Consider the following 144,179-nt stretch of genomic DNA (forward strand, 5'->3'; position numbering starts at 1 on the left):
TTTATTCTGTCTTAAAATACTTTTGGTCTCTTTTTTTTGTTATTACTCATTACCTGCAACATGTTTTATCAAGTCAGATTAATGACGTGAACTGGAATTACTTTCTCAGACATTCATGTAACTTGTGACACATGCAACATAGTAACAAGGAAAAAAAATATGCCAGAAAAATATTCTGATTGCTACATTTTGCATTGTTATTTAACCTTTATCTTTCTCTTTCATCGCCATTTTTCACTACTGTTGGAAGATTTTAATTGCTGGTCCGGTTTTCCGCAGGGTCCATATTTATCTGATTGTACATTGGTGAGAAAACAAAAATTATAATATAGAGAGAAACAGCACTTATAATTGTGCTACTTGCGCGCGCACACACACACACACACACACACACACACACACACACACACACACACAGGAAAAATAATTTGTTCCATGTACTTGTCCTGTATGACATCAGCACAGAAATATTTATCTGGCACATTGCCACCACATACATTTGTTATACTTGAATTATCAGGAGCACCATATCTTTTATGGTAATTATCTGGAAGGCCACTACAACTGAAGCTCATATAATTCGGTTTGTCTGGGTCATACAGAAATAGCACTGAATGTGCAAACAACTCTTGTATAAATGAGATTTATATTTGGTAGTACTGGATCCTAGTGAACTTCAGCTACTCATACTAAGAACCACATATGTAGTGATTAATTCAATTATCACCTCATAGCATCTCCTGTAATTTCCAACAAATATTTCATTTGTTACCTTTGTAATGTAAAAATAAATTTACAGAAATTCTGCAGAAGAACTTGTCTACAATTGTGAAAATATTCTCCCCTGCCATTGATTCTGAGTCACAATATGTCAGAGGCTGAAGAACCATCTAGAATTACATCTGACATAACAGTTGCAAACAGTATTCTTACTGTTGTAACTACTGATAGAAATTATGATGTCTCCTTAATGAAGGATGCTTAGAGTGAATATGTAGTTTGTGAGGCCGCTTGTCACTTTTTATCAGTAATGTAATGTACAAGATTACTATATGATCTGAAGAAGAGTAAGTTGCATAAGACATGTATCTGTGTGTGTAGCTTGATTCTTTCTTTAAATAATATTCATCAAGATTTCATCACCATGAACTGAAATTTATGACTTTGTGTAACCTAGGATTTCCTCAAACATATGAAAGTTTGTAGTACATGTACACATTTACCAGCAACCAGCATTGGCAAAATGAAAAATGAATACAGCTTCATGATAGGGAAACTTTGAGACAGTAATGGTAATAGCGTACTTTCACATAAAGTGACTGTTTTCGTTAGCTGCACTGTTCTCCCATGAGCTTGTTGATTCTGAAAAGCACATACAAGACAAGGCACAGTGTGAATATCCATATACACTGTAATGGTTAAGCATTGTATAGGATACCTGTGGCACTCACACACTAACTTACACATAAAAGCATAGAAAAATGTGCATACACTCTATACACAGACTGCAATTTTTCTTAGGTCTATCTATGTCGCGTATTTGAAAAGTTAAGAAATGGGAGATGTATGGAACTACAATTGCCCAGAGAAATTCATAATGTTAGAAAACAGTGTCTGACAACCATCATAGCATATATGCACTGATGTGGATAATCAGACACAATACAGCATTCAGCCCCCGTACAGAGTTGCCACATGCAGGAGTCCTGAAGTCCTGATGTTTTAAAGGAGGTATACCAACATTTTCTGGTTTCCATACATGATTACCATTAGGCATCCGACAATACTAAGAGTGGGTCAACAACCTATCAACTGGCTGTAATACACAAAACTCGTACTGGTCTCACCCGAGTATTAGGGTCTTTTGGACATTAACAATTGCTATCTCACTGCAGTTATTTAGTTCTTTAGAAATCATTGCACATCTTCCATTTCCACGCCAATTTGACATAAGTCACCAATGAGATTGTACCATGCTAATTTGGTATGTTACACCGGTCGTTCTAACAGTTTTCAATATTTATTTAACTCCTAGGGCACTAAACAAAGACTGAAAGGCCTAACATATGTTCACTACATCAGTCACGTACAGAAATTGGACAGCAATATTGTTTTACTACTCTGATTTGTGGACACCTTGTAGTAGCTCCATAACTTTATTGAATTCCATACTATTGATGAGAAAAAAACTCATATGTTTGGAGAAACTGCTGAGTACCATGCTCAACAGTTTTATTTGTAATGTGCTGTTGCCAGTACAGAATTAACTGATTGGTTTTACCCAGCTAATATTAATACATCTATGTCTGTCTGTCCATTCTTGTTGTATGTGGGCTCCTGAGATACGGCAGAGTTTAAATTTGTTCCACTTGGGCTCCCTTCATTTACATTCATTACCAGTCTTAGTCCTTTTGAAGCACACACTTTAGCCTGTTGCAGCTGAATGTTTTCAAAAATCTGACAGGTCCTGCATAGTGGCTCTGTAATTTTACTCAGTGAGGAACATGTTGCTGTCTTCACCGCTATCATGGGCATTTGTTAACCACAAAGTTTGCAGTGGATGTTTAGAAGCGTGTCTCTTTGAGTGTGGGGCTCCCACTAGAGCTGCTTGAGGAATGACGGGCATCCGGTGGCAATGGACAGGGCGGTCGCCGAGCAACTCGCTCCACTTCTGCAGCTGCTGCTGTGTCTTCCGTCGATACTGACAGCTGTGAGGTTATAGCTGCCTGGCGTGGCAGCAACCTCCGTGGCCGGTAGTAAGAAGCAGCTCCGTCACTCCAGCGTTTCGTAGGGGTGAACGTCCGCACAGTAGGTGGCACTTGCAGGAAGTGACGTACACGGTTGCTACCATCACCTTCATCGCTGTCTGTCGAGAACCCTTCCACCTGAGAGCAGAAGTGAACAATTATCAGAGATTTTGCATGAAAAATAATGAGACTTATTATGCATGAGAAGATAAGAGGCATAGGATTCATTAAAAATTAACATCTGTTTTTGATTGTTTCTTGCAGATACCACGTCACTAAGGCCCTCAAAATAGTTTTAGATAAGTCAGTCCTGTTCACTAAATATGGGTTTTGGCTTTTAAGAACAGTGGAGAGATGCATGAATCACACAACTAAGAATTCCATAACTCTTGCAGGAAAATGTTACATAACCATAAAATTTTGAAAAACATTAACTATTACTGATCCAAGAGTCTTTGACTGAAATCAGGTAAGCAATCATTTTACTTTTATTGGGAAATGGCCAGTTTCAGTTTCCTATTCCATTAAAATAGTTGAAGCTATCCTCGTGGACATACTATTTTGGTTTTCAAAATCTGCTTGATATATTTTATTTATGGCAGTGGATACATTAAAGCTTAATACAGCAATACGTAACATAAAAATAATCAATTAATACCTCTCATCAGTTATTTTAAGCAGCAAATGCTTTATATTGAGCTTGTATGGGGATAAAATGACAAACCGCAGCTTAGACAGAGGACAGATTCTCATCCATTCATGAATTCTGTAGGATAAGTTAATCCTGTTTCAAAATCATCTTTGTAATTTTTTATTTTTTTTCATTTTATTTAGTATGTTAAAATACAGCAAATTTGTAAAATTCTTTGTGCAATGACTTCTTTACCTTTCTGTTTGCGCAGAGCTATAAGCAATTGGAAAGGGGGGGAGGGGAAGAAAGGGGAAGGGGGAATCACTAAGTAAAACATGTTGTGGCTGTTTTTTGCGGCTACCTGAAGGGTCTATGTTTGTGACTGGATCTGCTGTTTTTATTTCAATTTGGATTTTACAGAATTTTTAAAAATTGTATCACTTTTTAGTATTAATGCTCATGTTCATAAGCACCTATTGGTTGATCTTGTGGTGCTGTCTGGAGCAATTTATGTTCATTCATCTTTAATAGTGACTCGCAGGATGAAGCACAGTTTCATTAAATCATGTTGGGAACTTACTTTGAAATTAAAGTATAAGTAGAAATGCCATTCAAGTTTTATTTAACTCTTTGCATCAATTTTGGTTGTATTTAGTAAAATGCCATATGTCATTTTTGCTGGTTCATGGTATTCATTATTTTTGAGGAATCATTAATTAGTCTCATCATTTTGAATGTTAATAAACTGATTACACATATACACAAATATGCATCTTATGTCTTCCATCGTTCAAGTCTTCTTAAAAACAACTGAAATGACAGAAAAAGAAATTTCAGCATTATAACAGAAGCTTTGACTGCTTGTGTTTATATATCATTTCTGTAGAATGAAACGTGGTCCACCACACATGAATTCTGATTCTGATTTCTTCATGCATCAACATTGTAGCCATAATTTGTTACTTCATTTAGTAGTGGTAAGAGGCAATGTGTTGCTTTAAGCTGGTATATAGTTTTAGGCTAGTTCTATGTCTACATCTACAGTTAATCTACACTCTTCATATCGATGTGAAGTGCATGACAGATGGTAGTTCCCACTGTACCACTTATTAGGGCTTATTCACACTCTATTTGTGTATGTAGTATGGGAGGAATGAGTGCTTAAACACTTCTATGCACATCTACATCTACATCTATACTCTGCAGACCACTGTGAGATGCATGACAGAGGGTATGTCCCACTGTACCAGTTATTATGGTTTCTTCTTGTACCATTCATGTATAGAGCACAGGAAGATTGATTGTTTAAATGCCTCTGTTCATGCAGTAATTATTATAATGTTATCCTCATGAACCCTATGTGAGTGATATTAGAGGGTTTTAGTATATTCCTAGAGTCTTCATTTAAAGCTTTGTTAATAGACTTTCACATGATAGTTTATTTCTATCTTCAAGAGAGTTCCAGTTCAGTTCCTCTGACACTCTCCCATGAATCAAACAAACCTGTGACCATTCATGCTGCCCTTCTTTGTATACATCAATATCCCCTATTAGTCTTATTTTTATGGGTCCCACACACTTGACTATTATTCTAAAACCAGTTCACAAGTGATTTGTAAGCAGTCTCCTTTGTAGACTGATTGCACTTCCCTTGTGGTCTACCAAAAAATCCAAGTCTGCCACCTGCTTTACTCACAAGTAAACCTATGTGATCATCCATTTCATATCCCTACAAAGTGTTACACCCAGATATTTATGAACTGGCCAATTGCAACACACAGGATATTACATTTTTTCATTTTGTGAAGTTAACAATTTTATATTTCTGAATATTTAAAGCAAATTGCCAATCTCTGCACCACTTTGAAATTATATCAAGATGTGAGTGAATATTTATGCAACTTCTTTCAGATAGTACTTCATTATAAATAACTGCATAATCTGCAAAAAGTTTGAGGTTACTATTAATAGTGTCTGCAAGGTCATTAATATATAAATGAACAGCAAGAACCCTAACACACTTCCCTGGGACACATCTGAAGTTACTTCTACATTTGATGATGACTCTCCATCCAAGATAACATGTTGCATCCTTCCTACCAAAAAATCCTCAGTCCAGTCATAAATTTCACTTGATGCCCCATATGATCATACTTTTTGGCATTATGCATAGGTTTACTACTGAGTCAAATGGTTTTCAGAAATCAAGCAATACTGCATCTACCTGATTGCCTTGATCCAAAGCTTTCATTATGTCGTGTAGAAAAACATGACTGATGTTTTCAGATTTCGTGCTGAATGGCATTGAGGGGGCTATTCTGTTCAAGATACCTCATTATGTTTGAGCTCAGGATATTATAAGATTCTAAAACAAATTGATATGAAGGATATAGGATGGTAGTTTTGTGGATCACTTCTACTACCCTTCTTGTAGATGAGTGTGACCTGTGCTTTTTTGCAAGAACTGGGCACTGTTTTTTGTCTGAGGTATCCGTGATAGATTATAATTAGAAGAGGGGCTCACTCAACCACAAATTCAGTATGAATCTGATAGGGATTCCATTGGGCCCTGGAGCTTTGTTCAGCTTTCAGGATTTCAGCTGTTTCAGAACACCACTGACTCTAATACACTACTGACCATTAAAATTGCTACACCACGAAGATGACGTGCTACAGATGCGAAATTTAACCGACAGGAAGAAGATGCTGTGACATACAATTGATTAGGTTTTCAGAGCATTCACACAAGGTTGGCGCCGGTGGCGACACCCACAATGTGCTGACATGAGGAAAGTTTCCAACCGATTTCTCATACAGAAACAGCAGTTGACCAGCGTTTCCTAGTGAAACGTTGTTGTGATGCCTTGTGTAATGAGGAGAAATGTATACCATCACGTTTTCGACTTTGATAAAGGTCAGATTGTGGCCTATCATGATTGCGGTTTATCATATCACGACACTGCTGCTTGCGTTGGACAAGATCCAATAACTGTTAGCAGAATATGGAATTGGTGGGTTCAGGAGGATAATACAGAACACCATGCTGGATCCCAATGGCCTCATATCACTAGCAGTCGAAATAACAGGCATCTTATCCACATCACTGTAACAGATCGTGCAGCCACCTCTCGATCCCTGAGTCAACAGATGGGGACATTTGCAAGACAACCACCATGTGCACGAACCGTTTGATGACGTTTGCAGCAGCATGGACTATCAGCTGTGGTTACCCTTGATGCTGCATCACAGACAGGAGCGCCTGCAATGGTGTACTCAACAATGAACCTGGGTGCATGAATGGCAAAACGTCATTTTTTCGGATGAATCCAGGTTCTGTTTACAGCATCATGATGGTCGCATCCATGTTTGGCGACATCGCAGTGAACACACATTGGAAGCATGCACTCATCATCGCCACACTGGCGTATCACCCGGCGTGATGGTATGGGGTGCCACTGGTTACACGTCTCGGTCATCTCTTGTTCGCATTGACGGCACTTTGAACAGTGGACGTTACATTTCAGATGTGTTACGACCCGTGGCTCTACCCTTCATTCGATCCCTGCAAAACCCTACATTTCAGCAGGATAATGCATGACCATATGTTGCAGGTCCTGTACGGGCCTTTCTGGCTACACAAAATGTTCAACTGTTGCCCTGGCCAGCACATTCTCCAGATCTCTCACCAATTGAAAACGTCTGGTCAATGGTGGCCAAGCAACTGGCTCATCACAATTCGTCAGTCACTACTCTTGATGAACTGTGGTATCGTGTTGAAGCTGCATGGGCAGCTGTACCTGTACACACCATTCAAGCTCTGTTTGACTCAATGCCCAGGCGTATCAAGGCCGTTATTACGGCTAGAGGTGGTTGTTCTAGGTACCAATTTCTCAATATCTATGCACCCAAATTGCGTGAAAATGTAATCACATGTCAGTTCTAGTATAATATATTTGTTCAAAGAATACCGGTTTATCATCTGCATTTCTTCTTGGTGTAGCAATTTTAATGACCAGTAGTGCATTTATGTCATTCATCTTTTCAGTGGTACAAGGATTAAAATGGTGCAATTATCCGGGCTTTCTTTTGTGAAGAAACATTTCAGAACAGAATTAAGCATTTCAGCTTTTGCTCTGCCACACTCGATTTCAGTTCCTGTCTCTTTCACTAGCAGCAGGAAAATAATTTTGTTGTCACATATGCCTTTACATATGACCAGAATCTCTCTGGATTTTGTAAAATATCATTTGATAATATTCTGTTATGGTAGTTTGGTTTCTTGCCAAATGCATTTCATTCAGCAGCTCTTGGTCTACAGCTCTACGCTTTGTTTTACACCTATTATGCGTTAATCTGTTTCCTTCACAATGATTCTATACAAGGGAGGTTTCCTCCCTTTATGAACTGTTCTACTGGATACATATCTATCCAGTGCATGGTCAACTTTTCTTTTAAACTTGAGCATAGTTCCTCTAAGTGCTCCTACCCTATGCTGAAAATTTAACGTTGCTCATTGAGGAATGACACTATTGATTTTTTAACTAGTTTATTGAAAATAAGTATCTTTCTACTTGTTTTAGTTGTCCTTTGTACTCTGGTAATGATCGTTGCCACAACCATGCCATGGTCACTGATTCCAGTTCAGACATGGACATCCTTAAAGAAGTCAGGTCTGTTTGTTGCAATATGATCCAATATATTTTTATCACGAGTGGGGTTCCAAACTATATGTTCTAGATAGTTTACAGAGAAGTCATTTAGTAATGTTTCACAGGACATCTTTATCACGTGCATGACTAACAAAATTGCAATTTTCTCAATTAATTGTTGGATGACTAAAGTCTCTGCCAGCTATTCCAGTATGATTTGGGAAATGAGTACAAAGGAACTGAGATATTCTCTTAAGTTTTTTGTTGCATCAGGAGATGGGTGTGGTGGGTGATGGAAGGGTGCAGTTACCATTTTATGCTCACCTCTGATACTGAGTCTTGCCCAAACAATGTCATGTGCAGCTTCAGTCTCTGTCCCTGTGGATTTGAGGTTTTTGTCTGCTGGAACATAAACACCACCTCCATTTCCCATTTGCCTTTCCTTTTGATACACGCTCAAATTTCTGACACAAATCTCACTGCAATCAATTTCAGGTTTCAACCAGCTTTCTGTACCTAGTATTATCTGACCTGCACTGCTTTTCATGAGTGTTTCAAACTCTGGCACTTGGTTGTGAATGTTTAATACTCTCACCTGTGGGAAGCATTTCTTTCAGTCTTACACTGATACTTCTGGTTTTCTTATGGCTATAGTTATCTGGGTTGGCTGGGGAGCTGCCTAATTTAAAAATCCCTTGTGTGCACCCCACACACAGTCAGCTACCTGAGAAGTGGCCTAATGTGTAGTGCACTCCTGATCTATTCAGGGGGACCCTACAGTTCTCAGCCCTATGGTGAAAGTCCAGGAAGTCACAGCCTAGCTTGTCACAGAACCTTTGAAGTCTCTGGTTCTGTCCTTCCTCTTGACTCAGAACTAAAGGGCCAAGATCAGTTCTGAAGACAATGCTTCAAATTGTGAGCTTCGTTAAAACTCCATGCACAAGACTGGACTTCTCAGCCTCCTCTGCCAGTTGCTGGAATGACCCAAGTATGACCTTGAAACGCAGACAACAGGCATCATTTGTTCCAATGTGTGCCACAATCTGCAGTTGGTTGCACCCTGTTCTGTCATTGGCTGCTGGAATAGCCTCTTCAACATGTTGAATGAGGCCCCCAAGAATTTACATTGCGTGCACCTGGTGTCCTTTCATGCCCCTTCCTGCCATTTCCCTATGGCATACCATCATTTGCTGTACATTTTAGCTGCTGATGATAACCTGCTGATAAAACCTACCGCTTTGTGTTTGCCTCCTCTTGATATCAGATAGAACAAGGTTCCCCAAAACAGGTGATGTGAGTCCCACAGGCTCAATTTAAGTGAAAGACAGCACCTCAAACTTGTTGGTTAGGGGGATCGGTACAACACACAGAGGCCTCCCTGGTACCATACATCCTTTACAGGTCTCCTAGATCTGCCACTCACTATCAAGTGGATGAGTAATGACAGACCCTGTACTTCTGCAGAGGAGACAGGATTCACAGGACATAATAGTACTTGAGGTACCTCTGATAGTGGTATCACAGGTACATGACTCTCAGGAGTTAGTCTAATCTTATTCCTATGATACCAATGGGAGTGATATGTAAGGGGTTCTAGTACATTCCTAGGCATCACTGAAAAATGTTTCTTAAAACATATTACACTTTCACGAGCTAGTTGGGATCTGTATTCAGGCATTTTGCGTTTCAGTTCCTTCAGTGTCTTCATGACACTTTCCCATTGGTTAAATAAATCTTTGCTGCCATTTTTTGTATACATTCAATCTCTTCTGTTGGCCCTATTTAGTATGGGTCCCACACACATGAATAATATTCTATGATGGGTCACACAGATGTTATGTAAGTTGTCCCCTTCATAGACTGATTGCAGTCCCTAATATTCTACCAATGAACCAAAGTTTGCCACCTGCTTTGCCTGTGAGTGTGCCTGTGTGATCATTTCATTTCATATCCCTATAAATTATTACACTCGGATGTTTGTACGAGTTAAATGATTCCAATTGTGACTCATTGATATTGTGCTCATATAATGCTTCATTGTTTGTTTTGTGAAGTGCAAAATTTAACTTTTCTGGACATTTAAAACAAGCTGCCAGTCTTTGCACCACTTTTAAATCTTATAAATATCTGATTGAATGTTTGTACATCTTTTCTGGACAGTATTTCATTATAAATAATTGTATCATCTGCAAAAAGTCTGAGATTACTATTAATATTGTCTGCAAGGTCAGTAATATACAACAAGAACAGCAAGAATTCCAACAACACTGAGTGAGGCAGCACAGTGGGTAGCACACTGGACTCACATTCGGGAAGATGACAGTTCAAACCTGTGTGCAGTGATCTTGATTTAGGTTTTCCATGAGTTCCATAAATTGCTTCAGGCAAATGCTGGGATGGTACCTTTGAAAGGGCATGGCTGACTTCCTTCCCCACCCTTCCCTAATCTGATGTGACCAATGATCTTGCTGTATGGTCCTCTCCCCCAAATCAACCAACCATCCAATCAACCAACTAACTGACCAACCAACCAAGGATTCCAACTCATGTCCCTGGGGCAGATTTGAAGTTACTTCTACATCTTTGTTCAGAGGTATCAATGATGGTAGCTGCATTGAATATTGAAATGAATCAATGGTAACAAGTGAAAATTTGTGCTGGACCACAACTCAAACCTGGACCTTCTGCTCAATGTGAGCAGTTGACATAGCTGCCTGGACCATCTGATCATGCTAACCATCTGACCCAAAATTCCCAGCCTGCCACACAGTACTGACATTGCATCACCTACCCATGGACTCCTTATTCACAGTTCCTGATTCCCTTAAGAGCTCAGGCATGGTGTGCATCTGCAGTGAAAGACAGGTTCGTGGGTTACATATATCAATTTCTACACCTTTTGATGATGCTGCAAACAAGATAACATGCTTTGTCCTCCCTACTAAAAAGTCCTTAGTCCAGTCACAAACTTCACTTGATATCTCATACAATCATACTTTTGATAATAAGTATATGTACATATGGAGTCACATGCTTTGTGGAAGACAAGAAATACTGCATTTGCCTGGCTGCCTTGATTCTTGGCTTTTAGGATATCATGTGAAAAAAGAATGAGTAGGGTTTCACATGACTGATATTTTCGAAATCCATGCTAGTCATTCTGTTCAAGGCCCGTCATTACATTTGATATCAGAATATGCATGATATAGTATGGTAAAAAGAGGGACTAACACAGCTGCAAATTCAGTAGAGAATTTCATAGAGATTCTGGATCTTTGTTCAATTTTAATGTTTTTAGCTGTATTCTAGTGTCACTGACACTAGTCTCTATTTCAGTCATTTTGGCAATGTTACAATAGTTAAATTGGGGCAATACTCCTGGAATTGCATTTGTAAAGGAGCACTGCTATCCTCAATTTCAGTGCCCATCTCATCTGTGAGTGCCTGGGTACTAACTTTAGTGTCACTAGCAAAACTGTAATTGTCTCTATCAATTGATAGATAATGGAAATCTCCTCCAATGAGTACAGTATGATTGGGAAACTTACATAGTGGCAAATAAAGATTTTCTTTGAAGTTTTCAGTTACATCTGGGGATGAATCCAATCATCAGCAGAAGGAGCCATTTATAAGCTTATGCCACCTTTGATACAATCCCTAAAAAACGTCACATGCATCTTCAATTTCTATCTCAGTTGATTAGAGTTTCTTGACCGTTTCCCTTAAGCCTATCATTTCAATGTCTGTTTCAGTTTTCCACAAAAATCCTGCTTTTTTTCAATTTTGTGTTTTAAAGAGTTTTCTGTAGTATCTAGTGTTATGTGAGCTCCATTGCTTTTTAGGAAAAGCTTCAAACTTTGACCCTTTCCTACAAGTGCTTCAGCAGTGAACCACTAGGTTTTTGATACTCTCACTTTTGTGGGGGCATCTTGTTGGATCTTACATTGATACTTCCACATCTTCTACTGTTATCATTATAAGGACTGAATGGAGAGTCAATAAACCTAAAAAATCCTCGAGTGCTCTCCACACACAGTTGCTACCCAAGTGGCAGCTTCTTATGTGCAGTGTAAACTTGTAGATGCTATGAAGAAGAAAAAGGCTTGAATTGGATAGCATATCAACAAGGCAAAAAGATTTTCTTCTTCAAGAGGTCACAGCAATCGTGCCCATGATGCTAGCAATTGTGACCAAATTTTTATGAGTATTTCTGTAGCTAATTTATGTTGACAAAAAGTCATTCCAGAGTAGCCACGTCCAGTTCAGTGTTCTGTGCAGCTCAGCGCTCAAACTTATAGTGAATGACACTGAAACTGACTTATCAACCTGGACTTTAATATTTTCTTGCCATTGTAATTTTTTGTAGTGTGTGGCATTAGATGAGTTGTTAGACTGGAATCATTGTTGTTTATGTTATATTGTTTGCTTATCCACACTTTCAGAAAGTGTGACTATCCACTGATAATTGACTACAAGCAGCAAAATAAAGAGCTGTGTTTGAGTGTAAGAAAAATCTATTTGAGGTAGTTGGTGTATCAGAATATTGTTCCAACAAAAATAATAAATTATTGATAATATAATGTAAATGGGCAGATAGGAAAAAATCTACTCACCAAGCAGTAGCAGGGGAACAGACACACAAAACGGGCTTTAATTTTCATAAGTTTTTGGAGATACTGGCTCTAAAAAATATCATTCCAGATTATTATCAGAAGCTTCTTCAATGACAAGATGAATTGTTCCAATACTCTGATGCCTGCTCATTGCTTTAACGTATGTGGTTGGTTATACTAGGGTTTGATGATGGTGATTTTCAAGCTATTGGGAAACATATTAAGAACATGCACCAATTATGGAATGTGACGAGGCAAATGATCACAGAAGGGATGGGAATATCGAGTGTGGATCACAGATCTTATCAGTCTGTGAGAATTTTTTTGTTTCTTGTCATCTGGATGTAAGTGTATACTGAGCACTCACAAACGGGAAGAATTAATCAGGCTTGACCTAGTTCAGTCAAGCTGCTCATTCAGTAACTGCTTTTCTCTATTCTTATCTTCTATGCCGTAAGGTTGAATTGTGACTGAAAGAACAGGCCAGCACTTACACCTCTTGTTTACAGTACAACAACCTAGTTACAACCAAGAATGGATTATTTATCTGCACATAGTAGGCTATTAGGTGTCTGTGATTTTCCACAAGATGTTAATGTTCTCACCAACAGTTTGAAATCTCTCACTCCAGTTGAGGACTCTGCACTCTTACAGTCTGTACAGTCCTAGAGACACCAGAAAAAGAATTCGATACTGCCATGAAAGTGTGTTCACATTTGCAATCAAACCTCAGATGTCTGGAGGCAGGCACATAGCACCAGATTTAATGATTTCTCTGAAATTTGTCAGATTCTTGACTACTGACTGCCCCTCTCTTTTTCTTTGCATGAACAGTATTTCCTCTAGGTGTTTGTGTACCTGTCCCATTAAATTGTGTTGCACTTACCATCCACCTAATTATATCTTTGCATTGGCACAAATATGTTAAGTAGCTTGGAAACATGGTTTACTCTAAATGGCTTAAGGCTAAACATTTCAAAAACCCACGTGATGAGTTTTAAAACCAAACAGTCAAAAACTGAAGAAATCTGTATTACTCACAATAATCAAGAAACTGAACTTGACTCAGTCAGATTCCTAAGAATAAATTTAGAAAGAAATTTTAGTTGGAATTCAGATACAGAATACCTAGCAAATAAATTAAACAGCATTGCATTTGCATTGCAAATTTTAACCAGTGCCACTCATTTGGACAACAGGAAAATATAGCATACTATAGCTACTCTAATCTGTTATTAGATATGGCATAATTTTTTGGGGAAACTTGGGAAACATTACACGACTTTTAAAGTTGCAAAAAAGAATCATTTGTAACATGTGCACTGCACAGCAGAGGGCGTCATGTTAATCATTATTTAAAGACCTAAAAATATTAGCAGTCCCCTCTTTGTATGTCTTTGAGGTGATTCTTTTCCTACGCAGCAGAGCTGATCCAAAACATAGAAAGGGGGGGGGGAAAAAAAAAAAAAAAAAAATTGATCACGCATACAACACAATAAATAAAGAAAACTTCATGCTCAACCCACATCACTTAAAATAGTGTGCTCAGACTCCTCAGTATATAGCTATGAAAATTCACAACACAATAAAATGGTGCAACATTACGAATACGAAAATAAATATTTTAAAAAGCAAGCTACATGATTTTCTAAATGAAGGATGCTACTACTCTTTGGAAGATTTCACGAAGGATCAAGTGATACTTTGAGCTGGATCCCTAAAATGGAATAAAAATTTACAATAGTTATAGCGGATGTACATATTGTAAGTTTGACAAATTTTAAATAAGTAAATTCTTCACAAGTACTATTGTAAATGTGACAAAATTTCAAATAAGCAAATTGTAACCTCAACATGTCTCCTGCACATCAGAGATATGTTCTGAACTTCTGTACATTATGAGATGAATAAAATACATTTCAAATTTCACAGACTGATGCTGCTGTGATTTGGGTGCAGCTCAAGGTGAGCTATATGCGTGAACCAGCATAGCAGATTTTTTTACAAGAGCCTCCAGTGTGTTGTAACCTCTTCCTCACAGCTATTCTTTCAGTCAACCAAAAAGATGTCATTTGGAAGGTGGCGAGACAGGACAGTTGGGTGGGTGCAGAAGGTTTTCTCACCAAATGTCCTAACTTTCTCCTTGGTCACACAAACAGTGTGATGCAGCATTACCGGATGATCATCTCTCCAGGGCATCTATTGTACAATTTATCATGGAACTTCTAAAGCAGATGTTGTAGACAGCATTTAAGATCCAACTGTACTCAAGAAGAACAACAAGAATACAAACCCATGCATTCCAAAAGACACTGCCCATGACTTTCGCAGCAGATTACACCATCCTTGCTTTCTTTTTTGATGGTGAACCAAAATGGTACCAAGTTATCCCCTGGTATTTTGTTCCAGGTTCATTTCAACGGAACTACCCTTCATCACCTGTCATAATATTCACTAATAAATTCTCCCCTTGTAATGAATCATCCTCCTGCAACATTACCTTTTTTTATATAGAGATAATTGATACCATATGTACTATTGATTCTTGCATAGGTTAAAATTACCTCAGCTGTTTCACTAAAAGTATTCATATGACTTTGTGTACGATGTATTATATTTCAGGCTAAAATGTATAAAAAAGAAGTTAAAGTGTTACAATAAATATGTACTAACAGTTAAAATTACTCTTCTTTTAAGAATAATTGAAAATTCAAAATATCTGGCATACTTAAAATTCATATTATTAATTGCACAACCAAACACAAATTATTAAATTTGTTTCTGGATTTAATTATGAAAAATGATATAATTTGGTAAAAATTCTTCTCCTGTCAAGAAAGTTTGTAATTTCTCTTGCTTTGTAAACTCCTTGCAAACTGTGAGTACCGCAGAATGTAAGTAGCAGCGGTTATGCCTCAGACGGAAGTAGTCGGTTTTATAAGTTTGTCACCAACAATGTAATTATTAGTTTTTTGAACGTGGAAATTATAAAGTCGGCGTGATTTAAAAGAATGGAATAAAATAAATAGCTATTCATAGCAACAGGCAACTCTTCATCAGCTATTTCGTCTTTAAGAATTCACAACATTAAATCAAAATTTTCAGCAGCAAGAATGCACTCCTAGACACAATTAGATTTTGAATCAGCAACAATAACAACAACTAGATAATCAAGATAAGTAAAAAGTTCTTCTTTTGTAATCTTACTCCTCTCGAAGTTTTCAAAATTTGTGCAAAGAATGTGAACTTTGATGGTGATGTGTGGGAGGGTAAGATTACACCCTTCATTTGAAAACTTGAACTGAATGATCTTCAGTCATTAATCATATATAAAAACAAAGATGAGGTGACTTACCGAACAAAAGCACTGGCAGGTCGATAGATACACAAACAAACACAAACATACACACAAAATTCAAGCTTTCGCAACAAACTGTTGCCTCATCAGGAAAGAGGGAAGGAGAGGGGAAGACGAAAGGAAGTGGGTTTTAAGGGAGAGGGTAAGGAGTCATTCCAATCCCGGGAGCGGAAAGACTTACCTTAGGGGGAAAAAAGGACAGGTATACACTAGCACACACGCACATATCCATCCACACATACAGACACAAGCAGACAACTGCTTGTGTCTGTATGTGTGGATGGATATGTGCGTGTGTGCTAGTGTACACCTGTCCTTTTTTCCCCCTAAGGTAAGTCTTTCCGCTCCCGGGATTGGAATGACTCCTTACCCTCTCCCTTAAAACCCACTTCCTTTCGTCTTCCCCTCTCCTTCCCTCTTTCCTGATGAGGCAACAGTTTGTTGCGAAAGCTTGAATTTTGTGTGTATGTTTGTGTTTGTTTGTGTATCTATCGACCTGCCAGCGCTTTTGTTCGGTAAGTCACCTCATCTTTGTTTTTATATATAATTTTTCCCATGTGGAATGTTTCCTTCCATTATATTGATATCAGTCATTAATCATGTAGCCAAAAGGCACAAACTTTTTGATGACTGAAGGTTTGTATAATTTCCTGCTCTGCACTAGGTCCTGCCACAAGTTTTGTTGCAATTCCAATTACAGCAATATGAGGTCTTCTGATTAACTCATCAGTTCTTTCCTTGTTCCATAAAATTGTATGCAGTTTGAAGGTGATTGTGTTGAGGTTCATCTCAGATGGTTGTGTTCCCATCTGCAAAGTGTTTCACCCATTTCCTAGCATTGTTTGAGCACGTGAACACATCTCCGTATGCAATCTGTAGTGCAAGATGAATTTCAACATCAGAGTTTTTCTCTTTAACAGTGAATTTGATGTCTGCAATTCTTTAAGCATAGTGTGTCATCATGTGATCTAGTTACACAATGTGTCAACACATGGTGTAAAGTTGGTAGTATATGATAATAAAGTAATTTTTATTACTTTGTTGGAATTGTAGATGTTACAAATGGTTCCTAAACTACTCAAAAAAAGTTCAGTGGCATCCTCATGACTTCCATATCTTGTGTTTTTTTCATTGGAAAACATTTCCTTGTTACTATTTTCATTACACAAAATCACCTGTGTAATGGAGGTAAAACATTAACCAGCATTCTGAGCATATTTCAGTACAGTATGGTGTACCTGCAACTGTGATTGAGACATTGCATCTTGTGTACAATGTTCAGTTTGTGAACGTGCCTTGGATTGTCATTTCAGGTTAATCTCATGCATGCATTATCATATTATGGTAAGAAGGATTGTCAATAAGAAAGTTTTTTGAATATTCAATCACTACCTGGACACAAAACACCAAAGATCAAACCCATATTGATTTCCCATTGTCAGCACCACCGGCCACTGCCTTCAAATTAACTTTCATGAGTACTCTCAGGGAAAACAAAGCTTTATTGGACGCAACTTTGAGGGCTAATTTAGGATCTATGCTTCCATTTTGAACACAGTATAACTCTCCAGCACCATAATGCATGAATGGCTTGGACAGAGGAACACCTGCAGTGGAACTGAATCATTGACATTGGGTTCTTTTCACCAACACGAACAAGATTTGTCCAACACTGATGATCATTAATAAAAGGAGGCTGCCATGTACCAATGTATATCATCAAGTAGGCAGTCCAGTGAGTTTAGCAGGGAGATGGGTCAATCTTACTGTGAGTTGATACTGTGAATGAAATTGGGCATCTTTAATATCTATGTGTCTATGCAGGAACACTTGTCACATACTGGATGACTGCAGGAGGGCTACTATTGAAGAGTGGGATAAGCTTGAGCAGAAATGTTTCAACCACAATGTGGATGGCATGCCAACAAGGACCCAAGCATGTTACAGTTCTTGGGAGGAAGTAGCATAGTATTAGATGAAACACAGTAGTTGATTCTAATTTCACAGATGGGCGAAGATGCACTTGTTTGAACAGAATGGGTCCAGTTTGGTTTGTACTTTGTTTTATTTCACAGTGAAGCTTTTTTCCAGATTTTTATTTATCTGAGTCCAGATAAACACTAAAGCACAATATAATGCTAGAACTACAATCATTCTTCTTCTTCTTCTTCACAGATGGATCACTTAGGACCACGCGTAATCAACATTTGTTGGCCTTCCTTTTCTCCCAGTATTCCTTCATAAGCAACAAATGGGCTGGCTTTCATTGCGTAGACCATGTATGTCAGTTAGTTTTTCTCTCTTCTTCCTCAAAATGCTGTGTGTTTGTGATTTTTCTAATTTCATTTCTGTCATGTAGATCTGGAGACCCTAATTCTCTCAGGTCTTTTTCCATCTGTTTGTACCAGTTCGGTCTTGTAGTTTTGTTCTTGAAAAATGTATGGATTTTGTGCGTTAACCTGTTTGGGTCCATTCTTTCTAAATGCCCCATGAATTGGATTCTTCTCATGTGCATTGTGTCTGTTATTTTGGAGATATTTTAATATATTTCTGCATTGGGTTTTGGATAATGCACACCATCTTTAGTTCTTGAACCTAGGATTTTCCTCATTATTTTACTTCTGATTCCCCTTTTAGTGTTCTGTGTTGAAGGTTTAGTGTCTCAGATGCGTAGAGAGCTTCGGGTTTAATTACTGTTGTGTAGTGTCGTACTTTGCAGTTCCACGAGAGACTCTCTTTGTTGTAAACGTTTTTTGTTAACTGAAACGCCGTCTCCATTTTCTGATTTTCTGGTCTCTTGATCTGACAGATTTCTTTTCATTACAATTTTCTGCAATCCTTTCACTTAAATATTTAAATTCTTTTACTCAAGAGCTGTAGTTATTATCAATTTTGAGATCAGAAGGTGCATCTTTGATGTCAGTCATGAATTTTGTTTTTCCAAATGAAATTTGTAATCCTATTTTTGCTGCCTGCTCTTGTAATAATTCTAGCTGTTTCTATGCATTAGTAATGTCTTGTACGATCAGTGCCATGTCGTCAGCAAATGCTAAACAGTCTAATTCTATGCCCTTACGATTTGTTCCCAGTATTTGTGCTGGTGCACCTGCTTTTCTCCATTCTTCAACAACTTTTTCAAGAGCACAATTGAAGAGCACTGGGGACAGTACATCCCATTGTCATACTCCTGTGTCTATTTCAAATTCTGTGCTCAATTCTCCCATAAATTTTACTTTGGATTTGGTCTCCATGAGTGTTTCTTTTATGATGTTTGTTGTCTTTTGATCTAGTCCAAATTCCGCTGATACTTCAAAAAGGGATTCTCGGTCTATACTGTCATATGCTTTTTTAAAGTCGACAAATGTGATGACATAACTTTTGTTTGAAGTACTATACAAATATTTCATCGAGTTTTTCAAGTTAAGGATTTGGTCTACACATGATCGACCTTTTCTGAATCCACCTTGGTATTCGCCTAGTTTTGAATCCAGCTGAGGTTCTGCTGGGCTTAGTAGGGCTTTAGACAGAATTTTGTATGTTGTTGACAGTAAAGAGATTCCACAATAGTTGTTGGAGTCTATTTTACTTCCTTTTTTGTACATAGGATGTATGATTGCTGTCTTCCAATCTGTGGGGATTTTTTCAGTTTTCCAGATTTCATGTATAATTTCTTTGAGTTTTGCAATAAGATTTTCTCCTGCATTTCTCCATAATTCTGTGATGATTTGGTCTTCTCCTGATGGTTTGTTATTTTTCCGTGACTGAATTATCTCTTTAATCTCCTGTAAACTTGGTGGCTTTGAGTCTGGGTTTTGTTGTGTGTGACGGAACTCAAATTTTTCTGCAGGCTTTTCACAATTCAGTAATTTAGAAAAGTATTTTGCAAGAATTTCACAGTTTTTGGTGTTAGTATGGGCAATTTCCCCATGTTCATTTCTGAATTGGAGTGATGGAGGAGAATATTTTGTAAATTAACTAGAATCCACTATTAATTATTAAGCAAATTTCATGCTTTGTGAGTGCAGTGTGCAGCCATCAGAACAGCATGGTCATTGGCTGCAGCTGAGCCTTTCTTGTCAAAGGGTTTGCTCAGATTACTGCAAACCAACAAATTTTTAGAATCCTCCTTTACCCCAAATTCACAGAGTTTTCCTCTCTGATACCCTCTTTCTTTAAATAAATTTTGCATCTTGTCACTCCTGTTTTCAATTTATTAAGAGCCTGCCAAGTCCTGTACTGGAGATGGCAGCCTGATGATAACTTCTCTTTTGCTGTCCATAGGGGACTTAGTTTTCCACAGATCAGCTTGGCAGGCTTCTGCTACCGGAATTTGATATGACAACGCTCTTTGCTCTGACGATCCTCTCTGCTGAAAAAAAGAGGAGCATCTATGTTTTCTTCTAGTTGTTGGAGATAAGAAATTCTGATTGGACATTATGCCTTTTGAGGTCAGATAAGTTTGTATATAGAAGTCATATGAAGTCAACTTGTAATAGCAATTATCAAGCATTAAAAAATTTAATTTGTGAAAAAGGTATATATCATTTATGAACTTTTATTCGATGTTGGATCCCTGGACCTTCATAAAAACTGTTGGTGTGTTTTGCAATACAGTGCATAGTGATTTCTTTGTGAATTAACAATACTGGGTGAATCTGCTACTATCACAGTCTGAATGACATGAAATATTTCGCTGTCAGCTTGTGTGTTCAAGACGTTCCCTAAGCGACCAGTTTGTTAGTCAGAAGATACCATACTGATACTGTTTGTTCAACTTTCTCATTTTGAAAGTGTTTTCTAGAAAATGTTATGGTGACTGTGAGTACTTTTGTGGCCAGGAGAGAGATGGAGTCTTCCTCACAAGCTGTAGCAGTTTTCTCCAACCTTGCCTGGCTTTCTCTGAGAACTGGAGAAGCAGAAACCTCCAACTGCCAACTTGTCCTGTATCTAACCCATTCTATCCCTACAGCAGCCAAAAAGAAAACATATTCATCCATAGTCAATTTTTTTTCACAGATTTTTTAATCTTAGATAGGGAAAAAAATTAGAATGTATGCATCTAGGAAAAATAATCAAAAGTGAGTTTAAATCCAGTATCCGTCTTATCTGTGTCAAAGACAATAAGTCAAAGAGCAAGCAAGCTAATTAATAAATTAATATTTCTTTTATGAGTAGCAGTCTTATTCCATAAGGAAGAGTAGGGCACACCATAGCAAGAGTTGCAAAGTTGAATCTGTGCACCTTTCTAATAGGGAAGTGTTAAGGCAGTGATGTTAAGTGTAGTTGCATGGAGTAACAGGTCTTGAACAGATGTTGCTCAAGCAATCAAAACATCACCACACATGCTGAATATAGCAGTCATCAGTCATTAAAAACACTCCACATGGTGTCAGTATGGTCATGAGTAGAAAGTGGCAGATAAAAAATTGATTGAAAGGAAGAAATTCTGTAATAAACCAGCAAAGAGAAGACACATTGGCAAGGCAATATGTATCATAAACAACAAGTCAATGTGTTTGGGTGAAGAACATGTTTCTAAACTGACAAACACGTGGCCGTAGATGACTCACCAAGAGCCAGCATGCAGCGAATGACATCTGGCCAGCACACAGCTGTTGACAACTGATCCATTGTCAGAGTGAAGTCTGCATCACCATACTACCAGCAAGCAGTCTACACTACTGCAATGCCAACATGCAGTCTAAGCCATTGTGTCATCATAATGCAATCATCAATGAGCAGACCATCACCAGCATGCAGTACAATTACGGTGAGCTACACCAGTACTTCACGTCAAAATTGGTTTTGTGGGTGTAGTGCTGTGATTTGATAATATTTGTGAGTCTGTTTATGCCAGTGCAAAAAAGGAAAATGTTAACAGATGTCAATGTGAAATGTTATTACAAACTCTGTTATTACAAAAACTGGAAGACATACAGAGACAGTCAAATGATGAATTTTCACAAGTAATAAAGGGACCTAATGAAAAATTTTCTAAGATACTTAGGAAATAACATTAAAGACACTCATCAGCAAGTAACAGAAAACCAAAACAGACTTTGACAAGAATTAGAAACCCAGATTAAAGACACTCATGAAGCATTACAGCACATTTAGTACATAATCTAGATCAAAGACTCAATGTGTTAACAGAAGAAATACACACCAAAGTCTTGAAAGAATGTGACTTATTTCGGGAAGAGATACATGAAAATATTAAAGATTTGCATGTGGATGTAGATAGTTTACATTACTTTGCAGAAACAGAATGTAAACTGGTAAAAGATCAGGCGTCAGATGCCCAAATGTGCATAGAAATTTTAGAACAGGGAAGCAACAACAGAGATTCTGTATATTTGTATGAGATACACTCAGGTTTGTTGAAAAAAATACAAGCATTGTTAGATCAGAAATGTCAGGAGACTCCACAAACTTTAGGAAATTGTGAGGAAGTCACTAACAACACCAATGAGCTAAAAGGACTATGGGACAAACTGGCAAAAAGTGGAAGGCTATTAACAGAAAGTCAACTTAAAGGTAAATCTTTTGATTTAACACTATTAGAGGAATAACAGTTGGGAAGTGGAATGAACTTTTACAAGCATTTTCCAAAGTTTAAACCAGATGGAGAAGTAAGTCCAATGTACTTCCTGTGAGTGATTCGCAGGTCATTATCACAGAAGTGGGAAGACTCCAGAAAGATAGATTTCACATTGAGTTATTTGCTAGGGGATGCTGCTAAGTGGGATGATTCTCAGGAGGAATTCAACTGTCTAAAACAATATGAGAGAATTTGATGCCAGAATTATTAGACCCAGAAGATTTTAACAGTTCATGGGGTAGTCTCAAAAAGTATATAGAATGATATCTAACAGGATCTAACTATTAAGGTAATCCAACAAAGGTACTGGTAAGGCATTTACTGTACCATGTAGAAAGGAAATTTTATATAGAAGTTGGTCTACTATGAATGAATTGCTGTCATTTGTTGAAAATCTCGATGGGATAAATAATAAGCACCTAATCCCAGTCATGAGGATACATGCCAGGAATGAGGTAAATTTAACCCTAAATACCAGAAAAAACAGGAGGTTAATTATTCTCAGGTAAATAAAAGTCAGAACAGTAAATCTAAACAACAAAGACTGGGAGTACAAAGCATTGATACACAATCATTTACAAACAGTGGACTAAAGGAAGGTGCTAGGATAGTGCAGCCTTTTTTGACAAACCATACCATACAACAATAGTTGTAGACAATCATTGTCCTGGTCAAGGGGTCATGATTCAGCACATCTTCAACTAAGTGTAGGCCCATATGAAAAAAAAAGGTAACATGACTTCAAAACTGGTACTTGCTGAAGAAGACAAAGAAACAGATATTGAGTTTACTAAAATAATAGTTTTGGGATGATTGACGGTCAGGAAGTGAGTGTGCACATAGATTCAGGGAGTGAAATTTCTATTGTATCTCAGTTTTTGTTTGGTGCATTAAAATATAAGAGAGTGTATCCAATATGGCCACTTACAGGGGTACACATTGTAGGATTAACTGGAAGCAAAGCAAGAAAATTAATCATAAAGTGCGGTTACTGATGGCATTAAACAATATTATATTTATGCAGACATGCTTAGTAATGTCTAATGTAAATTTGCAGTTGTTACTAGGTATTGACTGACTGATAAGATTTAAAGTAATACCGGATTTTTCAGCATAGATATTAACATATACAAAGCAAGACCAAGTATTTGTAGTACCATTTAGTGGCAAGATTATTGGTTATACCAAGGCATGTAACATCTACCTTGTAGCAACGAGCACCACGATAGATTGAGAGAATGCTTTGGATACGCAAAGTATACCGCAAGAATTAATTAGGACAAAAGCTTATGAATTTGATCTGTTAACTGAGTTATAGAAAAATGATCTATACCACATATTGATGAAGTGTAGTGAAGTTATCTCAGATAAACCTCGAATACTTGGTAATTATATATGTTGTTTTAAGATCAAAGATGAATCGCCTTTTTTCTATAAACCCTATCCGGTACCATTAAGTGTACCACCATCAATACAATAGGCGATTAATAAAATGATAGAAGGAGGAATGATAGAAAGGCGTTCTAGTGTGTGCAATAACCTGTTATTAGTAGTGCATAAAGCAATGGCGGCAGTACGTCTAGTGTTGAACCCCCATGCTCTATATAACCTTATAGAAACTGAAAAAGGTCAACTGGTCAGTATAAATGAAATATTGATGAAGTTTGAGCAAGCAAAGTATTTTAGCTCAATGGATCTCATATTAGGCACTGGCAAGTCAAACTTGATGATACTTCAAAGAAAGTTACTGTTTTTTTGTATAAGGGTAAGTCATATCAGGTTAGAGTGTTACCCTTTGGATTAAATATATCAGTGTCAGTATTAATAAGTCTTGGATGATGCGCTGGGAAAGGATTTATTGAAAGAACCAATAATCCATTTACATGACACACTCCTAGAACTCAAGACATGGGAAGGACATTGTGATTTACTGGTTCAAACATTAGAAAGGTTTCATGTTAAAGGAATCACTATAAGACTGTCAAAGTTGATTTTGGAAGAGAAGAACTTAAGTTTCTTGGTCACTTGGTAGGCATAAATGGAATAAAAGCAAGTCCACATAAGATAAGAGCCATAAAATAATGTCAAGAACCTAAAAGTACAAAACAACTGAAAGCATTTCTGAGGTTAGCAGGATTCTATAGCAAATATATTCAATGTCAACCTATAAACCTATCAAACTTACTGGAGAAAAAAACAAAATGGATTTGGGGTAACGAAGAGTGTTAGGCCTTTAATGAGATTAAAGTAGGTCTAGCAGAGGCACCCATTTTAAAACACCCTCAGATGGACAAACCTTTTATTTCAAGTACTGAGCCTCAGATTATGGAATAACATGTGAGTTGTTTCAGGGAGAGTGGGATATTAGCATGGGAGAACATAATACACTAGCTTTTGAGAGCCGAGCTCTAACCAAACATGACTTGAACTACACAGCAACAGAGAAAGAATCACTTGCTATAGTGTGGAGTGTACAAAAAATTCTAATTCTAATTTGGGAATCTAAATTAATAGTGTAGACTGATCATCAAGCACTAGCTTTCCTTATGGAAAGTTGACTACTACATAGGAGGTCAATACGTTGGGTACTAATTAAGTATACAAATGGCTCATAAAATGTAGTTCCTGATGCATCATCATGCTTACCATTGAGCATGAATGATTTAGTAAGAATGGAAGGTCCTGGTGTTGCCTTCAACATTCATTATTTATCAATAACTTATACTAATAATGAAGTAAGAAACCTAGCCTTAAGAATAAAGGATATAACTGATGATCCATATTTTTGGGGTAAGTGGAAAACCTTAAGCCAAGGAGGGACAATTGATTTCTTATTTTCTGTACTGTACTGTGATATATTCTAGCAATTCTTTATATATATATGGTCCAAGTTTCATTGAGCTGTGTTATTTGGCAGTGACATGTCATGTAAATGTTACTTTTGTTCTTATGTTTTGCGCACCTGTGTACTTGATTCATACATCGACAAGAATTACAGAGAATCCAAAAGAAAGTTCAAAATTTCGATTGTTGTGCAAGCAATTGAAAATAACTGAACAAAATACGCAATGAGACAAACATAAATGACACTTTTATTCGTGATGGTGCCCTGCACATTACAATAGACACAACATTGTTCTTAATAGGGTGTGTGAATTACCGATGAGTAGAGGGAGTTGACTTAAATATTTGTACTAGTTGAGTGTTGATCTAAGTATGTTAAACTCTATCCTATTAAGCATGTCAACACAGAGACAGCAATTAGATGTCTACGAAAATATTTCTCAGATATAGGACAGCCATGTACATTGTTGACAGACAATGGCCCATAGTTTGTGGGTAGAACTTTAAAGCTTGGGAAAATGTTAGACACGTTGCTATTTTGAAATACCACCTGCAAAGTAACCATAGTGAATGCACATTGAAAAAAATTGCTAGGTTGTGTAGGACTTACTGTTTGATGAGGCATTCAGGTTGGTTGCAATTGATTCCCAAATTCTAAGGGATAATTAATGAATATCCACATTTAACAACAGGACTGTGTAATGGGTCACCCTCCTCTAACATTACCTTTTTTTATACAAATAACTAATACCATGTACACTATCATTTCTTGTAATGGTGAACATTGTATCAGCTGTCTAACTGCATAGACTTCATATGATTTTGTATATGATGTGTTATGTTTCAGGCTAAAATGTATAAAAAGAAATTAATTTGTTACAATCGATATGTACTAAAGTGCGCGTCATTTATGTTGGCGGCCGAGTTTAGGTTCGTTCTGCGGATCTGACGTCACAAAACACTGTCAGCTAATGAATAGAGAATGACGTTGCCACATCTCCACTGCAGTGTAGAGCATGGACGAAAGTCTTCAGTTTTAGAAACGTTCAGTCATAAATAAAGTAATAGAACAAAAGCAATGTCTTGATAGCAGACATTCTTTTATAGAAAGTTTGGAGAAAGCATTCTTTATACCAATTGCTTCATATTCTATTAATTAATTAAACCAAACAAGCAATAACACTCCTAATTCAGGCGATAGCAAGGAAAGGTGCTTGTATCACTCTCACGAACCGCTTTTTCGCAATAAAGAACAGCGGTAATTGTTTATTTCCTATTGTACTTCAACGAAGCGTGAGTAATTCATAGTCATACCAACAGTGTTTGTCAGTATTTTGCGTCACGTGTTATAGTCCTCATGGCATTCTATAGTCAGGCGAGGTGCGTTAGCGTAACAGTTAAGGTGTTGGGCTGCCATGCGAAAGGTTATGAGCTCAAACCTTGCGCAGTGCTTAATATTTTCATTATTTAAAAGCAATATCGAAGTGCCTTACTACACGAATTATATTCGTTTGAATGCAATTTTTTGAAATTTCTAGTGCTTTGTCTCTTCATTAACCCTTTCGCTGCTGCAGACACGTGCTCGCCGCATTCCGCGCTGTGCGCGATTTTGTCATCACTGCACTGCTCGCCTGTGCAGACACATGGTGTTCCCACTGCTTGGACAAAAACTATTTGGCCCAAAAATTTGATTTTTACACGTCTTCTTGACTGATACCTTCCCCCATAAATGACTTAATTTTGTTTCGATGTTCAAAGCAGTTATTATGCAGCATTAAATGTAGTAAACCATTGCACGAAATTTTGAAGAGTGCAGGCGAGCAGTGCAGTGACAAAATCGCGCACAGCATGGAATGCAGGGAGCACGTCTTTGTAGCAGCGAAAGGGTTAATGCGGCCGTGGTGGCTTTACTTCATGAACTGCGCGCTTCCTCCTAAACGTAAGCTTGCGAACTATGCTATACTATGGCGCTGCTTCTATTGGCGCGTGCGTCGTGTGCAACTGGCAACACAGCAATCTCCCGCGTCTGGGCGGGCATGCGCGAGCCGCCAAGATAAAAGAATTGAACTATAATGGTTAAAATTACTCTTCTTTTAAAAATATTTGAAGTAACAAAATTTATAGGTAATCTAAAATTCATATTATTAATTGCACCATCTAATGTTAATTATTAAATTGATTTCTGGACACATTTATAAAATAATGATATAACTTGAAGATCCTTCTTTTGTTAAGAAAGTTTGCAAGCTCTTTTGTTTTGTAAACTCTTTGGAATATAGTTAGTATGGCAGAATGTAAGGAGTAGTGGGCATGTCTTAGATGGAAGTAGACGTTTTTCTAAGTTTGTCAACATCAATGTGAATTAGTGTTCTGAAATGGAGATTGTGAAGTCATTTTTCCAAAGCTGTTTCACAGAGGAAGACCACACTGCAGTTCCTTCTCTAAATCCTCGCACAAATGAAAAAATGGCTGACATCAAAATAAGTGTCCAAGGAATAGAAAAGCAACTGAAATCACTCAACAAAGGAAAGTCCACTGGACCTGACGGGATACCAGTTCAATTCTACACAGAGCACGCGAAAGAACTCGCCCCCCTTTTAACAGGTGTGTACCGCAAGTCTCTAGAGGAACGGAAGGTTCCAAATGATTGGAAAAGAGCACAGGAAGTCCCAGTTTTCAAGAAGGGTCGTCGAGCAGATGCACAAAACTATAGGCCAATATCTCTGACATCAATCTGTTGTAGAAGTTTAGAACATGTTTTTTTGCTCACGTATCATGTCATTTCTGGAAACCCAGAATCTACTCTGTAGGAATCAACATGGGTTCCGGAAACAGCGATCGTGTGAGACCCAACTCACTTTATTTGTTCATGAGACCCAGAAAATGTTAGATACAGGCTCCGAGGTAGCTGCCATTTTCCTTGACTTCCAGAAGGCATTTGAAACAGTTCTGCACTGTCGCCTGATAAACAAAGTAAGAGCCTACGGGATATCAGACCAGCTGTGTGGCTGGATCGAAGAATTTTTAGCAAACAGAACACAGCATGTTGTTCTCAATGGAGAGACGTCTACAGACGTTAAAGTAGCCTCTGGCGTACCACAGGGGAGTGTTTGGGACCATTGCTTTTCACAATATATATAAATGACCTAGTAGATAGTGTCGGAAGTTCCATGCGACTTTTCGTGGATGATGCTGTAGGATACAGAGAAGTTGCAGCATTTGAAAATTGCAGCGAAATGCAGGAAGATCTGCAGCAGATAGGCACTTGGTGCAGGGAGTGGCAACTGACCCTTAACATAGACAAATGTAATGTATTGCGAATACATAGAAAGAAGGATCCTATATTGTATGATTATATGATAGTGGAACAAACACTGGTAGCAGTTACTTCTGTAAAATATCTGGGAGTATGCGTACAGAATGATTTGAAGTGGAATGATCATATAAAATTAATTGTTGGTAAGGCGGGTGCCAGATTGAAGTTCATTGGGAGAGTCCTTAGAAAATGTAGTCCATCAACAAAGGAGGTGGCCTACAAAAAACTCGTTTGGCCTATACTTGAGTATTGCTCATCAGTGTGGGATCCGTACCAGGTCAGGTTGACAGAGGAGATAGAGAAGATCCAAAGAAGAGCGGTGTGTTCCGTCACAGGGTTATTTGGTAAGCATGATAGCGTTACAGAGCTGTTTAGCAAGCTCAAGTGGCAGACTCTGCAAGAGAGGTGCTCTGCATCGCGGTGTAGCTTGCTGTCCAGGTTTCGAGAGGATGCATTTCTGGATGAGGTATTGAATATATTGCTTCCCCCTACTTATACCTCCCGAGGAGATCACAAATATAAAATTAGAGAGATTCGAGCGTGCACGGAGGCTTTCCGGCAGTCGTTCTTCCTGTGAACCATACGCGAGTGGAACAGGAAAGGGAGGTAATGACAGTGGCACGTAAAGTGCCCTCCGCCACGCACCGTTGGGTGGCTTGCGGAGTATAAATGTAGATGTAGATTGAGATTTAGAAGAATGGGATAAACTACAAAGATATTCATAGCAATAGGCAAATCTTCATCAGTTACTCAGGTCCACAAGAACCCACAATGTTATAAAAATTACAGCCTCAAGAATGTACCCCAGATGAAAGACTTGGAGCCAACAACAATGAGATGATGAAGATAAGTAAAAAGTTTTGCTTCGGTATATCTTACACCTCTCAAAGCTTTTGAAAACAGTGAAGAGACTAAGAGAATTTTAATAGTGATGTGTAGGGGGGGGTAAGATTACAATTGTCATCTATGTAAATAATGGATAAGCCATTTACGGGAGAACCTTTATTAAAATTGTTTAGTTGGCCTCAGGCTGCAATGAGAGTGATAGCCGACGTACATCCACAAGTGCAGAAAAACATAATAGATAGTGAGGATTCATGAGTGAAACGGTATAATATACAGGCACAAATACCAGAATTTAATATTGGAGATCTGGTACCAATTAACGACCATCACACGAGTTCAAACCTCAAGAAAGAGATAAGTACGTTTTTTCCTAAGTTTGTTGCTCCATACAGAGTTGACAGGGTGCCACACCTCAAAGCATTATTTTTGATAAAGTCAACAATGGAGAAAGAGATAGGTTATACAATGTGGAAATGGTAAAGAAGTACAAACAATGAACTACGTGATGAAAAAATAGTCAGTTGGCTATGAATTTGATGAACATGGTACAAAATGTGTCATTTCATGATTATCGAGAATGTAAGTGACGATCTTTGTTAACTTTTGTAGTAATTTGATGTTTTGTGGATGAGTTTATTTTTAACTTTTACAGGGGAGGTATGGGATTTGTGTATACTACTCGTCTCTCTCTCTCTCTCTCTCTCTCTCTCTCACACACACACACACACACACACACACACACACACACACACACATGCACATACACACATACACAAACATCCACCCACATCCATATACACACGTACAGACTATGCACAAACACAAATGATTTAAGGGTATTCTTTTGCTAGGCTAGACGCTGTTTCAAGGGGAGGGAGGAGTTGGACAGAGTGTCTTACTAATAAGCTTGATATAAAAATAACAAGCCCACATTAAGAAGGAAAACGAGTATTGGGGGGAGGAAAATAGACAGGAGAACATGTAGTGGAAAAGCAGGAGATAGCTGGAGTTTCATGGAGGGTGTGGCCTTAAGATGAGGTGAAGTGGAAGGGAAGAAGTAATGAAGTACTCAAGGAAAGGGGGATCCCAACCAATTTGTGGGTAAGTAAACCCCAAACAAGAGATCTTATGCCAGGTTCAAGTGGACCTGTGGAAGGAAGGACCCCAAACTCTTTAGAGGAAAGGAGAGGTACATCACACTGACTGGGCCTACAAAATAAGAGGAAAAGGGCACTGAATCCCCAGAAAGATAGCCTTAAAGAAGAGAGAAATGCTTAAGAATAATGTTTGTGAAGAAAAGGAATAAGGACTCTGCTTAAGGGAACATCTCCTCTAAACTGGATAATAAATTGAGAAAGTAAATATTAGCTAACTCTGTAGTTTACCACTAGTATTTGAGTCTCTGCATAATCTGAAGTTTGGTCCTAAAATAGTGTATAACAATTGCTTCATCCAAAGACAAGAATACAGATTAATGGAATTAATGTTTAAAGAGATGAAAGCGCTCGGAGAGAAAGCAATGTAATTGTGGTTCACTCTATGCCACTTTGCTAGCCAAAGTTAGGGGAGCTATTAAATATAAAACAACAGAGCTAACAAAAATTCTAATTAGAGGATATGTATGTTTGTATTGATAGATTGTTAAATATATGATTATGATGTCTTTTCTTTTAGTGGAGGGATATGCGGTGATACATGCCATTCATGGAAAGGCATGTATCACATCGTAAAATATAGAGCTTAGAGTAAAGACGTGTGCCACTGCAATTAGTTTGTAAACAGCAGACCACATACTGTGGGAAAGTATTACTCAACAGGTGCAGAGTTAACATGCTCGAGAGCATATGTAATCTCCATGGAGCAAGGAGGAATGAAGGAGCTATGGTACCATGGAAGACATCCAGCACCAAGAAGATGAATATGATGTATGTAAGTAGTTGCTGTTTTATACTATTCACAGACATGTTAATGAGATGGCTTTAAGACAGCAATATGAGTTGGTTCTGGGAGTAATAACTTCCCATGCAATCTGTAACTGTTTATGAAAGTTTGTGACAATATACAGAGTTTATTGGAACCAATCCACACTTCATTTAAGTAGAGAAGCTGAGTTTTGTTTTATAGCCACTTCACTTACAGAAATCTGCATGGAAGAAAGAAGTTTGATGCTAAGGAAGAATAGTGCACAGCCTAGCTGGTCCCTGAGATAAATCGCGAGAGTTGCGAGGTGCAATCTGTACACCAACCTAAGAAGGGAGTGCACCATTCTTCCTGAAAAGAGTGGCAAGTTCAGGTAGCGGGGATGGAGGTAGGTAGCGATCATACGCCCTTCTCTCCAAAGGCTCAATAATGTAGAGACCTAGTGACTGTGGCGGACATGGAGGAAGCAACAATCCAGTGCTGGACGATGTGCAGGGACCCTGCAGTCTTGGACCCCAGAATCACCATTGGGGAACTAACATTATACCATGGGATGGACCTAATAGCCAAAATGGTCACATAAACCTTGGCAGTAATGCTGCTTTGCAGCGTAACCATGGAATATGCCACTACAGCTGCCTTTGGGGTGCTGATAACCCTGATGTTGAGCGTCATTGAACTCCAAACATACACCACTATGGCTATTGAAATCGTCACTGACCCCCCACCATGTTTCAGTCTTTGGACGAAAACTCAGCCAGAAGTTGGCAACAGTGTGCAAGCTCATCTGACCAAATGCCATTCCTCCATTGCTCCATAGTCCAGGTTTTATGGCTTCAGAACCAAGTTTTTTCTGTTACTGGCATTTGTGTCACTGATGAGCATTTTGTCATTAGCAGCTTATGGTGCTTTGTTCATGTTATTTTAGTGCTGACAGCGTTCAGGGGTGTGGCATTCAGTTCTGCAGTGACATCTGGAGCTGCTGTCCTCTTATTTTTCGTCACAATCCTCTTAGATGAGCTTCTGTCGTGAACACTGAACACACAGTTTCATCTGCATTGTGACTAAACAGACGATGTTTTCCCGCTTTCCCTGTATTTGCTATAAATCTTAGATACAATGCTTCTTGAACCAATGAACACTTCAGCTACCTTGGTTTTGGAAGCACCCGTCATAAGGGCACCATAAATTTGCCCACATGAGAATTCACGAATCTCCAACACAGTGCAGTGACAACTGTGTAGAACACTGTTCTGACCGCAGCTGTTAATCGCAATGGATTGAGGACATTACCCAGATACCGTTTATTGTCAAATACAACAGCGCAACCTGCAGGCTTGGTTAGCTTCTGCATTTATGAGGTGCGTGAGAAAAATAATGAGACTGACAACACTGCAAACAATATGACAACGCTGTGTTGTTCTACTAGTGTACACTGGCGTATTCGTCCGTCTCTTCTACATGCTCTGTCAGAGTTTCAGCTGTGTACAGCTATCACGTGATTTTTGAGAGCGCCAGAAAGTAAGTAGTGTCTTTGTTGTGAGCTGTTAAAATGGAACAGCGGAATTTAGAACAATGTTATGCAATCACGTTTTGTATTAAACTTGAGAATCCTCGAGTGTGGCCTTTGAAAAGTTGAAACAGGCCCGTGGGGAATATTCTTTATTAAGAGCACAAGTTTTTCACTGCCACAAATCATTTTTGGAAGGCCGGGAACATGTCGAAGATGAACCTCGCTCAGGGAGACCTTCAACTTCAAAAACCAACGAAAACGTCGAATGCGTGTGTGCTGGTGTGAGATCAGACAATCGTATGACAATAAGGATGATGGGTAACCTGTTAAACACTTTCACTGTACATAAAATTTTGACCAAAGTTTTGCCCATTGCAGACATGTGGATGTTACAGTATGACAACACCTCATGTCACTCTAACACTTCCATCACGGAATTTTTGGCCTCGAAAGGAGTTCCTGTTATTACACAGCCCCCCTATTCATCAGATCTGCGTCCTCGTGACTTTTTTTCTTTTCCCCAAAACTGAAAAGTGTCTTAAAAGGATGTCATTTTGGGACTCTGGAGAACATTCAAAAGAATGTGATCGACATGGTAAAGGCCCTATAAGTTGAAGTATTTCAGCGCTACTACCAAGTCAGGGAATAACGACGCCGTCGGTGTACGAGGTCTGTTCAAAAAATTCCAGAACTTTGTCCATAAAATTTGTCTACGATTAGCTTTTGCTTATTGTGCATGGTCTCCTTCGTAAGACGCATTTCCGCAACTGATAACATCGCCCCCAACGCTGTTTCCACTTCCAGAAGTAGTCTTTGTACACCTGTTGCTGGATCACGTGAAGCACCTTTTATATCGTCTATCATTGCAAATCTTATTCCTTTCAACGAGGTTTTCAACTTTGAAATAAAAAAAAAAAGTCTGCAGGGGCCAGATCTGGAGAGTACGGAGGATGAGGCAACTCAGTGATTTCGTTTTTTGTGCAATAATCACGCACCAGCAAGGATCAATGTCTGGATGCGTTACCATGATGCAAGAGCCATGAATTGTCTTTCCACTTTTCAGGTCATTTCCTTCTCACATTTTCTCGCAGGCGTCGCAACACATCCCAGTAGTACCATCGATTAACCGTTTTTCCCCGTGGCACGAGTTCATGATGAACTCATCCTTCAAAGTCAAATAAAACTATCAGAATGGCTTTGTCATTTGACCTGAGCTGACGAGCTTTTTTTGGTCTTGTAGAACCTTTATCGACCTATTGTGAAGACTGACCTTTGGTCTCAATATCATAACTATACACCTATGTCCCATCACCAGTTATGATTCTCTTAAGGAACATCTCCCTCACATTTGCGCAGTCCGAAAGCTCTTCACAGAATGCGAGGCTGTGGTCTTTCTGGTCTTGACTCGTGAGACGTGGGACGAACTTGGCGGCAGCATGATGCATTCCAATATGCTGTGTCAGGATTTCATGACATGATTCAACTGAAATGTTACATTCTTCTGCAATCTCTAGGGCAGATAGTCTCCGATTGGCACACACAATTTCGTTGACGTTCCTCACGTGAGCGTAGTCGGTAGACGTCGAAGACTCATCTTTAACTTCCATCCGGCCAGTTTAAAACCCTGTGAACCATTCGTAACACTGAGTACCGCTTAAGCACTCATCCTGTAGGCTTTCTGCAGCATTTAGTGTGCCTGTAAAAATTTTCTCGAGTTTCACGTAAAATCTAATGCAGACGCGTTGTTCCTCTAACTCTGCCATCTTGAAATTCGCAAGGTGTGTGACACAACGTTGTACTCAATATAGCACTGAACAATAACTAACACATATACAACAACAAAACTTCCAGCAGTTACACATTAACCCTTTGTGGTCTGAATTTTTTAATTTTTTGACTTAGACGTTTCGAAATTTTTCCGTGGTATTCTAGTTGTTAGGAAATAGGTTTAGTACAAAGAAAAACCAGGTCAAATAACATTATGCAAATTTTATTAATTTTTATCAAAAAGGGACTTGAGTGTCCCTTCAGGTCACAGCGGTACAGACAGCAACAGACAGTACTTCATGAAAAGTGGTACTCATAAAGACAGTTTTTTCTTTCATTGACACACAAAAATACTTTAAATGAGAACATTTAGAATGAGGCTTTGATTCTATGTTATGAATACCACAGTTTTCACATCGACCACGATTTGCAACAAAATTTGGCCAATGAGCTTCGAGATTTTGGATCTGAATTTCATTTGAAGCTGAAAAGCCTTTCTTCCTTCTTTTATTCAGCGAAGAACTTGGAGACGTTTCTTGCTTTGGCCTTCCTCTTTCCTTCAGAAGTGTTTTACCTTTTGTCATGAATATCTAATGTATGAATTCACAAGTGTTGCACAGTTTTGTCTCCTAAATTTGCGAGAAACTTTTAGATTGCCATTCATGATTTCAGCATTTCATTCATTTTCGGTAGAGGGAGAGTCTATATTGTCTTTGCGCCTAGCAGCGTGTTTTTTGTTAGCTCCTCTTGGTGCGCATGTACATTGTTGATTTCTTGTTCGTATCTGTCAGGTCATTTTCAAATTCAGAAGGAAAAAAAAAACTTTTGTAGATAAAAAATCAGTCTCATTACTATTCTCACACACTTCCAGTGTTGAAGCGTGCATTTCTTCAGCTTCTTCAGAACAAGTGGAAATGTTCTCTTGTTGACTGGTAGAGGGTGTGGCATAATTTTTTGTTCTTTGCACTTGTACATTGTTGAGTTCGAATTTTTCTAAAACTCGTTCTGTGTCAGAATCTCTACTTTCCTTATCAGGTGTATCGATGTGAGATGACAAATACTCCAAGAGTAACTCCAGGATCTCTTCACCTTACAACTTTCTCGCCATAGCCTGTCATGCAAGAACACATATCTATAGGCCTGACGAAACTTACAAGTACGAAATTGTCTTTACAGATATAATCTAAGGATTTATAATATATTCCGCTTCTAGCCAATTATTAGCATAAATTGACTTACCGAGTAATAGGAAAAAGAAATATGGAGGTCGGAATGTCACTGGAAATGCACGGAATAAAAACTGAACGATCATCCTGCAACTGTATACAACCAAATACTGCGAGGACAGCACGCGCTGAAATTCAAATTGGTTTGGCCTCACAGATAACACATCCGTGAAAGAACTGCGATGCATTAAAAATTTACCATAGCAAGAATAAGTGGCGCGCTACATTTCCGGGCAATTCAAATGACAAAGAATGTTTTACACTCATTTTCATAAAGTGGGACGTTGAAGTCCCGTCAGATTGTAATGGGTTGAACACAGGCGTGTGCAGGGATGCCAACAGCATTTCGCTCCGACACACCATTGGCGCGAAATTACGAATTTTTTGAACGGACCTCGTATAGCTGCCGGGGTAGCTACTTTGAAGCGGAAAAAACAAAAACTTTGGTAGATAAAAAAATCAATCTCATTACTTTTCTCACACACTTTGTATGTTGAAGCATGCATTTCACCTCGTGTTTTCGTATTGTCGTTCAATCCTCGTATGTCAAACGCATTCATGGTTCTAGCAACAGAACACGGCTCTTTACCTCGTCCTCGGTGTCCAGCACGTCATCGTCGTCGAGGAAGACAGAGTCGGAGCCGACGGAGGCGCAGTCGTCGGTGCGCAGCGAAGCTGCGCAGGAGCTGATGGAGGCGAGCGGCGCGAGCCTCGGGGGCGGCGCCGGCGGCGACAGCGACGCGGAGGCGGCGGGGGAGGCGGGTCTGCTCAGCGATGGCCGCGCGCTGGCGGCGCCGGGCAGCAGCTGCGCCTGCGGCAGCACCGCCGCGTACAGCGTGCGCTCGCTGCCGCACGGCGACGCGTCCGGCGTCGGCTGGATCACCTGCAACACGGGCCGGCTCAGGGGGCGGAAGGACTACTGGCCATTAAAATTGCTACACCACGAAGATGACGTACTACAGACGCGAAATTTAACCGACAGGAAGAAGATGCTGTGATATGCAAATGAATAGCTTTTCAGAGCATTCACAAAAGACAACGTGCTGACATGAGGAAAGTTCCCAACCGATTTCTCATACACAAACAGCAGTTGACCGGCGTTGCCTGGTGAAACGTTGTTGTGATGCCTCGTTTAAGGAGGAGAAATGCGATCGGTTTGTCGTATCCCGACATTGCTACTCGCGTTGGTCGAGATCCGATGACTGTTAGCAGAACATGGAATAGGTGGGTTCAGGAGGGTAATACGGAACGCCGTGCTGGATCCCAACGGCCTAGTATCACTAGCAGTCGAGATGACAGTCATCTTATCCGCATGGCAGTAACGGAAGGTGCACCCACGTCTCGATCCCTGAGTCAACAGATGGGGACGTTTGCAAGACAACAACCATCTGCACGAACAGTTCGACGACGTTTGCAGCAGCATGGACTATCAGCTCGGAGACCGTGGCTGCGTTTACCCTTGACGCTACATCACAGACAGGAGCGCCTGAGATGGTGTACTCAATGACGAACCTGGGTGCACGAATGGCAAAACGTAATTTTTTCGGATGAATCCAGGTTCTGGTTACAGCATCGTGATGGTCGCATCCGTGTTTGGCGACATCGTGGTGAACGCACATTGGAAGCATGTATTCGTCATTGCCATACTGGCGTATCACCCCACGTGATGGTATGGGGTGCCATTGGTTACACGTCTCGGTCACCTCTTGTTCTCATTGACGGCACTTTGAACAGTGGACTTTACATTTCAGATGTGTTTTGACCTGTGGCTCTACCCTTCATTCGATCCCTGCGAAACTCTACATTTCAGCAGGATAATGCACGACTGCATGTTGCAGGTCCTTTATGGGCCTTTCTGGACACAGAAAATGTTCGACTGCTGCACTTTCTCCAGATCTCTCACCAATTGAAAACGTCTGGTCAATGGTGGCCGAGCAACTGGCTCGTCACAATACGCTAGTCACTACTCTTGATGAACTGTGGTATCGTGTTGAAGCTGCATGGGGCAGCTGTACCTGTACACGCCATCCAAGCTCTGTTTGACTCAATGCCCAGGCGTATCAAGGCCGTTATTACGGCCAGAGGTGGTTGTTCTGGGTAATGATTTCTCAGGATCTATGCACCCACATTGCGTGGAAATGTAGTCACCTGTCAGTTCTAGTATAATATATTTGTCCAATGAATACGCGTTTATCATCTGCATTTCTTCTTGGTGTAGCAATTTTAATATCCAGTAGTGTATTATTAATGTACAGGACAATTAAAAATGAATGTAGCGATTACAAACAGCTATAACGACATTGATGTGCAAAAACTTTAGGATGAAAGAAACTTTCGCACAATGTGTCACAGCCAAGTAACATAGGTCAACAAAACTTGAACTGCACATAGAAGGAACTGCAGGAGTATAGAAAACAAAGAAATTGACTAGTCCAGGGATGCGTTCTGGCCTCCTTCCTTTTTTTAATATGTACACTAACGACCAGTCAAATCCACCAGGTTAGCTGAGAGCACTAATGCACTGCTTCCTGGACTCGGGTAGGTGTGCTGGCCCCGGATCGAATCCGCCTGGCGGATTAACGAAGAGGGCCAGTGTGTCGGCCAGGCTGGATGTGGTTTTTAGGCGGTTTTCCACATCCAACTAGGTGAATACCGGGCTGGTCCCCATGTACCGCCCCATTTACACGACCCACAGACATTTGCAAACGTTCGCACTATTTCATGGCTTATACTAGATGCAGACAGCTGAGGTACACTACTTCCGCCCCAGGTGGTACAGGTGCCGACAGGAAGGGTATCTGGCCACCCTTTTACACTGACATTGCCAAATCCATAGTAACAGGGCTGACCCCGGATTGAAGTGGGACAAGGGGCTAAGGAAATGATGATGATGACACTAACGACCAGCCAATATCTAATCGTACTAAGCATTTCCCATATGCAGATGGCTTGGCTATCACAGCTGAGGGGAGGTCTTTCAACCAGGTAGAGCAGAAACTGGAGAAAACACTCAAAGTCTTGTCAGAGTACCATCAAAATAACTCTCTCAGACCATATCATTAGAAGACTAAAGTAAGTGTTTTCCACTTTTGATCTCAAGCGAAGGGAAAGCTCAGTGCATCCTTGAATAATGCCACACTGGAACACACAGATAAACCAACCTATTTGGGTGTAACGTTGAATATATCTTTGACATATAGACGATATCACTATGAAAAGATCAGTCAGAATGTGGCCCCTAGAAATAATATTTTGCGGAGACTCATAAACAGCAAATTACTATCTTGAGAACCACCGCCCAAGCACTATACTGTGCTTCTCTTCAGCTGAATATGCCTGCCCCAGTATGGACCACAACGACATATGCGAAGAAGGTCGACATAAGCCTTAATGAAACATGTTCAGTAACAGTGGAGTGTATGAAAGCCGCACCCCTAGCAAATATTTACAGAGCTGCTGGTCTTGCGAGTCCCAGCCCCTGAAGAACACTTCACTAATTCACAGAGAGGCTCAGACAAACTGTTGATGAGATACATCCTCTTTTTGGCACCACATGCCATCCTGGACGACTGAGATCCCGTAGAAGGTTCTTAAAAGTGGCCATTGAAGAACCACCACCTGAATATCCACCAGCAAAGGTAGTGCCTGGTGGCTCCACAACAAACTAGGAAACATGGAGGACTCTGAACCGTATAAGAACAGGAGTGGCCCCTGGTGAAAAAAAAAAGTTATCAGGTGGGGTCACGGTAAGGTGGATGACAGCAGACGCGATTGTGGTGCTCTGCAAGACATGGGGCACATCCTGGCCTGTCCAAAGTGTGCCTATAGATGTTGCCTCTGGACAAGAAAGAACACTGGACGTGGCCCAGTAGTGAGATTGATTTCCAGACACGAATCAGTAAAGCAAAGTAAGGTAACTGAAATAAATGTACAATAAGACTAACAGAAATGCCTATTTTATTTAAAGACAATAATTAGAATAAAGTCATCGCAATTCTTGATGGTCCCCTGGCCATTAAGAGAGGCGGGACATGGTTCTTAGTAGGTTGGGTAATCACCCCAGGCGACAGTTCACGTTCTGCAATGTGTTCCCGTGCTGGGTACAAGGCTGGTAAGTACTTGTAGTTGCAAGGCGTTCAGTTTTTCCTATAGCGCGGTTGACAACTGCTGGATCGTCGTTGGTGCATGTGGACATACTGCAGCAGGTCTCCCCAACACAGCCGACACGTGCTCGATGAGATTTAAGTCGGCAGAACGGGCAGGCCAGTCCATTCTCCGAATATCCTCTCGTTTCAAGAGCTCCTCTACATACACAGTTCGATGCAGACGCGCATTGTGATTCATAACAGTGAAGTCTGGGCCGAATGCATCACTGAAAAGAGGCAGATGGGGAAGGAGTACAGTGTCGCAATAACTCTGACCAAAGAGTGTACTGTGTTTAGATTTGGAAGTCAGCAAGCCCATGCACTATTATGCCTCACCATACCACAACATCAAAATGATCATGCTCGACAGTGTTTCTGGATGAATTACATATTTCCACCTCTCTCCATATGATTGTATGTCCAGTATTCTCGAAAATGGTCGTTTTGGTGGTCCAGGTGATGTGGCATGGGGAAGCATAATGTTGCATAGGCGTACTGACCTTCAGCTCTTCGAACAACATATACTGACTGGTCAAAGTTATTATGACATTTTCCTTCTTCCTCATGTGCGTCTTTTCACGGGCGAATTCGACCCTAACTTCATTTTTAAGGAAGGCAATGCGCGATCGCATCGACAGCGCAGGTGGAGGTGCTCTTGGAACGAGGGCGTATTCGGCGAATAGGTGGTCTTTCCGTTTCCTGACTTAAATCTCATTGAGCACCTGTGCGATGCATTGGGAAGACGTTCTGCAACATGTCCATATGCACCAACGACTCTCCAGCAGCTGTCAGCTGCAATGGTGGCGGAATGGAAGCCCTACCAAAAATGGTTCAAATGGCTCTAAACACTATGGGACTTAACATCTGAGGTTATCAGTCCCCTAGACTTAGAACTACTTAAACCTAACTAACCTAAGGACACCACACACATCGATGCCCGAGGCAGGATTCGAACCCGCGACCGTAGCAGCCGCGTGGTTCCGGACTGAAGCGCCTACAACCGAACCCCTACTACAAGAACCCCTTATCTTGCTTGTGACCAGCATAAGAGCACATAGCGTTTGCATTGCTGTTTGCGGTGATCACACATCCTATTAAGAACAATGTTTCGTCTATTGTAATGTACAGGACACCATCACGAATAAAAGTGTCATTTATGTTCGCCTCTTTGCGTATTTCGTTCAGTTATTTTCTGTACTGTACTGTAATGTATCCTAGCAATTCTTTCTGTGTATGGTCCAAGTTTCATTGAGCTATGTTATTTGGCAGTGACACGTCATGTGAACGTTACTTTCGTTCTTACGTTTCGCACACCTGTGTAATTGATTCATACATCGCCAAGAATGACAGAGAATCCAAAACAAAGTTCAAAATTTCGATTGCTGTACAAGCACAGTGTTACTCAGCACAAAAACTGTACGGCCCAGTTTTCTTCATTGAATCAAATGTTTCAAGAAATTGTTGTCTGGACGTGCTTGAGCAATGGCGGGTGCTACAACTTCAATAAGATGGAACAGCCACCACATTGGGCTACGGGAGTTCGCACGTTTCTAAGTGAGCATCTCCCAAACAGTTGCACTGATGATTCTGATCATGACGACCCTGAATTCTGCTGTTGGCCAATTACGTCTCCGGGTCTGATTCTTATAAATTTATTTTTGTGGGTAATGATGGAAATAGAATAAATGAAATAAAATTTGTGCTACGGCCGGGACTTGAATCCGGGTCTCTTTGCTTACTAGGCAGGAATGTTGACCATTTTTTTTTGGTGTTGATCTCATTTTGTTCGTTAATGGTCGTTGTACTTGTTCTGGGCGGACGTCCAATGACGCTTGTTCAAGTTCATCGTTGATCCATTCACTCTGTTTTTTCTTATTACAGAGGGGATCTAGCCCCCTGCCTGAACACGCTGAGCTACTTTTTTTTTCGTTCTATTCGTCCGGGGCGGTCGTCCCATGCCGCTTGTTCTACTTCATTGATAAACCACCACAGCACTACGGCTGACATTCCTGCATCTGATGCGGTGGTATAATGGTCACCATTCCTGCCTCGTAAACAAGGAGACTGGGCTCAAGAAGCGGCCGTATTACGAATTTTATTTCATTCGTTCAGCTTCCATCATTCTCATAGAGCCGGCCACTGTGACCGAGCCGTTCTAGGCGCTTCAGTCTGGAACCGCGCGACCGCTACAGTCACAGGTTCGAATTCTGCCTCGGGCATGGATGTGTGTGTGTCCTTAGGTTAGTTAGGTTTAAGTAGTTCTAAGTACTAGGGGACTGATGACCTCAGCTGTTAAGTCCCATAGTGCTCCGAGCCATTCGAACCATTTTTGAATTATTCTCGTAGATAAAGACGAGACTTTATGTCTCGAGGAAAATTTGATTGTGAGATCTTTTTATGAGGTTATGTGAAAGACCTTCTGTATGCACCTCCGTTGCCGAAAATAATTCCAGAATGAAAAATCATCATTTCTAATGTACTCGCGTCTGTGCTTCCACATGTGCTTTAGGACGTATGGCGTAAAATGGATTATGTCTTAGAAGCTGTCCGTGGGATCAAGAGGAAAGATATAGATCACGTATAAAGTACGTAAAAATACTGAACTTTCTTTCACATTAAATAGTTATAACCATTCGTAATCGCTGTTTTCATTTTGAATTGTCCTGCATTTATTTGACCTCTAAGTGCCCAGCTATATAGCCAAGTACTTTGTTATTTACGGGGTCAAGCTGAAAAGTAATACCTCCGAATTTTTAAGTGAAAACTATTAAAGCTTTGTAAATAAAACAAACGTATTAACATTCTCCATCTTTATTCTTCATGTCTTCATATTTATTTCCCAAGATGGTCACCTTGGTGACGAACACATTTGTCCCAACGAGAGACCAGCTTGTTGATACTGTCATTGCAGAATGTATGACTTTGTTGACGGAGCCACAACCTCATCTGTGCCTTCAATACTTCATCACTTTCAAACACAAGTCCTTGAACGTGTTCTTTGAGCTCTGGAAACATGAAAATCGGGTGAGGCCAAGTCGGGACTGTATGGACAGCGAATCCAAGGCGTCAGATTGTTGCAGGAGTCGCAGCGCTCGTGCGTGGTCTGCCAGTGTAATTATGAAGGAGAGAGTGCTCCATGTGTGGACGAACTCTACGAATTCGAAGTTCGATTACAGCATTCTATTTTTCACGCATCGACATAGTTACATTACAGATCGTCAATGTTATATGCTACAATTCGGAGCCCTCTAATGGCAGAGGGCGGACAATAAGTAGTGATGAACAATAAAGATGTAGAATGAAACTTCCTGGCAGATTAAAACTGTGTGCCCGACCGAGACTCGAACTCGGGACCTTTGCCTTCCGCGGGCAAGTGCTCGCCAACTGAGCTACCGAAGCACGACTCACGCCCGGTACCCACAGCTTTACTTCTGCCAGTACCTCGTCTCCTACCTTCCAAACTTTACAGAAGCTCTCCTGCGAACCTGCAGAACCATCACTCCTGAAAGAAAGGATATTGCGGAGACATGGCTTAGCCACAGCCTGGGGGATGTTTCCAGAATGAGATTTTCACTCTGCAGCGGAGTGTGCGCTGATATGAAACTTCCTGGCAGATTAAAACTGTGTGCCCGACCGAGACTCGAACTCGGGACCCTTGCCTTCCGCGGGCAAGTGCTCTACCAACTGAGCTACCGAAGCACGACTCACGCCCGGTACCCACAGCTTTACTTCTGCCAGTACCTCGTCTCCTAGCTTCCAAACTTTACAGAAGCTCTCCTGCGAACCTGCAGAACCAACACTCCTGAAAGAAAGGATATTGCGGAGACATGGCTTAGCCACAGCCTGGGGGATGTTTCCAGAATGAGATTTTCACTCTGCAGCGGAGTGTGCGCTGATATGAAACTTCCTGGCAGATTAAAACTGTGTGCCCGACCGAGACTCGAACTCGGGACCCTTGCCTTCCGCGGGCAAGTGCTCGACCAACTGAGCTACCGAAGCACGACTCACGCCCGGTACCCACAGCTGTACTTCTGCCAGTACCACGTCTCCTACCTTCCAAACTTTACAGAAGCTCTCCTGCGAACCTGCAGAACCAGCACTCCTGAAAGAAAGGATATTGCGGAGACATGGCTTAGCCACAGCCTGGGGGATGTTTCCAGAATGAGATTTTCACTCTGCAGCGGAGTGTGCGCTGATATGAAACTTCCTGGCAGATTAAAACTGTGTGCCCGACCGAGACTCGAACTCGGGACCTGAGGACTTGCCCGCGGAAGGCAAAGGTCCCGAGTTCGAGTCTCGGTCGGGCACACAGTTTTAATCTGCCAGGAAGTTTCATATCAGCGCACACTCCGCTGCAGAGTGAAAATCTCATTCTGGAATGATGTAGAATGTTACAAACGCTTGTTTTATTCAATAAGTTTCAAGAGTTTTCGCATAAAAATTCTGAGTCATTACTTTTAAGCGCTCCCTCGTAATATGTTTACAAGTCATTGCTCGACAAAGCGAAGACCTGGTCGCAGCAGGGAATAATCTCTTCAAGTGACTATGTACAGCGCTGTTCGAGTTCAAAATGAAAGGCATTGTTGTTTCGCAGTGCAAATATAGCAAGTAATTTGGTAAAGTACGTTCTTGGGCTGCCACGTCGGCTTCATGTCAACATCACCATCTTTATTAATTATGAGAAGAAGTAGGAGTGACAGGGCGCACTGGAAGCATGACAGAATGCACAAGCAATGTGTAAATCTTGAGTACGTCTGTGGTGCGTGAATTATGGAAGGAGGGACAGCATGCTGAGAGAACGGCGATTCAACTGTCTAGAATCAAAGGGCACACAATAAATATCCCATTGCGGTATAGATAAATGTGTTGTAAGGCAACAGTTTCTGCGATATTATGAACAATATAAAGAAATACCAACACTGCGAAACTTCAGTATTTTTATGTTCATAACTAGATTCGAGGCTAGCAAAGAAATGCTTCGAAAAATTATCATGTCCATGGGATATATTGCCAGAACAAAGGAGCTGTGGTGTGCGAGAAAGACTATTTAGTTTCAAAGAAGGCATACAACATTAAAGTCATATGTAAAAATTATGCATCAGGAGAAATGGGGCCGGTGGTATATTCTGACGAAAAATGGTTTCAAACACAGTATACTCTGTCGAAATATGCCAAGAACATTGTCAAAAATAAAGTTATCTATATTTAATTGTGCTACGCAGGCCGCTGTCGTGCGGACGTGTAAAGTACTGCCACACTCCACTTGTAATTATACTGGAGCGTACGCTGCTGCTATGTCTCCTCCTGTTTCTAGGGCAAAACATGATGGTACTTCTACCACGATTAGGTCTTTCGTTCGCTTTGCTGAGCAATACATATTCATTTGATATATTTACGCTGAGATTTCTATGCATTTCTTCTCTTTCTTGATTGCGATGTAGATGTCAGTCCAAATAATACAGCCGTGTAAACTTATTTCATCTGCTTTATATTAATATTTTTCTTTATCAGGTGATGCACCGATATTGCGCTCAGGATGTTAATAGCTGACTATCGTATTTCGATCGTAGTAGGGCTGCGTATTAAAACTGTGAACAAATAAGCAGTTATGAGAATCACTGCAGACGGTTTCTTATTGTGGAATCGTTTGGCTAGCGTGCAGCTGTGGAGTCAATTAGATAATGTGGTTGCTGTGGCTCGGTGTCTTCCCGTCTTGGAATTCTGCTGATGAATGTCCATTTCGCGAAAATATTTTGCAGTGAACACTAGAGATTTGACCGTCGGTTGAAGCTTGGACACTCGGGGCATGTGAATTCCTACCTTGACAGTTGCTTTATAGAATTATCCTGATTTAGGTTTTCCGTGATTTCCCTAAATCGCTTCAGCCAAATGCCGGGATGGTTTCTTTGAAAGGGCACTGCGGACTTCCATCCCCATCCTTCTCTAATCCGATGAGACCGATGGCCCCGCAGTTGGATCTCCTCCCCCCAAAACATCCCAACCCAAAACAGCATTAGATCTGCAAGTTCTGAGTGAAGATTTTTGCAACAAGTAGTACTTAAAGCTTTTATTCTGCGGAGATGTGCAGGATTGTATCCGTGATCATTTCGCATTCTTATTATTGATGTTGCATGACGTAGTGCAAGTTTGAACTCCGAATGCCGTGAATGGTTAAGTATTTGCAGAAACACGTCCTCTCGTCATCCGAGAAGTTTCTCTGAATCGGTACCAATCATCAGATGTGGAAAGTGTAGAGTGTTTATTTTCTGCCCGACACATGGGCACTAACCCGAACCCAGACTGTTAGTGTGTCATCCTGCAGGAGGAGCAGAAGGTAGTTTCTGTGTAAATTTTGTTCTTGGTGTACCCTCCTGAAAGGAATACAGAACTACTGTGAACTTTTACCACGTCTAGTCGTTAAGACTCAATCTAAGAATACAATAGTGGCGATGAGGACAATTTTGGACTTTAGTTCCGTGTGCAATGCCCCTGGTAGAGCAGGATCAAGCGGCATCTGCGCCGCCCCTCATGGACATTACGAGTCCAGTGCTGCTTTTGCTTCAAAGGATGCAGCATACTAATGAAGCTCTCATCGAGCAAATCCTCGATTTGAATGAGTCCCCCCTCCCCGTTCTGCAGAGTTCAGTTCCCTATCTACCGCACCAGGGCGCCGCGGCACATCGGCACCACCGTTGTTCAAACCTTTTGATGGGAATATCGAACAGTGGGCGTGTTACATGGCTCAGTTAGAACAGCATTTTGCGGTGTAAAATGTTTGTGGTGATGAACAATAATGAGCTTTCCTTTTGGACAATGGGAGTCCCATCATCTACAAGCTCTTACAGCCGTTGTATCCACAGGCAGAACCTCACGCTGTACCATATGTCTTCCTAAACAAGGGTTTGGCTGACTATTTTGATGCACAAATGCACATTTCCGTGACTCGATACAAGTTTTTTAGTTGTCAAAAACTACATTCTGAGTTACACAGGGAATGGATTGCCCTATTCCAGGTTCTCTCCCGGCATTGCTGGTTTCACTGCTATAACGGTCAATGTAAGCTTTCCTATGCTTCAGCCCTAGTTAGGGATATGATTTTAGTTCATGCACCCGTTGAAGCAAGATCTCTTGAAATTAAAGCACTCCTCCCTTGAGATATATCTCCCTATTATCAGAGCCTTTGAAAAGTCTATCCGAGCAGCCGCTTCCATTCAGGATCCGGCTCTGGTTTTTCCCGCCTGACCCTCTTCTGATACTCACGTCAGCACGCTGCTGCTACAGCCAATCAAGATCCTCCTAGGAGCCATTCTGTCAAAACCTTACCATAGTGCAAGCATTGTTTTGTTCACCATCTCCAGTATCAGTGTCGGTCCTGCAAGACAAAGTACTCCGCCTATGGTAAATCTGAGCGCACGGCCTAAGTTTGTCGTTCGCCCACTTCCATGCCTCTAGACTGGACTCTGAACCCATTTTTCCTGACGTGGCGCTTGTGCAGGCTGTCCTTCCCCGGTCCACAAAGCTGATGTCTATACAAGTAGAGATGGAACATGAATCTGACACCCTACTGATTGATACTGGATCAGCGCAATGATTGGGCCACTTATAAAGCTGTTGGGTCTCTCCCAATCCACCCTTCTGAAACGAAGTTGTGCAGCCTCAGTAATGATCTCATTCCAGTGAAGGATTACTTCCAACGCCAATTTCGTCATGGTGCCATGTTGATACCAGCTCAAATCCTGATGGTGAACGCCCCTGGGGCATCCAGCGTATTAGGACTCGACTTGTTTAACACCTTGGGTCTCGAAATACACAATACATCTGAAGCTGTTCCTGCAATGGGCTGGTGCCCCTATACTGAGGAACTGTTGGCTAAATTCGGGTTGGTGTTCAAGAAGTCATCAAAGGGTGTTTCTGGGTTCCACGCCCATGTTCCTCTGTCACTGACTGCTGTTTCAAAATTCTTCAAGGCCTGTAGCATCGAGATTGTCCTCCAGGACAGGCTTGGACCTGAACTACAATGCCTCCAGGATGACGGTATCATCGTCCCAACCAAATATAGCCAGTGGGCCTCCCCCATTGTTATAGTAGAGAAACCTAAAGGCGATCTTCGTATCTGCGCGATTTAAAGGCCATTGTCAATGCCCAGTCAATGATCGCTGCATATCCCGTTTCCAAACTGGAGTACATTATTCCCCGTCTCATAGGTGGCTGGGTGTTTGCAAAAATCAACCTTTGGGAAATATATCTGCAGCGGCCACTGGATGAGGACTTCAGTCTGGAACCGCGCTGCTGTTACGGTCGCAGCTTCGAATCCTGCCTCGGGCAGGGATGTGTGTGATGTCCTTAGGTTAGTTAGGTTTAAGTAGTTCTAAGTCTATGAGACAGATGACCTCAGATGTTAAGTCCCATTGTGCTTAGAGCCATTTGAACCGTTTGAATCCGACTTCATTGAAGCCACCGTCGGCGCTTCGACGCATCGGTGGGGGAAGAGATTGCTATTGTGTTTAGGGACACCATCCGCAACCCACAAGACGAATACGTTGCACAGGCAAGGAACAGCGCCGCTCATGCACGCGGTCGCGACATCGCTGGACGCGTAAGTTACTGGAAAGTCACCAGGAGGCGTACCGGGAGCGAGAAGCCTCACCAGCCGTAGCCAGAGGCTGCTGCAGTACCGCCTAGCCACGCCCCTGCTGGTCACGTGTGCGGAGAGGGCAGTACGTCTCTTCCGGAAGAACGGATATTTAAGCAAACGCAGCGACCACAGCGGGCAGATCCCGTCGGCGAAAGCTGGCCATCTCATGCGCCGGCTGCAGTCCCTCAATAGCTCTCGTCGGCGTGCCAGCGAAGTAAACGACGATCCGAAGTGAAGCTTCGTTTATAGTGCTATCTGTGTAGATTGTTTATTTTCTGCCGTACTCTTGGACATTAGCCAGAATCCGGATAGTTAGTGTACGTGCCATACTGCAGGAGGAGTGGAAGGTAGTTCATGTGCATTTTTTGTTCTTGGTGTACCCTCCTGTCCTGAAAGGATTAAAGAACTTCTGACAGGGCTCGTCGTTAAAATTCAGTCTAGGAACATAATGAAATGCTTCTTTATTGTAGCAGTTACGAAATCTGTCTAACATAGCCGTACTAAGAAAGGTATTCCTTTTGCTAAAAGGTCGATCATTTCGTTGTCTCTGATTCTGGAAAGCCCTTTCACTCAGGGAAGCTGCACTCTTTTGTGTTATTGGGTACACTGATAAATTAGTTCTTGTACCTCAAAAAGGTTACAGTTCGTTTTCATGTTCCATGATTTGTGTTCTACTTTTTCACAGCGCTGCGCGAATCTGTTATTATCAGAATATCGTTGATATTATACGCCTTGTGTATCTGAGTGCCTCAATTATAACTGCAACTTCTGCCGTAATGTTTTATTTCATTTGTTTTCAGGCTGTGCCCATTTTACACATACAATTACTTTAAAAAAATGATTCAAATGGCTCTGAGCACTATGGGACTTAACATCTGAGATCATGAGTCCCCTAGAACATAGAACTACTTAAACGTAACTAACCTAAGGACATCACACACATCCATGCCCGAGGCAGGATTCGAACCTGCGACCGTAGCCGTCGCGCGGTTCTAGACTGAAGCGCCTATAACCGCTCGGCCACAACGGTCGGCTTATCAGATCAACATATTTATTTGATATTTTATGTTTTTATTGATGTTATACATTCTAACGTAGGGAATGGTTAGTAGATAAACGCAAGCGTTCGAAACTACTCAATAATAAAAAGAAAATATATGCAACTGCAGGGAAAACTTAACAAATTATTTAAAAAGTTTTTCGTTGACAATTCTGTAAATTTACGAGAAATTTTCTCATTTTGATCACAAAAACATCAATGAAATGTTTTTAAAGATTATATACACTGAAGAGCGAAAGAAATTGGTGCTGCAACACGACGTGGCATGCACTCGAATAATGTCTCAAGTATTGCTGGTAGGAACTGACATCATGAATCCTGCAGGGCTGTCCATAAATACGTAAGAGTACGAGGGGATGGAGATCTCTTCTGAACAGCACGTTGCAAGGCACCCCACATATGCTCAATAGTGTTCATGTCTGGGAAGTTTGGCGGCCAGCGAAAGTGGTTAAACCCAGAAGAGTGTTCCTGGAGCCACTCCGTAGCAATTCTGGACGTGTGGGTTATCGCATTGATCTGCTGGAATTGCCCAAGTCCGTCGGAATGCACAATGGACGTGAATGGATGCAGGTGATCAGACAGGATGCTTACGTACGTGGCACCTTTCAGAGTCGTATCTAGACGTATCAGGGGTCCCGTATCACTCCAACTGCACACGCCTCACACTATTTCAGAGCCTCTACCAGCTTGAACAGTCCCCTACTGACATACAGGGTCCACGGATTCATGAGGTTGTCTCCAGACCCGTACGCGTCCATCCGCTCGATACAACTTGAAACGAGACTCGTCCGACCATGCAACATGTTTCCAGTCATCTACAGTCCAATTTCGGTGTTGACGGGCCCAGGTGAGGCGTAAAGCTTTGTATCGTGCACTCTTCGAGGATACACGAGTTGGCCTTTGGCTCCGAAAGCCCATACCGACGACGTTTCGTTGAGTAGTTCGCACGCTAACAGTTGTTGATGACCCAGCATTGAAATCTGCAGAAATTTGCGAAAGGGCTGCACTTCTGTCACGTTGAACGATTCTCTTCAGTCGTCGTCGGTCCCGTTCTTGCAGTATCTTTTTCTGGCCACAGCGATGACGGAGATTTGATGTTTTACTGGATTCCTGTTATTCACGGTACACTCGTGAAATGGTCGTTCGGGAAAATCCCCACTTCATTGCTACCGCGGCGATGCTGTGTGTCATCGCTCGTGTGCCGACTGTAACACCACGTTCAAACTCATTTAAATCTCGATGACCTGTCATTGTAGCATAAGTAACCGACCTAACTTCTGCGCCAGACACTTGTTGTCCCATATAGGCATTGCCGACCGCTGTGCCGTATTCTGCTTGTTTACATATCTCTTATTTGAATACGCATGCTTGTACCAGTCTCTGGCGCTTCAGTGTAAAAAGTACACTGTTCAGCAAGAACTTTATGACCCTATACCTAATAGCCACCTTTCGCACGGATAACAGCGGCGACGTGTCGTGGCATGGAAAGAATGAGCCCTTGATAGGTCGCTGGAGGGAGCTGGCACCACATCTACATGTGGTCTACATGAGTCTCTTAATTCCCGTAAATTCTGGGGAGGGGGCCGATGAGTTCTGACGTCATGTTCAATCAAATAATAGATGTGTTCGATCGGGTTCAGATCTAGCAAGTTGGGGGGCCAGCACATCAATTAGAATTCGCCACTGTGTTCCTCGAACCACTCCATCTCACCCCGGCCTTGTGACATGACACATTGTCTTGTTGTAAAATGCCATTGCCGCCAGGAAACATGATCGTCATGAATTAGTGTACATGGTCTGAAACCAGTGCGCAATACTCCTTTGACGTCATGGTGCCTTGCACGAGCTCTACTGGACCCGTGGATGCCCACGTGAATGTTCCCCATAGCATAATGGAGCCGCCGCCAGCTTGTCTCCGTTCGCAGTACAGGTGTCAAGGAGCTCTTTCCCTGGAAGACGACGGATTCGACCCCTGCCATCGGCATAATGAAGAATGTATCGGGATTCATCAGCTAATGAAAAACTCTGCCACTCCGACAACGTCCAATGCCGATGAAGAATGTATCGGGATTCATCGGATAATGAAAAACTCTGCTACTGCGACAACGTCCAATGCCGATAGTCACGTGCCCAATTTGCTGTGGACTCCCATCGTTAGGAGTGATGAGTGGACTACGAGGGGCGTTTGAAAAGTCCGTGTAAAAATAAAAACTACTTACGTGTTTGGGGCAAACCTTTATTTTTCGACATAGTCTCCTTTTAGACTTATACATTTCGTCCAACGCTGTTCTAATTTGTTGATCCCTTTCGAATAATAGGAAATGTCCAAGTCTGCAAAATAGCTATTAGTTGCTGCAATCACCTCCTCGTTTGAATAAAATCTTTGTCCCGCCAGCCATTCGAATTGGGGAACAAATACCAGTCGGAGTGAGCCAAGTCTGGAGAATAGGGGGGATGTGAAACGAGATGGAATCCTATTGCAATTAATTTTGGAACCACAACTGCTGAGGTGTGTGCTGGTGCATTGTCGTGATGGAAAAGCACTTTTTTGCGGTCCAATCTTGCAGCTCGGTATTCAAACGGTCCAATAACGATGAATAACATGCACCTGTAATAGTTTTACCCCTTTCCAGATAGTCGATGAGGATTACCCCGTGCGAATCCCAAAAGACAGTCGTCATAACCTTTCCGGCCGCAGGAATGGTCTTCGCCTTTTTTGGTGCAGATTCTCCCTTGGTACCCGTTGTTTAGATTGTTCTTTGGTCTCAGAAGTATAGTAATGTGTCCATGTTTCATCCACAGTGACGAAACGACGCTTAAAGTCCTGCGGATTCTTCCTGAACAGCTGCAAACAATCCTTGCAACACTTCACACGATTCCGTTTTTGGTCAAGCGTGAGCAGTCGCGGAACCCATCTTGCGGAAAGCTTTCTCATGTCCAAATGTTTATGCAAAATATTATGTACCCGTTCATTCGAGATGCCCACAGCACTAGCAATCTCACACACCTTAACTCTTCTGCCATCCATCACCATATTTCATCACCATATCATGGATTTTATCAATGATTTCTGGAGTTGTAATCTCCACAGGGTGTCCAAAACGTTCAGTATAACTTGTGCCCCTATGGTCACTCCGAAAATTTTGATACCACTTATAAACTGTTCTAATCGAAGGTGCAGAGCCACCGTAATGTTTATCAAGCTTCTCTTTAGTCTCCTGAGGCGTTTTGCCTTCCATGAAGTAATGTTTAACCGTCACACGAAATTCTTTTTCGCCCATTTTTTGATAATCACTCGACTTCCTTGATTCACACGAATGCCAAACACAACGAAATAGACCAATATGGCTGAAACTTGGTGTGCGTTCTTTCCAAAGATGCTATTAACTAAACATGATCTCGATACGCGCTGGTGGTGCCATCTCTCGGACTTTGCACTGACTTTTCAAACGCCCCTCGTATGTGTTCAGAAACACTTGTATTCTGCACAGCGACAAATCTGATGTTAGTTCCACCACAGTTCGCTGCCCTGTCCTGTTTAACCAGTCTGCCCATTGTACGATGTCCGACATCTGTAATGAGGGGTGGCTGCCCAATTCCACGACGTCTGAACGTGATTTCACCTTGATTTGATCACCACTGTACTCCTTGAAAGCCCGACAAGCCGCGCAGTTTCGGAAATGTTCTTGCCGGACCTCCGGGTTATCACAATCTGCCCTCGGTGCCTTCCCCATTCTACGCACGGACAACACGCTCACTGATACTACATGCACCGTGCGCATGTCTGATTGGCAGTTATTTCTCGGTAGGTGACACTGCTGTCCCTTCTACGAGTTTATATCGACAGTAGGTCGGTGGCCTGGCTGATCAGTATAGACTACAATTACGTCATTTCAACCACAAATTTTTATTCTAGAAATAATTACATCTAATAATTGTAATTGATCAGTATGTATCTTCCTTCGGACTTACCCCGGCAGCCAGAGACTGTGGTAATGTGTGTGTGAGTTGCGTTTGCTTGAGTGTGTGCGTGTATGTTGTCTAATTTCGATGAAGGCCTTTTTGGCCGAAAGCTTACTTGTTTGACAGCTTTTTGTTGTACTTATCTGCGACTCAGCGTCTCCGCTATATAGTGAACAGTAATATATTCTTTTCGTAATATTGTCAGAAAAGTCTATAAAGAAAACAATACTCAGAAACAAAAGACATATAAGGGAAACATAAGAGCATCGTAAAGCGTATCTTCTGACAGACCTTCCAACTTGAGAAACAGTTATATAACATGTGTTTGTCGAAATTTTACACTGACATATAAAAAAGGCGGAAACTGGGCGTGGAGGCTCACTGAGAGATCTGTAAGTTGATTTCTAAACAACTTCCCTGTATCCAATTCAGTTGTTTTAAGTGCTATTTTGATGAAGAAACTCGAAACATCGGTTTAAGATGAAAAACAGAGTCGATTTTTTGAAGCGGATGGAGGACGAAATAAACCATCAGAATAAATGTTGTGGTCCACACATGACCGGGCCGTTCTCGAGGAACGTCAGTGAGCTGAGAGCGTGCCGGGCGGAATTTGTTCTGTTTAAATTCTCACGTGCCGGACCAAGCGACGGTAGAATCGTTTTGTGGGCTATGCAAGATTGTTTTGTATACAAAAAAAATGGTGTGGAAAGACTAATGGAAGAAGTTCGTAAGTTTCTTGTGCTTTACGACGAGACAAATGAAAAATACTGGAATGCCAAGTACAAAGTCTGGAAAAATTGCAACAGATTTTCAGATCAAAGGTAAGGTAAAAATTATACAAATTTAACACCAGAAAGATATTTATTTACTTTTTATTTTGCAAGTAAATTGAAATTTTGGCTTCATGCACATCATTATATATCAAAGCGACGCGTTCTTGCTATTTCAAACTCCCCTGTGAAGAATTTATGAAGTTTTTAGTTAGTCTCGTACAGTAAATGCAGCATCTAGTACTATCCCACGAGTTCAAGGTAGGTTTCGAAGCTTTGGTGATATTTCGGGTCCTTCAGCAGATTCCTTCTGATCCACTGTCTTTGTTTCTAGTTTGTTTAAAAGATGACAAAATGTGTACTGTACTGTACTATCTTACAATGCTAATAATGTTCTGCGTAACCACAAGCACCGGCACGAAGATTCAGAACGTAACCGCAGAGAAGGCTGTGAGACGAGGTCAGCCAACAGCCCGCTGACAGGGACCGCGCCACGACATTAGCGGCCTCTACAAGAAGAGAGTATAAGCACCGCTCCTGCCAGCCTCGGCCGCACAGTTGTAGATCGGTACTCGCAGAACAGCTATTAGTGATCCATATCCACTGCTTGTACGGACATTGTCTGTAACGAAGAACATTACTGTCTGCATATTGCCCATTGTTTGCGACATTTGTTGTAAATACAAAGTTAAGTATTGTTAGTCTTAATTATTGTAATAAAAACTATTAATGTGATTTGCTTGAGTTGTTGTATAGCTATCCGAGAATGCTGCATCCTTTAGGCACCCTATTAGCGACGACTGTGCAGGACCCCACAAATAAAACTTTAACTCATCATTAATGTGATGAGGACATAATGTCTGAAATTCTCTCTGCGCTGGTCTTTTTTCCAGGCACTATGAATCCACATATCTCTTCTTTTTTTTGCCTCGCTCCTTTTTGTTCTTCCTCTAAAGCAAGAGCTGTAAGTCGCATTTCACTATTATGAAAATTCCCTATTATATTTAGAACTTTCACAAACAGAAACACAGACCACTTCTTCCGAGTCACTACAAGGAACAGCGGAAACGCGAACGAGACTCGGTTATGTGTGGTTCGCAGAGAAACGGTCTGGATCCCGACAGTCACTCGTCCAGTGCTCTGTCCTGACACAGCCCGGACATGAGTGATCGGACCTTAAGTCGGAGTGGTGGCTATACACACTGAACAACCGAAACATTATGACCGCTGCCCACCACGACGTTGGATGCGGCCTGGTGGCCTTGCGGGCACGTGACGCGTAGCAAAAGTATGTAAGCGGAGCGGAGACGTATGGGGATCACACTAGCGAAGATACGGGCTACAAATGACGATATCCATTGAAATAAGCGACTTTGATAAAGGGCAGATTATTATTACGCAGAGCCTATGAACAAGTATCTCGAAAACGGCGAAGCTGGTCGAATGTTCACGTACTCCTGTCTAGAACATCTACGGAAAGAGGTAGAAGGTCAGTGAAGCTACCATTAAGCGCTAAGTGGTTAGACGTCCACGACTTTTCACAGAGCGTGGGGTTCACAGGCTCGTCTGCTCTGTAAAGTAGGACAGATTTTGATCTGTGGCGACTCCGTCAAAGTAGCACAATGCTGGTGCACGCACACGTGTTTCAGAGAACATTGTACACTGTTGAGCATGGTACTCCGCAGATGATGCCCCCTACGTGTTCCTGTGATGACACAACGACATCGACAGTTACGCCTGCAGTGGTCACGGGACCATCGGGCTTCGACCACGAGTCACTGGAAACGCGTCGGCTCTTCGGGTGAATTACGTTTCTTCCTACAACAGCTCGCTGTCGTCGAGGCGACTGGCGGCTCTCTGTAGTAGTAACCGAAGACACGATGACGGCAGCGATCCACCTGTATCCCTTCATGCTTGATGTCTTCCCTTACGACAGTGTCATCTTTCGTCAGTATAACTGTCCATGTCTTACAGCCAGAACCGTGATACTGATTTGAGGAGGCTTATAGTGAACTGACGTTGACTTTTCGGCAACCAAATTCGCCTGATTTAAATCCTATGGAACCCATCTGGAACCATATTGGAAACCAGCACCTCGTACGCAGATCAGCGGTCCGTTATTTGCGCGAATAATAGATGCCACAACCTCCAAAAACGTACCAACAAACTTTCGGATTCCTGATACGCAGGATCAGTGATGTATTTCGTTCCAAAGACGGACATACAAGGTATTAAGTACGTGGTCATAATTTTTTGACTCCTCAGTGTATAGAAGTAGCTGCAAGGTGTAGTATGAGGTACATTCAAATGAAACGTGGTCCTTTGTCTTACACGTAAGGTGGCACAACGTAACTGCGGGTATGGTGGCGCCATCTATTGGTAGAGAGACTGACGCATGCGCACCGTTTGATGTTGAATAGCGCCAGTGTGGTTTCAAGCCGAAGAGAAAGTGGTCACACAAGTTATCTTCCACTACCGCACATGAAGGCGAGTAAGCAGGAACAACGAGGAGTGACTCGATTTTTGGCAGCGGAGGGAGTTGGAGGCCGTGAAATGTATCGACGGATGAAGGTTGTGTACGGTGAGTACAGTCTGAGTCTTTCAAGTGTTGCGGAATGGCGCAAACGATTCCTTGAGGGGCGCGAGTCACAGGAAGACGATGCTCGTCCTGGGCAGGCTCATCGTGTCGTCACACAGGAATTGGTTGCGGAAGTGAATGCTTTAGTCTTCGACAACCGCAGGATCACCGTGGACGAGGTCCATCGGTTACTGGGTGCTAGAGTGGACACCGCCCACTCCATAATGCATCAACAATGGAACTTTCGAAAAATCTCTGCGCGGTGGGTTCCCGACCAACTGACCGCCGAACAGAGCAATACTCGAATGTCGCTGTCTTTGAGTCCTCTGCAACGTTATCATGAGGAGGAATACTAATTTCTGTCGCGTATTGTCATAGGGGACGAAACATGATGTCACGATTTTGAACCGGAAAGCAAGCGTCGGACCAAGCAGTGGACACATGCGACTTCACCACCTCCAAAGAAATCAAAGGCTATGCTCACCAGTTGTGGTAAGGTCACGGTGTCCCTCTTTTTTTACCACAAGGGTCCACTGCTTGTCGAGTTCCTGGAACGGGGGACCACTATCAAGCCACTTTACATAACCTTAGAGGAGCCACGAAGTCGAAACGCCGAGTCATGTTGGCCAGTGGCGTTAGCCTCCTGCGTGATAATGCCCGCCAACACACGGCCAATGCAGTGAAGACGACATTGCAGCAGTTTCGTTGGGAAACGCTGGGACATCCACCGTACAGTCCCGACCTTTCACCGTGTGACCTTCATGTGTTTGGACCTCTAAAAGAAGCCATTCGCGGACATCGATTCGCAACGGCCGACGAAGTGTGATTGGTGCAAAGAATGGCAGCTAATTCTAAATACAGATAAATGTAAATTGATGCAGATGAATAGGAAAAAGAATCCCGTAATGTTTGAATACTCCATTAGTAATGTAGCACATGACACAGTCACGTCGATTAAATATTTGGGCGTAACATTACAGAGCGATATGAAGTGGGAAAAGCATGTAATGGCAGTTGTGGGGAAGGCGGATAGTCGTCTTCGGTTCATTGGTAGAATTTTGGGAAGATGTGGTTCATCTGTAAAGGAGAGCGCTTATAGAACGCTGGTGCGACCTATTCTCGAGTACTGCTCGAGCGTTTGGGATCCCTATCAGGTCGGATTGAGGGAGAACATAGAAGCAATTCAGAGGCGGGCTGCTAGATTTGTTACTGTTAGGTTTGATCATCACGAAAGTGTTACGGAAATGCTTCAGGAACTCGGATGGGAGTCTCTGGAGGAAAGGTGGCGTTCTTTTCGTGAATCGCTGCTGAGGAAATTTAGAGAATCAGCATTTGAGGCTGGCTGCAGTACAAGTTTACTGCCGCCAACTTAGATTTGTTACTGTTAGGTTTGATCATCACGAAAGTGTTACGGAAATGCTTCAGGAACTCGGGTGGGAGTCTCTGGAGGGAAGGAGGCGTTCTTTTCGTGAATCGCTGCTGAGGAAATTTAGAGAATCAGCATTTGAGGCTGACTGCAGTACAAGTTTACTGCCGCCGACTTATATTTCACGGAAAGACCACTAAGATAAGAAAAGAGAGATTAAGGCTCGTACAGAGGCATATAGGCGGTCATTTCTCCCTCGTTCTGTTTGGGAGTGGAACAGAGAGAGAAGATGCTAGCTGTGGTACGAGGTACCCTCCGCCACGCACCGTATGGTGGATTGCAGAGTATGTATGTAGATGTAGAAGTGTCTAACTGGGTCCAGACCTGAATCCGACAGCAGCCTATTAGCTTCTTCAAGGATGGAATCGACCAGTTAGTGTCGCAATGGGATAAATCTGCCAACAGTTTTGGCGGCTATTTTTGAGTGTGTGTAGTGTGTATAACTACATTTTTGAGTTAATGAAATCGTTACCGTTATTTTACACTAGTGACCGGTTTTCATTTGAATGCCTCTTGCAAAATGTTGCAAATAAAACTGTTTTGATATTCACTGTAGTTTGCATTTCGTGACCTGTCGGAGGTTGAAGAAAAGAGCCGTGGTATTTTTCGGACAGCGAAAACCACAGGACGCCGGCAGCCGCTGGGTGGGAGGGAGCGAGTTCAGGCTGTTGCTCCGCCGTCGGCCGCGCACTGTACCTGTATGTCGATGGGGTAGTAGAAGTCCCAGTCGCGCACGTCGTCGCAGCGCGGCAGCAGCGGCGGCCGCAGGCGGCGGAAGGCGCCCGGGGGCGGCGCGGGCAGCCCGCACTCGACGGCGGAGCCTCGCCGCTCCAGGTAGGACGTGTCTGACGAGGAGCACGTGACGGAGCTGAGGCGGCGCGACCAGCCCGGCACCGACAGCAGCTGCAGGCCGGCCGCGGCGGGCGCGCCCTCCGCCTCCGCGTCCGCGTCCGCCCCCGCCACCCCCATCGGGGCCGCGGCCATCTGCAGGCCGCAGTGCCGGCTGCCGCCGGACGCCTCCCCGGGGTTGAGGCCCAGGCCGAGGCGCGAGGAGGCGGCGCTCGACAGGTGGCGCGGCGTCCCCGTGCCCCGCGACGAACGGCGCGTGCTGCCCGACGACTGCGACACGCACAAACACGCCCTCCGTCAGCTGCGTGTGCCGCGTACAGGGTGGGACAGAGAAGGCAAGCCACATCGAATACATCCAGAACGAGTAAATACAGCAAAAAAAGACACACCACGAAGGAATTCTCCGAACTGGACAGAGACCTACGGATGTGATCTACAAGTGCGGACAAACTGAAACGGTACAGAAGTTTCCGCTCTATAAGCAGCAGGTTTCACTGCTCACTCGCACCGGGAAATAGAAACAGAGGCGGCTCCGCAGCCAATTTTATTGCACGACGCGGCCGACCGCGGGTGCAACAGAACCCATGTGGACGGGTGGAAAGAAATGTGTCAGGCTTCATAATACGTATTTATATGTGTCGTGTATTATGCATTTCTTGTACGTGAAAGTGAATCTGCACATGAACTTTCCTAATCCTCCTCACACCTTTCCGTAAAGCGTGGCCAAATCTTTGTTGGGAAGTAGTTCTGTAGTATAGTAGTGCCAACCTTACTCCTGGGTAGGGGATCAGAGAGACAGCAGAGGCAGGTAAAAGTCAAAGACTTTCCAGTGTCACAAGATTTGGGGTGGAGAGGTTGGTCACGGCCGAGTGGTTCCACCACCCCCTCCACCGTGGTCCAGGAAGACCTCCGGGTGCCCGCCATATTCTCAGGGGTGGTTACAGAAGACGGGTAAGTGAGCAGTGCGTCTGTCTCAATGTTCACACATGGAAGAGAGGTATTTGAATATTTGTACTAATTCTTTTATTTACAGCTTCGGATTGTGCAGGGTAATGAATGTGCTCGTTTAATTCCGGAAATTTGACCCCCGTGTTAAAGTATCTGGTCCCCAGTTTGCCCGCTATCCTCCTCACATAGTTAATGTCCTATGTAAAATATTGGGAGACTTTGGTGGTATACATTTGGCCAACGCAATTCCGTCTTACCCGTAGAAATGTGCGTGCAGATTAGTATATAATATACCCGAGCTATAAGTTGTAAAATTGTAGTATCTGTAAACTGAAACAATTGCTGCAATCGCTGTAAAGTCGAGCGATAATGTTTAAAATAAATAGGTAATCAACTGTCATCAATCTTTAACATACCTTAAAAATCACAAAGAAGTCAAGTTAAAGGAATTCATTTAAAATAAAAGATATAGAATGGAGGGACCCACACATCAGCGTGTGAGCCCTCCAGCCCCTTGCCTAGTATCGTACAGAAAGGGCACGCTCTCTAGGTAGCGCTCTCAAGCTCCTCTCCCCAGTTATCCGTTGCGCAATTTTGATTCAGGGCTTGACGACATCAACTTTCATCTGGCGTCCCTAGGCAAGGAGGTTAGATGGTAAACTGTCAAAACAAATGATTACAGTTCCAAAAAAATTGGATGATTTATTCAAGAGCTAGAATTTCACAAATTGAGCAAGACAATAACACGTCGTTCCACCTCTGAGTCTTGTGCAAGCACTTATTAGGCTTGAAATTCATTGACAGAGTTGTCGATTATTTCTGAGGGACATAGTGTCAAATTCTGTCCAACTGGCGCCTTAGATCGTCAAAATCCCGACCTCATCTAACGGCCCTGTCCGTAATGCTCCAAACGTTCTCAACTGAGGACAGATCCGGCGACCCTGCTGGCCAAGGTAGTGTTCGGTAAGCACGAAGACAAGCAGCAGAAACACTTGCTGTGTGTGGGTGGTCATCATCTTGCTGAAATGTAAGGCCGGGACGGCTTGCCACGAAGGGCAACAAAACGACAACCAAAGAAAAGAAACGGCAGCATAGCTCACCAGTCGTGGTTGTCGGGCCGTATGGCGGGGTACAATCAGGTCTGTACCCCACCGCTGTCCAGGTCTTCTCCAGACACTTCTTCGGACTGCAATCTCACTGGCGGAAGTAGAATTGTGCAATGACGTGTCTGGAGATGAGACGCCTCAGACAAGGGGGGGGGGGGGGGGGGGGACGACTGCCGTCCTCCATATGGCTCGACAACCAGGAATGATCGTCTGGGGTGCAGGACTCCTTCGTTGTCATCTGTGGCATCGTTACAGCACGGCGATACGTCGACGATATACTACGCCTCGTTTTGTTGCCCTTCGTGGCAAGCCATCCTGGGCTCACATTTCAGCAAGATAATGCCCGCCCACACACAATGAGAGTTTCTACTGCTTGTCTTCGTGGCCGCCAAATCCTACCTTGGCCAACAAGGTCGCCGGATCTCTGCCCAATTGACAAAGTTTGGAGCATTATGTGCAGGGCCCTCCAACCATCTCGGTATTTTGACTCTCTAACGCGCCAATTGGACAGAATTTGGCAAGATCTCTCTCAGGAAAACATCCGCCAATTAGTGCCAAGCCGAATAACTACTTGCATAAGGGCCAGAGACGGACCAACGAGCTACTGACTTGCTCAATTTGTGAAGCCATTTCTCTTGATTAAATCGTACATTTTTTCTGAAACTGCAGTCACTTGTTTGTCTGTACATGTACATCACACTTGCCGGTTTCCGTCCCCTTCGGATAATTCATTCGTGGTGAGTCTCTCTCTTTTTTTGGTTTAATTTAGAGCGTATATCGAGGTGCCGTTTTGATAATCTATAGCAGACGATGAGGTGAATTTGCTAACGTATGACACGGACTAGGTTTTATTTCAAAGTGAGGAGGGAGATCACATAAAACTAGCACACCCTTACATCGTGAATGACTGTAGATGTCAATACCACGTTTTCAGCAGAGTATTTTTGTTGTATGGATAATACTCTTAACTCTTGTTTCAGCCGAGATAACAGACGAAGTACTTTCTTTAATCGAACACTTTACTTTTCAAAAACGGTTCTCAGAGGCTCTTGAAAAGACGATAAGTGTGATACATTGCGTGCTAATATTGGCGTTGAAACTTTTCACATAAATCTACGTCTCTTCCTCCGTCCATTTTTATCATAAAAATTAAACCACTGGACAGATTTCAATCAAAGTTGGTATAAGTATGCTGTCTGGAAAGAATCTCTGTGGGGCACGACCCAGCAATGTCCTACTGGGGTGGGGTGATAACACAGAGAGAGAGAGAATGGAGGAGAAAGTGTACGGAAAGGGAAGAGGAGGAAATGGACAGACAGAGGGGAAAGAACAGGTGGACAGAGAGGGGGGGAGGAGGCGTAGGACAGAGACTGGGGGAGAAGGAAAAGGACAGAGAGAGAGAAGAGGAGGAGATGGACTGAGAGAGAGAGGCGGGGAAGAAGGAGATGGACAGAGAAGGGAAAGGGGAGGGAGGATGACTAGGACAGAGAAAGGGGAGGGGGAGCAGATGAACGAAAAGACGAGGGAGAAGGAGATGGACAGAGAGAGGGGTAAGAGAAGATGGACCTACAGAGGGGCAGGAAGGGATGGACAGAGGTTGGGGGTGGAGGCGATGCACAGACAGAGTGGAAGGAGGATATGGACAGAAAGAGGGGGGAGGAGAAGATAGAAGATGGACAGAAAGAGGGGGGAGGAGAAGATGGGCAGAGAGAGGGGCAGGAGGAGGTAGACAAAGAGTGAGACATGCAGGAGGTGAATAGGGAGAAGAGAAGGATAAGACGGAAGAGAGGAGGGGGGAGAATATGGTCAGAGTGGGGGAATGAGGAGATGGACAAATAGATGATTGGAATGAATACATAACCAAGCAATACTGGGTGCTCAACTTGTAGCTTATAAAAATGAATGAATATATGTATGTACGCTCGTTATATCCTTCTGTACTACTGAATCAATTTCAAACGAACTCGGTACAAATATCGCTTGCTATCTGATAAGAAGCTATGACAGGGGTGGGTTGTTGTTGTTGTTGTTGTGGTCTTCAGTCCTGAGACTGGTTTGATGCAGCTCTCCATGCTACTCTATACTGTGCAAGCTTCTTCATCTCCCAGTACCTACTGCAGCCTACAAGCCTACATCCTTCTGAATCTGCTTAGTGTATACATCTCTTGGTCTCCCTCTACGATTTTTACCCTCCACGCTGCCCTCCAATACTAAATTGGTGATCCCTTGATGCCTCAGAACATGTCCTACCAACCGATCCCTACTTCTGGTCAAGCTGTGCCACAAACTCCTCCCCAATTCTATTCAATACCTCCTCATTAGTTATGTGATCTACCCATCTAATCTTCAGCAGTCTTCTGTAGCACCACATTTCGAAAGCTTCTATTCTCTTCTTGTCCAAACTATTTATCGTCCATGTTTCACTTCCATACATGACTACACTCCTTACAAATACTTTCAGAAACAGCTTCCTAACAATTAAATCTATACTCGATGTTAACAAATTTTTATTCTTCAGAAATGCTTTGCTTGCCATTGCCAATCTACATTTTTATTCCTCTCTACTTCGACCATCATCAGTTATTTTGCTCCCCAAATAGCAAAACTCCTTTACTACTTTAAGTGTCTCCTTTCCTAATCTAATTCCCTCAGCATCACCCGACTTAATTCGACTTCATTCCATTATCCTCGTTTTGCTTTTGTTGATGTTCATCTTATACCCTCCTTTCATGACACTGTACATTCCGTTCAACTGCTCTTCCAAGTCCTTTGCTGTCTCTGACAGAATTACAGTGTCATCGGCAAACCTCAAATATTTTAATTCTTCTCCATGGATTTTAATACCTACTCCGAACTTTTCTTTTGTTTCCTTTACTGCTTGCTCAATATACAAATTGAATAGCATCGGGGGAGGCTACAACCCTGTCTCACTCCCTTCCCAACCACTGCTTCCTTTTCATGCCCCTTTACTCTTATAACCGCCATCTCGTTTCTGTACAAATTGTAAATAGCCTTTCTCTCCCTGTATTTCACCCCTGATGTAAACAATTTATAATCATTGTTTTAAAACACTCTATACGTTCTCTTGTTATTATTATTAATATTAGAGCCTTGTGTGGAATGTTAAATGTGGAGACAAATCATATTTCGTAGAGGGAGAGGGAGGAGACAATGAGAAAATGTGAACTCTCCCCCTTACCACCCTCACCCCCCGCCTACTACCCATTCAGAACTGAACCTTGCATATGGGCCTACTTCTGATACGTCTGAAGCAGTAAGTAGTTCTAGTTCTATTTACAACAAATGTAGATGACTCTGTATTAACGTTGTAAAGTAGAGTCAACCGAAAATACCTTCTAACTTAGTAGCCTTAAAGAGCATCCGACGCTTTCTACTAGATCATTTATATATATTGTAAGCAGCATAGGTCCTATCACACTTCCCTGTGGTACTCCGGATATTACCTTTACATCTGTCGAATTAGTTCCGTTAAGAGCAACGTGTTCAGTTCTATCAGCAACAAAGTCTTGAATCCAATCGCAGGTCTGCTCCGATACTCCGTAAGCTACTATTTGTTTCATTGAACGGCAGTGCGGGACGGTGTGAAATGCCTTACTGAAATCAGGGAACACGGCATCAACTTGAGAACCGTTTTCCATTGTGCTGTGAATCTCATGGAGGAATAGAGCGAGATGGATATTGCTATAAGTCAGAATTCTTTGTCCTGGAATTATTTTATTCCTGGTCCATGTTTTTGAGGGATGACCTCTTCGTCAGGCAAATATGGAAACACGATAACCTTTTGCATAAATGTACCATGCGTCACAAAAATACACAATCTGGTCAAAAGTATCCAGACATCACGACGTGATGTGGAATTGACTGATAGGTGCCACGAGAGGCAGATCCAAACATATTAAAGGAGGTAGAGAGTATCTTTTTGTCAATAGGTAAGCAGTAACAGCAGAATGGGTAGGTCAGGAGAGCTCAGTGACACCGAACATGGACTAGTCATTGGATGGCACCTGAATAAGAAATCCATCAGCGACATTTCAACCTTCCAAAGCTGCCGGTGGACCGTTGGTGATGTGATTGTGATGTGGAAACGTTAATGAACAACCACAGTTATACCAAGACCAGGCAAACTTGATGCACTGGCCGACAGCGGACGTCGAGCATTGCGGAGCGTGGCTGTGAAAAATCGCTCGAAATCGGCGAAAGGAATCACTCGTGAGGTCCAAAGTGATACCATCAGGCCAGGTAGCACGATGGCTGTGCGTAGAGAGTTGGGAAGAGCCGGGTGCAGTGGTCAAGGAGCTCCTCACAAGCGACACATTTTTGTAGTCAGTGCAAAGCGACTCTTGACGTGGTGTAAAGAGCGATACCACTGGAGAATGGTTGACTGGAAACTGAAGATGACTGGCAGTTGAAATATCGCGGAGTGTAATTGACGATAACATGCTGCAAGACCGAGGTTACAACAGTTACACTACTGGCCATTAAAATTGCTACACCAAGAAGAAATGCAGATGATAAACAGGTATTCATTGGACAAATATATTATACTAGAACTGACATGTGATTACATTTTCATGCAATTTGGGTGCATAGATCCTGAGAAATCAGTACCCAGAACAACCACCTCTGGCCGTAACAACGGCCTTGACACGCCTGAACATTGAGTCAAACAGAGCTTGGATGGCGAGTACAGGTACAGCCACCCATGCAGCTTCAACACGATACCACAGCTCATCAAGTGTAGTGACTGGCGTATTGTGGTGAGCCAGTTGCTCGACCACCATTGACCAGACGTTTTCGATTGGGGAGAGATCTGGAGAATGTGCTGGCCAGGGCAGCAGTCGAACATTTTCTGTATCCAGAAAGGCCCGTACAGGACCCGCAACATGCCGTCGTGAATTATCCTGCTGAAATGTAGGGTTTCGCAGGGATCGAATGAAGGGTAAAGCCACGGGTCGTAACACATCTGAAATGTAACGTCCATTATTCAAAGAGCCGTCAGTGCGAACAAGAGGTGACAGAGACGTATAACCAATGGCACCCCATACCATCACGCCTGGTGATACGCCAGTATGGCGATGACGAATACACGCTTCCAACGTGCGTTCACCGCGATGTCGCCAAACACGGATGCGACCATCGTGGAGCTGTAAACAGAACCTGGATTCATCCGAAAAAAATACGTTTTGCCATTCGTGCACCCAGGTTCGTCGTTGAGTACACCATCGCAGGCGCTCCTGTCTGTGATGCAGCGTCAAGGGTAACCGCAGCCATGGTCTCCGAGCTGATAGTCCATGCTGCTGCAAACGTCGTCGAACTGTTCGTGCAGATGGTTGTTGTCTTGCAGACGCCCCCATCTATTGACTCAGGGATCGAGACGTGGCTGCACGACCGTTACAGCCATGCGGATAAGATGCCTGTCATCTCGACTGCTACTGACACGAGGCCGTTGGGATCCAGCATGGTGTTCGGTATTACGCTCCTGATCCCACCGATTCCATATTCTGCTAACAGGCATTGGATCTCGACCAAAGCGAGCAGCAATGTCGCGATACGATAAACCGCAATCGCGATAGGCTACAATCTGACCTTTATCAAAGTCGGAAACGTGATGATACGCATTTCTCCTCCTTACACGAGGCATCACAACAACGTTTCACCAGGCAACGCCGGTCAACTGCTGTTTGTGTATGAGAAATCGGTTGGAAACTTTCCTCATGTCAGCACGTTGTAGGTGTCGCCACCGGAGCCAACCTTGTGTGAACGCTCTGAAAAGCTAATCATTTGCATATCATAGCATCTTCTTCCTGTCGGTTAAATTTCGCGTCTGTAGCACGTCATCTTCGTGGTGTAGCAATTATAGTGGCCAGTAGTGTACTTTTCTGGCTATGCCTTAATCTTGAAGTACCCGTTACGTTGCCTTTAATCAGAATAACACAAGACTGCATGTTGCCAGTGGGGTCGTGGCCTATCGCAATACAGAAGGTATATGGAATGACGTGCCTTTATCTGACATCAAAGCTCAGTTTAACTCGACGCCCAGCTGGATTAGAACTGCTATTGGTCTCAGAGGTTGGCAGCCCTGTGCGCTAAATATTGCAGCCTGCCTACCCCACGTTACCTACGTATTTAACCCAGTGTTCTTCATATTATGCTGTACACTCACAAAAACTAACACTTAGTTACTTGCCACACTTTCTGGTCGTTCAGTTCTAACAGTCACGTATCCCAGTAGGTCTACATTCCGTTTGTCTCTTATCTTTTGAAATCCAGCAATAAATACCCTCGGTTCATCTCCCATTCATTCACCTGTCTACTTATCCTACGCACTTCAATGACATTTTCGTTATTCTCACAATGTCATCTTCTACTCCAACTTGTTTCCTGTCTCTCGCAATAAATCACAACACATACTTCCCCATTTATCACTGGACAACTCTCAGATTTCGAATAAACCCCATTCCCGAAACTTCATGACAGATTAATAATGAGTGTCGGACCAAGACTCGAATTCGGAACCTTTACCTATAGCGGGCAAGTGCTATGCCAACTGAGCCATTCAAACACGACTCATGACCCGTCCTCAAAGTTTTACTTCCGCCAGTACCTCGTCTCCCTCCTTCCAATCTTCGCAGTTCTCCTGCGAACAAGAGTCCTCCTCGCAGGAGAGCTTTTGTGAAGTTTAGAAGGTGGCAGGAGAGGTACTGGCGGGAGTAAAGCCTTGAGTCGTACTTGAGTGGCTCATGTCCACCATAGCTTGAACAAATTATAACACGTGTCCTATGTCAACACTTATGTGGCCCTAAGCTGGTACACGTTGCCCAGATCTTCCCGATGTCGTTGTTCCTTCGTCGCCAACTTCAGTCAGCCTTCAGACACTTCGTGTAGCAGGAACCCTTTTTTAAGGACCGCTACAACACTCCAGCACTGCCCTCTCTTTTAAGGCGGCCTCGGACTCGTCAATGTGCGAACACGATCCGTCGCGCCCTTTTTGCATACTAAGCTGCGGCACTGGCGGGGGCCCTCCCCCTCTTCAGTATGATATCTCTCGGATATCCTCCGACCAGCTTCTCTCCAACAACCGATCGTCATAGCACGTATCTTCCCTTTATTATACCATATCGTAACTTATTTCGTCGAACCCAGCTACGTTCGGAATGATCTCTCAGTCACTCGCCCTCCCCGTGCGGACTTCTATCCTTTGTTTATATCGTCTACCCCTCGCAACTCCGTGAAAGTACAGCACCGTGAATTAACTGGCAGACGGTTTGACGGTGCGTGCACGCACCCATTTTACCATTGAACCTGTCTGCACTTTGGCATGTTGTGGACATCGGTAAATTCCTGACAAATCGTCAACTTCTTCATATAGGACTGCCTGCATCGCCTCTTTGCTCCGACTGCCAGCTCATAGACACCGACGAGCATCGTCTTAAGTGCTCCCTGAAACGGGACGTTTGGCACCTTATCCAGAGCGTTGTGGGCTGTTACCTATGTGCTCTGCCAACGACTGTTACCCTGGAGTTCCTGCTGTTGCCCCAGCCTTCGCACTACCCTTGTTCGAAACGTCACACACTAATCACAAGGCTTTAGAACGTCTTTCATAACGGCACACATACAGTCCTCGAGTTCTGGACTAGGGTTGTGATCGCGCACAGTTAGCTCACCTGGTCGCCCCATTACCGAGGAACGTTCGCGGGATATCTCAATAGCGAGTTTCTTGAGCCCCCCCCCTCCCTGCCTCCACCACATAGTTGGGGCGTGCCCCGTATCCCCATTTCAAGACGCATCCGTGATTACTTTCCACGGTGATGTGCACCGACACGTACATGCTAACAAATGGATATTGGATCTCCTATTCCTCATTCCTATCACGCTTAAGGACTGGCACTCGAACAATTGCCCTTTTCAGTTATATTAGTTGGGGGGGGGGGGGGGGGGCAGAAATTTAGGTGTAGTTAGGATGGAAAGGCCTGAAGAGGGATCAGTTTATTTTTGTTTGGTACGGTCACAAGTGCTTCTTTGTTTCCTTCTGCTAGGTACCCTTATCGAGTCAGTTGGACATTAAAAAAAGTTCCTGGTCGAACTACGGAAAAAAAGAGTAACTGAGTTGGTAGAGCAATTATTCGCAAAAGGAAAAGGTCCCGAGTTCGAGTCTCGGTTCGCTACACAGTTTAATCTGCCAGGAAGTTTCATATCAGTGTGCACTACACTGCAGGGTAAAAATTTCGTTCTGGAATCTCCGTTGCTGTCCAAGTACCACTGCTGTTAGCCGGCCAGTGTGGCCGAGCGGTTCTAGGCGCTTCAGTCTGGAACCGCGCGACCGCTACGGTCGCAGGTTCGAATCCCGCCTCGGGCATGGGTGTGTGTGATGTCCATAGGTTAGTTAGGTTTAAGTAGTTCTAAGTTCTAGGGGACTGATGACCTCAGATGTTAAGTCCCATAGTGCTCGGAGCCATTTGAACCATTTTTTAACCACTGCTGTTAGTAAAAACTGTCGACACAAATGACCTGTACAACTCCAGTTTCAGAGACATTGGAAACTCCGTTTCGTAAACCAATTTACTTTACTAAAAGCATTCCAGGACAGTTTTATCTTTATTTTTATTTCGTTTGCTATAAATATAGTCGTAGTTTTCATCAGTTGTCTTGAGAAACAAATTATATTAGCTGCTATTTTCCTGAGTTTCATAAATCGACAAGTAAATATCTGGGGTCTATGACAATTTTGAATAAAGGCAGGAATATTTTCTAATAGTGAAATTCCAACCACAGTGCTATGTCTTGGACTCCGTGAAGACAACACTGTAAAACACGTTTTGATAAAACAGAACTATCATTATTTTGGTGAATGGTCGGTGACTAGTATCCACTGCTATCGAGAGTACCATTCAGTTTATCACTTCTTACAGATGCGAAAATAGACAATCGGCTGTAGTAACATTGGAAAAAAGCGAGAAAGCTAATGTTGATTTCAACATAATGTACTAGGTGCACTGTTCGACGCCAAGCCCAAAATAACAAGGACTGTTACACATAAACAGCTCTAACTGTCTCAGTGATTCATTATTTTTTGGTTTCATAAATACTGCAAAAATATGTGAATTTCTTTCGTTTGGACATAAATAATTATATTATTTATCAGTTGTCACTGTAAAAAAAGCGGTGTTAACTTTTTTAATCTATAGTTCCATTAGGTGTCCAAATTTTTTGAGGTTGTTAACTGGTATCTGCTCTTGTCCAGGGGTGGTTGTCTCAGAAATGTTGAAAATCACTGAGATAGAGCATACCGATAAACGTCGAGAAACTGTGGAGGGTTTCTTGAGTAACAGATTAAGGATTGGTGCCCAAGTCCACCAACGACGCTACGGAGCGTCGAAATGATTAGGGCCAACGCCTGCTTTTGGGTCACCCATTCGACAGCAAACGTGAGGTGAGTTTGTCCGCCGGCGCTTCTGCTGCCGCTGCGCTTAGCTGTCTCCGCAATGTTGTGACAGGCCGTTCGATGCTATCTAACCTTCTGAAGGCTGCCAGACACATTGCGAGGAGCTCCACTTGCTGTCCGTCAACGTGTGAACTCAAGTTTACTGCTGGAGCGGAGAAAAGGTGGAGGGCTTTTCCCTCATAAATTTGACGCTCCACAAGACACCGTCTACAACTCGAAATTTGTCAATGTTCAAAAATGGTTCAAATGGCTCTGAGCACTATGAGACTTAACATCTATGGTCATCAGTCCCCTAGAACGTAGAACTACTTAAACCTAACTAACCTAAGGACAGCACACAACACCCAGTCATCACGTGGCAGAGAAAATCCCTGACCCCGCCGGGAATCGAACCCGGGAACCCGGCCGTGGGAAGCGAGAACGCTACCGCACGGCCACGAGCTGCGGACTTTTGTCAACGTCTTTTGGTAGTTGTTAGACCATGTATACAGAGTTTACGGTAGTATATTTTTAATTTCGGCGAGTGCTGTCGTCTGCCTGTGAAGAAAGGGAAGTACAACACGTCTGAGGCAGTGTTTACAACCATTTGTTGGTCTTTCGTTAACATAAAAAATGTAAATAAACGCTCAGTCTGTTCATCAGAATTATCTCTCCGATGTTGTAGATAATAAACAATCTGTTGTTAGAGCACTTCACTAGATTACAGACAGTAGACAACAGTAGACAATAAAATGCAGGGAACAACAGTGAGGGTTACACGCCACAAGAAGACAGCTATTTTTGATGATTAGTTATATTTTTGTATTAACAACAAATCAACAAGCTTATTCTCTTTCTCCGCAGGAGGATCATAATATGGAGCGATACTAAATAATACTACAGTAAAATCTATGTATACTTAAGTTAAATGTTCTTGTGTTACCATATTTGCTTGATGACGTGATCTTACCTTGAAAAATACGGCAAAAGTAACTTATGAAGGGTAACAAAGATACGTAACTGGTAAGATCTCTATGAAAACTGATTATAATAATGTACGGAAAGTTCTCACATGTATGAAGTGTGTGCAATGAAACAGTCATTGTCAACCACCAGATTGTATAACTTGTGTTTTTTGAGATTCACAAGCGATATGTAATGTTAATGTTGAGTTTAGTAACAGCCATAATACAGTCTGTTGCATTTCAAAGGTAATTGTGCGTATTTAATTTTGATCAAAGGATTCTGTGATGAACTGTTAAGTACTACAAGCTTGTATAGGACTTCGAACATTTGGTCGTCGATGTTTGCTGTAGAACCTGCTTCAACAACACGGTCAAAAGCATAGAGAAAGTTCTCTGCTAAAACGAACTCATTTCACTCGCAGACAATCATCGAATGACCAAATGCGAATGGCAATGTTCCAATTCGAGAAGATCGTTTAAAAGTTTTCTTTCTCTTACATTTCAAAGAATTTTACAGGCAAGCGTCGGAGTCGGCAGCTGCTTCTACACCACGAGAGTAACTCGTGTACGTGTACGAAATTATTTATGCTGGGGGATTAGTTGACGCCGGTCGAGATATTGTCCTTCACAAACATGCAAACAGAGACACTAAACAGACCAATTCAATAACGACGAGTTTAATATTACCAGGCTGAAAAACATTAATTCTTCTTTTGAGCAGTAATATTAAAAAAATGTCTAAAACGTGACAGGACCTACAAGGAGTGAAACATAGACACTGTCAAGCATTTCATAACCAAAAACAAATTAATGCACGATCATTCAGTTATTTGTATTTATTGTATGGATTGCGGTTTGTTGTGATAAATGCATGTTTTATGTTACGTATATGTAATAATGTTGTGTTTTGTATAATTTCTTGTACGACTGATGGATTCATTCTATGTGAACTACATCCGACATCGGATAGCCGCGACAACGCGGGTCCATCACATATGAACTTCATGCGGTTATACTCTGCAGTAAAGGCATGCACAAGAATGACATGCTAACTCATTGCAAACATTAGTATGGTCTTTATAGACAACGACTAGGTTAGGAATATTTGTAGATTTAGTTATTATATGCTTTAGTATATGCAGAGTGATACGTGTTTTTTTGTTGATGTGTTCACAATTGTGGAGAGATATTCTGGGGTATAGAACCTGCTGTGTATTTTAGTGGGATAAAGTTGAATTGTGTCAAGAGTAAAGTAATTAAAGGAATAGTGAACAACTGAATTCTTATAGTTAAAACCAGATCACAGTTTAAAATGCAGAGGGAACAGGAAGTGAATGTGCAGCCCAGTGGGGATGTACAAAACCCAGGGCAAACGGTAGATGCTGGCCAAGGAGAATCCAAGGATCCTATGGCTGAGCTCTTAAATCAAATGAACCTTTTGATGAATACCGTAGGTAGTTATGCTGCAGAACAGTCTCACATGTCTGCTATTCAAGCGAATATTTCAACAACAGTTGAAAATTTAACTTCGGAACAGTCTTGCGTATCTGCTACAAAGCGAATATTCCAACAACAGTTGAGAATTTAGCTTCGGAAAAGTCCAACATGTCTGCTACTCAGACGAAACTGCTTGCTGAGCAAGCGAATATGTCAGCTGCACAGGCGGCTATTTCTGCAAATGTAGAAACCATAGGTGTGGAACAGGCAAATTTAGTGGCTGAAGTAACAAATCTAACCACGACTGTGAGTAGTTTAGCTACAGAACAGACAGAGTTAGCCGAGAAAGTAAAGGGTATAACAAATAAAGTGAACGAACTGGCCACAGCGGACGTTTTGTTAAGGTATTAGCTGATGTGAGTACTTTGACAAATGAACAGACAGAAATCAGGAAAGAAATAAACAGTATGAAGCAAACCCACCAGCAATTTTCGATCGAAATAAACATAGTAAACAGTGAAACTGATACCGTGCGGGAGACAACAAACGGTAGAAGTAGAGGTACAAAACCTGGCCTCAACAGTAAAGGAATTAGTATCTGGATGTAAAGGGCGAATGGAACGAAAGTTCCAAGAAAAAAACCCGGCAGTTTAAGCAACAATTAGACGACTGAGTAGTGGATAAGGAACAGCAGATGATATTGTCTGTTAATAAAGGTATCGAGGAAGCGGTAGAGAGTACAGTGAGTGAAGGCCTACCGTTACCTCACCAAATAGATCAAGAGTTGAAGGAAGTTCGCGAGCAGATAGGAACCGAGTTCCAAAGATGGAAAGGAGAAGTTACACAGAATTTGCAAACGTGCACTCAAAGGATAGCAGAATTGCAGGGAGCGGCTACGGAAGAAAGAAAGGAAGCCAGCCCGGAGTGGAGAGCTAAAGGTAGATATCAGTGCTGGATGTACAGGGCTATTACAAATGATTGAAGCGATTTCATAAATTCACTGTAGCTCCATTCATTGACATATGGTCACGACACACTACAGATACGTAGAAAAACTCATAAAGTTTTGTTCGGCTGAAGCCGCACTTCAGGTTTCTGCTGCCAGAGCGCTCGAGAGCGCAGTGAGACAAAATGGCGACAGGAGCCGAGAAAGCGTATGTCGTGCTTGAAATGCACTCACATCAGTCAGTCATAACAGTGCAACGACACTTCAGGACGAAGTTCAACAAAGATCCACCAACTGCTACCTCCATTCGGCGATGGTATGCACAGTTTAAAGCTTGTGGATGCCTCTGTAAGGGGAAATCAACGAGTCGGCCTGCAGTGAGCGAAGAAACGGCTGAACGCGTGCGGGCAAGCTTCACGCGTAGCCCACGGAAGTCGACGAATAAAGCAAGCAGGGAGCTAAACGTACCACAGCCGACGGTTTGGAAAATCTTACGGAAAAGGCTAAAGCAGAAGTCTTACCGTTTACAATTGCTACAAGCCCTGACACCCTATGACAAAGTCAAACGCTTTGAATTTTCGGCGCGGTTGCAACAGCTCATGGAAGAGGATGCGTTCAGTGCGAAACTTGTTTTCAGTGATGAAGCAACATTTTTTCTTAATGGTGAAGTGAACAGACACAATGTGCGAATCTGGGCGGTAGAGAATCCTCACGCATTCGTGCAGCAAATTCGCAACTCACCAAAAGTTAACGTGTTTTGTGCAATCTCACGGTTTAAAGTTTGCGGCCCATTTTTCTTCTGCGAAAAAAACGTTACAGGACACGTGTATCTGGACATGCTGGAAAATTGGCTCATCCCACAACTGGAGACCGACAGCACCGACTTCATCTTTCAACAGGATGGTGCTCCACCGCACTTCCATCATGATGTTCGGCATTTCTTAAACAGGAGATTGGAAAACCGATGGATCGGTCGTGGTGGAGATCATGATCAGCAATTCATGTCATTGCCTCCACGCTCTCCCGACTTAACCCCATGCGATTTCTTTCTGTGGGGTTATGTGAAAGATTCAGTGTTTAAACCTCCTTTACCAAGAAACGTGCCAGAACTGCGAGCTCGCATCAACGATGCTTTCGAACTCATTGATGGGGACATGCTGCACCGAGTGTGGGAGGAACTTGATTGTCGGCTTGATGTCTGCCGAATCACTAAAGGGACACATATCGAACATTTGTGAATGCCTAAAAAAACTTTTTGAGTTTTTGTATGTGTGTGCAAAGCATTGTGAAAATATCTCAAATAATGAAGTTATTGTAGAGCTGTGAAATCGCTTCAGTCATTTGTAATAACCCTGTATAATTATGGGGGTGATGAGCAGTACCCAGAGCACGTCACCTATGAGTGATTATACCAATTTATCATGGAAGACAAAATGTTACAGCATAGGCAATTCCAAATATTTTTTCCGGAAAACAAGATATTAAATCCTGTCGTATTTATAAGACGATTCAGAGAAGTGTTAGCACGAGCTTGGTCTGATCGACTGAAAATCGAATATGTATCAGGATACATCCAAGGTGATGGTAGTCTGTGGGTGACTGGCGTAATAACCAAGTGTGACACTTACGGAGAATTTGAGAAGCCATTCCTCAATAGATATTGGTCAAGAGGCATTCAGGAGAGATTGAAGAAGGAAGTACATAACCCGGAACCCTTCTCTTACCGAAACGGGAGATTAAGGAGATACTTCGAAAAATATTTGAATAAAGCCAGATATTGGGATCAACCAACAGATCGCAAAAGTGTGATAATGGTCATCAAAGCTCATCTTCCGATGGAGATTAGGGAAAAACTGCTGCATGGTTCAGAAGATAATCTGGAAGAACTCATGTCTGCAGGAGATTCAATCGATATGCTACAGGAGGAGCAAAGAGAAAGAAACACTTACGAGAAAACCTGTCAAATGGAAAACAGGCAGATAGGCTACAACAGTAATATCGGTAGAATGAACCAATATGAATAATGGATACAACAATGGAGCAAACTGTATGGAACAGCAGAATAACGGAAGAAATTATGAGCCGAACAGAAACAGATAGAGGCGATTTGAAAGGAGGTACAATCCTGTATATAATGACCGAAGAAATCAAGGACAAAGTAATCAAACCATATACGAGGCGAGGCCAAGGCCAACAAATAATCAAGCCTGGCGAGAACAACCACCGGTCATAGCAATCGATGACAACAACGGACCGGCTAGACCGACCAATTTAAACTGAATCGGACCGGATTCCGCCCCAGAGGTTCGGTCGGTAAAAGAGTAATGATGGGATAGGAATTACCTGTAAACTATTTTAGATACAACGATGGAATGATCACTGAGGAGTTAACGGAAGACGCAAATCCTGGGCAACAAGTTTCTAATAAGTGCCAACATCAGCGATCCCTGCCGAGATATTCGACATACCTATCAGAATAATCTGGGACACCGGAGCTTCGATAAATGCCATCTCCAACAATTTATTTAAACGGCTATCCCAGAAGACAGAGATACCAACGTTGCAGATACGAAACTGTAGGATCATTGGAACCTTAGGTACCTGCTTGCAGCCAGTCCAGATACAAACTTTGTTAGATGAAATAATAGGAAATACAGCGATAAGATGCGTGTTCCTAGTAATTCAAAAATTAATAGAAGATTGTAGCATCGGATTAGTCTATGAGGGAGAAGGACTTAAAAATAGACTTCTCCTCGGGAAAGTCAGTTCTTGGGATAAGGGGGAAATGACACAAGTTGATCTGACCAAGGAAGAAAGGAGCATTGGGCATGGTATTAAGCTCATCAGAAAAGAAAGGAGATCTAAACGTACAGAAGAGGTAAAGGAAACCAAGATACTTCGAATAGGAGAACAAGTGGAAGAAAAGGCAAAGGAAGCTGATGGATTGGAAGACGAACAAAATGATCAGTTGGTAGATCTTTTGGAGAAATACATCCAGGTTTTTGAAGAAAGACCAGGAATTATTAAGGGATTTACGTGCCATTTGAAGGTGTTTCCTCGTGAGACGTACTGTAGTAAATCATACCCAATTCCGTGGAGACTGAAGAAATCAGTAATTGAAGAAATAAACAGGATGATTAACAGAACCATCGGTCAGTCCATGTTGCAGTCCACTGTTAGTTGTACCTAAACCAGAGGAACTGATGTTTCAAAAAGGAAGAAAGGAAAGAGTGGATGAACAATTTACCAAAGATGCCACATGATAAGTCCATTTGGGAAGAAAAGATTAAGCTAGCTTTAGTGAACATGGCCAAAAGGGCCAGAAAGAGAAAGGTAAAATATGACGATAAGTTAAAGGAAGTACAAACTTTTGCTGTTGGGGATAGAGTGTTGTTGCGCACTCATCCACAAGCATCTTTATTGAAGAAGAGGAACAATAAATGGCAATTGTTATTTGTTGGACCGTTTGAAATAATGAGGACTGCACATCATGGGGCATGGCCTGCCCAGTAACGGGAACAGTGAAGGGACTCTAGCCTCACCATGATATTAAAAAGTACTATGCGAAGTGAAAATTAGAATTAGTCCAGTCTCTAGTAAAGATTGTATATATTAAGGAGATTTTATTTCATTGAGTTTTTAGGTGTAGGTAGGTTTTAGTAAGTGTACTGATGTTTGTTTTCAGCAGAACCAAAGCAGCTCTAGTATGCACGACGGCAGCTGGGCGGGCGGCCTCGTCGTAGGTTTATCAATAAAAAAATTAGTCGATGTTTCACCAACACCACAAACTTGAGACATGCTTACCATGAACGTCCGATAACCGAGAACATACGAGGAGGTATCTGCTCCAAAGACGTTGCAGTCGACTTAGTAGTAGTATCAATACGAATTATCGCAACAGTCAACCAACACTGACCAACAGGATTGTCAGTAACAGAAAAAGTAAAATCAAAACGACCTTGGGTGACGTGTCGTCTATAAATAGCGTGTTTCTGGTAGCTGACGCACATCAACCAAAACGGAAGAACTGACGTTCATGTTATACTCAGTCTCCACATCCCAAACAGATTCTTCCATCGGAAGACACGATGTATCCTACGACGAGGCATGCTGCCGACTGTGCGTCAGCTACCGGAAACACGCTATTTATAGACGACACGTCACCCAAGGCCACGGACTTACTATAATTTCGACTGCGGCGGTGCGCTTATCCCGCCGTCGCGCATAGGAGCTCTAATATGCGCGACGGTAGCTGGGCGGGCGGCCTAACAACAAGGGGACCGAGCACACGAGTGATATCAAGATATTAGAGCAGATACCTCCTCATGATGTTCTCGGTTATCGGACGTTCATGGTAACCATGTCTCAAGTTCGTGGTGTTGGTGCAACATCGAATAATTTTTTTATTGATAAACCATTGTGTGTTAGAACCCGTAGGTCTTGTAAACTGTCTCATGATGATAATATCTGTGTCTTTGTCCGTGGTAGAGGTGTTGATATTAAATGTAAAATAGTTGGCGATATGACTGCATATAATAGTATGTAATAAAGTGGTGGTACATCCTCTGAACTGTAGACATACAGCTGTACCCTTTGTTTAAATAAACCACATGACAGCAAAAAGGAAACCTGTTGGGTCAGTGTGAATGACCCATCCCAAACATTCCACACTCTGATATCTTGATATCATGTGTGTGCTCGTTCCCCTTGTTGTTAGGCCGCCCGCCCAGCTACCGTCGCGCATACTAGAGCTCCTATGCGCGATGGCGGGATAAGCGCACCGCCGCAGTCGAAATTATTCTAAGTCCGTGACGTTGGGTGACGTGTCGTCTATAAATAGCGTGTTTCCGGTTGCTGACGCACAGTCGGCAACATGCCTCGTCGTGTAATGCTAATTGTATACTTTTATGTTTATATGAATAACTTTTGTGTTTATTTCCAGAATGAATTTTAATTTAGCGTGTGTTCACGTTCTCGATTAAGTATATATAATAACGTAGTTCGTAAGTGATAGTGTCAGTACTTATGGGAAGCAGATATTTTGACGAGAAATGAAGTCCAAGTAGCTCTGGACATTGAACTTCACTCATTTGTCTGAGAAGTATGCTAATGCATGATAATTTTCTGGAGATACTAGACAACAAAGAGCAGGGGTGTGCATGTCATCTTGCGGTTGGCTTTGCTACAATTACGTGGACCTTTGCTATATAACCAAATTTTCAGTGTCTTGTAAAAGGTAAAATAACGGTGGCTGAGCTATGTTAGATTCGGATGCTAGCGAGAAATTACTATGTTTGTATTACTTGAGCGAAATGCACTTCCAGTGAAGCAAGCAAAATAATAAGGCATTGTAAATAACGGAATATATGACTGATTAAATTACCTATGAAGTTATCGAAATGTAAGTGCAGTGTAATTGTGCGTGCCCACGGACAACCTTGACTGTTCATAGGGTACAGCTAATGCACCATGCACCATAATGAGGAACATTATGAGAATACATATCGAGTTGAGACTGATCCACGGTGTAATTCGATCAAAATAGGATGTAAAAACAGTGACATTTAACGGAAGTGTTACAAATGAGAAAGGATGGTGAAAAGTGAACAAAGAAAAAAAAACTTGTTCCGAATCTATCAAGCCAGTGCAGAAACATGTTAGCATGCCAATCTACTAACAATTTCAGAGCCAGGAAGAAATTCAGAGTAAGGGGTCAGAATGCTCAGACTTGGAATTCTATTTCATTCCACGACATCCCATTCCTGATCCCGATGCGGGCCCGTAACCACCTGGTCCACCATGAGAGACAACCCGATCCCGAACTATCGACTGCACATCCTGGGAGCAGTCGTGGGGGAGAGAGTCATCATTCGAGACAAGCTCGCCCTGCAGTGCCCAGCTTCCCTGTGAGATCAACCGACGTCATCCAGTTTCTCTGCAATAACTAATTGTGAAAAAACTGAACAAGAGGATTGTAATTTAAATTAAGAAATTTCAGTCAAAAGTACCAAAATGCGAAATGGAATTTGGAAACCAGGTTGACTGACCTCATACCCGGTTTTCCATGGTTTTCCGCGGAGGCATTGCCGAGATGGGGAGGTCAGAAATTTGAAAAGGCATGGCCATACCAGTCGCCTATTGTCAACGGTGTTCGGTGAGCGTAGTCTAGGCTGAGGTATGGATGGCTGCATACAGCTAGTGCACGGTGGGTTCACGAAAAGTTTCGCTCCCACGGGGGCCATATAATATCCCTTGGTCCGTACTAGCTAGTAGAAGTCCTGAATCGATCAGCGATCTACTTATTATTAATGGTTAAAAGTTAATATGTATCGCGAGGTGGTGCGTTTCACCTACGCAAGCGAAATATTTATTCCCTGACTTCGCGTTGCTCCATGCCGAGCGAAGAAAAGTAAGAAAATCCGAATGTGACTGGACTTTGTTACAAGACAGTCATTGTTATCCACCAGATGGTATAATTTGTGTTTTTTTGAGATTCAAAGCGATATGTAATGTTAATGTTGAGTTTAGTAACAGCCATAATACAGTCTGTTGCATTTCAAAGGTAATTGTGGGTATTTAATTTTGATCAAAGGATTCTGCGATGAACTGTTATGTACTATAAGCTGGTATACGACTTCGAACATTTGGTCGTAGATATTTGCTGTAGAACCTGCTTCAATAACACGGTCAATAGCATAGAGAATGTTTTCTCTGCTAAAACGAACTCATTTCACTCGCAGGCAATCAACGAATGACCAAATGTGAATGGCAGTGTTCCAATTCGATAAGACCCTCTTACATTTCAAAGAATTTTACAGGCAACCGTCGGAGTCGGCAGCTGCTTCTACACCACGAGAGTAACTTGTGTACGTGTACGAAATTACGTATGCTGGGGGAGTAGTTGACGCCGATTGTCCTTCACAGATGTACAAATAGACACTGTAAACGCTAGTTCAGTAACAACGACTTTTATATTACCAGGCTGAAAAACATTAATTCATCTTTTGAGCAATAATATTATAATTCACAAATCTGATTATAAGTTTTAAACTCACAGTCATGGCCTATTAATAGCCAATATCGCTACAAAATGATCCTTAATAATTAGGCAATATTTACTCATTATATTTGTATGCAACGAAATGAAGAAAGTGAAAACACTTCACAACCAGATTGTGGGCAGACATAAAAATATTTTATTAAATTGTATAAACATAATGTCAAGTGACAGCCTGTCGAAAGTGTTTTAGAAGTTGTCAGTTTGCCAATGAAATTATTTCATAATAAAATGAAAAATACGAAACTCAAATTATCAGCTTGCTGCTTTTTCTTAGGTCTATACGTAACCTGCTGAAAAAATTTTGGTCCTTGTTTAAGGATAAGAAAACTATCATTTCTCACACAACACATATGTATTCACCTTGACACATAATTTGCATCACCAGTTGTTTACTTCCACTTGCACAACGATGACAATATATCAATTAAGCCAATGTAAGACACACACAAAAATGTAAACAGAGATTGCAGATGAGGTTTTAGTTTATTACTTATTTAATTTTTTTACGGGTACTGTAACTGTTTCATCATCGTCAGTAACTACAGCTTTATGCATCTGATCTCAGTATCTTCAGAAATAGTAAAACATATGTTCAAAGAAGAGATACTAAATGATTAAAAGTAGTCAAGATCCCTGCACCATTTACTGTACTTCTTTGACAACTGTTCACACTGCCTAATGTGAAACATAACTACATACAGTATTCACTTTGAACCGTCATTATAGGACATCAGGGAAAGTTATTTCATTCACAAACTTTCATTTTCTACTTGCGGTATCTGTATATAATGGAAAACTGTAACATGAAAAAGATCTCAACAAAATGTAAGAATATGTAAACAATGAAAATGACAATGTTACATATTCACAATAGTGGTCAGCTTACGTGTCTTCCCAGGGATCATACAATATTAGGTCATTAAATGTTCATAGTTTGTTATGGAGCCGTTCAGAAACATCATTCGTCGGCCAGGTGGGCGGCGAGGGTGGTGGTGGGGAGGGGAGGGGTGTGGGGGGGGGGGTTGGGGGACGATAGTCAACATGCAGAGGTTCTCGAACATGAGCAAAGGTCTGCTGTCGGCCAGCATGTGATTGTAGTTAAAAACTCTGCAACATTTTCTGGAACAACTGGAGCGTATACATTGATATTTCCCTTTACTGTCAAAACCGAGTCTCTAAAATCACTACACGAATATCGATATTACTGGACATTACTTTAAGTACAAATCCGATTCAAAATATCGGTATCTCTGTTTCAATACCCATACCTAGGGATGGAGGGGTTATGAGTAAGAGTCCATTAATAGGCCTTCTCACTTATTTAAATGAATCGATTAATGAGATCTATCATCGCTTGATAATAACTGATTATTCGAGTAACTGCTATGTTATATCTTTGCTTGACCTGTACACTGCAACCCCACTTAAAATCAACCGAGTTTAAATGTGTGCACTATACTTACTATTCGTAAATCACTTGATTGCTGCACTCCTTATTACTGAACAGCAGAAATTAGAACAATACAGGTTGTTAATGCTTTGTGTCTAACCACAGCCAGTAATAGTAATAATAATAATGTATACAGCACTATAGTAGCGCTTATGTAGTTACTGCTGTGTCGTGCTGTCAATTAATTCATTTATCTGATTCGAAGCGAGAAATGAAGCAATTTTCGTACTACTGTAGGTACTGTCTACAACTTCGAGGAGACATTTTCTTGAGATATTTAGCAGTTGTTACGTATTTGTCTCGCACGGGACAAAGAACAATGTATGTGTGTAGTGGGCGGACTAGGTGAGGAACCTGTAACCTCCACCGCATTAATGTTACCAATTAAGAAAAAGTAATTATTGAATAACTTATGTAATCAGTATTAGAGTCTTACAAAGTTATGACAATAGCAATGATCTTTGGAAAATAATTTAGTTTCGTGAGTGAAACAGAATCGAATCGTTTAGTTTTCATCTCTCAGAAAATTTCATTTTGGGGACCACTGGTATAGAACATTCTTCAAACCAATCGAACAGTTGTAACCTATTGACAATTCCGTGGTTGTTTGGGAACATGAAGTCTATGAATGGCAGAAAATAGTCTTCAAGTAGCTGGACGTAATCGTTTGTGGTCAATGATCAGTTCAGTTGGACCAGCGACCCAATCCATTTCACGTAAACACAGCTCACACCATTATGGAGCCACCACCAGCTTGCAAAGCGTCTTGTTAGCAATCTGGATCCATGGCTTCGTCGTCTGCGTCACACTCGAACTCTACCATCTGCTCTTAACAACCGAAAGCAGGTCTCATTCTATCAGCCACAACTTTCCAGCCGTTACCGAAGGCACTCGCATCGGTCATCTGCTGCAAAGGCCCATTAACGACAAATTACGCCGCACTGTCCTAAAGGATATGTTCGTCGTATGTCCCACATTAATGACTGTGGTTATTTAAAGCAGTGTCGTCTGTCTATTAGCACTGACAACGCTATGCAAACGCCGCTGATCTCGGTCGTTAAGTGAAAGCCGTCGGCCACTGCGTTGTCCCCGAGAGAGTTTGTCATTCTTGGCACACTCTTGACACTGTGGATCTCAGAATATTGAATTCCCTAAGAATTTCCGAAACGGAATGCCCTATGCTCCTATCCCAACTACTATTCCGCGTTTAATTCTCACCGTGCGGCCATAATCACGTCGTATACTTTTTGACATGAATCACCTGAATAAATTTGACACACTCTTTTATACATTGCGTACGCGATACTACCGCCATCAGTGTTGTTGTTGTGGTCTTCAATCCTGAGACTGGTTTGATGCAGCTCTCCATGCTACTCTATCTTGTGCAAGCTTCTTCATCTCCCAGTACCTACTGAAACCTACATCCTTCTGAATGTGCTTGGTGTATTCATATCTTTGTCTCCCTCTACGATTTTTACCCTCCACACTGCCCTCCAATACTAAATTTGTGATCCCTTGATGCCTCAGAACATGTCCTACCAACCAATCCCTTCTTCTAGTCAAGTTGTCCCACAAACTCCTCTTCTCTCCAATTCTACTCAGTACCTCCTCGTTAGTTATGTGATCTACCCATTTAATCTTCACCATTCTTCTGTAGCACCACATTTCGAAAGCTTCTATTCTCTTCTTGTCTAAACTATTTATCGTCCACATTTCACTTCCATACATGGCTACACTCCATACAAATACTTTCAGAAGCGACTTCCTGACACTTAAATCTATATTCGATGTTAACAAATTTCTCTTCTCCAGAAACGCTTTCCTTCCCATTGCCAGTCTACATTTTATATCCTCTCTACTTCGACCATCATCAGTTATTTTACTCCCCAAATAGCAAAACTCCTTTACTACTTTAAGTGTCTCATTTCCTAATCTAATACCCTCAGCAACACCCGACTTAATTCGACTACATTCCATTATCCTCATTTTGCTTTTGTTGATGTTCATCTTATATGCTCCTTTCACTACACTATCCATTCGGTTCAACTGCTCTTCCAAGTCCTTTGCTGTCTCTGACCGAAATACAATGTCATCGGCGAACCTCAAAGTTTTTATTTCTTTTCCCTGGACTTCAATTCCTGCTCCAAATTTTTCTTTTGTTTCCTTTACTGATTGCTCAATATACAGATCGAATAACATCGGGGAGAGGCTACAACCCTGTCTCACTCTCTTCCCAACCACTGCTTCCCTTTCATGCCCCTCAACTCTTACAACTGCCATCTGGTTTCTGTACAAATTGTAAATAGCCTTTCGCTCCCTATATTTTACCCCTGTCACCTTCAGAATTTGAAAGTGAGTATTCCAGTCAACATTGTCAAAAGCTTTCTCTAAGTCTACAAATACTAGAAACGTAGGTTTGCCTTTCCTTAATCTAGCTTCTAAGATAAGTCGTGAGGTCAGTATTGCCTCACGTGTTCCAATATTTCTACGGAATCCAAACTGATCTTCCCCAAGGTCGGCTTCTACTAGTTTCTCCATTCGTCTGTAAAGAATTCGTGTTAGTATTTTGCAGCCGTGACTTATTAAACTGATAGTTCTGTAATTTTCACATCTGTCAACACCTGCTTTCTTTGGGATTGGAATTATTATATTCTTCTTGAAGTCTGAGGGTATTTGGCCTGCCTCACACATCTTGCTCAACAGATGGTAGAGTTTTGTCAGGACTGGCTCTCCCAAGGCCGTCAGTAATTCTAATGGAATGTTGTCTACTCCCGGGGCCTTGTTTCGACTCAGGTCTTTCAGTGCTCTGTCAAACTCTTCACGCAGTATCATATCTCCCATTTCATCTTCATCTACATCCGCTTCCATTTCTATAATATTGTCCTCAAGTACATCGCCCTTGTATAGGCCCTCTATATACTCCTTCCACCTTTCTGCTTTCCCTTCTTTGCTTAGAACTGAGTTTCCATCTGAGCTCTTGATAGTCATACAAGTGGTTCTCTTTTCTAGCCATCCCTGCTTAGCCATTTTGCACTTCCTGTTGGTCTCATTTTTGAGACGTTTGTATTCCTTTTTGCCTACTTCATTTTTACATTTTCTCCTTTCATCAATTAAATTTAATACTTCTTCTGTTACCCAAGGATTTCTACTAGCCCTCGTCTTTTTACCTACTTGATCCTCTGCTGCCTTCACTACTTTATCCCTCAAAGCTACCCATTCTTCTTCTACTGTATTTCTTTCCCCCATTCCTGCCATTTGTTCCCTTACGCTCTCCCTGAAACTCTGTACAACCTCTTGTTTAGTCAGTTTATCCAGGTCCCATCTCCTTAAATTCCCACATTTTTGCAGTTTCTTCAGTTTTAATCTACAGATCATAACCGATAGATTGTGGTCAGAGTCCACATCTGCTCCTGGAAATGTCTTACAATTTAAAACCTGGTTCCTAAATCTCTGTCTTACCATTATATAATCTGTCTGATACCTTTTATATGTGCATATCTCTGTCTCATGATTTTTGTCACCTCAGTGTATACACTGGTACATTAGTCTGACGTTCAAAGCCTTTGGAACATTTTTCACAATTGTTTCCATACGAATTATTAAACAAATGAAATGTCTACAATACTTAAAAAAGTAATTTCCACAATAAATCGAAAAAATCTATTAAATTTCACATATTTAAAAAAATGTGTGTTGATACGGTTTTGGGTGCCCATTGAGGTCTTGGGAAATCTAAACTGTTTGAATTCCGGTTGCACTGTGTCACTGCATTCGACGAACACACTTGTAGATTCAACTAATTTCAAATTAGTTCTCAGTGTAAATTTTCGACTTCAGGTTTCACCTGTATTTATCATTATTGCGGTCGTGTGTTAGCCGCCACCACACACAACGATCTGTCTGTGTACATCACATCTACGCAGACAGATCATATCGTGCAGATATGAGAAGTGCACATATTGTGCTATCCTGAAAGGTAGAGTCGGAAGCAAAATTATTCAGATCTGGTGGTGCAAATGACATCGATGCAGACTAATCGTAGCTTGTGGACAGGAGCTCGCCTCAGGTCTCCTGTGCGAAACGTCTTTAAGTTAGTTCTTTGTTCTGTCTAGTATTTATAGTCATTGCGTACGCAGTGAATTATAAACTGATTCATATGCGTAAGTGCTGTAGAGAGTTCACTGCTGGGTTTATTGAAATTCATAGGAGTTAGATATGTTTGTGAAAACCTACGACCAATGATTACAGCAATCGACATAAGAAGGTAGCTGCTTATAATTCGTTAATAGAGAAGACATGAGTAATTACCTAAGATAAAGATGGAAACTGTAATTTAAAAAAAAAAGTAGTTGTGGACTTGAGCCAGATTATTAGTTCTGCTAGCTTTGCGCTTGGAAATGTGCAGATAAGGTTTGCTCTTGGAAATGTACAGATTGCGTGTGGACCGGCCTTAAGAGCTACTACTTTAGATAGCTGATGTTGGCAGCAGTCGTAAACAGAACACAGTCGAGGCGAAATGTTACGAGCTGCGCCGTCGAAGCACGACAAGTACTAGCGGACTGTTGGATTTCTTTTCGTCCACTTGACAGCCTTTGAAACAAAAAAGAAAACATCGAAATAGTTAGTTCTAGGGATAACAGATTACGTAAAATTAATTGACGTGAAAGAAATACCAGTATATGCATAATCGATTCCTTGAATAGTGACGATTAATCGATTAATCGCAATTAATCGGCCATCCCTAGTATGTACAAGTTATCACCATCAAGTGTTGCGACAATGCCAATAAGCAGATGAACCATCAATTTATTTTCAACATCTACGAATGTGTTCTTGCGCAACTTTGTAGAGGCACCTTACCAACATTAAAAGAATGTACTGTTGTGTTACAAATGGAAGTTAAGCACAATCATGTAAGAAAATGAAGTAAAATCATAAAAATTACATCATCGTTGAGAAAATGGCACACAGTATGCAAAACTAAATTTAGATTTCTATACCCACAATATTCAGGATTTTAGTATTTACAACAACCAAGTATTTACAGTACCTCAACAACCTCGGGCAATACAAATAAGCCACGAATAAATGAAATGACGCTGCAGATAAACTGAGTGACGAAACTACTAAATGTGTATGCGGTTCCATTACCAACGATATCCATGGTGAGAGTTCTATCTCGGACATATTTGCTTGATGAGGATCAAAAAAGGCACCTTACCAGTTCCCACATCACTACGTGCACGGATCGTCATAAACCTTAAATGGCTATTGGTGTGACAAAATAGTTTTGTTACAAAACACACTCGATAAAGAGTTGCTCAGTCACAATTTAAATAATGGTTAGTAACTGTAAGGTGAATGTGAATACAAACGTCTAAAAGATGAGATCGACCGGAAATGCAAAATGGCTAAGCAGGAATGGTTGGAGGACAAATGTAAGGATGTAGAAACATTTTTCACTAGTGGTAAGATAGATGTTGCATGCAGGAAAATTAAAGAGACCTTTGGAGAAAACAGAATCACCTGTATGAATATCAAGAGCTCCGATGGAAAACCAGTCCTAAGCAAAGAAGAGGAAGCAGAAATGTGGAAGGAGTATGGGTGATCCATACAAGGGAGATTTAATTGAGGGCATTTTATGGAGATGGCAGAGGACGTAGATGAAGATGAGGAGGGAGATATGATACTGTGTGAAGAATTTGACAAAGCACTGAAAGAGGTAAAATACAGGGAGCGAAAGACTATTTAAAATTTGTACCGAAAACAGATGGCAGTTATAAGAGTCGAGGGGCACGAAAGGGAAGTAGTGGTTGAGAAGGGAGTGAGACAGGGTTGTAGCCTCTCCCCGATGTTTTTCGATCTGTATATTGAGCAATCAGTAAAGGAAACAAAAGAAAAATTTGGAGTAGGAATTGAAGTCCAGGGAGAAGAAATAGAAACTTTGAGGTTCGCCGAAGACATTGTAATTCTGTCGGAGACAGCAAAGGACTTAGAAGAGCAGTTGAATGGAATGGACAGTCTCTTGAAAGGAGAATAAAAGATGAACACCAACAAAAGCAAAACAAGGGTAATGGAATGTTGTCGAATTAAGTCGGGTGATGCTGAGGGAATTAGATTAGGAAATGAGACACTTAAAGTAGTGGATGAGTTTGCTATTTGGGAAGCAAAGTAAATGATGGTCGATGTAGAGAGGATATAAAATGAAGACTGGCTATGGCAAGAAAAGCGTTTCTGAAGAAGAGAAATTTATTAACATCGAGTGTAAATTTAAGTGTCAGGAAGTCTTTCTGAAAGTATTCATATGGAAGTGAAACATGGACGATAAATAGTTTAGGCAAGAAGAGAATAAAGGCTTTTGAGATGTGGTGTTACAGAAGATTGCCGAATATTAGGTGGGTAGATCATGTAACTAATGAGGAGGAACTGAATAGAACTGGCGAGATGATAAGTTTGCGGTACAACCTGACTAGAAGAAGGGATCGGTTGGTACGACATGTTGTGAGGCATCACAGGATAACCAGTTTAGTACTGGAGGGAAGCTTGGGAGTGAAAATCGTACAGGGAGACCAAGAGATGAATACAGTAAGCAGATTCAGAAGGATGTAGGTCGCAGTAGTTACTCGGAGGTGAAGAGGCTTGCACGGGATAGAGTAGCATGGAGAGCTGCATCAAACCAGTCTTTGGACTGAAGACCACAAAAACAGCAACAACAACTGTGAGGTGCTAATTTAAAGCAGTATACTGCGTTAAATTTCTTTTATGTACTGAAGGATTATTAATCTGTCATGTGTGGCCACTCCCCTGAGTTTTCCAGCAGAAGCAGGAAGTCATTGTCATTGGAACTACTGCCAAATATGCGATTTAAGAGGGGGTGGGACTCAGTGAGTAATTATTGTGTAACGCCTTTCATTTAATTGATTTTATAATCACTATGACAAATATGCACCGAATTTGAGCATGAACATGTCTGTAGTGCACTTTCACGAAACCTAGCTTATCGGTGTGGCGCGAGAGTGTTCTCGGTGCTGATTGAAGTTTCCTCTCAGTTTTTCCACCATCAACAAAGAGATGTAAGTGAGCAATGATGGATGAAAGTGGTTTACGTAGAATTTTAACCATTGCACTTTGTAAATTCATAGTGAATACAGTGAAAAAATGGCCGATATTGGTAAGTTTTTTGTACCTCATAAACGAATGAAATCCTAAAACGAAAGTGGAGGAATCGAAAAATATAATTGCCAACGGCAGCCGGTTATCATGTGTTAATATGCTACAAGATACTATAATTATGCTATTTCTCTGCAAATCGAGACTGAAATCACACTAAAATTATAGCATTTCTCTTCAACTACATGCTGTCGTGCACATACAATGGACGAAAACATGTTATGTAGCACTCTTTCTGCGATAGCTAGAAACCAGAGTCGAGTTCTGAAATGATGTCAACCGTGCTATGTTCAGCTCAGAGAAGGGACGCAGCTGTCTGTTTTCGATTGCACATGCTCCGATGTGACCTCAGATCTACTGGATCTTTGAGTGCTATGTTATTCACAGCACCAGGTCAGTACATGTAATACACAGTAATACATGTAATATACAGTGCGACTGTGAGTGCGGTTCTAGGCGCTACAGTCTGGAGCAGAGCGACCGCTACGGTCGCAGGTTCGAATCCTGCCTCGGGCGTGGATGTTTGTGATGTCCTTAGGTTAGTTAGGTTTAAGAAGTTTTTAAGTTCTAGGCGACTGATGACCTCAGAAGCTAAGTCGCATAGTGCTCAGAGCCATTTGAACCATTCCCGTTGCTAATATCCTACTTTTTCATTTTATTTTATTACTCGTAATGTTAAACCAGTAATTAAAAATGTATTTAAACATTTCAATTTATGTATGTAAAATTGATATATTCAGTTTAGTTACGATTACTATCCTTCTAAGAAAGAGGCTCTATATGGTGGTAAAAAAAGTGAGTCTAAAAGGCAGTTCAGTAAGAGAGTGTTTTCTGTAGATGATCCGCTAAAGAGGCCCTTTTCCAGTAGATCTTTGGAGTAGAAAGAGAAATTTAAAGAGTTAGGTAGATGTACTCCAAACGTTAATCTAACAACGGAAGGGGACGAGGTTCACCAATTGGGCTTAAACTATCTGAGTAGATGCAGGTACACGTCTTTTTCAAGTTCTCAGAATATTTTGCCCGAGTGGGCCATAGGAGAGGGTAAAACAATCTCTATAGATTCACACATAGAGTACAAGGGATTTCTGAAGAACACTTTTCGCACTGACATGGTGGCCCAGTAGACGCCGGCACGGTAGCTCAGGGTGTTCAGTCAGAGAGCTGGTTGGTGTCTGTAATAAAAAAAAGAACTGGGTGAAAGGATCAACAAAAGAACTTGAACGGATGTCAGGTGACGTCCGTAACGACCAAACACAATGATCAAAGACGCCGGCTCGGTAGCTCAGCGTGTTCGGTCAGAGGGCTGCTCGCGCTCTTTATTAAAAAAAACTTGAGTAAAGGAATCAACGATCAACTTGAAAGGATGTCTTATGACGTCCGCCTAGACCAAACGCAACGAACAATGCCGAAAAAAGGTAGTGAAGCGCATCAACTGGCAATTTATTGGCTCGGGTTCGATTCCCGGTACTACTGTTAGATATATTCATTTTTTTATTAGTCAGAATGTTGAATGATTAATTATACAATTTAAATATATTTAAACATTTCAATGTATCTATGTAAAATTAATATATTCAGTTTAGTTACGATTGCGGCCCTTGTAAGTCAGAAGGCCATAGGTCGCCACATTATGGCACACTGGTATAATTCTGCACGAGGCGTCACTGGTTCCTGCAGTGAAATAATACAAGAAAAGGGTGATTCGGACTTAAACATCTTTATTAAAAATCCCAGTAATTGTCCTAATGGAGAGACTAACTAATCAGAAACAAACTGTATAGTTTTGTTATGCATTTTCCTACTGGTTGTGCTTGAGCGTGAGAGGGGACACGATGTAGTTTCCACATAATTCTGTTTGAAAATCGACGTTGAATTCGTGTTAGCGGTCCAAAAGTATGGGAAATGTTATACAAACGAAATTTTTAAGTCAAGGAAAAGTTAACTGAGAGAACTGGGCGTGTGGCGGGACCAACAGAAAATAACATTAATTTACTGGAAAAAGTAAAGTCAAGGAATGTAAAAATAGGTTTTGCATAATTATTTTGTTAGCTAGTTTATGACATTGACCAGATACTAAAAGTGCACTAGAGAATGTACAAGTAATAGGAGGAATGACGAGTAGATAACAATAACTTAAAAAATTCACATTCACATGCGGGGGGGAAAATGTTTTGCCCCACACAACACGCAAACGTGAAAGCACCCCTCACACCATCATTGCTATCTCCCCGCCCCCCATCCTCCCCAAACGGAAGACATGCTTGCTTGTGCTCCACGTTTTATGTCGTTTTTATGATATATACTGACGCTACAGTGTTCATCTTTGGCATGCTACTGTAGAAGGTATTACGTAACCAGTTAAGTGCAAGAATCTCGTACGTTTAATTACTTCCGGTATTTCCTGTACCTGAATAACATTACTGTGTCATGTGAATTCGGTTCCATTACCTAAGTTCAAAGTGCACGGAAAATTTAAACGTGCTTTTCGTGTTAATTGCATGAAAACTCGCTTTTGAGTCGTGCTGTATTGTACATATTCGTACGCTGAGCACCGTGGAAAACATAATTCGTGCTGTAGCATCAGTTGTAATCAACATTCGTGCTTTATGGAATTTTAGCAATAGTTTCCTCGCTGAAAATAAAATGTTGACCCCAAATTTCGGCGTGTATCTTCATCAATAAAGATTAATTTTTGAGAGTGTTGTTCATAACATATTTCGCACTAATTCGCCGTTGTTGACTTCCAGTTACTGCAGTTATGGCGGACATATCAAGTCGCGTTTGGTTTTCCTTTTCAAAAGGAATGCTTATTTTCTGCTTGTGTCTCCTGTTAACACTATTTTCGAGTTTCATGGCGACCACACCCTCCAAAAAAATTTCAGGAAATCAGAAACTTTAATCCCAGGTTTTTCTGTTGCCTTAATAGAAATCTCGTTTAACGCATTAACTACTTCATTTCTTAAAGGGAATTCGTAATACATTTACTTAACAGATCCAGAAATTAAAAAGATTCTGAATGCTTATCTTACGCTTATTCGTTTACGGTTGTGTAAAAAAAATTGCACCAGTCGGAATGCAGCTCCCCTGTGAATGCAGTTCGCGAATACAGGATGAGTTAGCTGACATTCGTAAGCAGCCGGAAATTGCTCTGATCACTGTCAAGCGATTGAGAGATGCTGCAAATAGGTATGTCGGGAGGTTAGCCGAAAGTCAGGTACCAAAGATACCTAAGTTACCTCAAATACTATCCTCTCTTGCAGATCCTATCTCCCCTGCAGGAAGAACAGGATCTCTCACTGCTCGTCTATCACTGCTCTGTCAGTGGCAGAGCAGGAGCAGGCGCCCTGCACGGGGCAGGCGGGGACCAGGGGAACTCACGTTGTTACATCCATCCGCTTACGCAACAAGTTTACTGTTCTGTACTGAAACTAAAACTGTTCCACTGAGACTCACTTCACCTGTTGTAAACGTGGTGTGTCCTACGTCAAGGAGAGGCAAATGCAGAAGGGGTGGGGTCTATTAATAGTCGGCTGACCAGACGTATGCCGGATAATGGTAGTAATATGTTCTCCTTAAGTAAACACACCGCACAGTTGCGCTAGCCTAATTTGATGACCCTTACGTAAACAAACTGTTCACTTGGAGGCATGTTTTGTTTATTTGCAACATACTTAAAGGGTGCTGACTGTAACTATAATTACTGTAATTTATGGGCAAGATGGCGGCCTAGTGGCTACATTTTTACCCATGTGTTCAATACTTTTAGCTTAAAGTGACAATTGCCTTTTTTAATTACGGCAATACATGACCCAAAAAAATGAAGTCCCCAACACATCCACTGCCCCACTGCTCCTTAGCGTCCTTGAAATCGTCATTCTTAATATCGATCTCACAGCAGCAGCAGTAAATTCAGGTGATGTTGCGAATTTTCAGCATAGGGTAGTACCCAGCGGTTTTGGCCTAGTTTTTGCAAATTTTCGTCACGCACACTATTTTCTGGAACATATGTCGCTATTTACGGCTACATGTCTAATTTATACCGATTTTTTTAAAAAGAAGAAACACATTTCACTGCTATTTTCTGATTCCCCTTCACCTTAAAAGAAGATACACACAAATATGAGTTTCTCTTCTGTCCCCCCCTCCCCACATTTTAAGAAGATAGATAAAAATATGGGTTTTTGTGGCTAATTTTACCCATTTTTAAGACAACACACAGAAATACGGATTTCGCTGCTACTTTATCGATTTGCAGGAAACAGACGCAGAATACGTACTTTTGTATCCCGCCTGGAAGGCGGCGCGTGGGTCTGCTCCTGTGATTTGCAAAATAGGCCGAATGAAGGAAGCGAGTAGGAGCAGGAGAGGTAAAGCACTTCGGTACTGCATGTAAAGTAAAAGCACATTTAATGGAGAATATTAGTAAATGGCATCTACTTTACTTAGGCTTGATGAGCACGTACCGGGTGATCAAAAAGTCAGTATAAATTTGAAAACCTAATAAACAACGGAATAATGTTGATAGAGAGGTAAAAATTGACACACATGCTTGGAATGACATGGGGTTTTATTAGAACCAAAAAAAGCAAAGTATTGCTAGACGCGTAAAAGACCTCTTGCGCGCGTCGTTTGGTGATGATCGTGTGCTCAGCCGCCACTTTCGTCATGCTTGGCTTCCCAGGTCGCAAGTGTATCGTGATCGACCGACATCTCTAGGGATGCTGAAAGACAACATCCGACGCCGATGCCTCACCATAACTCCGCACATGCGTTACAGTGCTGTTCACAACATTATTCCTCAACTGCAACTATTGTTGAGGACTGATGGTGGACATATTGAGCATTTCCTGTAAAGAACATCATCTTTGCCCTGTCTTACTTTGTTATGCTAAATTATTGCTATTCTGATCAGATGAAGCGCCAACTGTCGGACATTTTTTGAACGTTTGTATTTTTTTTTTTTTTTTGGTTCTAATGAAACCCCATGTTATTCCAAGCATGTGTGTCAATTTTTACCTCCCTATCTACATTATTCAGTGATTTACTCAGTTTTCAAATTTATACCGGCTTTTTGATCACCCGGTAGATGCGGAGTTGTTCATAATCAAAGCTAACAGTTACTAGTAGTTGGACAAACTATCACTGAAGTAACAAAGGCAAAGTCTGTAATGGCTAGCCCCCTATGAAGTAGAAGCTAAGTCGCTTGGTCGTCTGCTCCTGATCAACTGGGACAGAAAGCAGAGCGGCGCCCGTCGAGCTCCACAGCGTCGGCTAGAGGGCGCTGCGGTCGGCGTAGTTCGTCCGCTCCCGTAGTGCCAACCTACGAGCGTGCATCTACGCTGGGGCATCGGAACTATCGACGCCACACGTACCTTTAAATGTTTAATAACTAACGCAAGCAACATATTTACGGTTTTTAGGCAAATTTTATCGATTTCCCCGTAGTATTCTGCAAATACCTATAATTTTACTGATTTTTTAAGACGACGCACCTAAACACGGGATTTCGTTAAAACCTATTTCTCCACAAATATCTCCTTTTTTTTAAGAATACCCGCGTAAAAATATCTTCCAAACAATCACCACATCGCGGTAATCTAACAAATTATACCGAAATTTAAAGTTTTATTTAACAACAAAATATGCACCAAGCTTACATTTCAATTAAAACGAACTTACTAGCTGCACTTTCAGTGTGTGACTTCACTATCGACTATATGATTATAGTGGACTTGTAAAAAATAACAGCTGGAATGCTTCTCCAGTAAGGTACACACTGTGAGGTGACAACAGTCATGGGATAGCGATATGCCTATATACAGCTGGCGGTAGTATCGCGTACACAAAGTAGAAAAGGGCAGTGCATTGGAAGAGCTGTCATTTGTGCTCAGTTGATTCATGTCAGTAGGTTGGCGACGTGATTCTGGCTGCACGACGGGAATTAAGAGACTTTGAACCCCGAATGATAGTTGGAGCTAGAACTACGGAACATTCAATTTCGGAAATCGATGGGGAGTTCAACATTCCACGAGGCATAGGGTCAAGAGTGTGCCCAGAATACCAGATTTCAGGCATTGCCTCTCACCACGGACAACGCAGAGGCCGACGACCTTCACTTAACGACCGAGAGCCGCGCGGGGTAGCTGTTGGGTCCGAGGCGTCTAGTCACGGTTCTCGCGGCTCCTCCGACGGAGTTTCGAGTCCTCCCTCACGCATGGGTGAGTGTGTTGTCCTTAGCGTAAGTTAGTTTTAGTTCGATTAAGTAGTGCGTAAGCCTTAGTAGTTTGGTCTCATAGTCCTTACTACAAATTTCCAAATTTAACGACCGAGAGCAGCGGAGTTTGCGTATAGTTACGAGTGCTAACGGACAAGGAATACTTCGTGAAATAACGTCAGAAAACAATGTGGGACGTACGACGACCATATCCGTTAGGTAAGTGCGGCAAAATATGGCGTTAATGGGATATGGCGGCACGACATCACCTGCAGCTCCTCTCCTGGGCTCTGACCATATAGGTTGGATCCTAGACGACTGGAAAACGGTGGTCTGGTCAGATGAGTCCAGATTTCAGTTGATAAGAGCTGATGGTAGGGTTGCGGTGTGGTGCAGACCCCACGAAGAGGGTTGTCAACTAGGTACTGTGCGAGTTGGCGTTGGTTCCACAATGGTGTAGGCTGTGTTTACATGGAATGGACTGGATCCTCTGGTCAAACGGGTCTCTCTGGAATCCATTTGTAGCCATTCATGAACTTCATGTTCCTCAACAACGATGGAATTTTTATAGATACCGATGTGCCATGTCACTGGACCACAACTGTATACGTTTGATTTGAAGAACATCCTGGACAATTCGATCGAATGATTTGGCTGCCCAGACCGCCCGACATGAATGCCATCGAACATTTGTGGGACATTACCGAGATGTCAGTTCATGCACGAACTCCTGCACTGGCGACACTTTCGCAATTGTGGGCGCCTATAGATGCAGCATGGCTCAATATTTCTGCAGTGTAGTTCCAGCAGTTTTGAGTTCATGCCACGTCGAATTGCTGCACTACGCCGGGCAAAAGGAGGTGGGACACGACATTGGGAGGCATCCCCTGACTTTTGACACCTCAGTGTACTTCGCTGGCATGCTGCACACTTGCACCGCTACCGCCAGGTTAAGGATAGCAGAGAAATGAACTGTACTAAAAGACAATAACTTTACGTACTTTGCACAGAGTTTCCTATTGCACTGCACCGCACTGTACAAAGTGCTTGTCTTGATATCACGAAGGCCGTGGAGAGAGGGTTACCATTACTTCGTTATTTAAAACTGAAAAAAAAAGCGACAGCGCCTCTCCCAGACCGGTCCGTGCGCACGCTGCCGTTTTGTAGCTGTCGACTGGAGCACAGACATTGCAGTGAATGTCGAAGACAGCTTGTTCCTGCATGTAAATCAACTGAACGTTGTGATTACATAGCTCGAGTTGTCATGACCAGAGGCTGTGTGTGGCCTCCACTCCACCCTTCCACATCCCACCCACCCGCCCAGCGCCCAGGAGGAGGAAACTGAAGCCGACAGTGCGTTGCGTCCGCATTGCGCTGCAGCCAGCCTCTATAAGCGGCACCCGTCCCTAGATATATCGATTAAAAAAACATTATATGAATGTGTCGTATCTATTCATTCGGACACGGGCGAAAGAACAGACACCATGCGGAAATTGCAGCTGTGAAACATATTACGCAAGTTGAAGGGAAATGGCGGAGAAAGGAAAGTACAGGGAAGGAATTATCTTCGGAGAAGAAGATCTTCTTAGCCAAAATGGCAATAAAACACTGTATTGTGGGTACCCGGTTTCGGTAAAACTATGTTGCCATCATCAGATCTTCGTACAGGTTATTATAAACATCTTGTGCCAGATGCGCACAAAAACTTTCCAGTAAATCTTCAGATGCATGACGTATGACACGAATGACGTGTTGCCACGTCAAATATCTGCCGATTTGAGAGCATAGTAATTTTAACTTTTACTTTTGACGTGCCAACACATCATTGATGTCATTTGTTGTGCATGTGGAGAATTCATGGAAAGATTTTGTGAGCATCTAGCAGAAGATGTTTATAATAACCCGTACGAAGATCTGATGATGGCGACATAGTTTTACCGAAAACGGTTATCCACAATACGGTGTTTTATTGCGATTTTGGCTAAGAAGTTTTCTTCTCCTAAGTAAGCAAATAGAGATCACCCCTTCATACTCAGTATGAGTAAGCTAATGAAAGGAACTATAGATGTCAGCTGCATCTGGACTGCGAAATCAGCGGCGACGAGTGAAAATGTGTGCCACCTCGGGATTCGACCCGAGCTCTCCTGCTTACTAAGGCACTTGCGTTAACCACTGCCCCATCCGGACGTAGTGTGAATTGGAATTGCGCGAACTATCTAGGCAAGCCTTCCTGCCACTTATTCACAGTCCTCGTCCATGTCCTACACGCAGCTACTTTGAGATTTTCGCAGGAGTTCAAACGTAACTGTGCACGCGCACTGAAGGTGGTGGATTCATTGCCCATCGTGGCGAGTCCATTATACACTACTGGCCATTAAAAATGCTACACCACGAAGATAACGTGCTACAGACGCGAAATTTAACAGACAGGAAGAGGATGTTGTGATATGCAAATGATTAGCTTTCCAGAGCATTCACACAAGGTTGGCGCCGGTGGCGACTCCTACAACGTGCTGACATGAGGAAAGTTTCCAACCGATTTCTCATACACAAACAGCAGCTGACCGGCGTTGCCAGGTGAAACGTTGTTGTGATGCCTCGTGTAAGGAGGAGAAATACGTTCCATCACGTTTCCGACTTTGATAAAGGTCGGATTGTAGCCTATCGCGATTGCGGTTTATCGTATCGCGACATTGCTGCTCTCGCTGGTTGAGATCCAATGCCTGTTAGCAGAATATGGAATCGGTGGGTTCAGGAGGGTAATACGGAACGCCGTGCTGGAACCCAACGACCTCGTATCACTAACAGTCGAGATGACAGGCATCTTATCCGCATGGCTGTAACGGATCGAGCATCCACGTCTCGATCCCTGAGTCAACAGATGGGGACGTTTGCAAGACAACAACCATCTGCACGAACAGTTCGACGACGTTTGCAGCAGCATGGACTATCAGCTCGGAGACCGTGGCTGCTGTTACCCTTGACGCTGCATCACACACGGGAGCACCTGCGATGGTGTACTCAACGACGAACCTGTGTGTACGAATGGCAAGACGTCATTTTTTCGCATGAATCCAGGTTCTGTTTACAGCATCATGATGATCGCATCTGTGTTTGGCGACATCGCGGTGAAAGTACATTGGAAGCGTGTATTCGTCATTGGCATACTGGCGTATCACCTGGCATGATGGTATGGGGTGCCATTGGTTACACGTCTCGGTCACCTCTTGTTCGCATTGACGGCACTGTGAACAGTGGACGTTACATTTCAGATGTGTTACGACCCGTGGCTCTACCCTTCATTCGATCCCTGCGAAACCCTACATTTCAGCAGGATAATGCACGACCGCATGTTGCAAGTCCTGTACGGGCCTTTCTGGATACGGAAAATGTGCGACTGCTGCTCTGGCCAGCACATTCTCCAGATCTCTCACCAATTGAAAACGTCTGCTCGATAGTGGCCGAGCAACTGGCTCGTCACAATACGTCAGCCATTACTCTTGATGAACTGTGGTATCATGTTGAAGCTGCATGGGCAGCTGAACCTGTGCACGCCATCCAAGCTCTGTTTGACTCAATGCCCAGGCGTATCAAGGCCGTTATTATGGCCAGAGGTGGTTGTTCTGGGTACTGGTTTCTTAGGATCTATAAACCCAAATTGCGTGAAAATGTAATCACATGTCAGGTCTAGTATAATATATTTGTCCAATGAATACCCGTTTATCATCTGCATTTCTTCTTGATGTAGCAATTTTATTGGCCAGTAGTGCATGAATGCCTGGTGTCTGTTCTTTCGGAGTTAACGCAACTGCCTAGCAAGCAAAAGATCCCGGTTTCGAATCTCCGTCCGACACACATTTTCACTCGTCGTCGCTGATTCTGCATACAAATGGTTCAAATGGCTCTGAGCACTAGGGGACTCAACTGCAGTGGTCATAAGTCCCCTAGAACTTAGAACTACTTAAACCTAACTAACCTAAGGACATCACACACATCCATGCCCGAGGCAGAATTCGAACCTGCGACCGTAGTGGTCGTGCGGTTCCAGACTGTAGCGTCTTTAACCGCTCGGCCACTCCGGCCGGCGATTTTGCATACAGTCCCGATGGAGCTTATAACGATATGTTTATGTAATGTGTATATATAAACATACAGTTATAAATGTCCCCGTTCGTAGTCGCTAATTATAACAATATGTTTACTTTTGTGCTGTAACATCTAGCTTTAATCAGCGATGGAAATATATTTGCGAACGCCGACCGTGTGCGGCTGGTTCTTGTTGTATCGTCTGATCAGTCGGAAGCTGCATTGCAGAGGAGAGTAAATGCCTATTCAAAATATAATTAGTTTTGGATAGCTCAACAAGAATTTCCTAAGGGACCGTAGTTTATCATGTATTTACCAGTAGAATATGGCGCGGAGAAAATATTTCGCCCCATGCAACTTCCGTCCGATTTCGACGAAAGAATTCGTGACTATGAACTCTCTATTTGGCATAAACGTAAAGAAAATTAAATAACTTCATGAAGGAGTGAGACATAGATTCTATACTAAATAAATAGTCCATACACCAGTTCCATTTAACTCTGAATTTATGGCAATCAATAGATGAACTTACACTGCAGTGAAGGATTTAACGTGGATGCCGTTTTGACTGGCATTTCTCGTAATGAAAATAATTCCTTTGACGTTTTCGTATACAAGTCGCACAATAAATCTACTGCTACGCAGTATTGCACTTTTAGTATTGCACTTTTACTTTACACTAAAATAATATTATTTTTAACAATAATAATACGGCGGCTAGACATGCACGTCCGACACGAGTTACAAGAGACAAGAGAAAAAAAAAATGAGTAACTGAGTAACTGTTCATCGAGAATACGAGGGCTGTCCAGAAAGTAAGTTACTATCGGTCGCGAAATGGAAACGAGTACGAAAATCCGATAAAGCTTTGCCAAGATGTGTTGGGCAGTGTCTCTAGTATGACTGTAGGTAGAATTATGTCGCTCTTTTCATTCCTGAGCTCTTAGTGAGCGCATAAAGATGTTATAGAAAATAGTGTCTCCCGCCAAGTACGAGGGCCTGGTGAGAATTTTCCCCTGAAGCTATGCAACCAACATTACATAACTGTCGTGCGGTTTCTTCTTCAAAAGAATTCTCAGCCTCATTCTGCAGGGGCAATGAAGATGTTCCTGCATCGTTTCAATTGGAAATGTTTGGTTACCCACAATACAGCCCGTAATTGTCTCGCACTGAGTTTCATCTCTGCTCAAACGAACCGCTGGCTATGAAGGCAACATTTTGGCACAGACAACGATCTTTAGGCCAGCGTTGACAATTGGCGGAAAGCACTGGCGGCTGCCTTCTATGATGAGGATATTGTCAAGTTGGTACAACGCTACGACGAATGTCTGAGTCAGAACGGCGACTACGTAGAGAAGTAGCTGAAAGGTGTAGCTAACTGTTACAAATGAAACATTTATGATTTTCACTGTGATTTTCATTTCGCGATCAACCGTAACTTACTTTCTGGACAGCCCTCGTATCTCGTACATCAAAAGAATGTGTAAAAGTGTTCTTCTTCTGTCCGTTTGTCGCGCCGCGGTTTTCAGAGTCAGTAACTCGCTGCATCTCTGACGGCGCTTCGACAATAAACAAGTTACGTCACAGGTCGTTCACCTTTTACATTCTAGCAACATTGTTTGCTAACTGTAGCTGTTGCCGAGCGACTGCTCGATTAGTGAATGATTTAAAATGATAAGGCAATCCCTTCTCTTTCTTTCCTCCCCACCCCCTTCCCCTTCAATTTACAGGAACGAGAAACGGGTGTCGGCGGCAGCGCTGGCTTACGCGGTGCGAGAGGCGCTCCGCGGCGGCGGCGGCGTACAGCTTGGCGAGCTGCTCGCGGCGGCTGCGGTCCTCCGCCTCCTCGGCGGCGTCGGCCTCGCGCTGCAGCCGCTCCGCCCAGGCGCGCTGCACGGCCGGGTCGCCCGCCAGGCTGCAGCGCGAGCTGCCGCCCTTGCACCGGCTCTTGTACACCACCAGCAGCACCATCAGGCTGAAGAAGCCGCCCAGCGTGCCCGCGATGCGGATGCCCGTCATCGGGTCGTACGTGCCGTAGAACTCGGCACGCGCCACCTCGCGCGGGCTCATCGTCGTCGACCCGTCGGCGGCGGCGTCGGAGGCGGAGGCGGGGGCGGAGGCGGCGGCGGCTGTCGTGTCGGCGGCGGCGGCGGCGGTCGGAGGCGCGGCGCCCACGCCGGTCGCATTCATCGCCTCCGTCAGGCCTGCGCCTGCACACACACGAGCCGTCCCTTAAAACCACGCACACATTGAAAATGCACTGAAGCTCTAAAGAAACTAGAGTAGGCGTGCATGCCTGCCGGGGTGGACGAGCGGTTCGAGGCGCTACAGTCTGGAACCGCGCGACCGCTACGGTCGCAGGGTCGAATCCTGCCTCGGGCATGGATGTGTGTGATGTCCTTAGGTTAGTTAGATTTAAGTAGTTCTAAGTTCTAGGGAACTGATGACCTCAGATGTCCCATAGTGCTCAGAGCCATTTGAACCATTTTTGTAGGCATGCATGTTCAGATACACAGATATGCAAACAGACAGAAAGGGACGCTGTGGTCGGCAACGTCTATGTAAGACAACAAATGTCTGCCTCATTGTTAGATCGGTTACTGTTGCTACAATGGCAGGTTATCAAGATTTAAGTGAGTTTGAACGTGCTCTTACAGTCGGCGCACGAGCGATAGGACACAGCATGTCCTAGGTAGTGATGAAGTGGAGATTTTCCCGTACGATCGTTTCACAAATGTACAGGGAATATCAGGAATCCGGCAAAACATGAAATCTCTGACATCACTGCGGCCGGAGAAAGATACTACAAGAACGGGACCAACGACGACCGAAGTGAATCGTTCAACCTAACAGGAAAAAATGGCTCTGACCACTATGGGACTTAACTTCTGAGGTCATGAGTCCCCTAGAACTTAGTCCTACTTAAACCTAACTAACCTAAGGACATGACACACATCCACGCCCCAGGCAGGATTCGAACCTGCGACCGTAGCGGTCGCGCGGTTCCAGACTGTATCACCTAGAACCGCTCGGTCACACCGGCTGGCCAACGTAACAGCACTTTGTAGATCGCAGCAGATTTCAGTGCTGGGCCATGAACAAGAGACGGTGTACGAACCTTTCAACGAAACATAATCCATATGGGCTTTCGAAGCCGAAGGCCCATTCATGTAACCTTGATGACTGCACGACACAAAGCTTTACGCCTTGCCTGGCCCGTCAACACCTACATTGGACTGTTGATGACAGCAAACATGTTGCCTGGTGGGACGACTCTCGTTTCAAATAGTATCGAGCGGATGGAATTGTAAGGGTATTGAATCCATGGTCCCTACATGTCAGCAAGGGACTGTTCAAGCTGGTGGAGGCTCTGTAACGATATGGGGCGCGTTCAGTTGGAATGATGTGGGATCCCTGATACGTCTAGATACGACTCTGATAGGTGACACCTACGGAAAAATTCTCTCTGATCACCTGCATCCATTCATATCAATTGTGCATTTCGACGGACTTTGGCAAATCCGGCAGGACAATGCGACACCCAACACGTCCAGAATTGAAATTTGAAATTTGTGGTAATGTCATATGGGACCAAATTGCTGAGTTCATCGGTCCCTAGGCTTACGTTCTACTTAATGTAACTTTAACTTACGCTAAGGACAACACACACACCCATGCCCGAGGGAGGACTCGAACCTCCGACGGATGGAGCTGCGTGGACCGTGACAAGGCGCCCTGGACCACGCGGCTATCCCGTGTGGCATCCACAATTGCTATAGAGTGGCTCCAGGAACATTCTTCTGAGTTTAAACTCTTCCGCTGGGCACTAAACACCCCAGATGAACATAACTGAGCATATCCGGGATGCATTGCAACGTGCTGTTCAGAAGAGATCTCCACCCGCTCTTACTCTTACGGATTTATGGACAGCTCTGTAGGAGTCATGATGTCGATTACCTTCAGCACTATTTCAGACATTACTCGAATCCATGTCAAGTCATGTTGCGGCACTTCAGTGTGCTGGCGGTGTCCCTACACGATATTAGGCAGGTGTATCAGTTTCTTTGGCTCTTCAGTGTAGTACACACATCAAAAGTTTTGCATCATCCTGGACGCGTCGTGCTGGCGTGATGCTTTTGTGAATGTCCCTCACTGATCAGAATGTCACCCCTGATGTTGTTTGGTAACATACACTATGTGATCGAAAGTATCCGAACATCTGACTGAAAACAACTTACAAGTTCGTGGCGCCCTCCATTGGTAATGCCGGAATTCAACATGGTTTTGGCCCACCCTTAGCCTTGATGACACCTTCCACTCTCGCTGGCTTACGTTAAGTCAGGTGCTGGAAGGTTTCTTGGACAATGGTAGCCCATTCGTCACGTAGTGCTACATTGAGGAGAGGTAGCGATGTCGGTCGGTGGGGTTCAAATGGCTCTGAGCACTATGGGACTTAACATAAGAGGTCATACTTAAACCTAACTAACCTAAGGACATCACACACATCCATACCCGAGGCAGGATTCGAACCTGCGACCGTAGCGGTCAGCCTGTAGAACACCTTTGCGACTTCTTGCCAGACCGGCCACAACCAATAGTGGGATCGTATTGCCTCTTTGGCAGTGGCTTGCCTGTCCCTGGACATGAATCCAACTGAACACGTGTGGGATCAATTGAAACGAGCTGTTTTTCAACGTCGACAAGCGACCACGTATTCTACGTGGCTTACGCACAATTACCATTGATGGGTCGGACAATTCGGACCAAAACTGGTTTGATGACCTCATCTATGGTATGCTACGACGGATGCAAGGCTTCTTCCGAGCAAGTGGACGGTCCACCACGTCACCAAGCACTGACGTTTTTCGGGATTGCTGTGAGAAACACACCAAGGATATCAGACGACTCAGTCGTTACAAAAATGTTTGTTTTCTGATTTGGTGCTCTGGATACACTGCAAATGAAAACATACGCATGCCTCAGAGCCAAAGTCTGTTTTCTGTGCCATGAATTGGGAAATAAAGGAGATATGGAAAACTTTTGTTGATGTGTGCACATGGACAATTTAATATGGCGTAACAAGCATTGCAGCCAAATTCTTCAATAAGAAACGTAACAAGGTTTTTTCCCTTACTGATCTCTTCGTTCTCCCCACAGACGGTAGGGTGATGGGTTTTGAGCGCTGCAAGCGTGTGCCCAAACCGCATGGTGTCGACACGCAGGGCTGATTTAAGGGGAGTTGGAACGCCCTATCCCGACAATGTTAAAGTTAGTGAATTGCCTTTCCCGTATTTCAGGAACTACTGTAGCCACTGACATGAAACTTTTACAGGACATTAAACTGTATGTTTTGAGTCTACTGAACTACAATAATTGCATTTCAGCCACTGCTTTCGGAAATACAATTTTTTAATTACGTACACGTTAAAATGTTGTGTGCTTTTTTATACGTCATCCTAAATAATTTTAATTGTACATAACATTATGTTCTCCTTTTAGTTCAGTAGACTCGGGATATGTATGTTATTATTCCCTAAAAATTTGAATACTTTACAGGGAAACATGGAACAGAAATTGAAACATTTCAGGAATGGCTTTTTAAGTTTTTAGTCACTCAGAAGCACCATGCACCATACTGTATATCATCCTCTTGATCTTTTTTCAAGTTTTTTCTTCTTTATGGCACCTTAGTGGTCAACTGTGCTGCATACTCTGCTTTATTAATGAGAACCTTGTCCATCCGATCAAGTTCTCTAATGCAATTTGCTCCAGGATTGATTCCCATATGCTGTAGCACTTTCACCCTATCAATGTTGCCATAATTAAAAGCAATAATAGCATCACTGACACCCCCCCCCCCCTCCCACCACTTTAGTGTCTTCATTCCAACATTCCAACAAAAACATTTTTTGGTAAGCGAGTCCATATAAGATTGGGGTTTTGAATCTGACCATGCAGACACTTCTTCAGTAATTCAGGATTTGCCAGGTCCCTGTAAATAGGTTTTATGAAATCCATGACTGCAGCTGGGATGGAATGTTTATGGCTGTATGAACTGTTTGAGCACTGGGCATTGTGATAGTTGCACCATGAATCAGGTCCAGGAGGTCAAAGGTGGTGTACTGGTTTTTCATCGGTTGACAATCTGTGAAAGAAGGTAGCCTATACCGCCTGCTTCATTTTCAACAAATCCTCAGTACTATTTCTAATGGCCACCCCATAATACTGCTGTAGTTCATCAATCATTTTGTCTGTCAGCCTGTCTCTTATGGTTTTACCATCATAAAGTTTCTTCTCTCTCAAACTTTGTTTCAACTTCCTCAACCTGGTGCCCATTCTCTTCTGGACATGACCACACATTCCAGCAACGCACAGCCTTCTATATAAAAAATTACCGATTTTATTCTATATTGAAGTAACGCTCATAAAAATTTTAATATTTTCAACCGGTGTAGATTATATTAAAAAAAATAAAGTAAAATACTTCGCATGTGAGTTTGTAATTGATGTATATACACTTTATTCTGAAAATTACAAATTTTATAATGAGATAAAAATCCGAAAATGTGGAATTTTTTTCCGTTCTAACTCCCCTTAACGGTCAAGTGGCACAAGAGACGTCTTGGCGCGCCAAGCTGAGAGGGGCGCCAGATGTGCCCAACCGCTCAGATTTATTTACAGAAGTGATCAAAATTAATAGCGATAAATGACATGTGTGAAAGTATACGACGGAAGCAAAAATAAATCAGTTGAAATGGCTCTGCAACATTTTTTGTGATGTTTGAGTCTGTGATTTTTCCCCTCCCTTGGATTCTAGTTGTCTACAAAACAAGAGAGGCAGAAAATCACGCATGCAGACGCCACAAAACATATTTATGTAACAAATGCACTTGAAAATGAGAATAAATACTCGAAAGGTGTTGTTCTAAGTGTGAACAAATAAATAACTGGCGTAGTTTTTTATTGTTTAAATCATGAATGACGACACTGTTGCAAGGCTTTCAAAAACATCGATTATGAGGAACGAAATCATTTTTTAAAGTTTCTACAGAAAAACAGTCTTTGTTTACATTCATAAAGGATTATCTCTCATTGCGCATTTTGGCAGTAAACCAGGACTAACGCAGCATTTCACCAAACACTGGCGACGGTAAGCGGTGCTGCGCAATGGAATGCGTTTTGATGTGGTCTTCTCGGGATACAATTTCTTTTTCTGTCTTGTTGGGCCTACTTTACTTTCACCTGGAACCAACTGTTCGTGTGCAGCTGCCGAAGTTCTGCTCGAAGGTGAAAATATAAAGTTCTGGTTGCTTCAGTGACAAACCATTCTTGGAAAGTTATTTGCAGAGTCCTCGCGGACGCTGTTAAGTACAATCTTTTCTTGAAAGTGTCAAATTTTGTTTCACCTTTCCTTTTTACATATTAAATGAAAATATTACTAAATGCAATACCTGAGCATTATTTCTGTTTGTTTTCAGTGTAAGAAACGTAAAAATTGAAAATATGTAAACACCAAAAACACAACACATTACCGTGCCTAACACAGCATTGTAAACCCGTTGGCATTCAAAACAGCTTTCAATCGTCTTTCTTTCTTTCTTTTCTTTCTTTTGCTACTGCCTTTATCTCGCATTGTACGCAGGGTCGGCAGGGTTAAGTACGGAATTGGCATGGTTAACTGTTAGCGGTGGACGGATGCCCTTCCTGCCGCCACCACATACCCCCCAGGACGGAATTAGTGTACCCCAGCTGTCTGCTTCTAATGTAAATCGTGAAAGAATGTGAATGTCTTTCAAATGTCTGCAAGTCGTGTAACTGTGACGTGGGGACCAGCCCGTTATTCACCTAGGAGGATGTGGAAAACCGCCTAAAAACCACTTCCACGCGGGCTGGCACACCGGCCGTCGTCGTTAGTCCGCCGGGCGGATTCTATGTGGGGCCCGCGCGCCTACCCGAGTCCAGGAAGAAGCGCATTAGCGCTCTCGGCTACCTTGGCGGGTTAAAACAGCTTTCAATCGTCTAGCAATCGGTAAATACAAGTGCTGTACAGTTATCAAAGGTATTTTATACCACTCTTCCTGCAACACGATGGCAAGTTCGGGTGACAGTGATGCAGGTGGACAAGGATGACGCACTCTTCTCTCCAAAGTAGACCACAAAGAGTCAATGATATTGATATCTGTTGATTGTGGTGGCCACGGGAGATGAGACAGTTCATTGCCATGATCACAAGACCAGTCCTGGACGCTGCGAGCAGTGTGAGCAGGTTTCCTGTAGTCTTGGAATGCAGCAGCACCATTGGGGGAACAAACGTTGTACCGTGGGATGGACCTGAACAGCCAAAGTAGTCATTTAATCCTTGAAAGTAACGCGACCTTTCAGAGTAACAATGAAGTCTATGGAAGGCCATAATAGGACGGCCTAGATCATCACCGAATCCCCGCCATGTTGTGTGATGTCCTTAGGTTAGTTAGGTTTAAGTAGTTCTAAGTCCTAGGGGACTGATGACCATAGATGTTAAGTCCCACAGTGCTCAGAGCCATTTGAACCCCGCCATGTTCCAGTCTTGGCAGCAAGCTGTTTGCATTATAGGCTTGGGACGGCCTGGGTCAGATGCAAAACGATATTCTTCTGTTGCTCTATAATCCAGTTTTTATGGCTCTGGCGCCACGTTTTCCTGATTTGGGTGTTGCGTCGCTGAGCAGTGGTTTTGAATTCCAGCTCGCCTTGCATTTCCCTGCTGATGGAACTCCCTTCGTGTTGTTTCGGTGCTGATGGAGTTCACGAGCGCGACATTCAGGTCTGCTGGGACTTTTGGAGCTGTCGTCCTCTTATTTTTCGTCGTAATCCTCTTTAGTGACTGTCACGATCACTCACCACACACTTACGTCCATGTCGCGATTTAGCGGATGATGTTTTTCCGCTTTCCCTGTTGGCGGTATAAAGCATCGATACAGTGCCTGTTGAAACACCGAAAACTTCGGCTACCTTGTTCAGGGAAGCACCCACCACAATGAGCACCAACAATTTGGCCACTTTCGAATGCAGTGAGCTCCGACATAACGCACTCAAAACTAGAGAGAACACATTTGTGACGTATTGAGGATGTTGCACAGGTGCGGCTCGCTGTCAGATACAACAGCGCAACCTGCAGACTTTGCTAGCATCTGCGTTTATTTGCGAGAATGCATTTTTCGTGGTGTTGCGATATTTTTCTCGAGCCCCTGCATAATAACAAAATTTTCATTACAAAGCTTACAGATAAATGTACTAGAGCGCTAAGGAAACTGGCACACCTATCTAATATCGAGTAGAGCCCCCGCGAGCTCGCAGAAGTGCTGCAACACGAGGTGACATGGACTCGACTAATGTTTGAAGTAGTGCTGGCGGGAACTGAAACTATGAATCCAGCAGGGCTGTTCATAAATCCGTAAGAGTAGGAAGCGGGGGGGGGGGGGGGGGGAATCTCTTCTGAAGAGCACGTTGCAAGGCATCCCAGATATACACAATAATGTTCACGTCTGGGGAGTTTGGTGACCAGAGGAATAGTTAAATTCAGAAGAGTGTTCCTGCAGCCACTCTGTAGTCTGTAGCAATTCTGGACGTGTGGGGTGTCGCGTTGTCCTGCTGGAATTGCGCAAGTCCGTCGGAATGCAGAATGGACATGAAAGGATGCAGGTGATCAGACAGGATGCTTAAGTACGTGTCACTGCCAGAGTCGTATCTAGAAGTATCAGGGAACCTATTTCACTCCAACTGCACACGCCCCACACCTTTACAGAGCCTCCACCACCTTGAACAGTCCCCTGCCGACACGCAGAGTCCATGGAATCATGAGGTTGTCTTCATGCCAGTACAATTCCATCCGCGCCATACAATTTGGAAACGGGACTCGTCCCACCAGGTAACATGTTTCCAGTCGTCTACAGTCCAATCGATGCTGACGGCCTCAGGCGAGGCGTAAAGCTTTCTGTCGTGCAGCCATCAAGGGTACAAGATTGGCGTTCGGCTCCGAATGCCCATATCGGTGACGTTTCGTTGAATGCTTCTCATGCTGACACTTCAGTCCCAATTTTGAAATCTGCAGCAATTTGCGGAATGGCTGCACTTCTGTCGCGTTGAACGATTCTCTTCTGTCGTCGTTGCTCCTATTCTTGCAGTACCTTTTACCGGCCACAGCGATGTAGGAGATTTGATGTTTTACCGGATTCCTGATATTGACGGTACACTCGTGAAATAGTCGTACTGGAAAATCTCCACTTCATCGCTACCTAGGAGATATTGTGTCCCATCGGTCGTGCGCCGACTATAATAACACGTTCAAACTCACTTAAATCTTGATAAGCTGCCATTGTAGCAACAGTAACCAACAGCTGCGTCAGACAATTGTCTTATATAGGCGTTGCCGACGTCAGCGCCGTATTCTGCCTGTTTATATATCTCTGTATTTGAATATGCATTTCTATACGACTTTCTTTGTCACTTTAGTGCAAATAATTAAAGTCTTGTGGCTTATAGTTGGTACACATTTTTTATATGATGCCATCTTAGTGTAAATTGGTAGTATCACCAGTAATCGAACCCAGATCCTCCACTTGAACACTACCATTCAGCTACAGATAGGAATTATAATATTTGTAACATGAGTATAAATAATATTAACGTCAGGGCATTTGACTAATAGACTGCGACTTCTCGTTACAGCTTCTCTCTGACGAATTTTCATCGCGCTGGTTCTCCCTTCGAGCGTCCACCCTCTCACTCTGAGATGCAAAAAGCTGCAGCAGTCGTTCGCCGGCGGATCAACGAACGTTGTTCAGAAGACGACGAGGTGAACTCATCAACCGTGCCTCAGACAGGCTTCCAATTCATTCGAACTCACTCGTGACGCCAGTCATTACATATTACAGGAAATCTACATTTATATCTATATTCTGCAAACAACCGTGAGGTGCATGGCAGAGGGTACGGCCCATTCTACTAGTTATTAGTGTTTCTTCCTGTTCCATTCACGAATGGAGCGCGGGAAGAATGATTGTTTGAATGCTTCTAAGCGTGCAGCAATTATTCTGATCTTATCCTCACGATCCCTAGTTGAGCGATACAAAGGGAGTCGTAGTATATTCCTAGAGTCATCATTTAAAGCTTGTTCTTGAAACTTTGTTAATAGTCTTCCTCGGGATAGTTTATGTCTATCTTGAAGAGTCTTCCAGTTCACTTCTTTCAGTATCTCTGTGACACTCTCCCACGGATTAAACAAACCTGTGATCATTCGTGTTGCCCTTCTCTGTATACTTCCAGCATCCCCAGTTAGTCCTATCTGATATGGGTCCCACACACTTGAGCAATATTCTAGAACCGGTCGCACTAGTGATTTGTAAGCAATCTTCGTTGTAGATTGGTTGCTCTTCCCCAGGATTCTACCAATAAACCGAAGTCTACCATCTACTTTACCCACGACTGAACCTATGTGATCATACTGTTTCATATTCCTAGAAAGTGTTATACCCAGGTATTTGAATATGTTGGTCGATTCTAACAGTGACTCATTGATATTATAGTCATAGGATACTACATTTTTTAGTTTTTTGAAGTGCATAATTTAACATTTCTGATCATTTAGAGCAATTTTCCAGTCTCTGGACCAAATTGAAATATCATCAAGACCTGAATGAATATTTAAGCAGCCTCTTTCAGATAGCACTTCATTATAGATAACTGCATCATCTGCAAAAAGCCCGATTTTACTATTAATACTGTACGCAAGGTCATTAATATACAATATGAACAGGAAGGGACCCAATACACTTCCCTACGCATACCCAAAGTTACTTCTACATCTGACGATGACTCACCATCCAAGGTAACATTCTGTGCCCTTCCTACCAAAATGTCCTCAAACCAGCAGTCACAATTTTCGCTCGATACTGCATATGATCGTACTTTTAAAAATAAGCGTAGGTGCGGTACGAAGTCAAATGCTTTCTGGATTAAAAGAGATACTGCATCTAGGTAGTAGCCTTGATCCAAAGCTTTTACTATGTCATGTGAGAGAAGTGCGAGTTGGGTTTTACATGATCGATGTTTTCGAAATCCGTAGTGGTTGGCATTGAGGAGGTTATTCTGTTCAAGATACCTCATTATGTTTGCGCTCAGAATATGTTCTAAGATTCTACAACAAACGGATATCAAGGATGTTGGACGGTAGTTATGTTGATCACTTCTTCTACCCTTCTTGCAGATCGGTGTCACCCGTGCCTTTTCGCAAGAAATGGGTGCGGTTTTTTTTCCGAGAGATTTTCTATAGATTATATGCAGAAGAGGGGCTAACTCACCCGCAAATTCAGTATAGAATCTGACAGGGATTCCATCGGGGCCTGGTGCTTTGTTCAACTTCAATGATTTCTCAGCACCACTGACGCTAATACTTATTTCATTCATCTTTTCGGTGGTACGAGGATTAAATTGGGTCAATCCTCCTAAGTTTTCCTTTGTAAAGGAACATTTGAAAAGCGATTTCAGCTTTTGCTTTGCTACCCTCAATTTCAGTTCCTGTCTCATTCGCTAGGGACTGGACATTAATTTTGGTGCCACTAACAGTCTTTGCACATGACCAGAATTTCTTTCGGTTCTGGGAAAGATCACGTGACATTATTTTGCTATGGTAGTCGTTAAAGGCATCACGCATTGCTGTCTTGACAGCCAAATACGTTTAATTCAGCATATCTCTATCCACAGACCTACGCTTTATTTTACACCTATTATGTATTAATCTCTGTTTCTTTAGAAGTTTGTTCACAGTGACGGTATGCCATGGAGGCTCCCGCTCATTATGAACTATACTGCTGGGTACATGTCTATCCAGTCCATGGTCAACTATTCTTTTAACCTTGAGCTACAGTTCATCTACATGCTCCTGCCCTATGCTGAAAGTTTCAAGTTCCTCATTGAGGTATGACCCTACTGATTTTCTATCTAGTTTACTGAACATATACATCTTTCTGCTTGTTTTAGTTGTCCTTTGTACTTTGGTCATTTCCTGTCGCTGATTTGCACTCCGGCCTGAAACGCATGCAAAGAAGTGTTCTGGTGTCAGGAGTTTTGAGAAACGTGTATACTGGTTGGAAAAGTGGCTCAGTATGGCTGTTATCTTACTGAAGGCACAAAATCTGTGGCATTACGTAAGGTAGCACGATACAGATTGCAAAGTACACACTCAATCGTAAAAATATTAGAACCCTTAAACAGTGACATGAGATAACGAATAAACCACTTACGTTTTGATTCAAGAGACTATAGTTTAATCTAAAACAAATCGCGGCCACAATGGAACACACAATCGTCGGTGCATGAAACGCATGGTACAAGAGATCACCACAAAAGAAAGTTTTAAACAAAAGAAACTCCCCTCTGTAGAAGAGTTAAAAGAAGTTTTAAGAACGAGGGTGTGATTAATTCCAAGGCCCTAATATTGGGGTGGACTACTGTACCATGTTTCGAAAACTGACCATCTCACTTAACAAGGTACGTTACGTTTCAACACAAATAATGCACGTTAAAGATCTGGAAACACAGGAAGTAGTAATACGCCAAGCCGCGCATTGCAAACACGAAATCTCAAAATTATCAACAGAAAATGGCTTCAATTCCAGTTAATACGTGGACTGCCCGGAAAGGAAGTACCGTTTCGTTTTGCAGCCACCGCAAGCACTAGTGTCGCAGTTCCACACATTCGCACTCGTCTTTTTGGTTTACTGTCTTTCCACAGAAGCCATTACAGCCGGATTGTATCGTGTTTATACTCGTCAGTAAGGGTTCAAAATGTTTAAGATAATATCCAAGTCCGCTGTCCGTGAAATGCGTTCTGTAATAAATAATCTTACGCCAGCTGAAATTTATCATCAAACTGTAGAGATTTATGGTAAAAATGTAATGACTGATGAAATGTTGAGGAAGTAGGAGAGACAGGTCAATGATTGACGAACCAGTGTTTATGACGAAGCACGGAGTGGCGCCCTTCTTTCGTTAATGATGGTTTGGTTAAGAAAGTAAATGAGGAAATTCGTGAAAACAGACGGTGCACAAATTTCAAAAACTGTTTTACATGAGATTATCAGAAATTGCTTAAATTTTCGAGATTTTGTTCCCGTTGGGTTCCGAAAATGTCTACGGATATCCACAAAATGAAGCGACTTGCCAGTGCTTTGAAATTTCTTACCCAATACAAGGATGAAGGAGATGAATTCTTAAAAACAACGGTGACCGATGATGAAACTTGGGTTCGTCATGTCACTCCAGAATCAAAATAGTAGTCGATGGACTGGAGGCACTCATGATTCCCCAAAAAACCGACATTCACAAAAACGTTGTCAGCAATCATGTGCACTATATTCTGGGACAAACAGGGTAATCTGCTTGTTGTGTTCCTTCCCAGAGGTGGAATCGTCAATGCAGTACGACACTGGAAACTTTGAGAAAATTTCAGCGCGCAGTTCAAAAGGCGTAGAATGCTCGCTGAAGGCCTTGTGTTGCTTCAGGACAATGCGCGTCCAAATTCTGCTGGTGTCACTCAAAACCCCATTCAAACAATTCAGTTGGGAGCAGTTCTATCATCAGTTGTGTAGCCCCGATTTCGCACCTCCTGATTACCACTTATTCTTGGACCTCAAGTCTGATTTTGGAAGAAGGTGCTTTGATAGCGATGACGATACGAAAAACGGTGTTCAGCAGTGATTTTTTTACTGGCGGCATCTTTCTATGAAGAGGGCGCTGAAAAGTTGGTTTCCCGCTATGAAAAATGTCTGAACAAATGTGGCAACTGTGTAGAGAAAGAGTTTAAGAACTCCTCTTTCTTGTAAAAATAAATTTCGGTTTGAGAAAAACCTTTTTATGAGTTTCTTTTTCAAAACGGTACTTACTATCCGGACATACCTGGTACAATACTCACCCTTAGCCACCTCCGCATTCCACAACACGCCGACCGGAACTCCAAGCAAGACTCACGAACTCCGGGGATTGCATTGTTGCCCGTTCCGGGCGACAGCTGCGATACGCGCATACACGTGCTTTGAGCTTGAAGAATGGCTGAATCCTGCAAATTACGTCTCTCGCTTGATTTTGAAGAATTTGCCGTTTACCACCACCATCAGCAATGACAACTCGCAACTAACGAAACAAAAATTTACTAAATAACCCACTACTGTGTCGTTTAATACTCGTGTTCACAGCAGGGCGCTCAGAACGCTACTGAACGCTCATTGGCTGTCAGAGAATGCTAGTCGTAGGTGCGCAGAAGAAGCCATCGTTCGTGACTCCAACTGTAGTACATTCCGTGTTTGCATGTGTAGCACTTTTGTGATGTTACTGCGTATATGTATTGCCTTCATAACGACGACCAAACTGAAGAAAATGTGTCGGAAAAAAACGGTCTGGTGCAAATTATCGAAGAAGAAGTGAGCAAAAAAGAGGGAAAATAATGAGCAAACTAATGCTATGAAAGACTTTTTTTTTACATCGCCGTCTATGAGCGAGCAGCGGAAAATATTGTAAAGATGCCAGCTTTCCAAATAGAAATACTGTGAGGTATGGTCATGACCGCCCTACAGCTACAACTATCTCCTCAAGAATGGAACCATTACTGGTGCTGGTAAGTGCTTATTATATTTACTTGTTGCCAAATTGAGTCAGTTGTTTCTAAAAAATTGCTCATCTTATATGATAAATGCTTATTAGTGAATTTTATTAACACTGATCGCAAGAACCTCAACACCAAAAAATAATTACTATACAGTACCGAAATTTTAGGAATACATTTGTCTAGGTAACATATTTAAGTGATTTACATTGCCTGATCACAGGTTAATGTAACCGCGAGATAAGGCATTGCAAATGTGAAATATTGATACATTAATAACCAGTGTAACAACCAGAATGTTGAAACAACCATGCAAACTTGAAAGGATTGTGTTGTACAAGTGCTGGATGTCTGTTTGTGGGGTGGGTTTCCGTGCCTGTGGCATTTGGTCGGTCAATACAGGGACGGTTAATGCTGTTTGTAGATAACGATTCTGTCGTTGTCCGACGATGTACTACGTGTCCTTGATCAGATCTGAGACAGATCTGACGATGGAGCAGGCCACGGCAACATGTCGAGACTTTGTAGAGCATATTGGGTTACAGCAGCGGTATGTGGGCGAGCGTTATCCTGTAGGAAAACATCCGCCAGAATTGTGCTCATGAATGGCATCACAGGATGCATGGAATACGCTCATACGAATGTACGTGCTCGTGACCACCGCCTTAAAGGCATTCTTGACTAACATCAACTAATCGCAACCAATATAAGAGTTAACTAACGCTCAAGACCGTTGAAGCGTGTACTTAAAACGAACCTGATGTGCATCCTCACAGTGGCTCTACTAGCGCGACTGCCGCGAAATGTGATTGGACATAATCTCTCAAATGTACAAAAAAGGCCTACCAGCTTTCGTGTATGTCGCTCAATTCCTTCTTGGTGTTGGGATTTTTTTTCTGTCAATGTACGATTGCAATCACTATTTAGGTTTGTAATCAAAGAAATTAAAGTAAATGCTTTTTAAAAATTGATGAATGCAACAGAGACTCGACTGTTTTGCTCGCGACTATCCATCTCTCCATATCATAAACTCATAGAGCTTCACATAAAGGTAGCTTTGTGAATGCATTGAAAGCGAGTGTTTGCCTCAGTCCTCCGAAGTTTTGTGTGCGGGTTATTGTTGCATCAATTAACACGTGCACTATTACATATTTTGTACAGGTACGTTTAACATTATAACCTATGTCTTTAAACAGTCTTAACAAAAGCCAAAGAAAGGCAACTAGTATGAGGAAATGGTCGTTGGAGGACGCCAAAAGATATGTCGCTTCGAACCGCCCCTGTACACACGGCTGCAATGTTCGAAAGAGAGGGCGGCACTAAACTTCACACAGCTTTGCGAAGGTTGCCGAAGATGACCCACAGTATCCATCAAATGAGACAATCACCTGCTTGGCTTACATGGCCCGCAGACCTTACGCGTGAACGCTTAGGCCGCAAAGTTGCAGTGCATGCACGATCATTGCCCTTTCTGTGCGCCTCGCGTTGCAACGTGAGGTAACTAATCACCAGCTTTCCTTAGCTGCGTGGCAGGCGCCACGCGCCTGTTGAGTCGCAATCGGCGACTGCTCGCCCGCATGAAAGCAAGTTAGGCCACGCCACGTCAACAGCACACTGCTTTATATGCAGGCAACGACAGGCAAAATTTTCCACGATTTGAATAAACAAGGCCGCCGCGATAGTTAGAATTCTTTATTGGAGAACACGACCACTTTCGCAAATTAAATTTGCATCTTCAGGTACTTCACTGTATACAAAGGAATAAAAGAACTTATCAGAAATTTAGCCATGCCAAGAAATGGACAAAGAAAAGCGATAATGTCTGTCTATTTACAGTCAAATGATTAAGCTTCTATTTAAACAGCTTACAGCCCATTCTCAGCATTGATACTTCTGACTCGCGGAGGTGTGAGCGTCTGTGATAAAACGTATTCGGGGCTAAGGCCATCCCCAATCTAAAAAAAGAACCTGTAAAAACGTCAAAGTAAGACCGTAGTAGCTATTAAAATTAATAATTTATAATAAAAAAATAATTAAAATATTTAACCAAAACTCGGCGATTATAAAATGAAAAGAAAAGTAGTTGTCAATAGTGTCAGACTTTACCTCCAGTGTAGACAGCCCGGGGGGGGAGGCGTTGCTGGTGCCGGGCCTTCAGATGGTTCAATTGGCTCTAAGCACTATGGGACTTAAGACCTGAGGTCATCAGTCCCCTAGACTTAGAACTACTTAAACCCAACTAACCTAAGGACATCACACACACCCATGCCCGAGGCAGGATTCGCAGACCGTAGCAGCAGCGCGGTTCCGGACCGAAGCGCCTAGAACCGCTCGGCCACAACGGCCGGCTTTGCCGGGTCTACTAACCGGTATCTGTAGTGAGGCTTACGCGGAAAGCCACGCTTGCGCAGTGTCGCAAACGTTAAGTGAACAGCGGCTGATGGGGAATGTAGGCCGCTCTCTCGGATTCGCTATGTGAATTCAGTTGGGGGGAGAGTCGGGGTGGTGGCAGACATGTTGCTGCTTTTGAGCCAAATGCCATTAAATTAGTAATTAAGTAGGCACACACACACACAAATTAACATGAAGTCCCTGCTAGGTTATCTTAATGTGATCACAATACCGCAGGCTAAAATCAAATCCGATTAACTCCACGGAAACTGCTAATACAGGACGTAACGGAAAAAGCCAGCTTATGTTTTATATCGTTTCCTTGAAGAGGCTGAAGACTGGCGATTCCGGGACTGGATTGGTTCTTTCAAGTCCAGCTAGTGATGGTAGGTTTACGCAATGTTACGTGATATCTGACTCGGGGGTTTACCGCTCGGCTGTGTCGTCGCTCGTGGCGAGCATGGGTTGATGGAGGCGCCGGCTGTGTTGTGTGGCACGGCTGACTGTTGAAATCCTCTGGCAGCTGTTGGAGGATGCAACAGTCACAGCTCGACACTTCAAGCATGGCACGTACACACATCAAAACAAGTTTTGCATCACCCCAGTTCCCAGAATTCCTGAAGATAGACGTTGACTGTGGATATTGTATCACAGACACAGTGCCTTTGACTGTTCAGTGATAACACTAAACCCGCCCAAAGATGTAAACAACCATGCATGAGCAGCGCCTATTAGACGGAGGCCGTCCGACAGCCGGATCAGTTCCAGTCATTCCACCAGGAAGGAGGTACACGGCTCCTGTTGTCTGCAGTTCAACCATGCCTAGACGGTCAATACCGCGGTTCGATCGCGTCCGCATTGTTACTTTGTGCCAGGAAGGGCTCTCAACAAGGGAAGTGGCTCTGGCTCTGAGCACTATGCGACTTAACTTCTGAGGTCATCAGTCGCCTAGAACTTAGAACTAATTAAACCTAACTAACCTAAGGACATCACACACATCCATGCCCGAGGCAGGATTCGAACCTGCGACCATAGCGGTCGCTCGGTTCCAGACTGCAGCGCCTAGAACCGCACGGCCACTCCGGCCGGCTAACAAGGGAAGTGTCCAGGCGTCTAGGAGCGAACCAAAGCGGTGTTGTGCGGATGTGGAGGAGATACAGAGAGACAGGAACTGATGACATGCCTCGCTCAGGCCGCCCAAGGGATACTACTGCAGTGGATGACCGCTACCTGCCGATAAGACTCGAAGAAACCCTGACAATAACGCCACCAAGTTGAACAATGCTTTTCGTGCAGCCACAGGACGTCGTGTTACGACTCAAACTGTGCAGAGTATCCTGCATGAAGCGCAACTTTACTCCAGACGTCCATGGCGAGGTCCATCTTTGCTACCACGGCAACATGCAGCGCAGTACAGATGAACCCAACAACATGCCGAATGGACCGCTCAGGATAGGCATCGCGTTCTCTTCACCGATGAGTGTCGCACATGGCTTCGACCAGACAATCGTCGGAGACGTATTTGGAGGCAACCCGGCAGGCTGAACGCCTTAGACACACTGTCCAGCGAGTGCAGCAAGGTGGAGCTTCTCTGCTGTTTTTGGAGAGGCATTATGTGGGGCCGATGTACGCCGCTGGTGGTCATGGAAGGCGCCGTAACAGCTGTACGATACGAGAATGCCATCCTCCGACCGATAGTGCAACCATATCGACAGCATATTGGCGAAGCATTTGTCTTCATGGACGACAATTCACGCCCTCATCGTGCACATGTGTGAATGACTTCCTTCAGGATAACGACAATTCAAATGGTTCAAATGGCTCTGAGCACTATGGGACTAAACATCTGTGGTCATCAGTCCCCTAGAACTTAGAACTACTTAAACCTAACGAACCTAATGACATCACACACATCCATGCCCGAGGCAGGATTCGAACCTGCGACCGTAGCAGTCGCGCGGTTCCGGACTGCGCGCCTAGAACCGCTAGACCACCGCGGCCGGCAGGATAACGACATCGCTCGACTAGAGTGGCCAGCATGTTCTCCAGACATGTACCCTATCGAACATACCTTGGATGGATTGAAAACGGCTGTTTATGGACGACGTGATCCACCAACCACTCTGAGGGATCTACGCCGAATTGCCGTTGAGGAGCGGAACAGTCTGGACCAACAGTGCCTTGATGAACTTGTGGATAGTATGCCACAACGAATACAGACATGCGTCAATGCAAGAGAACGTGCTAATGGGTGTTAGAGGTACCGGTGTGTACAGCAATCTGAACCAACACCTCTGAAGGTCTCGGTGTATGGTGGTACAACATGCAATGTGTGGTCTTCATGAGCAATAAAAAGGGCGGAAATGATGTTATGTTGATGCCTATTCCAGACGAATTTCCTCGTTTCACATCGTTACAGAAGCACCTGGCCGATCGCCACTTAAGAACAGACTCCAAAGTTCGGCAGGCAGTTGTTAAATGGTTCCTATTCCTAGACCCGGACCCTAATTTTTTATGCCGGTTTCGACAGGTTGGTTTAAAGAATAAACAAATGCTTAGACAACATGGTGACCAAGGCGCAAAAGTAATACGTACCAGGGCCTTAGTAACTTATCCTATCTCTTTTCTCACAGAGTGACTTGTTACCTTACTTTTCGGACCAATTTCGCACTTACAGAGTTTCTTTACTCCACGCTTTAAGAAAGGAGGAATACCGGCAATGTCAAGGGTAGTGGCAAACATTCCAACATTAAGATCGGCTTTTATATACTTCAGCCAGTGCACCGTATCTAGAATACAGTTGCATAGCTGGAGGAATCTGCCGAGGAGACACTTTTCATCAAATATCCGAATAGAATTGGGACATACCTGTTGTTGCGAGCTCTGCTGCGTACAACAAAACGATACTGACCAAATCCGAGGGGTTGTATAGGGACTCTTGCGAAACAAGTTGAAGACAGAAAGCCGTGTGCGGGAACGTTAAGCAATGACGCTACAGTGCCTCGAAGTTGCAGGTATCAACGCCTGCCGGTAGGCTACCCCTTTGACAGAAAACGTGAGTTGGAAGACTAAGTGCCACAAGCAGAATTTCTCGCTGTGTGCCTGTCGCGACAGCATTCATTCCATTAGTGGGCGTCGAACCCGTACAAGTCTGGCACAATGCTATAGAGCTCAAGTTCAGAGCCGAAGGATTGATCTAGCAGCAGGTGCCGGTCTGTAGCATCTCTGGATAACGATTCTGGAATGAGTTCCTACCTTCAATTTGTCTCCCATGGCACTATGTACAATCTCTCGAAGACTGTCACTATCATTTTATTATACCACGTATAGAATCGGATTCATGGACTCTTCTACATGCATTCGACATCCAGAAAACAATGGAGATATGCGACATACTGAACATACTGAAAAGAGGATGTAAGGTCAGTAGTGGGGAAGGTGAATGGTCGACTTCGGTTTGTTCGGAGAATTCTATGAAACTGTAGCTCATCTATAAATGAGACGGTAGCGTTCTCGCTTCTCGCGCCCGGGTTCCCGGGTTCGATTCCCGGCGGGGTCAGGGATTTTCTCTGTATCGTGATGACTGGGTGTTGTGTGATGTCCTTAGGTTAGTTAGGTTTAAGTAGTTCTAAGTTCTAGGGGACTGATGACCATAGATGTTAAGTCCCATAGTGCTCAAAGCCATTTGAACCATTTTTTTAATAAATGAGACCACATATAGAACACTAGTGCGACCCGTTCTTGGATACTTCTCGAGTGTTTGGAAGCGGGTTAAAGGAAGACATTGAAGTAATTCAGAAGCGTGCCGCTAAATTTGTGACGATAGGTTCGATCAGTGCACAGGTTTTCCGGAGATGCTTCGCGAACTCAAAAGGGAATCTCCGCAGGGAAGAATGCGTTCTGTTCTTGAAACACTAGTGGGCAAATTTAAAAAACCGGCATTTGTGGCAGACAGTAGAGAGATCATACAGGCACCATTTCACCTAAGGACCGCGGAGACAAGATATGAGAAATTAGGGCTCTTACAGAGGCATATAGGCAATCGTTTTTCTCCTCGCTCAGTTTACGAATGGAACGGGGAAGGGAATGGCCACTAACAGTACAAGGTACACTCTGCCATGCACTGTATAGCTTGCGATGTATGTACACTGAGGCGACAAAAATCGTGGGATATCCATATGCACATATGCAGGTGGCGGTAGTACCGCGTACGCAAGGCATAAAAGGGCAAAGCATTTGCGTAACTTATACTCAGGTGGTTAATGTGAAAAGGTTTCCGATGTGATTATGGCAGCACGACAGAAATTAACCAACTTTGAATACGGGATGGTAGTTGGAGCTAGACGTATACTACATTCCACTTCGGAAATTTTTACGTTGGTATTACCTCTCACCACGGACAACACAGTGACCGTAGCTCTTCACTTAACAGCCGAGAGCAGCGGAGTTTGTGTAAAATTGTCAGTGCTAACAGACAAGCAACACTGCGGGAAATAACCGCAGAAATCAATCTGAGACGTACGACGAACGTATCCGTTAAGAAAATGTGGCGAAATTTGACGTTGGTGGGCTACGGCAGCTGGCGCCCGAGACGAGTGCCTTTGCTAACAGCGCGACATAGCCTGTAGCACGTCTCCTGGGCTCGTGACCATATCGGTTGGAACCTAGACGGCTGGAACACCGTGATCTGGTCACACGAGTCCCGGTTTCAGTTGGTAAGAACTGATGGTAGGGTTCGAGTGTGGCGCACACCCTACGAAGCCACGGACTCCGGTTGTTAATAAGGCACTGGTGTGGGCAATGCTTACACGGAATGGATTGGGTCCTCTGATCCAACTAAATCGATCATTGACTAGAAATGGTTACGTTCGGCTACCTGTAGATCATTTTCAGTCATTCATGGACTTCACGTTCCCAAAACAAGGACGAAATTTTTGTGGATAATAGTGCGTCATGTCACCAGCCACAATTGTTCGCTATTGGTTTGAAGAACATTCTGGATGATTCGAGCTCCCGACATGAATCCCATCGATCATTTATAGGACGTAATCGTGCCGTCAATTCGCGCACAAAATCCTGCACCGGCAACACTTTCTTAATTACAGACGGCTGTACAGGTAGCATGGCTCAATGTTTCTGCACAGGACTTCAAATGACTTGTGGAGTCCAAGCCACATCGACCTGCTGGACTGCTTAGGGCAAAAGGTGGTCCGACACGACATTAGGAGGTATATCACGACTTCTGTCCCATCAGTGTGTGAGTTAACGAGCATTGCGGTCTCATTTAAATATATGGCCGAAAGAGTCAGCCTACAGGAATTGTGAAACGAACCGTGTCGTGCAGCAGCGCGTGCCACGAAGGGGGGCAGACTCACTACGGGATGGGGAAACTCACAGGCGTCTATTGTCTATTGAGGCCTGAGTGCTGTAGTGTGCGAATGAGACAGGCGAGAACCTACGTCATAGAGAAACCCAATAGAAGCCGTTTGTGGCCGAGGAGACGTAGCAGTGTTAAATATGGCGGATCTAAGATCGGCTATAAAGGGAGACATTTATGAAAACTATTTAATTCTGTAGTAATGCAGGGAATCAAGCCACAGCAATTTTAATCTGCCATCCTCCATAAATTTTCGTAGTGATACTAATAAAACTTGAATAGTGATCATATGTATAATAGTTTAGGATTTACTATTAAAGTGAAATTAACAAGTTTTGTAACAAGACCTGAATGCTAAAATCTGAACGCTTTGGGTGATCTTAACAATCGACATTTCATACAGAAGCGCATCATTAAAATGACAAACGTTGTAAATATCAACTCTGTAACTTTATTTGTTTAAAAGATATAGTAAACTTAAAATATCCGTATTTTCAGTTAAGCATCAGATCATTATTTCCTCCGCACAAAACACATTGAACGATGACAGCATGATACCTTATTGAATCATTAGGTAATAGAATAGTTGTTTAGTGTATAATAGTCTAGTGATAATAGTTACTTTTTTTCTTTATTTGTTTACCAGTAAGCACATTGGTGCAAGGCTACTGGCCGCGGGATAAGCTAAGAAGGAAATTGTATTGGTTTTATGTAAAAGAATTTAACGTTTATTATGTAATGGATATTATTGTTACTTTATTTACAACGTGAAAGTGCTCAAGTTTTGATTATTTAAATATGGTAAAATGTAAAATAACGTAGAGTAAGCTGTAGCCAATCGCATGGACGGCTTCAAGAAGGGAACTGCCCTAGTCAGTTGAGCGAGGATATTCGGCCCGCGGGAAAACGCGGTCGGGGACGGGCAGAGGGCAGTGCTGGTGCAGACGCGAAAGCGGACAGTTTGGTTGGAAACACCAAAGGCCACAGGTCGAATTGAGACACGAAGGCAGACGGTCGGTCTTTAGGAAGTGAAACGACTTAGGAAATTTTGCGTTGTGTGTTATCGCGGGACTTAGTCTCTGAGCGGTGAGCAGTCGCGCGCCTGGTGCGAACTCCAACTTTTTGCGTAGATAACTTGTATTTTGCGATGAGATTGTGAATGATCGAACTGTGTCAAATGGATATGCGCTCAAGTTTAGCAGTAACTTTAAATACGACCACTTTCGCGGTTAATTTGCTTTCTGAATAAACATTATTCTAACCAAATCGCAACTGCGTGGCCTACGTCATTTCTGGGTCGTTAATTTATTTCCCGATATTATTATTATTTTTATTCTATTTTATGTTTACTTCGTATTTCGCCAACTTGCCATCAGCCAGACAATTTAACCAAAGGGTCGCAAGTGTCTAATTTAGTGTGTGTAATGCAACACGTGCGGTTCAACCCCTAGACGAGTTTGAGCCAAGACATTTCGACGAAGAGGAACCGCATATGAGCCCGAACATATTTGGAATGTTAGCTCCCAAAGGTATGTAGATGTAGATGCTCCACACCAAAAGAAACGGTGGGAAAAGCTTGCGAAATGCGAATTGCCTGCATTCAGAATAAGTTTCTAGACGTGCAGGATGACACTAGACAGAGAAGGTACTCCCACGCAAAATTTGCAACCATCAATCAGTCACGATAATGGAAAGCAGGGAACAAGAACTTATAATAAGGGCACAGGTCGAACACGAAGTACGCAGCTACCTGACAGGCAAGGAGGCAGAACCGATGGAATAAGAAAGAATTATAGAAACGTAACAAAGATGCATAAAGAGACACCCAAACGCGCAAAACAAGGTCTTCGATGGGGACGGACAGCGATAAACTGTCCGTCGCAAAGCGGAAAGGAATCAGATCAGCGATCTGCGCTACCTCAGAGAAACAGATAATAAACAGTGGGCAAAGAATCGCGAATACGGAGGATATCCTTTCAGAGACAGTGAAGCGCAGAAGACAGGCATAAGAGAGGGAAAAACGATGCCGGACGAGCGAAGAAGAATATGAAGAATGGGGGACGAGAAAGGGTGGGAATCAATCAGCCAATGAGAACACAAGAAACTTCCGCTGGTTTTTGGAACGAAATCTATCTGCAGGATCATAAGAGTGTGGCTAGGAGCGTGCAATCAGTTTACACACTAAATAAGGAGAAATTAAATGACGAACAGTACAGCTTACTAGAAGATCATAATAAGGAATAATGTGGTAGTTACTCAAATTATTAAAGTTAAACTTTGTGGCAAAAAACTAAAATTTAAATAATCTAAAGTATCAGTTTTGTACAGTAGCAAACAGCTTTCATAATGAAGTATTCAAGACAAGATTGTACAGGGCCATTCAAAAAAGAGTAACAGGTTTCAGACATTTATTGCTTTCAAACTACAGAAGATATAAACACAATTCCAACATACCTGGAAGTTCAAATTTCTGTGCATTCAATGTGAGTACCAAGTGTTACACGACAAATATCAAAACGGTAGCCGATTTCCTGCCACACACGAAGCCGCTGGTCTCTCGTTATCGAATGCACAGCTTCAACAATTCGATGTCACGGACTTTCAAGAGTGTCAGGAATAGTGTGGGATAAAAAAAAACGCGGTCTTTTACGTAACCCCACAGATAAAACTCACAAGGTGTGAGGTCTGGAGACCTGGGAGGCCACCGGCTATGAAGTTCATCTTCTGCTCCTCCTCTTCCAATCCAACGTCCTGAAATGGTGTCATTCAGATGACTTCGGTCGTCCTTTGAGAAGTTCTCCAACACTTTGATGCACATATTGAATGCATAAAAACTTGAACTTTTCTCTTTCCAGGAACGTAAAACTGTGTTTCTATCTTTTGTTGTTTCGAAGCAATAAATGTTTGAAATCTGTTCCTTCGTTTTGAATAGCCCTGTATATCGCGAGTTTACCAGTTAGTGGCTTTGAAAATAAAAAGTACCGTTGGAGAATTTGAAATTAAAGATGAATTGTACTGCTCGCACACAGCCATCGTACCGTATTTGTAAGAAGAAGTTATTGTCGAATCAAAGTGGTTGAAGGTGTATAAAGAAGAAACAGACTTTTGGACTAAATTACGCGAAATTATGTAAAAAAATAAAAAATAAACAGACTACGGAAGAAATGACGTGAAATGATGTAACGAAGAATTAAGAAGAAACAGACTACGTAAGAAAAGACGTGAAATTAAATAGAGAAGAATTAAGAAGAAACGGACTGTGGAAGAAATGAAGTGAAATGGTGTAAAGAAGAATTAAAAAGAAACAGAATACGCAAGAAATGAAGTGAGAGTATGCCGAGAAGAAGGAGAAAAAAAAATTAAGTTTTCTTGCGAGAAGACATCATTGTCCCACATACAAAGATTTACTCGTATCTACTAAATAGTTGAATATGCAAATTGTGAGGAAGAAATAGCATATGAAGATAAGACCGATCCACTCGAGCTCTGACGAATGATGAAGAAGCACCTGAAATGTCTAAAGAAGAATTTTGTTATAAAATAATTAATATCACAAGATTATGGAACGCTGAACAAAGAGAGCTTGCCAAAATATTGGAAAATTACAAATAATTTTCGCAAGAAAAAATCTCAGCCATTTAACGTAAACATTAGTGTAACGCAGGAGGAAGGGTTATCACCTTTGCTGTTTAACTGTGGTTTACAGGAGAGTGTAAGTATCTGAAATAAGGGACCCAAACTCACAACATTTAAACAATAACCCCATGGAGGAAGCTGAGTGGAATTAAGATCAACTAGCTATTAGAACTGGCGTTCTACGGATCGGAGGGTGGAATGTCAGATCCCTTAATCTGGCACTTAGATTAGAAAATTTAAAAACGTAAATGAATAGGCTAAAGTTAGATATACAAAATCAAATAGGGGTAATGCAGGAGTAGGTTTCATAATGAATACAAAAATAGGAGTGCGGGTAAGCTACTACAAACAGCACAGTGAACACATTATTGTGGCCAAGATAGACACGAAGCCCACGCCTACTACAGTAGTACAAGTTTATAAGGCAACTAGCTCTGCAGATGATGAAGAAATTGATGAAATGTATGATGAGATAAAAGGAATTATTCAGGTATTGAAGGGAGACGAAAATTTAATAGTCATGAGTGACTGGAATTCGTGAGTAGGAAAAGGGAGAGAAGGAAACATAGTAGGTGAATACGGATTGGGAGTAAGAAATGAAAGAGGAAGCCGTCTGTTAGAATTTTGCACAGAGCATACATTAATCACAGCTAACACAGAAGGATGTAGGTTGCAGTAAGTACTGGGAGATGAAGAAGCTTGCACAGGATAGAGTAGCATGGAGAGCTGCATCAAACCAGTCTCAGGACTGAAGACCACAACAACAACAACAACACTTGGTTCAAGAATCATGAAAGAAGGTTGCATACATGGAAGAACCCTGGTGATACTAAAAGGTATTAGATAGATTATATAATGGTAAGACAGAGATTTAGGAACCAGGTTTTAAATTGTAAGACATTTCCAGGGGCAGATGTGGACTCTGACCACAATCTATTGGATATGAACTGTAGATTAAAACTGAAGAAACTGCAAAAAGATGAGAATTTAAGGAGATGGGACCTGGATAAACTGACTAAACCAGAGGTTGTAGAGAGTTTCAGGGAGAGCATAAGGGAGCAATTGACAAGAATGGGGGAAAGAAATACAGTAGAAGAAGAATGGGTAGCTTTGAGGGATGAAGTAGTGAAGGCAGCAGACGATCAAGTAGGTAAAAAGACGAGGGCTGGTAAAAATCCTTGGGTAACAGAAGAAATATTGAATTTAATTGATTAAAGGAGAAAATATAAAAATGCAGTAAATGAAGCAGGCAAAAAGGAATACAGATGTCTCAAAAATGAGATAGACAGGAAGTGCAAAATGGCTAAGCAGGGATGGCTAGAGGGCAAATGTAAGGATGTAGAGGCTTATTTTACTAGAGGTAAGATAGATACTGCCTACAGAAAAATTAAAGAGACCTTTGGACAAAAGAGAGCCACTTGTATGAATATCAAGAGCTCAGATGGAAACCCAGTTCTAAGCAAAGAAGGGAAAGCAGAAGGGTGGAAGGAGTATATAGAGGGTCTATACAAGGGCGATGTACTTGAGGACAATATTATGGAAATGGAAGAGGATGTAGGTGAAGATGAAATGGGAGATACGATACTGCCTGAAGAGTTTGACAGAGCACTGAAAGACCTGAGTCGAAACAAGGCCCCGGGAATAGACAACATTCCATTAGAACTACTGACGGCTTTGGGAAAGCCAGTCATGACAAAACTCTACCATCTGGTGAGCAAGATGTATGAGACAGGCGAAATACCCTCAGACTTCAAGAAGAATATAATAATTCCAATCACAAAGAAAGCAGGTGTTGACAGATGTGAAAATTACCGAACTATCAGTTTAATAAGTCACAGCTGCAAAATATTAACATTCCGTAGAAATGTTGGAACATGTGAGGCAATACTGACCTCACGCATTATCTTAGAGGGAAGATTAAGGAAAGGCAAACCTACGTTTCTACCATTTGTAGACTTAGAGAAAGCTTTTGACAATGTTGACTGGTCTAAAGGTGGCAGGGGTAAAATACAGGGAGCGAAAGGCTATTTACAATTTGTAGAGAAACCAGATGGCAGTTATCAGAGTCGAGGGGCATGAAAGGGAAGCAGTGGTTGGGAAGGGAGTGAGACAGGGTTGTAGCCTCTCCCCGATGTTATTCAATCTGTAAATTGAGCAAGCAGTAAAGGAAACAAAAGAAAAATTCGGAGTAGGTATCAAAATCCATGGAGAAGAAATAAAAACTTTGAGGTTTGCCGATGACATTGTAATTCTGTCAGAGACAGCAAAGGACTTGGAAGAGCAGTTGAACGGAATGGATAGTGTCTTGAAAGGAGGGTATAAGATGAACATCAACAAAAGCAAAACGAGGATCATGGAATGTAGTCGAATTAAGTCGGGTGATGCTGAGGGAATTAGATTAGGAAATGAGACACTTAAAGTAGTAAAGGAGTTTTGCTATTTGGGGAGCAAAATAACTGATGATGGTCGAAGAAGAGATAATGTAAAATGTAGACTGGCAATGGCAAGGAAAGCGTTTCTGAAGAAGAGGAATTTGTTAACATCGAGTATAGATTTAAATGTCAGGAAGTCGTTTCTGAAAGTATTTGTACGGAGTGTAGCCATGTATGGAAGTGAAACATGGACGACAAATAGTTTGGACAAGAAGAGAATAGAAGCTTCCGAAATGTGGTGCTACAGAAGAATGCTGAAGATTAGATGGGTATATCACATAACTAATGATGAAGTATTGAATAGAATTGGGGAGACGAGGCGTTTGTGGCACAACTTGACAAGAAGAAGAGACCGGTTGGTAGGGCATGTTCTGAGGCATCAAGGGATCACAAATTTAGCATTGGAGGGCATTGTGTGGGGTAAAAATCGTAGAGGGAGACCAAGAGATGAATACACTAAGCAGATTCAGAAGGATGTAGGTTGCAGTAAGTACTGGGAGATGAAGAAGCTTGCACAGGATAGAGTAGCATGGAGAGCTGCATCAGACCAGTCTCAGGACTGAAGACCACAGCAGCAACAACAACAACAACAACAACAGCTAGTAATTAATGATGACTTCGCAGTACTCCCAGCAAATCTAACAGAGGAAAGAAAAATAAATCTTGAACGAAAACTGGTCTCTAAATTTCAGCAGAAACAACGTTATTTATGACAAATATAAAGAAGTCACCAGAATGTATAGAAATATAAGCAAGCAAAACAGTAGACGTTAGTGAATTAAAATATTTTGGAGAAACCATACAACTGAATGGATTAGAAATCGAAATTATGTAAACCGGATGGTTAAATATTCTTTTATTTCTAGAAAATGAAGTCAATGATAGCCTGGATCACAGAAACAAGGGAGGAACTGGAAAGAAACAACACCAAAGAATTGGAAATAACAGGTAGAAAATCTTTTATACACATGGTTATCAATTAAGAAGGCTACGACGGCAGGAGAAAGGAAGTAAACTACAGGATCTGTACGGACGGAAGAAAGAAGAAGCAGCAAGAGGACTAGAAAAAGATAAAACAACACGGAAAGCAGAGAAATTTTAGTTGTTACGTGCTGTCAACTGGTTAGTGCGAAGACAAAAAAAGTTACGTGGTATTGACTTTTTAATTACCATATAGGATTTATGCTCTCCTTGAATTCGATACAGTAAATAGGATCAGTATTAAAGTCAAGTTTTAAATAAGCAGAAATACTGTTTTTTATAATAACAGGAACCTGCATTTCGGCGAAGTTTGAACTTAGATGTATATGTGGTAGTACAAACATAAAGAACGTTGATACTTCCAGTTTTCCTTCGTGTTTCTGCGAAAGACGACGGAGTCTCAGAACCTTCATCTCAAGGCCCAGTTTCGATTGCGTTCTTGCCGTTATTGCCACTTGGAGTCACGCGAGATAACGCTCGAGTAATTCCCGTGTCGCTCATTAAAATGGGAAGGGGGTTAACGACGACAGGCAACATCTGAATCGATTTAACATTAGTCGGGCGCGCAGTCCAGAGCGCCGCAGGTAAGCAGCCGCCACGCTGAGACGACAGCAGCTACGTAACGTGGCGTATGAGGCATTTGTCGAAATTCGTTGCTGCGTATGTGCATCTCCTGTCAAAGACTGGAGGAAGACTATCCGTAATGGTTAACATCAGTAGAGACGGTTGGAGGGCAAGACACGCTTACAAAGGTTTTTTTCTTGACAGATATGGTGTACTAGAGTCAATAAATCAGCAGTTGTCACCGTTGGCAATATTTTGTGAGTTAGCAAATTTTTTGATGTCGTGAACCATGATATCCTAATGAAAATGTTAATATATATATATATATATATATATATATATATATATATATATATACTCCTGGAAATGGAAAAAAGAACACATTGACACCGGTGTGTCAGACCCATCATACTTGCTCCGGACACTGCGAGAGGGCTGTACAAGCAATGATCACACGCACGGCACGGCGGACACACCAGGAACCGCGGTGTTGGCCGTCGAATGGCGCTAGCTGCGCAGCATTTGTGCACCGCCGCCGTCAGTGTCAGCCAGTTTGCCGTGGCATACGGAGCTCCATCGCAGTCTTTAACACTGGTAGCATGCCGCGACAGCGTGGACGTGAACCGTATGTGCAGTTGACGGACTTCGAGCGTGGGCGTATAGTGGGCATGCGGGAGGCCGGGTGGACGTACCGCCGAATTGCTCAACACGTGGGGCGTGAGGTCTCCACAGTACATTGATGTTGTCGCCAGTGGTCGGCGGAAGGTGCACGTGCCCGTCGACCTGGGACCGGACCGCAGCGACGCACGGATGCACGCCAAGACCGTAGGATCCTACGCAGTGCCGTAGGGGACCGCACCGCCACTTCCCAGCAAATTAGGGACACTGATGCTCCTGGGGTATCGGCGAGGACCATTCGCAACCGTCTCCATGAAGCTGGGCTACGGTCCCGCACACCGTTAGGCCGTCTTCCGCTCACGCCCCAACATCGTGCGGCCCGCCTCCAGTGGTGTCGCGACAGGCGTGAATGGAGGGACGAATGGAGACGTGTCGTCTTCAGCGATGAGAGTCGCTTCTGCCTTGGTGCCAATGATGGTCGTATGCGTGTTTGGCGCCGTGCAGGTGAGCGCCACAATCAGGACTGCATACGACCGAGGTACACAGGGCCAACACCCGGCATCATGGTGTGGGGAGCGGTCTCCTACACTGGCCGTACACCACTGGTGATCGTCGAGGGGACACTGAATAGTGCACGGTACATCCAAACCGTCATCGAACCCATCGTTCTACCATTCCTAGACCGGCAAGGGAACTTGCTGTTCCAACAGGACAATGCACGTCCGCATGTATCCCGTGCCACCCAACGTGCTCTAGAAGGTGTAAGTCAACTACCCTGGCCAGCAAGATCTCCGGATCTGTCCCCCATTGAGCATGTTTGGGACTGGATGAAGCGTCGTCTCACGCGGTCTGCACGTCCAGCACGAACGCTGGTCCAACTGAGGCGCCAGGTGGAAATGGCATGGCAAGCCGTTCCACAGGACTACATCCAGCATCTCTACGATCGTCTCCATGGGAGAATAGCAGCCTGCATTGCTGCGAAAGGTAGATATACACTGTACTAGTGCCGACATTGTGCATGCTCTGTTGCCTGTGTCTATGTGCCTGTGGTTCTGTCAGTGTGATCATGTGATGTATCTGACCCCAGGAATGTGTCAATAAAGTTTCCCCTTCCTGGGACAATGAATTCACGGTGTTCTTATTTCAATTTCCAGGAGTATATATATATATATATATATATATATATATATATATATATATATATATATATATATATATATACGATCTTTTTTTTAACACTGTTAGCAGATGCATCATTTGACCTTTATGCAGGTGATACTAATTAGGAACAGAAATCAGTGCTAGTTCTCTTCCTATGAGGCAACTAGGGAATCATTTGAAAACATTAACAGGTGGATTGAGGCAAATGGGTTATCATTAAATTTTGTCAAGACTCAGTACATACAATTCAGCACTTGTCATAAAACTCCATTAGTTACATTAGCACCGAAGAATGTGACATACACGTGTAAACATATGTTCATCATATTAAACATATTAAATGTATGACGGATAATGTGGTGGAGCTTAAGATTGAATTAAAACACTTTCTATTAAGCAGCTCCTTGTACTCCATTGAAAACCACTTTAAAACTAATCTTTCATGCTAGTTTACAACACAGAACTGGAATGCAGTGTTTCATATTGTTAAGTCATTTAATTGTGTTTTAGCTGGATAAAAATGTGTATTTTTCTCTTATTTCTACGTCCCAGTAATACCTCTCCGTGGGACTCGTGGATTATAATGGAATGTTTCCGCCGTTGGTAAGAACTTACGCACTTGGAAAAAATCTACATTGGTGGTGGAAGAATCCAGTAGCCGTTTCCTGCATGTGAAGCATGCCTGATCTATGGAGGAGGGCCCTACAATTCTCCATCCTATAATGGAGCTCGAGAAATCTGCATCCGATATCATTGCAGAATCGTCAGACCCTTTGCTTTAGACCTTCCACTCAGCTTCAGACCAGAAAACCGCGACAACTGTCGGTACAAAGCTACAAATAATGAACTTAACCTGTTCCCCACATGCGATGTTAGCTGCCTTCACCAAATCAGCCGACTGTCGAAAGGAACCAAGGGTGACCTCAGGACTCAAGTGGCAAGCGTCATTGATGCTGACATCAGCCACGATTTGCAACCGGTTGCACTCGGTTGAGACCTCCTGGCAAAACATTAAGAGTGCACTCTAGAATTCTTTCCCGAGCTGCTTGCTAATTTCTTGAAGGTCATCTCCTACCACTTTTACACCACCACTCACCTCGCTGACAATTCCTTGATGTTTTACCAATCTGACCTTACTTTTTTTTTAAGTTGTACCGTAAAATTCCTTTTTCCCCATTTATATTCAGTATCTCCTCATTAGTTTTTCCATCTACATGTCTAATCTTGAGTATTCTTCTGCAACGCTACACTTGAAATGCTTCTGTTGTCTTCTTGCCTGAACTGTTTATTGTGCACATTTGAATTCCGTGCAAGGTTAAACTGCAGACAAATACATTCATAAAATGCTTCCTAATACCTTCACAGATAAACTATTGTGTTCATAGGACGAATGAGCAGCTAGGCAGTGGGCAAGGATGGAGTAAATGATTAACAGGTGTTTCGGAAGGAGACAGAGGGGGTTACCTCAAGTACGGGCCTTGGAGCCAGAGTTAAGCGACTGAACCCTGTAACCAGTCTGCTGGGGAGGAGAAGAGCTGACAGAAATTGGCTGGAGAACTGTGAGTGGTTTCTAGTGTGGCACGTGAAGTTTAGTGAAGTTGGTGGTGAATCGAAGGTATTTGGGAAGAAGAGTGCACCACCATAGAACGGGGGTGGACCAAGTGGTCTCAGGAACCGCCTGTTATGTTCGAGACTGAGAGAGAGCTTTTCGTTCCACTGGCTGCCACAGGAGGCGTGGAACACTGTACATTACTTGGGTCTCACGCCTCTAGATTCGTTCCTTGGAAAAACCGCACAATCAGTGCTGGGTGCAATCAGCCACATCTTTCTTTCTGAAACTACTCTATGGCAGCTTCCGCTGGATGTATGTATTTATGTGTGTATGTATGGTACGCAAAGATCCTCTTGTTCCAAGACACAGATTACAAAAGAGCAATATATTATATAAAATAAAATAATTTCTCAAGGGAATCATTAACCAGTTGGTACAACTGGCTTTATGAATATTTACCTAGCTCCGTACTTCGATCTGGACGGCAAACGTTCAACAGGAACAAATGTAACACTGGGTGTACTCCAAGTAACTTTAATAGCACTTGAAATGTTCTCAATATAAATGAACTGTTTATCTGGTCGGGTCTGCAACAATGACTAATTGTTCGCTGACGATGCTGTTGACCGCAGCAAATGTCCTCGTTGGACGATCGTACGAAATGTAGAGAGACTTGGACAAAATATCCACTTGATATAATGAATAATCTCTCTCTTTAAATGGGATAAGCGAAAAAAAGCCTATAACAGAGAGATATAACGCTATAATATACGATTCCAGGATTGGTGGTAAATACTCTATGTGACTAAATGTATTCGGACATCTATTAGTGGACATTAATATATGGTGTGTTCGTCCATTGCCTTTATGACGGCTTGACATCTGCTGGAGACACTTTCAATGAGGTGTTTGAATGTCTATGGAAGAGTGGTACGGAAGGTAAGAAAACAACGCGCTGCATAATTCTACAACTCACTGTCATCAGCGTTATTCTGGTAGGTGTAAATTACAACAATGTGTCCAACAACCATTGTTTAAAACTGGAATGACGTAAACTTTCTTCCATTCACATGGTACCCTCTGTTGTTCCAACTACATAAAATAATGAGCTGCTACAGCAAGATGTCCCCCAAACTGCGTTCCGCGGAACATTGGCATTCCGCGGGAAATGAATAAGAACTCTACGAAAAGCTATTAATAACATGGTATTTTTTCAACGTTTAGACGCTATTAATTATTTTTTAAAATTTTATACTATGTCTTTATTATTACTTACGATTTAAAATTGATGTAATCACTGAATAAACCAAGTTTTTCTAATTTTTAAAAATTTTATTTATTTCGGAAATAAACAAGGTGTTCTATCAAATTACCAGTATTCCCAAAGTTTTCTGCCAGAGGAAAGGTTTAGAAACCGTTGTACTAGAGGGAGAACAGGTTCTTTTACATAGGAGAACAGGTTCTTTTACATAATCTGTGTAGAACATAATCTGTACCACATCTGGCTGTCCTACAACTACGATGCGATTTTAGTTGGTTTTTCTATTCAATGACTGCTTATTTCAATATCTGCCATAGCCACGTTCTTGCTATGATCGGAAGGAGGACCCGTTCAACATAATACGGGTACTCAAGAACCGAAAAAGTAATTCTGCTGATGGGTTTTTGATTGCGGGTCAGCGTACGTGGTAAACTAGCCACATCGAACGTTCACACAGGCACAGGGACGCCTAATCACAAGTAAGCGGTGCCAGTGGTATGGCAGTTTCGATGCGTATATTTTAACTGATTGCTCCTTCTGTTCTTAAAAGAAGGCAGCGATTAGCTTAGATAATGACCTGCCCTCTGTTTTAAGTAATGGCTTGAAGATGTTGTATATTCTGCAGAATTCTACCGGAGCTACTAGGCTCAATGTTTTGATGTGTCCAGATGTCTTTTCTGGGAGGAACTGGAGTGCTTGGCTAACATTCTTCCAGGAGAGGACATCGAACTCCCATCAGGCAGGATAGTTCTGTGATGAGAGATACGTCTCTAGACCTTTAATCCTGTCTGTTATCTTTTTCTGTGAGGGGTTTCTGCCTTACCGGTTTGCTACCCTCAGAGAGGAGTGCATTGCTTGGGGTTTAGACTAAGTTGAACAGAGTGTGGCGAAATGAAATTTCTCAGAAAAACAAAAGTCTACTCTAAAATAAAACACATAATAAACGAAATAACACAGCAAGAACTAGAGACATTGAAGGGGGGGGGGGCAGGGGTGAGTGGGGGGGGGGGGGGGGATAGTCAGGCCAGGGAGGAGACGAACAAGTAACGAAATAATTGGTATCAACACATACAATGGATGGATGGTAAAAATTTCCTCAGCTGAGCCTTAGTTTGAAAAACCACAAGAGAGGAAAAATATCGGAATAGGAATTAGTAGTGACGGAGAAAGACTAAAAGCCTAATTCGTAAAGTGATTAATAATAAGATTCAAATTTGTCCCAGAGTAGATGGTTCACTTTTTTATTTCACTTTTTTCCTTCCTTAGTTCATCTAATGCCACCTGCAGGTAACTTCTAGAATTATGGCATTGTCCATAGCTTCCTACTCCACCTATAATGGGTGAGCAAAGTGTTGTCATTCTACTGTGCAGCACAAAATTCGGGGAAATGATTTATAAGATGTGGCAGCCAAGCCATCACGTATTAAAAATTCAGTCGCTCAAAGCGCCCGCCTCCTAAGCGTTATTTTCACACTCTTGAGGTTCAGGTTCGTATTTCGGTTAGAAGAAGGGTGATGGAAGTGACGGACTGAAAGATGTGGCCGACAGAATCAATAAATGGGCCGTGGCATACTTATTTCTGGCTACTGAGGTGAGATGAAATTCTCAATTGACTACTGAGAGCGCACTGCCGAATGAGGCACGTCTCTGTAATGCTGCGAGGGAACCCTCCAACGACTGGTGCTTGTGGTGTATACATTTCAGTACGCCACATTACTCGAATCTATTTTATATTCAGACAAGAGGGGAGATGCTAGTTTACCAGCTGATCAGTCTTCTTTTTTAGCAGACAGTGAAACGAAGTTTTACGAGTTTTAAAATTTTGCGAAATGTATGACTTCCTCCGTAAGTTATTAGGGACTAGATGAGAAACATGGCGATGCCTGGGTATTGTTTATTGCTGTGGCGAAGACTTCGTACGCGAGCAATTTATTTTTGACGTATAAAGCTTCTTTGTATACGACGTTTGAAACAGCTGTTTGCTTCACTAACACGGGCGTGAGCCTTGCAGAGCTGGCCGTGCGAAAAGTAATTCATAAGGTTCACGCCTGCAATATGCAGCGTCTGGTCTTGTGCTTTGTTTCCAGTCATGGCGTAACATAAGCTCAGCAAAAATTGTACACGTTTAAAGCGAAACGGTAAATTGTTAAGAATAAGTGGAATTCGGGGTATAAAGACTCACTCGCTTGTGTCACTACCGACCAAAATTTCCGCTTGTGTGATTTTACACTGGAGAAAAGTCTGTGAGTGAAAGGTTGTGAGGGCGAGGTATTGCTTGAATCTTTCGATCAGAGTTAAGTCACGCCTCTCTTTGGGAAGAAGCTTTCAAAGAGGGAGTTAAAGCCTAATGTTCTCGAGCTGCAGCAAGACTCGCCACACGATCTCCATAGCATTCTTGAGGCCGTGTATAGTCCTCAGTCTTTTAGCCGTTCTGATGTGCTCAGAAAAACTCGACCGTTTTCTAGGTATTTTTATTCGCAAACAAAACGAAGTCAAAATGTAATGAGTAGGCAATAAAATCACCAATAAAACTTAACAAATACATTTTTCCTAGCAAATAATATAAATAAAACCTACCGAGAGAAGGTAAGAAATGTCATTAAGTTTTTAATATACAAAGTGAGATCAATAAATCCGTATCACCTAGCCAAGTAAATTCAATGTTAATTTGTATTTGCAAAGATAAGATTGTGGCGCTTAATTCTGTTACTGACGCAAAGTTCCGAAAATACATCTATGACTGAGATAAAAAACTAACAGACCATCTATTGGTTCTTTGGTGTATGCGTGTGATTAAACATCCACACTATCAAGCTGAGCAGACGATTTTAGATAAAACTTTAAATTGCGGTATCTTTTCTCTGTGATCCTACTTAAATGAAATAAAGCCTAGACGCTGCCTCAGGCTGAGCTCAAGATACTTGTGAAAATCCCATGATAATTCCTCTAGCAGTTTTGGAGATTAGCATGTTCAACAAGACAAACAGAAAGACACGACACTTTTATAGTTTTATTGTCAGTATAGATAAGGTTTTAATGTGTAATCAGTGTGCGTTTCTTGTAAGTGATCAGCCAGCCAAACATCCCTGGGTTAAGATTTTGCATCAAATATAATTTTAGCAGTTCATTTGAACTAATTATTATTATCCTCGTGATCAGGTATGATTGGGAAGATGAATGAGAGACAGTGATTGTTGTGTTCAGCGGGTTAGTAGTTAAGTCTTCTTTAGGTATTTCTGTTTTAATTATACTCGTCTCAGACTACACAGTAAGAGTAACAATAACAGTGCTGTTTATCTTCTTATATCCTTACACACATGCAGTGGTTTTTACGAAACGTTTTTAAGAAAAATTGAGTTTTTAAAAATACACTAAAGTTTGTGAAAAGGTACATTGAACCCGAACTTTGAGCGACTGTGTAGGACAGTGTACCAGCAAAAATTTATTAAGATTTTAGACATATACCTTACATGCAGACCTACTCCCCGGTCTGACCACGTAGAACAATACTGTCAGAAGGTAAGAGAGTGGTGAACCACCGATGTGGAAACACGAAAACAAATGCCAACGTACGTTGCTGACATCATTCGCCGAAATGCCGTCGTATAAATAGCCTAGAACAGGATCCCTCTCACTCTAATATTATGCCTCGTACAGGGAAGCTTTTACTATGGCAGTGGTTGTAAGACGATCACGCGCAGCAGGAACGATCGTGTCCTTGGTCACACAGTCTACTTCCTGTCAGCCCGTCGCGCCTACTTGAGAGGTATTCGAATCGTTGGAACAATACTTCTTAGTCGGATACAGTAGTGGCTTTTATGGGATCATTCTACACATCGACTAGGTTAGCGCCCGCTGCTTCGCTCGCGTAGACTGTATGGCCTGCACAGATTTTTTTGTTTTTATTTAATGGACTTTTTATGTTGATCACATATTGCAACACTTTCTAAGCTTTTCACTCTAGATAAGGCTGTATAATCATGGTCTTTTTCGAATTTACTTCTCACCAAAAACCGATTCCGGTAGCTGGAGTCCAAAGTTTTTGTTAATCATGCCTTTTGCATTCTTGTGGCGATATTTCCACAGCAACTTTCATCCCCTAACAAATATTTCTTTACATCAAACCGAGAACTGAAATACCAATTTTCATAAATTTAACTTTAAATTTTTTTTTGATGTAATCAAATATTTTCTCAAAAATTTTTATCCCCGAATGCATTTCCTTAGGGGTTGAATTTCCAATAACACTGAAACATGTATTTTTTTTTAATTTCTAAGAGAGAAATCAAATACCAACTGCATTGATGTAGCCTTTAAAATCCTTTAGTAGTTCTTCAGTAATTATTTATTTTCAAGAAAACTTTCACCCACTGTTTTACCCACTTAGTGATCGAATTTCCAAAAATACTGAAACACGTGTTTTTTATTTTCTGGCTGAGAAACCAAATACCAGTTTTCGTACTTCTACCTTCAAAATTCTCTTAATAGCGACATACTTTCAAAAAGCCTTTCATCTCCTAATTCACCTCCTTAGGAGTGGAATTTCGGACAATCCTTTCTTAAACGGCGGGTGCAGTATAACATCCACACCCTCTCCAACTTCAGGTTTCTATCATTAGCTGTTTGGGCTGGGTGATGATGAGTCAGTGATCAGTCTGACCCTGTTTCACTCCCTTGTTTTTTTATTTGCGACGGAGAAGTCAAATACCAATGTTCATAGCTGAATCTTTAAAAATTCTTTAGTAGTTCTTTAAAAGTGATATATTTTTTAAAAAAGCTTTCACCAACTATTTCACCCCATAGGGCTCAATTTACAAAATGCTGAAACATGTAGTTCTTTATTTCTGGACGAGAAACCAAATACCAGTTTTCGTAGGTCTACCTTCAAAATTGCCTCAATAGCGACTTAAAAAAATCCTTCGTCCCATCTTTCATCCTCTTACGGTTGGAATTTTGAAAAATCCCTTCTTAAGCGACGCCTACAGTATAAGATCCATACCTTCTACAAATTTCAAGTTTCTATCCTTAGCAGTTTGGGCTGGACGATGATAAGTCAGTCTGTCACTCACGACATTACCTATTATACGTGCACTCATGTTCAGAAAAAAGCAGAACACATTGAACGACTAGAGACAGGACGTTCATATTAAGAGGATATGTACATTAGTATGTTCTGCGAAACTGATTAGCATTTCAGTCACCTCAGTTCAGCATATGTCCTGTTGCCAAGTAGATCTAGGGTTCGCCATGGACCCTGATAACTTGTTTCATGCGAGATGGAATCGACGCGTATAAGTCACGAAAGGCGACCTGTGGTATAGCCATGCATGCTGAATTCACCTGGTTTGAAGGTTCATCTGTGGTAGGTGGCATTGAGCCAAAGCGCTGCACCAGTCGTTTCAACATATTCCACACAGTTTCGACTGGCAACAAGTCTGATGGTCTGGTGGACCAGGGCAAAAGGCTGGACATCCTGTGACGTAAAGAAGGCACGTGTTCATGCAGCAACATGTGGTCGCGCATTGTCCTGCTGAAAAATGGCGTCTGGGATTATGTGCATAAAGGGTTTGGCTACGGGTCGCAGGATGTCACTCCTGTAGGTCACATTGGTCATAGTGCCGTGTACACGCACCATCTGTGATTTGTGGTTGTATCCAGTAGCTTCCCACACCATAGGGTCTTGAGCTGGCGCTGTATGTCTTGTGTGAACACAATCTCTGTAATGTCGCTCCCTCTGTCTGAAGCGAACCAAAATGCGGCCATCACATTCAAACAAATAGAACCTGGATTCGTCCAAAAACACTACATGATGCCATTCCTGTCCCTGCTGATGTCGTTCTACACACCATTGCCATCTGACAAGTTTCTGTACAATCGTCAAAGGCAGGCGGAGAAGTGGACAACGTGCACATAACCCATGCCGTAATAAACGGCGATGGACTGTCACCCCTGATAGTGTACGATGTGTTACGATGTTCCCTGTTGCTCCAGAGCCGAGGTGGACGCAGATCTGTCCTGCAATGCCACCCGGATGAGGTGTCGATCTTCTTTGGGGGTGGGTGGTCTGGGTGTGCGCCCTGACCCATCTATTCGTGTTCTACGGCCTTCCGACCATTCTGCATACACGCGTTGCACAGCCGAAACATTTCGTCCTACACGAGCAGAATTTCCTGGATGGATGCATCACGTTCTCTCAAGCCAATGATGCGCCCTCTTTCAGACTCACTACTTGACAGTGCGGTTCCCACAAACGTCTGCGAGGCATCCTGCACGTCTGCTCAGGTCACAGTCATCCATTACCTTCCGTTTATAGCGACAACGAGAGCGGCTGTCACATGTTACCGGTAGGTGGTGTTGCGCCGCGATATCGATGTTGACCTTGAACCCGCAAGGCGACGTGGTTCAAATGCGAATTTTTTTTGTACGACATACTAATATATATGTCCTGTGAATATGAACGTCCTATCTCTAGTCGTTCAAGGTGTTCTGTTTTTTCTTTCTGAACATGAGTGTAGATTGTACTTTCCGAGAACTCATTTAACAAACCTACATTGTAAAATCTCCTCCTTTTCCCCTCGCCTTATCCCGCGTCTTCACGGGGTCAGCATGTTGTGTATAGGATTTGGCGATGTTAGTGGTAGAGGGTGGCCTGATGCCGTTAATGTCACCACACCTTCCCCTGCCGGAGCGTAACTTGTGTCCCTGATCTGTCTGCGGCTCGTGTCATCTCATGTGAAAGTGTTGGAACGTTTTCTAAGCGTTTGCGAATCGTGTAACTGAGGCCGGACGTGCTTAGCAGCAATACTCATCTACTCGAATGTGGGAGACCAACCTTGAAACCACATCCTTGCTTGCTGGCACATCTACCCTCATCGTTAATCCATCGGGTGGACTCGGTACGGCCGGCGTACCCCTCCCCCCCCCCCCCCCTCCCCCTCACGAATCTTGGAAGTGGCATGTTAAGGGAAGCCGGAGGTGCCTATGCTCCCCATGTTAAAATCATTAACATCTACTCGAATGTGGGAGACCAACCTTGAAACCACATCCTTGCTTGCTGGCACATCTACCCTCATCGTTAATCCATCGGGTGGACTCGGTACGGCCGGCGTACCCCTCCCCCCCCCCCCCCTCCCCCTCACGAATCTTGGAAGTGGCATGTTAAGGGAAGCCGGAGGTGCCTATGCTCCCCATGTTAAAATCATTAAGTTTGAGGAACATTTATGAATAAAATACCAAATAGAAAAATTTGAATTTTTTTTACATATAGAATGGTTTAGTACTGCAGTTATGACAGAGGGATTTTGGAGTATCTTTTCTAGTTTCCTTCCAATTATTTTTTTTATTAATGACCCAAATTTTTTTACAAATAATTGCTTTATAATTAAACTGAAATGTAACTACTGAACATATTGCCAAATGGCTGTATTAGACTGTAAGTTGGACCACTAGGAGTGCTGTATAAAAATTTCATCTCTCTAGCTTGAGTGGATTTTGAGATAGTGTTCCTTATATTCGAAAAATTCTAATTTACGGGAAATGGCTATCAAAGTTTCTTAATACATTCCTGCACTATAGGATGGATTATCAGGGTCTTCTTCTTCATCCTCCAAAAGCTTCCTCTTCTGTCTTCTTTTCTGGCCTGTTGTTCCATCATACGTCATATACATTTCTCTTCTTTCTGCACCTCTTATCCTTTCTCTGTCAATATTTCTTAGTGCTCCTACAGTGTTCACCCCAGCTGTAAATCCTAATGCCTTCAGAACTTCACACTGTTCCCTTGGTTGTAGGTTGCTATTGCATCATAAATGCCAAAGTGCAGTGTTTTTATGCTTACAAACACCCTTTTAGGAATCACTTTCCAAATCAAATTGTTTACGCTCTCATTAGGATTCTGCGTCTTTCCGTGTAGACATTTGTGTAACAATTCTGGCTGTCCTAAGTCATGAAAAATTGGTTTTATTGTTCCCTCCTGATTCTTGTACATACTGCATATTATCCGCTTTACACAAGAAGTATAATACTAGCAACAACAGGCGCAACACTGAACTAATTCGAAACGGTAAACAAGCAAAGAGACGATGTTCCGCGCTCTTATTCATTGTAGTATCGCAACTTGGTATTAGTGTTAATTTTCTTTTCCCTACGTTATTCCTCTTCTTATATACACGGTTACTAAAACGTGGCATCGTAACCAGAACAAAAGTGTACGACAATATTAAATGGAGCAAGATGTTCGAAATTCTGAGGAAAATAGGAGTAAGCTGTAAGGAAATACGGGTAATATTTGTCAC

General features: G+C 42.5%; 1 protein-coding gene across 1 annotated transcript; it reads right to left on the reverse strand.

Moving 5' to 3' along the window:
• Window positions 1–1,184: 1,184 nt before the first annotated feature.
• LOC124622991 lies at window positions 1,185–102,351 on the reverse strand. The gene is made up of 5 exons (XM_047148780.1): window positions 102,216–102,351; window positions 99,135–99,166; window positions 59,305–59,727; window positions 36,621–36,914; window positions 1,185–2,885 (listed from the first exon to the last, which is right to left on the reverse strand). The coding sequence occupies exons 1-5, from the start codon at window positions 102,349–102,351 to the stop codon at window positions 2,565–2,567; spliced, it is 1,206 nt and encodes a 401-aa protein (XP_047004736.1). The 3' UTR covers window positions 1,185–2,564.
• Window positions 102,352–144,179: the final 41,828 nt, after the last annotated feature.

The sequence above is a fragment of the Schistocerca americana genome, chromosome 7 (genome assembly GCF_021461395.2).
Source record: "Schistocerca americana isolate TAMUIC-IGC-003095 chromosome 7, iqSchAmer2.1, whole genome shotgun sequence".
Taxonomy (NCBI): Eukaryota; Metazoa; Arthropoda; class Insecta; order Orthoptera; family Acrididae; genus Schistocerca; species Schistocerca americana.

Coding starts and splice junctions, on each gene's coding strand:
- LOC124622991 (XM_047148780.1), bottom strand. CDS start 102,351: ATGAGCCCGCGCGAGGTGGCGCGTGCCGAGTTCTACGGCACGTACGAC. Junction 36,915..59,304: donor ACTACCCCATCGACATACAG/GTACAGTGCGCG, acceptor CCCGTGTTGCAG/GTGATCCAGCCGACGCCGGA. Junction 2,886..36,620: donor TGCTGGACACCGAGGACGAG/GTAAAGAGCCGT, acceptor TTCTGCTCTCAG/GTGGAAGGGTTCTCGACAGA.